Source organism: Cydia fagiglandana, chromosome Z (assembly GCF_963556715.1).
Source record: "Cydia fagiglandana chromosome Z, ilCydFagi1.1, whole genome shotgun sequence".
NCBI lineage: Eukaryota > Metazoa > Arthropoda > Insecta > Lepidoptera > Tortricidae > Cydia > Cydia fagiglandana.
In genome coordinates this window covers 25,738,544-25,854,962 of record NC_085959.1, presented here as the reverse complement: position 1 = coordinate 25,854,962, position 116,419 = coordinate 25,738,544, and the positions used below count along the sequence as shown (strand labels likewise).

At 37.6% G+C, this 116,419-nt stretch overlaps 2 protein-coding genes across 2 annotated transcripts; one reads left to right on the top strand and one right to left on the bottom strand.

Annotated features, from left to right (window-relative positions):
• Nucleotides 1-37,037: 37,037 nt before the first annotated feature.
• LOC134678798 (acetylcholinesterase-like) lies at nucleotides 37,038-112,130 on the bottom strand. Its single transcript, XM_063537495.1, has 5 exons — nucleotides 111,884-112,130; nucleotides 70,499-70,580; nucleotides 45,383-47,183; nucleotides 43,961-44,136; nucleotides 37,038-42,575 (listed from the first exon to the last, which is right to left on the bottom strand). The coding sequence occupies exons 3-5, from the start codon at nucleotides 47,149-47,151 to the stop codon at nucleotides 42,421-42,423; spliced, it is 2,100 nt and encodes a 699-aa protein (XP_063393565.1). The 5' UTR covers nucleotides 47,152-47,183; nucleotides 70,499-70,580; nucleotides 111,884-112,130; the 3' UTR covers nucleotides 37,038-42,420.
• LOC134678091 (uncharacterized) lies at nucleotides 50,505-56,408 on the top strand. The gene has a single exon (XM_063536540.1). It carries the CDS (start codon nucleotides 50,505-50,507, stop codon nucleotides 56,406-56,408), a length of 5,904 nt encoding a protein of 1,967 aa, XP_063392610.1.
• Nucleotides 112,131-116,419: the final 4,289 nt, after the last annotated feature.

Below are 116,419 nucleotides of genomic sequence, written 5' to 3'. Positions count from 1 at the left end.
CTTTTAACATCTGGGGGCACGCCAGTGCCCCTGCCAAGACGAGCAAAGCACAAGGGCACTATCTACCTTTTCTCGAAGCGCTTCGTCGTGTTTTGGAACCCTCATAACTTGGGGTTGGATTATACCAGATAAACAAAGTTCTCGGACTTATTAAGCATATCAATTGCATAGCTCTTATACTTTAGATTTTATTCATATCTAAAAACTTCGATTTCGTCACTGACTCACTCACTTGATGATCATCAATACCGGGTACTTCCTGAAGTCCTCTAAGAAGCTGAAATTTGGTATATAAGATAGTTTTAGTACACAAACAACAAATAAATTCAAAAACTTGAAATTTTTTATCCCTAAGGGGATGAAGAGGGGGTTTAATTTTGTATGGGGAATCAATAATCGCTGAACCGATTTAGTTGAAATTTGGTATGTAGATAGGTATTGTTATGGGGAAGGATATAGAATAGATTTCAACCTCAAAGTTTACCCTTACGGGGTGAAGGCAGATTTCAACCCCAAAGTTTACCCTTATGGGGTGAAGGGTTTATATGGGGAATCAGTAAGAAGTATATTGTGTAACAGATGCCCCCAGATACTTATTTCAGGATTTTTAATAGTAAATCACCCCCAACCCTTTAAATTAGGGCATGGAAGATTGTCATAAGCATCTTACAAAAAGAAGTGAAATCCCACCAAAAACATTTTGATGTAAAATGTTGCCCAAACGAAACCATAAGGCTCGCACTGTCAAAAAGTTATCAGATCTCTTGCCAAGCTTCTAACTCTACAAGCCCTCTAACTTTACTAGCTCTACACCAAAAGTATGTGGCTTGGCCGTTTCGTTTCTACAAGAACTATTGTAAGTATAATACAAAAACCGCCCAAATGCGAGTCGGACTCGCGTTCCAAGGGTTCCGTACATTACACAATTTTAACAATATATATTTTTTTTAGAGAAAAGTGAGTAAAATGTCTTTAAAAAACCCGTAGGGATCGGAAAACTAGGTACTTAAGTCCGACTCACGCTTGACTGCACATTTCTAATAGGTTTTTCTGGCATCTATAGGAAAAGAGCTAATATGTGTATTTTTTTCATAATTTTAGACCCAGTAGTTTCGGAGATAAGGGGGGGGAATGGTCATTTTTTGCGTATTTTCTTAAATAACTTCTAAACTATTTATTTTAAAATTATTAAAAAAAATATCTGAGGTTCTCACAATGAGCCCCTTAATTTGATTTATAACAAGATATAGTGTTTTTTTCTTCTATTTATCATTCATCTCAAAAGTGACCCCTTTATTTGAATTTCTATTATTTACTTTACATGTATGTTCTTGGGTTATAGACTTACATGTGTATACCAAATTTCAACTTATTGATGCAGTAGTTACGGAGCAAATAGGCTGTGACAGACGGACAGCCAGACACACGAGTGATCCTATAAGGGTTCAGTATAATTCCTTTTGAGGTACGGAACCCTAAAAATAATGAATTTAATAAATTTTTCACCTTATGCCCATGTGGCGGTAGCGAAACAGCCAAGCCACATATTTTGACTAAGGTGTAGAGTTAGTGAAGTTAGGGCTTGTAGAGTTTGAAGCTTGGCTCGACAAGAGATCTGACAACTTTTTGACAGTGCGAGTCTTATGGTTTCGTCTTAGCAACAATTTACATGAAAATGTGTTTGGTGGGATAATTTTTTACAGTATAAATATTTATTCGTAACAAATAAGTATTATCTTTTAACATAATTTTGACAGTACATACATCTGGTGCTACATTACGACACCGGTGCTATAATAAGCACATTAAAACACTCCCTTTGGCCGTGTGTTAAAATTTGTCACTCGTTGCAAAATATCTATTTTTCGCACTTCTAACGTAAATACCTACCTATGTATTAACAAAAAAAGTCACTTGTAAATAGTTACTGCCTTTAAAAAGTATAAGTGCCTCAATGTTATTAGACTTTTTGATTCTATAAACGTCTTTAGGTCAATAAAGCAAGTGATAAATTATTAGAGTTAGACTAAGAAAAGTCTGCAGCAATTTTGACAGCCCACGCAGTGTAAGTGTTATTTATAAGTCATAATTTTATAGAAGTTTCTTCAAATCGACCTTATTAATAAGAGATTAAAAATATTCAAAATTATCTTAAAATATTTTAATCTAATATTTCATCTCATACGTTCAATAAGGCCCGGGACTGGACCTTTTTACCTGCACTGACAGTGGGCCTTCTTAGCAACAAGTACAAATTCAGAATAATTGGGAATAATAGGGAGCAACTGTTATTTTTGAATGCTGGGCCTTGTTACCCGCCGGGCCTCATATGCCTGCACTTCACCTACCTTATTTGTTTTACAAGGGGAAAAGTTGTTGATTAACCGCTCGTGCTAATATTGATACCCAAACAAGCAAAACATTTTTTTTTATTAAATAGATGGCAAACGAGCAGACGGATCACCTGGTGGTTAGCGATTACCGCCGCCCATGGACACCCGCAACACCAGAAGGGTTGCAAGCGCGTTGCCGACGCGCGTTTAAGATGGGGGTCTTTTAAGGTTTGAAGGTCGTATCGGACAGTTCATTCCACGGTTTGGCTGTGCGAGGCAGGAAGTACATTCACAAATTCAAACATTCTAAAATTGAAGCACGAGCGTAGCGAGTGGTTCGTAAAATTGAACCTTGAGCGTAGTGAAGGTTTCGCGGGACGAAGGTTAAATAAAATTTTCATCACATCAGCTCGTAAAGGCCCTCTTGATTGTTCGAAACGGATAAGAAAAGTGGCATTTAATTTGATGCAAATTTTGAGTTGTTTCCGTAGGTAAATTGGATCAGTTGGTTGGTAATATTGACTTTAAAATGATAAATATCGTTAGTTTGAAATTGATTTTATGATAAAGTAAATATTATCGGAGATGATCGCTCTTAAAAAATATATGTCGCTAGTCATTTATAACCTAAAAGCGCCAAATTACGCAAAATTATATTGAAATGACACCTGTGTATTGAATTTGAAGAATACTTTAACAAGGGTAGTTATCTGTATGACAATGCACCTAAAATAATTTTCAAATGTATCTATTATTTCTATACTTAACACGAACGAATTCTACGTAAACGAAACCGCGGGCAATCCCTAGTACATATAGAAATAAATAAGGGAAGGTAAGTTTCCATTAGTGTACTGTGTAAAATAACTATTTACCATTAATAATAATTTTATAAACGCTTTGCGTATTTTTAAGGTCACCGCACTAACCGCTAGCCCGCGACCGTCGATCGCTGCCTCCTGCCACGGCGCACAGCGCGGCGCGCGAAAACGCCGCGCGTTTGAAATGTAACTTAATATAAGCTCGGAATGCATACTTACGTATCAGTATTTAGTGTCGCCGTGGTTTTATATTTCTAATCTTTTGTGTGAGAAGTAAGATCTTTATTATGACCGTGTAATATTAACTCTACAAACTTTAATTCAATATTGGCTATACTGCTTAACCAGAAATCAATATCTAGACAAGCACATTGTCTACATTTCTAACTTTTTACATGTATACTAAGTTGATAGGTAATATCGTAATTTTGCAATATCAGCTACTCTAATTCTGTATTTACATAATAATTCGTGTTTTTACGTTCACCAGAAAGCAGCTGTTCCAGACTTCTAAAAACCGAATATTGTGAATAAATTAAAGTGTTATTGAATATGTTAAAGTTTTTTGTAACTTTAATTTTATATTTACATAGTTATTTAGCAAAAATTGAAATATTTAAATATGGCCGAACGCTCCACCTAAAATTTTCTAACTTTTTACATGAATGTTATTTAACATGCTTACAATAACATATCAAAAAAGAAAAAACTTTAATGTTATCAAAACCCATTTTTGTTCCACCGCTGGTCTATATTGCACACTGGGCGTTTAGCTGATCTTGCGTATTTTTTCTTGGGCGGCACGAGGTTATTGAAAAATTTAAAAATATTTGAACAGATACCAAACCCTTAGGCTTAGGACAAACCCACCTCATTGAACATCACATAGATACCGGTGACCACCCACCAATCAAACAACGATGCTACAGGCTTTCTCCAGAAAAACAAAAAGCTTTGAGCAAAGAAGTTGTCGAAATGCTTTGCTTAATGTTATTGAACCCTGTGAAAGCCCATGGCCTAATCCTGCCATAACAACTCCTAAAAAAGATGGAACGTGGCATTTTTGCATCGACAGTCGTAAACTAAATTCCATTACGCACAAAGATGCCTACAAACTTCCACTCATTTCAGACATTTAAAATAATGCTAAATATCTATCATCGAGACGATTTGTTAGATGAATATAGCGAACGCATTATTCAGTTGCAGCAAATTTTAAAGTCGCATTTTTTAGCGAAGCAAATTTTCATGTTCCGTATATTTTGCTAACGCCTTATTTAGTTGCTGCAAATTTTTATGTCGCATTTTTTAGCGAAGCAAATTTTCATGTTCCTTATATTTTGCAAACGCCTTATTTAGTTGCAGCGTATTTCAGGAACGCATACTTTAACAAAGCAAATTTTCATGTTAGTTATATTTTACAAACGCCTTATTTAGTTCGAGTGGATTTCAGGAATGCATCATTTAACGAAGCAAATTTCATGTTAAGTAGTTATATTTTGCAAATAACTCATCCCATCAAAACATTACATATAATTAGATTAGAACTTGTCCAACTTTACTATAAATTATATTGCACTATTTGATGGCACTATATGAATGGGCAAATCGAGCTATATGGACTAGACGACCCTGGGTTAGGATATCGAACAAATCAAATAAATATGAATCTTTAAACTTACGTTTCGTAAACAAAAGCATAGAATAAGGACATAGGTACATCTTTCACAAAGGTAAATATGCGTTATAAAATCAAATAAATGTTTACAATTATTTAGACCAAGTAGTTTTCCGTTTGAAATTCTCGTTCACGTTCCCTATACGTCCTAGGTAAACAGGGTGGAAAGTAACTATGGGCCCTGAAGGGGAACTACCTTAAATTAATTAGTTACCTTATTTTACTGAAAGAAAACATTATTATATTTGAAAAAAGAAACAAAACTGCATTTCAAAATACTCTTCCCACAACCAGGAATCGAACCGGCTAATATACGAAATAAAAACATTGTGTATTTTTATCACGTCGACAAACAAGGTTAATCATAAAGATTGAATCTCTCTAACAAACATTATAAAGGCCGTAGCAGGATAAGGGAAGAAAAAATGCCCTTTTGTAATTAAGTGCAGTTTTTTTCTATAGTTACTTACATCTAGTAGTGCAATTGTGCAAAAAAATAAAATCCAAATTTATGAAATATGATATTACTGTATAAATAAAAATTACAAAAGGGCATTTTTCCCCTTATCCTGCTACGGCCTTTAATGAAGGGAAAACCACTATATCAAAAGTTATTTGAATGGGGCCCAAAAATGTATTGATAATCAAGAATTTAAAATGAGCTAACTAAAGAATTTAAGGTAGTTTAGGCAGTTTCCGTCTAGGGCTCATATAATCTTTCCACCCTGTAGGTACCTATACCTAGTATAAATATGATAAACTAACAATTCACTTCAAACCTCTTTAGATTATGGACTGAAGAATAGATTAGACGTAATAATCTGACAATGACGTAGAAAAACAATTTCTTCTGTATAAGAATACATACGAGTATTACATTGCATCGGTCTTTGTGAGAATAAATATTTATAAACCTTGTAGTGTTATGTAGTGCAAAATGCAGGCATCATCTAGTTCATCATGTAGTGCATCATCTAGTGCATCTACTCGTGATAACAGAGTTGAATTTACTTTTGTGCCAAGTTCTCACGGAGGAAACATTTTGCTACGAGCAGGACATAGATACAGCTTAAATAGATCCAACAAAATGTCTACGGTATGGTTATGCACAAGCAAAAGTTGCAATGGGACTGTTAAGTTAAACAAAGATAAATCGAATATATTAAATGAGAGTAATCATTCTTGTATACCCGATTTTCAGTCGAATGAAATCGAAGAACGACTTGCATACTTAAAAAAAAAAGTAAAAACTAATTACAGACCAATACCACTATTGTATCGCAAAGTAATGTTACCTGTAATGACCAAAGAATATGCAGCAAAATTACCGTCATTTCATTCAAAGCGGGATGCCTTGTATAGAGCTCGGAATAAAAGTATTAAACAATTTCAGTTCCAAAATTGTGAAGACGTTGTAATTCCACCTGAATTAGAAGAAAATTTTTTATGTGCTCAAATTGAAGACGTACTTATTTTTATAAGTCCAGAATGTAATGATTTCCTGCAGCGTGTAGATCGCATCTTTATGGACGGAACATTTAAAGTTGTGCCACGGCCATTTGTACAGCTTTATACATTTCACGGTGACATTGGCTCTTCATCAGAATACACCAAAGTTGTCCCTCTTATTTATGCCCTGTTACCCAACAAGCAGAAAGGAACTTATGAAAAATTGTTTAATGGTATAAAAGAATTTATCCCAAATTTTCAACCAAAATGTATAATGACTGATTTTGAGTTGGCAGTGATAAATGCAATTCCAAATAGTTTTGAGTCAGTATCGGTCGGTGGCTGTTATTTTCACTTTTCCAAAGCTGTGTGGCAATACGCATCTGATTTGAACATTTCCAGCAGCCGTGACGGCTGCGACTATGTTGCAAAATGTGTTGCAGTCGCTCATATGCCGAAAACAAAGATACTTGAAGCGTGGTTCAAAGTATTAGAAAAAGTGCCTTCCATAGAAAATATCGATTTGTTCAACGGATACATAACTTCACAGTGGTATAATGTCAAGAATATGAACATTGTTTCTTGTTATGACCAACGTCACCGCACAAATAACGTGACAGAGGGTTGGCATAATAAAATGAATAAACTAGTGCGAGGTAATAAAAGTTTATTTCATTTGATTGCAATGATGAAAGAAGAGTCGAGGACTGCTGATTTTCGCATCCTTCAACAAGAAATGGACATTGAGACAGAACGAAAACGATTAAGAAAATATATACAAATGGATGAAGTTATAATGAAAATAGTAAATAGATATCTGAATCAGAAAATATCTATGGAGAAGTGTATAGAAAAATTATCTTTTTTAAAGTATACTTAAACTATAGATAAGCAGGAAAGCAGAAGAGAAGAGAAAAAAGGGGAAAAAATAGTTATTAAGTGGTCATTAATAATGTAAGGAAATATTAAGTTTCAGTTATGTGCAGCTGATTTAGTTTTTTTTCTAGTTTAAAATAAATAGTTCATGTTAATACTGAGTATTTTTATTATAATTTATTTATGATGTGTTGTGTGAGCCTATACATACATAGGCATATACGTCTATAGTAGGTCCTACCACTGGGCATTGGTTTCTCTTAAGCGGCATTTACATTTAGTCGTTCGCCTCATGCTGCTTGAAGCGACCGCAAAAGTGTAAATAACACTTTAGTCGATCGCATTCGCAATCGACAACTGCCGCCAAGTATTATGTGACCGAAGCAGTGTATAGGTAAATACGACGTCTGTCGCCTAATTACTCGTAAGTCACCGACTGCGACGAACGCAGATCAGTTGACATCGTGACAGATATCTGATGGTTGACTTTGTAGTTCAGCCGCAGTACCTATTCGTGAAGACTAGCTAAAAGACGACGTTCTTTGAACGAATCCCTTCGGCAGTCATGCGGTCGCCGAATAGTAGGCGGACAGACTAATGTGAAGACGACGTTTCAAACAACTTCGGCGACCGCATTATTTAGGTGAACGACGAAGTGTAAATATTGCTCTGTATTTTATACGGATAGGTATACTTCCTAAGCAATCTCAAACTAATCGGAACAGTCTCAATAAGGTTGCTTCTAATTATTTATAAATAAATCTGCAACAAGCAAAGGAAAAACATTTATTGAGCTAGAGCGAACACAGTCAGACCGAGAAAGTTCAACACATGTTTAAAAATATTGATAATATCTTGAGCATGATTTGCGTTAAAATCTGTCAAATTTTCTTCAGCGTCGGCAATTTCCTCCCACGCATCGATTTGTTTTTCTAGGTGGAATAAGCAAGCTTTTGTCCCCGGCGATATGTATAAATTGTACTTCACCAAGAGATTTTCCTTCATTACAATTGGTACATCGTACAATTATAAATTTGGACAGCCGCCGAATATGCAAGTACACCACTCGGGTGTTCTTTTAAGTGGCTTGGTGATTAGAATTTCTTCGCTTTTCGAAATTTCCATCTTGGAATCAGCAACAAAATAGCTTATAGGTATATCCACTACAAACTGATAGATATGCAAGATTTATTGAAATATAAAACGTCAATAACACTAAAAAGTTAAAAGACCTAAAGGAAAAAGGATTAACATTATTTTGAAACAACTCTAAATAAGTTTGCATTTAAATTTTAAATACCGTAAACTGGGGCTCTTTAGAAACCACGAGGCTATTTGGAATAAGGGAGGTGTAGGTTTTGAGTCCCTATATTTTTTGTTATGGAGATGATAGAAACTTAGATCTTTTTCTGACAAAAGATCTAAGTGTCTATCATTGCCATTACAAATAATTAGGGACTCAAAACTTATAGTTTTTTTTATTCCAAATAGCCCCGTGGTTTCTAAATAGCCCCAGTTTACGGTAGGGCTATTCCCTGAGGTCTTTCGGTTCCTGTTGTAGAGGTTGGCTATGGCCTGCGGGTGACAAAATGTATGAACTGACAGGTGACTCGATAAGTCAGGTTAGTGCCCGCTATTCACTATTGCCGAAAACAATCGAGACATTCGTGCCATTCTTTCTAAACTTCTTGTAGGATTGAGAGGGACAGCACACATCGGCTGTGCTCGGCAAGAGTGAGAGAGTAGAGCAGGCTAGAATGAGTCTATTCATTATTACGGTGCCGGCCTTATACATTCTGAATCATAATGTGGATATATAATTATGAATTCATACTCTGAAATCTGGGCCCGACCTCACACAATCTGAATCAGATCCATCTGAGAAATTAGTAATTCGAAAAGATGTGTGTAGACAGTAGGTAAAAAATATTTCGGGAGCACCTTTAGCTAAAAAATGAGGCTAATAAATAATAAGAACATAAATCAAGCGTTGGCTAAAAACTGCGATTACTGAAATTTGCTGCAAATAAATAAGGCGTTTGTGATATTAATCTACTAATAAATTATAATGACATTAAAAAATCGTTCGCTTAAAAATGCGATTACTGAAATTTGCAGTAAATAATTAAGGCGTTTGCGATATTAATCTATGTAACACCACTACTAACGACATCCAGTGACGAATAGCGGAACTACGTCATTAGGGCCAACATATGTCAAGAGATGGCGCTGGCGTCGAAATAGATCTCGCGAACGCTTGATCAACGTAGGATCCATAAGAAGCCCTTGCCAATTTTGTACGCTATCTTTGTTTCTTCGAATATAACAAGTGCTGACGGTTACCCGGCTCACTTATTATACACTTCCGCCTTTCCCCTAAATCGATGCGATCGGCTCCCGACCCATCGTTTGGTGGTTGGCTTAGTTACATTCTGTACCGTAATTTGAGTTACTTTCAATTATAAAAAAGTAAAATTAGTCTGCGTTTCACTCGACACCACTCCACTCCTGGTTACAACTGGCGCTCAACGTTCGGCCGAATACCTCCAAGCTGGCGGAATCCGGAAGCGGACCTGCGGCTACACCCAAAACAAGACCTATACTGAGAGTGGGATTGAGACCGCGTAAACTTCACGGACCTTCCAATACAAAGAAGATGGAGAACATTTCTATGTCTACGGAGCAGCTACAGCAGTTGGTGACGTCACTTACGGCCGCAGCTCTTCAAGCCGCAGCTGGCGGTGTCAGGACTACAACGGCATCATTTGCTAACGTGTCATTTTCCTATGACGGCACTAGGGAATCTATACGCTTGGAAGAGTTTTTATCAGCCGCATCAGTATATAAAAAGGTTAATGGCATGTCGGACGAGGCTGCTATTATGAGCCTTCCTCTGGTGTTGAAAGGTGAAGCTTCTACGTGGTGGCAAGGAGTGAAAGATAATATTACCTGTTGGACCGACTTCGAGGCAAGATTGCGTCACGCTTTTGCACCGAAGATATCTGGCGTCCAAATATTCCAGGAAGTATTTTCACGCAAGCAACCGTCGGATATGCTGACAGAAACGTTTATCGCAAAGAACAGAGCCCTGTTGACCCAGCTACGATCACCGGGTTTGACAGAGGAATTACAAATAGATGCTATTCATGGTCAGTTGCACATTAATATTCGCGAGAGAATACCACGTGACTCAGTGATGACATTCGACCAGCTGCTAACTGCTGCTAGGAATGTTGAACAGGTGCTACGTGAGAAGTCTTCATCAGTTTTGTGTAAAGACCAATTCGACAAGCAAACTGGGCAAACCAAAAAGAAACAGCGCTGTGAGTACTGTCGTGCTACGGGCCATACCGTTGAGGAATGTCGAAAAAGACTGAAGCAAATGGGTGAAACACAACAACCTCCTAAAGAGATTAAAACGGAGTCTACCCAAGCGCCGTCACCAAGTATGTCGACTCTCTACTGCTACGGATGTGGAATGCCTGGTTACACACGAAGCAAATGCCCTAAGTGTAAAGAAGCTCAACCAATCAAGATGGAGAAAACTGGGTTTTGCGCGCTAGACATCAACTTAGACGCCCGCCCGAGAATGCAGGTGGGGATTGCCATCTTTGATGTTATTGGCACAGCATTTGTCGACCCCTGCGCTAAATCCAGTGTGGCTTCCTATCAACTGTACAAGTGCTTAAAGCAAAGACAATGTAGCTTTGCTCGACAAACTGCTAACATAACCATGGCAGACGGCTTGAAACGACGAGAAGAAGTCTTGTCCATTACAGTGCCAGTCAAAATTTGTGATCGGAGTGTACCCACAACCTTTGTAGTACTTCCACATGCTAAGGAAAATAAAACGTTGCTGGGTATGGGGTTCATAGAAGATGCAGGCATGGTCCTCAACATACCTCAACGTTCCTGGAATTTTGTGGAACGTCCAGGAGTTAATTATGATTTCATCGTGGAAGGACCTGATAGCGTATCATTGGCCCAGTTTGAGCCCGACTTACACCCAGATGTCGTGTCTAGGCACACCAACCCGACATACGGTTATGAACCCAAGGTTGCAGCTCATGATACATTTGATGGGTACGTACCGGAGCCACACCATATGGATTATATGTTCGCGGATGCGGTAAAGGCGATTGAAGAAACCGAAGTTACCCTGTCGCCAAATTCTGAAGCGCTATTCACGGGCTACACTGCTGATGACATTGACCTGTGTACATTAGACATCGGGACAGTCAAAATGGGAACTCTGAATGATGAACAGAAAAGCCGTATAGAAGGGGTCATAATGAAGAGTAAGGAGGTTTGCCTATTTAGTAAGCAACCAACGACGTTGATTGAACACACTATCGACACAGGCGACCACGCACCAATAGCTGTACCACCTTACCGGCTGTCTCCAGTCCGAAGGGAACAGTTGAAAAACGAGATCGACAAGATGCTCAGCGAAGGTATAATCCAACCTTCATCTTCACCATGGTCTGCTCCTGTTATATTAGTGCCAAAGAAGGATGGGAGTCTACGCCCTTGCGTCGACTACAGAAGGTTGAACTCCATCACCGTACCGGACCTCTACCCGATGCCACGAATTGATGATCTTCTACGGGACGCCAAGCCGACTCTATTTATGTCCACACTTGACTTGCGCTCTGGTTATTGGCAAGTAAAGGTGCGCGAGGAAGACCAGAACAAAACCAGCTTCATAACGCCATTCGGAATTTTCAAATTTATTCGAATGCCTTTCGGACTACGGAATGCTCCTGCTACCTTCCAACGGCTTATCGACCGGGTCAAGGTATTGGTAGGAGATGTGAGAATGCTGGCGTACCTGGATGACTTAATAATACTGTCCGAATCGTTCGACCAACATCTTGAGGATTTGGATAAAGTGTTGAAAGTGCTGAAAGGGAATAATCTGTCTATTAACCTCACTAAATGTCACTTCTGCTGCGATTCTATCAAGTATTTAGGCCACTTGATCACCGCAAGCGGCTTACAAGTGGATCCCTCCAAGGTGGAAGCGATTACTAGTCTACCACAGCCCAAAACCCTCAAGCACTTACTATCCTTCATACAAACCTGCTCTTGGTACAGACGCTTCATTCCGAACTTCTCCAAGGTCAGCGAACCGTTGACGAGATTAACAAAAAAGAATGCTCAATGGGAATGGAAAGAAGCCCAGGAGAAGGCTTTCAACGATTTGAAGTGCCACCTTACTTCTGCACCAGTTCTGAAGCCAGCAGATGAAACCAAGCCGTATATAATTAAGACCGATGCGAGCAACTACGCAATCGGAGCCGTCATAGTCCAGGGGGAGGGAGAGGACGAACACCCGATTGAGTATGCTAGCAGGCTATTAACTTCCGCAGAAAGAAATTACAGCACCACGGAGCGAGAAGCACTCGCCCTAGTTTGGGCACTCAACAAATTCCGCGGATATATTGAAGGTGGACAAGTAACATTAGTTACGGATCATCAAGCGCTTAAATGGCTATTAACGATTAAAACACCCACGGGAAGATTGGCACGTTGGGCTTTAATTGTGCAAGCGTACAACGTTACGATTAAGTATGCACCAGGAAAGACAAATGTGGTTGCCGATGCTCTGTCCAGACCCCAGTGTGACGCTAATAACTCAAGCAGTTGCGAATTATGCACCATTGTGGTAGATATGCCTGCACGCAAACCTTCTGAAATACGCAACGAACAGTTGAAAGACAAACATATAGCTAGAATCATAAAAGCGTTAGAGACGGAAGGCGAAGATGCTATCTATTGGGGCGGCAAAGGATATGTATTGAATAGCGGTGTGCTCTATAAATACAACCCAGATGAAAATAACGAGGATGCCCAATTGTTGGTTCCCGAGCACGAATGGAAAAACATTCTGGCGGCCTATCACGACGATCCATTAGCAGGTCATTACGGCGCCGATAAAACTTATCAAAGGATATCGTGTCGGTATTACTGGAAGGGTATGAGAAGATTCATAGAATCATATGTGAAAACTTGCCTAATGTGTCAACGCTATAAACCAACAAACCTAAAACCTGCTGGACTGCTGCAAACCACCGCAGTCAATCAAAGATTCGAAAGTCTAGCGTTCGACCTGTTCGGACCCTTGCCAACTTCAGTAACTAATAAAAACTGGATCCTAGTGGTGGAGGATATAGCAACCGGATGGGTAGAACTGTTCGCACTGGATACAGCCAGCGCGAAAGCATGCGCCATGACTATGATAAATGAAGTTTTCCTTCGATATGGTGTTCCCAGGCGCATTCATAGCGACAACGGATCGCAATTTGTTAGTGCTGTTATGCAGAAGGTCACCTTTTGTCTTGGAATTCACCATACGTTCACCCCTGTATACCACCCCGCTGCGAATCCCGTAGAGAGGAAAAATAGGGATATAAAGACTCAACTTGGCATCTTGGTGCAGGACAATCACAGGGAGTGGTCTGAAAAGCTTGCGTGCATAAGATTTGCTATGAACACAGCAGTGAGTCTAGCGACAAGCCATACACCAGCCTATCTCACTTTTGGCCGCGAACTTCGATCCCCCGACGATGTCACACACGACCTAAAGCAAATTGTGTTATCTGAGAATTTTGTGCCGGCCATTACTCCGAAACTTTTATTACTGGCTGAGACGCTAAAGCGAGCCCGACAACTCCGACAGGACAAAGAAGAAACTCGGAAGGAACAAGCTGACAAAGCAAGACGGCCTGACCCAGGATATAAAGCCGGTGACTTAGTGCTTGCCGATACCCACGCGGCCAGCCGTTCCGCCCAAGGAGTAAGTAACAAGTTGATGCCACGCCGAGATGGACCTTATGTTGTGCAATCTAAGCGAGGCGCGACATCGTACAAACTGGTTAACCCTAGCGAACCCGAGAAGGAAGTGGGAACCTACCATACTTCAGCACTAACCCCATTTAGAGGGAATGGCCCAACCTTACCGGAACCTCTACAGCCTATACGGAAGAGAGGAAGGCCTAGGAAGACAACCGCCAAAGCTACCAACTAACGAATATAAGAATCAATGTCCATCCTACTCGCCGAGACGTCTTCGTGGATAGAGGGGGAGAATATGTAACACCACTACTAACGACATCCAGTGACGAATAGCGGAACTACGTCATTAGGGCCAACATATGTCAAGAGATGGCGCTGGCGTCGAAATAGATCTCGCGAACGCTTGATCAACGTAGGATCCATAAGAAGCCCTTGCCAATTTTGTACGCTATCTTTGTTTCTTCGAATATAACAAGTGCTGACGGTTACCCGGCTCACTTATTATACACTTCCGCCTTTCCCCTAAATCGATGCGATCGGCTCCCGACCCATCGTTTGGTGGTTGGCTTAGTTACATTCTGTACCGTAATTTGAGTTACTTTCAATTATAAAAAAGTAAAATTAGTCTGCGTTTCACTCGACACCACTCCACTCCTGGTTACATCTACTAATAAATTATAAGGCCATAAAATAAGCGTTCGCTAAAAAATGCGACTTAAAAATTTGCTGCAACTGAATAATGCGTTCGCTATATTCATCTAACAAATCAACATAGCAAAAGCATTTTAGGAAATACCCCTACGCCCCTCCGATAGACCAAAAACTAGTTTCCACGTACCCTCAAAAGGCGTGTCCGTGTTTCGCGTAATGCCTTTTGGATTGACTAATGCCCCTGCAACCGAATAACGCTTTATGGATGCGTTATTCGCTTCTCAAAACCTTGATAATTCAGTATTTACCTACTTAGATGATATTATCATCATGAGTAACACTTTCGATGAACACATCACCTTACTTAATAAAGTTTACCAAAGGCAAGTGTACAAACCAACATTACTATAAACTTCCCCAAGTATTCATTTTTTATAAAATAACTTAAATACTTATCTTGGTTACATATTTAATGAACACGGCTTTCAAAGACTGACAAGGTTAAGGTATATGCAATTTCAATTCTTGAGAGCAACCAACATAAAAGAGATTGAATACAAAAAAATCCAAGGCATTATCTTCGTTTGAAAAATATATATTTCGGTGCTTACGTTGTGGCATCTCTGCAGGGGTTAAATTTGCGAGCAGAAGATTGCAACACATTAAAATTAAAATTTTGGACTTGTTCTAAACAAGAGTCACTCAGATCTTCAAAAGATTTTCTTTTGATGACCCAATTTTGGAAAATATTGAGATATTGGACCCAGTAATCGTCAAGAGCAACAAATATGCGCACTAGCTTCATTAGCTGCTAGATTCCCAAATCTAGTAGAAAAGAAAGACTTGCAGGCATTAGACAATGATTGGCGACTACTTCAAAATACTGACGTTAATTATGAAGGAAATTACCCAGAAGAGTTCTGGAAAATAATATTTAAAAGAAATATGGTGATGATACTGAAGCCTTCCCCACATGAAACAAATTTTTGCAGGATTTAAAGACCTTGTCAGTTGCCACATTTAAGTGCTGCAGCTGAAAGAGTTTTCTACCAAGTGAACATAAATAAAACAAAACTGCGGAACAAGCTGCTCCCAAAAACTCTATGTGGCATAATGCATGCAAAAATAATATATAAAAAGTCAACATGCTACTACCCATGACTGCAAAAAGTATTTACCCAAATTTTAGAGCTGCATGTACGACTCAGATTCTGAGTAAGCAAGTAAGAGGTTTGGCATATGTATTTTATTGTGACAGATGGGTTGGATGTTGGATGCATGCAAATAAAATAATTTGATTTTTTTTAACTTCATATACTACTTGCAAGCAGCAGTTATAAAATGGTGTACTTAAGCATTATGATACGAGTACATAACATAAAGCACTATTGAACACTGCAACTGCAATGACAATGTTTTAAGAGTAAAAAAATGTTTTGATTAATTCATGCGCCCCATATTATACTCGTACGAGTAAGACCAGGGATATTTTTTTTTGTTAAGAGAAGTAACATTATAAATTACTTTTTTCAGATTTCATTTCAATAACTTATCAAACAAAAAACATATAATTATAAAGCCGTCTGCCCTTACACTACAGTAACTAATAATAAGGTAATAAATTATGGCTACCTACTATAACCTAACAAATCAATTCACAGTAACAGTAGAAAAAAACCAGTTCAAATTTTTTAGGTATTTAATACCAGCAAAAGCAGGAGACTATGATAGACTTCATTCTTTGTATTATGTTATGTTTGAAATGCTTAGAATAATGAACTGTTTTTATGACCAATATTACACCAATAAGACTAAGGAAAATATTAGAGATTATAGCTTGAACTAACATGATTTTATTTTTTCAGATTTTGATCACATCTAAATCATAAACGGGTGTAAAAATCAAACTTGTGCTCATTTATTAATTAAAATAACAGAAGTAAGAGACAGAATGATACTCATCATTTCAGTGTTACTGACTGGCGCCGGAGCGCGGCACCGCTAAATTTTGCGATGCGGCGGGCGACGCGACGCCGCAGAGCGGATGTGGCCGGGCCCTAATATAATTAATATCTCGATAAAAAACTTAAATACTTCTTAAGTGTTATCGTAAACTGGCCACTTCAATTCATATGTATCTTTATGAAGGTTATTCATTTTCTGTCAAGTCAACTTTGCGTTGACACCATAATTTAATTAATAACCTACGATAAAATAGATGATTTACATTTTTCCGTAAATCAAAAAGGATACGAAACCCTTCTACACGAAGGATACAGCTATAATAAAATGCAAGAGAGAACAAAAATAAAACCACGGTATGGAGATATGTGCATCGCCGTTACTGTCACGCTTCTGTTACATTAAATCAATCTAAAACCGAAATCATACGCAAAAGTGAACACAGATGTGAAGCTGATTCGAACGCTAATACAGTTTTTCTACTACGAGCTGAATGTAAAACAGACGTATCCAAGGATTTGTCAACAATACAGGCGAATGTAGAAAAAAAGTTCAGCAATTTAAAGGAAACCTCAGATTACCTAGGCTACGTGCCTACAACAAAAGAAATCCAGGAGTGTGGAATCTCTGTATAGGGCAAGGAAAACATTTTTAAATACGGAGTGTTTGAAACATAACAAACTGAATAAGGTTAAAGTGCCGAAAATACTCGCAAAAGATTTATTGTTATGGGACGACGGATCAGACGACAAAATGTTGATATTTATGACACCAACAGCACGTAATTATGTAATTTTTTTGTGCCAAATGATGAACAGTTATTTTGGGATGGAACTCATTACAGTGTTCCGTCAGTTTTTCTTAGCTATATAGCATACACGCTGACATGGGATCAACGACTGACTCGACCAATGTGGCTCCAATCTTTTTTGCTCTTCTTCCAAACAAGACACAGGTGTCATACACTAGATTTTTTCGGTACCTGCGGGATGTGTTACGATTGCAACGAAAAACGAATGGGACGACCCAAAACGATACCTAAACGGGCAGTAAAAATGTCAAAAAGAAACAAATACCTAACTGAGTTGCATTGTATTAGACTCTCTTCAAATAATATCTCGCACTGCTAACTACAAAACTCAAGCATAAATCCTCTTTAAAACTAAATTAACAATAAAACATACTTTGACAGCAAAGCGATGTGATGTTGTTTTTTCGTATAATATGGCGTTGCAAGCTCTTGACATTGCATCATCATAATCAAAATGTTATCAAAGAAGGATGCCATCGCAATGGAGAAAGTATTTGGTGTTATAAGAGAGACATACGATTTTTTCGAAGACTCATATCCATTTTTGGAACAGGTGAAGTTATTATAAATGTACCAGCAGTAAAACCAAAATTCATTTTCTGTGTCAGGGTGATTAATTACGTTCACTTTATTTTGTTTTATTTTATTTCAGATAGAAAATATGCGGTACACGTTTTTTCGTTTGTGGCTAATCCTAATTGTTGATGTGTAGAGGCTGTATATAGCAATCGACATTGGCTTGAGACATTCTCTTTGAATATAGAAAGCTCAAGTTTGAAGTATGTTCGAATTCAAACTTGAGAATTGTCATTCACTCTACTTCAATCATCCGTAATGGCAGGTCATGGGTCCAGTAAATAAAATATAAATTATCTTTCTAAGTGTTTCAGGAAAACGATTCAGCTTTCGTACAAAAATATTTGTAGACACAAGCATAGCAACGGAGTTGTTGACAAAATAAGGATAGCAACCAAACTGACGTTGAAGTAACCGTACGTATTTTTAAATCATGGAGAACCTGGACAGTTTAAATAAATTGAAATCAACCTCAACATATTCGACCTGGCGAAAACTGGCAAAATTATTTCTGGATGCCAAAGGAGTTGGAGAAGATAGTGCAGGTACAGGTAAAGCCGCAAAGGCAAAATATTTTATTTTAAAATCAATTGATGAGAATATCTTACATTATGTTATTAATTGCTCAACTACAAAGGATATTTTTGATAAGTTAGATGTTGTCTTCAATTACAAAGTGGAAAAAGACAGCCATCTTAAGGTAATTGAATTCTATAACCATAAATTCAGCGGAGATATACTTCAGGATATTAGCAAACTTCAAAATATGTGTTTTGAACTACAGTCTACCACAAATAAAATAAATGATGACATGCTTATACAAAAGATTTTAACAATTTTACCAGCCAATTTAAATTACTTTAGAACTGTATGGGAGGTAACTCCAAAATCTGACCAAACCATACTCACTCTCATTGAACGTATCCAAAAAGAACTTAAACTATTTGAAAATAGTGCTTCAGAAATACACCCACAAATAGGAGAAGCCATGAAAAGTAATGAAAAGAAGTGCTTCAACTGTAACCAACCAGGTCATATTGCGAGATTCTGCGTTGATAAAAAGTGCACCATTTGCAACAAAAGTGGACACACTTCCAGTGAATGTTTTTCTACGAAAATATGTAGGAAATGTAATAGGAAGGGACACATTGAAAGATTTTGTCGCACTTTCAGCCTGGTGAGTGAACAAATAAAACACACAACTAATACTAAAGCAATAATTGATTCAGGTGCGTCCTCACACATGTTTTACAATAATAACATTATAAATTTTACAGAAAATATAAATGTAGATATAAGATGTGCCAATGCAGAGAACCTCGTCGCTCAAGCCATAGGTACAGTTAACACAAATGGCTTTGAACTGGAAGATGTACTATATGTTCCTGCAATTTCTAGAAACCTGATATCTGTAAGTTCAATCACTGATCACGGAGCATCTGTACTCTTCGCTGGAAATAAGGTATCTGTAAAGAAACATAATAATATTATTCTTACTGGTTATAAAACTAAAAACGGTCTCTATGAAACAGAATTTTCTGCTAATAACGTTCGTGAGGTATTGTTTTCCGAGAATGTCGATATCTGGCATCGCCGGCTCGGTCACGTATCGGATGTGCCGCGTCTAGCTAAATTGGTAAACGGTATTAAAATTGGGGGTGCAAATCAAGAACATTTTTGCGAAATATGTGTTAAAGCGAAAATGACTAGAAAACCTTTTAAAAATAACAGAATTAAAGCTAAATTCCCTTTGGAAATTATTCATACGGATGTTTGCGGTCCAATAGAAACTCCCACTTGGGATAACAAAAAATATTTTATTACTTTCCTAGATGACTTTACACATTTTTGTGTCGTTTATTTAATTACTTTTAAAAGTGAAGCCTTTGATAAAATAAAACAGTTTGTGACTTTAGCGGAAAATCATTTCAATACAAAAGTTAGAAAAATAAGATGCGATAATGGACGCGAATATTCGAACAATAATCTAATGACTTGGTGCAACTCTAAAGGGATAATTCTAGATTTAACAATACCCTATACGCCGCAACTGAATGGAAAAGCGAAGAGACTGAACAGAACCCTGTTAGAAAGAACTAGAGCATTAATATTCGACGGGCGTGTTCCAAACTACCTATGGGGCGAAGCACTCATAACTGCCAGCTTCCTAATAAATAGAAGCCCCACCGAAGGTAAAGACAAAACTCCAGCTGAGATGTGGTTCGGCGTCAAACCAAACGTATCGCATATACGAAGATTTGGTTCAACAGCCTTTTATAAAATAAACTCTGGTGTACGAAAGTTAGACGTTAGATGTAGTAAAGGAATTCTGATTGGCTATATCAGAAATGGTTACAAAATATGGGTGGATGAAACGAGAACAATTGTAAGAGCAAGAGATGTAAGAATAAATGAAGACGAGCAAGGAATATATCAAAATGAAGAAAATGATGAAAGCATTAGAGGTCTTTGGAAGATAGATGAAGAGGTTCAAGAGACGGTTAGGGAAGGCACAACACAAAATAAAGAAGTTAATAGACAGGAAGAAAATCAAGGTGGTAGAGTCAACAATAATGAAGATCGAGAAGGTGAAATGTTAAGAAATAGAATGAGAAGTAGAAACATGGAGAGTGTTCGAGAAGGCGATATTCATTTGAGAAGGTTGAGTAGCGAAACAAATGAAGATGAAACAAATGAAGATGAAACAAATGAAGATGAAACAAATGAAGGTGAAACATATGAAGATGAAACAAATGAAGTTGAAAGAAATGAATTCGAAACAAATGACAATGAAACAAATAACAATGAAACAAATGAAGTTGAAAGAAATGAAAGTGAAACAAACCAAGAAGTAGAAGAAGTAGAAAGTAATGAAGAATACTATGATGGGAATGAAGAACCTGTTGATACTGAACTAGTTGAAAATCGAGTTGAATGTAATCGGAATCGAAATAATGATAGTAATAATAATGAAAATAGAAGAGTTCAACCTGCCAGTGAACGTCGACTACCCGATAGATATAAAGATTATTTAATGGATTATGATACTGAAGCATCAATGTTAACCTACGAGGAGGCAATAGAATCAAAAGAAAAGGACAAATGGAAACAAGCTATAGAAGAAGAAATTAAATCACTTGAAGAAAATAAGACGTGGTCATTTGTGGATGAACAAGAAGCAAAAGGAAGGAAATTAGTTACTAGCAAGTGGATTTTTACTGTCAAGTCTGATGGTAGGTATAAAGCCAGACTAGTTGCAAGGGGCTTTCAACAAAAGTACAAAATAGATTATGATGAGACATATAGTCCTGTGGTCAATACTACTTCTTTAAGAATCCTGTTATCGATTGCGGCGGCGAAAGGTCTAAAAATGAAGCAGTTTGATGTGAAAACGGCCTTTTTACATGGAGACTTGAAGGAATCTATATACATGAAGGTACCTAAAGGCTACAATGACAAAGAAGGCAAAGTATGCAAACTAAACAAGAGCTTGTATGGCTTAAAACAAGCTCCACTAATGTGGAATATCAAGTTTACAGAGTTCTTAACAAAGATGGGGTTTAAACAAATGAAACTTGATCAATGCATCTTTGTCATGGAAGGTGAAAGAAAAATTATCCTTGCAGTATATGTCGATGACGGATTAGTACTCGGAGAAAGAGAAGAAGATCTATTGCATATAATAGATACAATGCAAAAGTCATTCGAACTGAGAATTTTAGATGAAGTAACTAATTATATAGGTTTGGATATAAAGCAAGATAAAAATGGGATTAAAATTTTTCAGAAGACATAGTGAGAAAATCATTAAAAAGTTCAATCTTGAAAATGCAAAAGAGTGTAGATGTCCAACGATTATGATAGAAGAACATCCATCCGTTAAAGTTGATACAAAGTCTCATGAGCTTTACCGCGAGATGATAGGGTCATTGTTATATCTCTCGAATAAAACGCGACCAGACATTAGTTTTCAAGTAGGTTATTGTTCGAGGCATCAAAATTCTCCAAATTTAAATGATTTGAACAATGCTAAAACAATTTTGCGATTTCTTAAAGGTTCAGCTGAAAAAGGGATTCACTTTAGTAAGGATGATAAAGTTCTCAGGGGTTATTGTGATTCGGATTTTGCGGGAGATCCAGACACTAGACGCAGCACTTCTGGTTTTGTGATTTGGCTGAATGGTGGACCAGTGGCATGGAGCTCAAGAAAACAATCAGTAGTCGCATTAAGCAGTACAGAAGCAGAATTTATAGCAGCAGCAGAATGTTGTAAGGAACTACTGTTCGTAAGGGATCTGATCTATGAGATAACCAAAGAAAAACTCGAAGTTGAGATGAGAGTGGACAATCAATCTGCGATTTGGCTGATGAAGAAAGGAATCATGGGAAAAAGAAGCAAACATATTAGACGTAAAATACTATTATCTAAAGGAGAAAATCGACGAGAATCAGATTACAGTAAAATACTGTCCAACTGGATCACAGCTGGCTGATATACTAACGAAAAGTTTACCAGCTGTAAAATTTGAAAAATGTCAACGAAGATTAGTGTTTTAGTGATAATGTGAGGTGTTGAGTGTAGACAATGTAGTATAAGTGCGGGCTAAAGTGAACATTAATTATTATTTCGAATAAATGTCGGGGTTTTTTCTTTTATAGTATATCGTAGTATGTAAGTTTTTATAGGGTGTGTAAACTTTTATATTATAATACAGAAATATGTACTTATTGAAAGAAAACTTGAGGATCAAGGATACTAGAAACATAGTGTAGTCAAAATTGAGGGGGTGCTTAATAATGATTCATTTAAGGGGGTGTAAGTGTAGTAAGAGTAACTGAATCATTATTTAACCTCATCCATCATCATCACCGAAGAAGAGTTTACTCACTTTAATAGGTACATTTTACATGGTTTCTGAAAAATATCCTTGAGTTTTTGTTTCTAAGTCTGTATTTTAATATTTTATAATTTATATTAGAATTGTTATTATAGATTATTAGTGATGTGGAAGAGTTGAGTCGGTGAATAAAAATATTTATTATATTTAGTGATGTTGAAGAGTTGAGTCGGTGGATAAAAGATTTAATATATATATATGTTTTGTGGTGAAGAGTCGAGTGGAAGGATAGAGGATTTATTATATATACAATTAGTGTTGAAGAGTCGAGTGGCAGAATAGAGCTTTGATTATAGATATGTGATTAATGTTGATGAGTCGAGTGGAAGAATAAAACGTTTATTATAGATGATTAGTGGTGACGTATCGAGTGGAGGAATACTAGAGTATATATCTTGTTGAATGAGAATTTACTGTAATGTATTTGTTGAATGGGGTATACAGGATGATGTAATATGTGGGAAATATACAGGATGATGTAATATATGGGAATTATACAGGTTGATGTAATATGAGGGAATATACAGGGTGTGTTATGTTTTTCTGGTTATTGTATTTGAAATTTTTTATTGGAATATTGTCTTGACTAAAGTTTAGCGCTGTAAATTAATGCTTCAAGCAGAGTCGATTGAGGGGGTGTGTTGATGTGTAGAGGCTGTATATAGCAATCGACACTGGCTTGAGACATTCTCTTTGAATATAGAAAGCTCAAGTTTGAAGTATGTTCGAATTCAAACTTGAGAATTGTCATTCACTCTACTTCAATCATCCGTAATGGCAAGTCATGTGTTGTAAATACAATTAAATTAATAAACAAGATGTTTACAAACTAAAGTGCCTTCCAGTGATTAATAAAACCCTCCAGAGACCTCCTGTAGCGGCTCTACACTAATACATATAATATTAAACTTAAACTAAGAGTAAAAGACAGTAGAAAGACAAATAAATAACTTATGAACTAAATACATCTACAAATAATACTAAATTAAAACTAACAACCTTAAATATATCTAAAATAAAACAAAGAATATAAAAACTACTCAAAGAGACCTCCCCGTAACTACTACCCCCGGCGCAAAGGTGCCCTCACACTCGCTGCCTTACCGCGTTGAATTGCGATGGACAGCCTTTGCACCAGGAAAAACCCGGAGCGCGGGTCAAGGCCCCTTTCTTGCATGCGACGACCTACTTCCCTAAGGAAGGTTTTTGTCTCAGCACACCAACATCCGGATGTCTCTACGGCTACTGAGACGAACAGGTAGTTGGTGAGTGCAGCGTATTTTTGGTGTTTATGTAGGGCCGCCACCTCAGCGGCTGCGCCCGCCGTCCGGATGGTACGACAAAGGTGTGAGGGGGCAAAAGTGCTTACACACGTAGCGTCCCATAGTAAACACTTGCCTTTTTCCCATGGCACCAGTGTCAGGCCGTCAGGCCTTTTACCATCCGATCGGCTGAGGCCTCGCGGTATCAAACTAAGTGTTGCTTAAACTAAGAATTGATTGAACTGCCAATTCAGAGGACAATTTCTACTATTTCTAGTCATGGACTGTTGCTTGTGTTCAAATAAAAGTGACTTAATTGATGTGTCCAAAGAAGCCAGAAATCAAGCGTTTCATAAACGTAAGATTTATATACCAAAAGGAAATCATTGTTGTAGAAAACACATGTTTAAGAATCGGTTTTTCGAAGAGGATTTAAAACAATTGCGAATTATATCAAATACATCAACGCTTAATCTGAATGAAGTAACAGAACTGTTTAATGTCATGGCATTAGAAAGCATAGCAAGCGATTTCTCAAGGATCGGCGATGGATCTCTGTCAAGTGACGACATTTACGTTTTTACGGGGTTGACTTGGGCTAATATTACCGACTTAACAAACATGATGCCTTCGTTGCGAAACACTGAGAATAGAAATATAATTCAAGCAGTAGTTATATTTTTAATCAAACTAAGAACTGGCAACTCTAACAGTCTTATTAAAACCATGCTATAACTAGAAACACAGCAGCATGTTTCAGAATATGTTAAAAGTGTAACTAGTGCATTTGTCAATATATTACCACAGCATTTCGGCATAAAAGCTAATAACAGGGCAGATTTGATTGCAAGTCACACAACCAAAATTGCAAAAAAACTATGCGATGCTGAATTATTAAGATACATGTTGAGTGAAAATCACCGAGCGCCGGTTTTACTTTTTAATTTTTTCTAGTTACGACAGGCAACATGGCAATGATGGTTCCATTCAGCCAAATAATTAAAAAACTTTGTTGGTGAAATATGATATTATAGATGGTCAAGCAAATCTTGTCAGTAAAAAAAGGCGCGAAATTCAAATTTTCTATGAGACAATATCCCTTCGCGCCTACATTTTTCAAATTTGCCGCCTTTTTCTACTGACAAGATCTGCTTGACCAAGTATATTTAGCATTTTATTTAGATAATAACAAATAGATATTTACTTTATATCGTGTAATAATATTTTTTGGACGTAATAAATGTTTAGTGGCGAAATAATATTTCTTTTTGAACCTCCAAACTCTTTGGTGAGGACGTATGGATTGCTGTCAATGAGGTTGTCTATGTTGCTCTAAGAAATATGTCATGGATTGGTGACGTCACTTCTTAGATCGCTTCTGATTGGCGTTTCAGTAATAATGGCCGATTGGGGAATTTTGCACTTTTATTTTATTGAATATATTAATAATCCTAATGGTTATACTAAGATTGGGCCAGTTTTTAGAATCGTATATATGTTTCTTTTAAACTATTATTTCCATGATTCTTTGTTACTGTCAACAGGCCTATTAGCATAAAGACGCTCCGCGCAAGTGCACATATTTGCAATTTATACCATAATGAGAACATTAGGGATGTTGTGATGGATTCGTGCAAAAAAGCTGTGTGTGAACGAATGTCATCTGTAAAACAAATATTTGAGGAAACTGTGACGGAAATTATCCAGACTGATGAGAGTTTTGTTATGTGTTCATACGAAAGAAAAAGGAATGCTTTATACAGAACGAGGAAGAAATTATTAGGGCAGCAGAAAACTGAATTTCTTAATTTACGGGATGTTAAAATACCTGAAATGCTTAAAAAAGATTTCTTAGCAATCAAAAACGGGACAGAAGAGATAATATTAAAATTCCAACGCCTACCGGCAGACTGTATATAAACAATGCTTTGGAAAAAACCTTTTAAACAACTAATATTCTTCATATATGTTGGTCTTGTTAGAAATGGAAGATAGAGTAATATGGTGTCAATTATTAGCTCTGCTTGCTAACAAGACGCAACACACTTAGTATCGACTATTTACACTATTACGACATGAATTGAACTTGGATATCAGAAATTTTAAATGTGATTTCAAAGTTACTAATGTTACTATCATAAATGCATGCAGGCTGTTTTTCCCAATGTCCGATTAACAGGCTGTTACTTTCATTATTCTCGTGCTGTAAGGAAGAACGCCAGAACGTACAAGGCTAACTGAACATCAGAAAGCCGCGAGAGATGTGTGCGAATTTGTCTCTACTGCCAGAAACAGAGATAAACAATTGCTGGCTCAACGACATCGCACCAGGAACCAATGAAATGGAAAATTTTATAGGCTACATGCAGAGATATAGTAGATAATGTTAGGTCCATCAATATTGAGATGTGCTCAAGACAAACACCGGACGGATAACCCGATTGAAGGTTGGCATAACCGCCTTAACTGCCGTATGCCTTTCAAACCAACTTTGATTCGGTTTGTACACAGGTTGAGAGTAGAGGCAAGATATCAAAACACAAGAATTATTAATTCGCTATTCTCGACCATGACTAGAAAACGAAAAATTCAATAATATCGTCTTCACCTGAAAGATTTAAACGACGTATTTATAACTGCAGTAGAGTTCTTGAAAATATGTGTGCCATAAGACAACGTTTTCATTACATATTAAACAGTAGCAGTTTAGTAGGTAGGTATAATTATTAAGGGCTGTACTCGTATTCATTAAACCTACTCGTAATTAGGTATTTATTTTTTAGAGCCGGAACCATAGAACAGTGTCTTTTGCATAATTATAAGACCGCAGTTTGACTTCTTCAGGTTGGCAACATAATTCTTAATGCCTGATAGGAGCCCCACTACAAGAATCAATAAGTAGGTATGTAAACGACACTGTTCTAAGGTGGCTGCTCTATTTTAGAAAAGAAGTGTTCTGTTATGTACTTATGTTGTTGATTTTTAATTCGTGACACGTATTTAAGTAAAAATTATTAAAACAAAGAAAAAGAAAGAAGACGAAACTGTCCTCAGTTTTCAAAGGAATGCTCGACCGTCGGCCTTAGTTTACCATTGGTTTATTGTGTTCCACATCCCCTCTACTTCAGCTTAGCCTTTGGCGTCGCTGCGCCAAACTCGGCCTGCGGTCTCACTTTTACAAAGGACATTGGTTCGTGTCTGTGCTGAACTATTTATCCTGAAGCCTGATGAAGCACGGCTTTGACTTCGCATGAAAGCTCGCCTCACTGGGGCACTTCGGACTTTTAGGTCCAGATGAAGATCGATACCTCGCCTTTTAACACGGTTTCACAATTTGCGATATTGTCAAAAAATTTCGCGCTCGCGTTTATTTTTGGTTCTTTAATTGACCCTGTATCTACATGTTAGCTTGACTGGTGAATTAATAGAGGTACCTAGACCAAGAAAAGTCTGCAATGATTTTGATAGCATACGCAGTGCAAGTGTTATTTATACGGCACAATTTCATAGAAGTTTTCACGTTTAAAATAACACTTGCACTGCGAGTGCTATCAATATTGTTGCAGGCTTATCTTGGTCTAACTCTAGTAATTTAAGTAATTTTAATATATGGAAATTCTTTATTATTAGATTGATTCTAATCATGTGGCTCGGCGTTTGGTCTTATGGTCGGACAATGGCTGTTCAGCCTCTCAAAATATTAACTATTGAGAAAATCAACTTTGCGGCACTAGTGAGCTTAGCTTTTAGCCTCGCTTAAAATTGGCCATTAGAGGTAGATAAGAAAGTGACGCTGAAGCTCTCATCTTTGGTATTCCACTGGGAATTGGCCTTAAGCCTAAAGGGCTCTCCCCACACTTGACGCGACGCGGAATCGGCAAAAACCGATAGAATAAAGCTTTATACCCACGCAATAAAAGCGGAAAAGACATTGTTCGATTTGGATCGACTCGGCCGCGACACCAAAAGATTGAAATTAAAACGCAAACTTTTATTTCCCTGTACTGAATGTGCTGTGTGCAGAATTGACTGTAGGGGGCCCCGAGCTTCGCACCGGCCGGCCTAGGGGCCCCGACATGCTTAATCCGGCCCTGATCTTAACAGTTGTTTCTATTAATGTGGATCGATTAAATCAATGTTTATTCATTTCAAGACATGACAAGAGTGACATTTTAAGAAAAGTAATAAAGTAGATCATGTGGCCTGCAAACACCAGTCTATAGTTTATCAAAAATTTAAAAAAAGTAATTCTAAAATAATTTGTTAAACGTTATAGGTAGGTAGGTTAATCCAATAATCCCACAGATTAATGCCATTCTTGGCTTTGAAACTGGTTTCGTCAGTATGTCCATTGATCACCAGTTGTTGGAAGCCCTAGCCTTCCTAGCGCTGAGGGGCTTTTTCATTAAATCTCCGATGTAGAATCAATTATGTATTTCTTCAAAGATACAGCTTTTTCCTAAGCGTACAAAATGTCTGCCGGCACCGTGCGTTCTTGGCAGGGAAGAGAGCACAGATTATAAAGGGCAGTAAGTATCTAGGTACTGCCACAGATAAAGAAAAGTGCGGCGCTGGCACAGTGGCGCCACAAGTTCATTAGATGCAACTAACTCTCTGACGTAAAAATGTCTTATGGCAATATGTTTAGTTCTTCTGTGCAGTTCGGGATTCTGAGACAGTTTTAACCCTTATCTTGGCAAGGATCAAAATATCTTAAATATAAACATTTTTTTAGTTTTTTGTCACCTATTGAGCATACTAGACTATTAAAAAATAAGGAAAAAATCCAGGTTTTTCCAGTTTCGGAAAAGCATATGTATCAACATGTTTTGTAACCCCACAAAAATAAAAAAATACATTAATCATGTAAAACTATTTTGACGATAACTTGGCAATGTATTAAATGTAATACAATCCTTTCGATATGTACATTTCTGAGTTCTTGGCAGTGTATCAAATATAATACATAACAGTTTCACGTAAGGTTCTGTGTATTAAATGTTTTTAAATTCGAAGGCATTGTAAATATGTATGCACTAAGAGACAGTAAAGATATCAAAATGTAGATTATGGAAAAATATATACTAATATAAGAAATAAATGCAAAACTTCCAGTACGAACCGAAATCTATTGTTTCCGCGGCGCCATGTTGGTTATTACTAATTAATTTACAATGACACTCGTGTCCATTATTTTTTTCTATAAGTAAGGAGGGTAGTTCGACTGATTGATGGCAGAATTATTTTGTTAGGTAGTAAAGTGAACCTGCTAGATTTTTTTAAGTTCCATGTATCACGGGTGTTACGATGCCAAGATAAGGGTTAAAGCAGCATCATTATCAATTTGTAATCTAGGAATTGCACTTAAAGTGGTGATTTCCTGGAATAGTCGTTGTAGCCAGCCAATGTCGCAAGTGAGTGCCTAGAACACACTCGTTGCAGGTGCAAGACAGGTTCCAAAAATCGTTGCAACTTTTTATTGCCTCCCGCACTAGAAATGCTTAGAATTACCAGGGCCCAGTTTTATAAAGTTACAAGTTTACAGGCGTTTACTGGCAACACTTGCTCCGTTTTTTGCAATTTGCGTTTTATAAAAGTACTGTGTTACAATTTTACAGGTTACAGGTACAAGTGCCTGTAGCTCAACCATAGACGAAAATACGGGAGTTTTAAGTTTTAAACTCATAATCGAACAAGCGTTTTATAAAAATATTGTAAATTACAAGTGTAGATTGGTACACTTGTAACAAAAACTTACATACGTCTTGAGTCCTGTAACAGCACAACAGCAGTTACTTGTAGACTCGTTTTCTGAGAGATTTTAAACTTTACTCTTTATAGCACCAACGCCAACGATTGTGCCAGGGCATGCATACTTTTCTATGCACTGACCTTATCAGTTTTTGTTAATGTATCTGAAATATATAGTAAATAGGAAATAAAGTGACAATATGTTTTATATTGATTTTATTGACGATTCGTTTTATTTTATCTACTAGGAAATGGAAAGGGATTAATGCCGATATTTGTCGTTGATTTATTAGCATTCGTCTCTTTATTTAAGTATAGTGCATTCACATTATGGTAAAGTGTACTACTATTCATAATTTTCGATACACACCGTATTTATCTTTGAGCCGCTACCGAAACGATACATTTTAATGTAAGAATGTGAAAGAGTACTTATTTGTACATGTTATTTACTTATTACGTAAATATTTCATTAAATCTAACTTAATCTGAATCTGAAAACGGCCCAAAAAGTATATCCTTGGCATGGAACGCCGCTCTCAAGCACTCGATTTTTCCTTCATTTCTGGCCATTTTTCCAGTAATTAATATTTTACAGCAAACAAAAACACAATTTAGTAGAGAACCGAGTATCTATGACACACGTTTTTTTTTTTAAATAGTGATATCCTTCACACCTGTAGATTTCACATGTAATCGAGATTGGTGATTCGTGGTTCTTTACAACTGTAATTATTTATGTGTATTTATAAAACACCTGTAGCCGTTCACAGTGCATTACAGGTGCCTGTAGCCTGTACTCTTGTAACCTGTAACTTGTAACTTTATAAAACTGGGCCCTGGATACATATGTGGTGAAGCACATAGCTTGATTTTTTTTAGGTTATGTATAGGAGCGATGCATAACTGCCTCCACTATAAAAACAATTACGCTACCATTACGATTGTCACTGGTAGATCGATTAAATTGAATAAGAATAAAAAGCGGTCAAGTGCGACCATTGTATTTGCAATAAAATTACCATCATTTTGATGTATAATTCAAGCGTCAGACAGATGAGTGCACTGTGCAATTATCGATATAAAATCACCTCTTTAAACACGGCAACCACATAATAGTGACCGGAAAAAGATAGGCGACCTACATGATTTATGTTATGTTGTACAATTTGTATACTTTCCATTGAAACTTATTTCGTTCGTCAGACAAATCGGTGAAATTTGCCGAAAAAAACTTTTTTCAAAAATTTATTAAAAATAGCCTTGACCATATTGCTTTAGGCAACCCTATTTATTTATGTTCTAAAACATAATTATTTTCTTTCATAGGTATTTTCATAGTTTCATCCGTCAGACAGATTGGTGAAGGTCGACCATATGTCGGATCTCCTACTATATACAAATGTCGAAAAAACACCCTCTACAAAAATTGACCCGAGCACAACTATGTTAAGAAATTCAAAAAATATTTTCGAAAACAATGGTGAAATACTAATCTAACTAATACCCTTAGAAATAATAAGCTGCTCTGGCGACTTATTTCGAACAAACAACGCTGTGTAGGATTGGCATCATAGACTGAACAACAAACTTCCCAAACCGCCGAACCTATACTATTGTTTACAATGGTTAAGGAAGAAGCCCCGTTAATTGACAGCAAAATATACAAAACATTTATGATACATAGAAGGCAAAGCAAATTAATAGAACAAAGCAAGACATTTATTTCGACAAGACACATTCATAATTTTTACAAAAGTTAAATGACAACAAAATTACAGAAACGAAGTTGTTAAATAAAATTATTTACCAGAGACTAAATTCGACACACCAAAAAATTATAAAAATCATAAATTCAACAAACATTAAGAATACAGATCCTATAATTGATTAGTGTTTCCTTAAGTTTTAATTTTGTTACAAACTATACATGTTTGTACCAATCCAATTGTAGTTGGAGTATTCGAGTTAACTTTTGTGATTAACTACGATTAAAGTGTTTAAGTATTCAACGAGAGTTTGGTAGCGATTTTCAGAATAATATGCAATTGTGCCTAATTTGAATACTACGATAGAGGAATATCGAGTAGTTATTTTGTTGTTTATGAGTTAGTCCTGTTACCTTTTAATTAATGAGAAAATGCACTTAGGTTTTGAGAACCTATATTAATAAAAATATTTAAAAAATATCGTCTTTATTTTACTAATCGTAATCTTAGGGCGCATTTACACGGCGTGCGAATTTGCATACGATTTTAGTTACGTTGCGAACTGTTGAGGTTACATACAATTCAGCACACCAATCAAATATCGCAATTCGCGCGCTAAATTATTGGCTGGTATTTCACTTATCTGATGCAGGAACCAGGGTAAACTGAAGAAAGGGGAACAGAGGCGAATAGACGAAAGAGGAATAGACGAACAGGGACACAGACGAACGGGGAAACCGATGAAAACAGACTAACGGAGAAACAGTCAGAAGAGGAACAGACACACGGGGAAACCGACGAACTAGGAAATTACTTAAGAGGGAACCAAACGAAACAAACCTAAACCAAATAATTGTGCTGACCTGTTTGCTCGGCCTCTATAGTACCGTCTTTATAGATTAAGAGCTGGCCTTGGGAAAATGGTTACCGATCTTAAGAACCACGAAACCTGTCGTAAAGTGCAGACGCAATCGCAACACTTGTCCTTCAGCCCGTGAGGCCATGGAAATGCCTGTAATACGGTGGCTAGAGGAGAGAAGAATAATATGGCGGCAAGTCTTCGCTCTGCCTCTCAACCGCTGCAGAGGATCGAAGCGCGAGCTCAATCTCAGGAGCCACCGCGCTCTACTGCTGTGGTGTTTGCTGCCGGAAGCTAGCTTAGGCCAAAACAAAAGTGAATTTGTCTGAGCTCGATATCCAGTCAATCCGCTTCAAAGTCGCGGCTACTTGCCCGAGTCAGCTGGAGTACCAGGGGCCGCCAGCGGTCTAAAGGCAGACAAACTGGCAGAAAAACTTGGTCAGCTGTTTAGCCTTGAGGAGGTTAGAGTGTCTCGGCCCACAAAATGCGTTAAATTAAGTGTATCTGGCTTGTATGACTCGGTGACATCGAAGGACATCGCTGCGGCTATTGCGTAGGCTGGCGTTAATGCGATCCAAAAGGTCAAAGTGTGAATAGGATGGTGACTTTCTTGCGTGAATTTTATTGTAATAATTTAAATAAAAATCCAAAATGTATATAACAAGGCGAGATTCATTCCAATGACACATGTGTGACACTTTTCTTCAACATTCAAATTAGATTTATGTCAATATGTAACATGAAGTATTATGAACTACCTAAATGGAGGTTGCAATCTGTACAAAGTGGGCGAAACTAATCGGATGGACGGAACTTGCGTGCGTGGGTTGGTTGCAAGTTGGTTGTCCAATCGCTTCAGCCATAAAGGTGGCTGAAAAGCACCAATATAACTAGATCCTGGCGTCTGGCAGCTGTTCATCGGTGGAGGTCAGAGGGGTGTACTAAATTATTGTCTTAATTTGTTTGATAACCTGCCACTTCATAATACATATTTATAATAAACCAACATATCATTCCAACTGGTTGTGTGAGAGTAGGAGTTTCCACTCCCAATTTAATATAGTCCAAAAATTAAATGCCCTATACTGGACAATGTATTGGCATTTTAGAGAGTGTAAAGTTTATGTTTATTTTCACACTAAGGAAGTAAGTTTGTTATTGCATATAACACACACACGAATCAATATGGGTCATATTCCTTTGCATCAATTTGTTGTATGGTGGGCGTTCGACGAGTTAATGAGCGGACTCTCGTCCATCTAACTTACGACCCAATACTAGATTAGCCCGCCCTAACTCCAACATGAAAATAATCCACTCTGGTCCGTTTGCCATGTGTGTCAATATATTCAACAAAATTCCTAAGACAATACAGGTGGAAACAAATATACATAAATTTAAATTACAATTAAAGCGTTTTTTAATTAGTAAAGCATATTATTGTATACAGGATTTTTTAAGTGAGAATTAGATGTTTTAGTTATTTGGATACCTACTGCTATTAATATTTAAACTGTTTTGGTAATTTATGTTGCTATACCCTTCCAGGGTTCATGTTGAGACTGTATTTATATTATAAGATCCTCTGTACACATGAAACGCAATAAAATATATGAGTTTGAGTACCGTAAAACGGGGTCAACAGAAATCGCGGGGTGAATAGAGAAATTTTGAACTTTTTCTTTCAAGTAGTTATATTTAAAAACGTACATCTCTTAAATCAGATTTTCTGGAATACGTATATAGTAGACTATTTATTCTCTACATTGATACCAAAAGAAGTTAATCAAACTGCCTAAAAGTTAGATATTTTTGACTCTAAAGGAAGGCCTCACCGAGGTAAGAAATGAAGCCTGTCTGAACTTTGTTCTAGCGGTAAATGTAGTGACATTAACGTAGTTAAAGTGAGCTAACCTGGTAATATAGTATATGTAGTACCTAAATAATAAATAATATCACCAATTTTCTCTATAATGATTATAATGAAGCATTTTTTTTCCAAAAATCTATCAACAAGCACTTTTACGTGAAAATGGGGTCAGTGGACACGCATATGGGGTGAATAGTTACGTCATAGGGGGTGATTAGATACCACAAAGGGGTGAAAAAACACGCCTTTCGTCGTTTGTTTTGTTATAAGAGCATTTATCTTTATATTTTACGAGTAGGAATGTATCAATATTTCAATTAGCTTCTAATACAACTCCGCGTTCATAATTATCGTCTGATAACCTATTAGCTTTTGGAGTATTTGTCATGGTCAGTGATTGTACTTTTTCGAGCATTTTTGGTGCAATAACGTCAAATGACACACGATAGCGACCTAGGGTTCTCGACGTGTATAATATGATTGACGTTTAAAATTATGTAGTATTATGTTGTCACTGAAAATGATACACTATTTTTTTCACCTCAGCAGCTCGAACAAGTGTACTTTGCTTCTTAAAAACAGTGAGCAAAATGCGATTTTGCTCACTGAGTCATTTTGTCTCACTCAGTGAGCAAAATGCGATTTTGCTCACTGAGTGAGACAAAATGACATTCAAGTGACCTTTATAGTCAAATGTCATTTCAACATGCGGGGTCTAATACAAGTTCGATATACTTGGGTTCTATTATCTCTGTCCCTCTAGGTATGTTCTCACTGCTTAGGGTGAAAAATTTTGTGTACTACACGAGATCAAAGTTATTTACATCTCGTGCGCTTTTGAATCCCTTACTACGCTCAAGATCCTAACTTAGATTCACTCGCTACGCTCGTGAATCCTATTATAGAATCTTTCGCTTGCATGGGACTCAAAATAAGCACTCGAAGAAATATCAAACTTTGATCCCTTGTTGTACAAATAACTATTTACTTAATCAGTTATTATAATTGTGTATAACATTTATTACTCTAAGAATATGTTGTTCTATATTACATTTTATTGGGGATTTTATAAAGGTATCACAGGTTCTAAAGTACACTTTATCGTCTATTATTTCCAAATCTACGTAATATTTTAATAAAGCATGTGAATGAACAGAATAATTACTAGATTTCTCAATATGGGTGCGGGTTTTCATATGCCTCGTTACAACATGTTTCGATCGTGTCATTTTTTAGCACAATTTTAAAAACTTAATAATACTTTCCTTAATAAAAAACCGGGCAAGTGCGAGTCGGACTCGCGCACGAAGGGTTCCGTACCATAATGCAAAAAAAAAAAACAAAAAAAAGCAAAAAGAAAACGGTCACCCATCCAAGTACTGACCCCTCCCGACGTTGCTTAACTTTGGTCAAAAATCACGTTTGTTGTATGGGAGCCCCATTTAAATCTTTATTTTATTCTGTTTTTAGTATTTGTTGTTATAGCGGCAACAGAAATACATCATCTGTGAAAATTTCAACTGTCTAGCTATCACGGTTCGTGAGATACAGCCTGGTGACAGACGGACGGACGGACGGACGGACAGCGAAGTCTTAGTAATAGGGTCCCGTTTTACCCTTTGGGTACGGAACCCTAAAAACTATGCTCACTTAACAGTTTCTCGACTGTGTTTAATCAAATTATCAGTTAATAATTATTGCTTATTTTCACACACAAAATCAACGCAACTGTTCTTAGCACTCGACGGGACGTCAGTAAAGAAACAAAATGACTTCTATATTTATGCACTGCCATTGCCTACGCATTATACTGTTTATGTTAATATCTAATATCAATAGGATTCCTAAATATGAACTATGTATAACCTGAGATAAGGATTTATTGCAACTGTGTTACATTTTGTCATATCTAAGGTACTCGTAGTAAATTAACCCTTCATTCCATTATGCATATTGGGTTTACATGTTCTGATAATATTTTTTGTATTTCCGATTTGTTTAATACGGGTTTTTATTTTTATTTTTGATTTTATTTGATTATTGCTTCAAACAACTTACAATCCTAGCACTGCACCAAAAATGCTGGAAAAAGTACGATCACTGGCCATGGTAAACGAGAAATTAAGCCCAATATGGACAATCAGCGAAAATAATTCGTGTAGTTTTGAAAATTAGTACAGTTATACCTTGTGGTGCCCAGATAAACATACTAAAAGTCCTTGAGGGCAGGGGATGTGCTGGCGTTAAGGTATCTTTTTTATTTCATTTTCTTATTTTTACTTCGGACAAAAGTTTTAACATAAACATTCCTACAAATTTGGTTACGTTGATTTTTACTCTACAATCAATACTTTAGGAGCTACATGCTGTTAAAGTTAACAAAAAGATAAAAGATTGTTTTTTTTGTAAATGCTCATCATAAATCAAATCCGATATCAGTCGGCACGGCAGGCTAATATCGTCCGGCGGACTGATGATCAGTGGGCGCCTTTAGATGTTTACCTAGGTAGGTAAACATCTCATTTATGTTTAAATATCAAGCAAAAATACAATCGATCATAATCATGAAATATAGGTATATTTCATGATTATGATCGATTGTATTTTTGCCATACGAATAAAGAAAATGATTTTCAGAAAGACAGTAAACTAGAAATTAAATAGGTAGTGCGGTCCAGTAGACAACACAAGCTTCGCTAAGAATTTCTGATACCATAAAATAAAACAAAAACATTATTTTATATACAAGCATTTATTTTATAATTAAACATAAATCTGGCAAACATTCAATAATGCAATCATAGCACTATAATATTTATTATAATTTATTAGAAATATGTTCACTATTAAAATTTGAAAAGATAACTTTAATGAAAAATAATTTGTCTGCAATGCTTGTAGGCCATACAACAAATCGTGCTTTAAAAATCATCCTCTACAATTAGGCCATTCGCGATACACCGACGTCGAAATTGTATTTATTTTTTTGACAATTACAGCTAACTAAGCAAATGTTATCAAAAATATTGGTAAGAATGGAATACATCGCAGATTTATTATTTCAAATACAGGGGAGTTCTTTGATCAGTTCCATTTTAATAAGATCCAAAATAATACGAACCAATGAGTTTCAACTTAAACATCTCCTTTTATTGTCACCGCTTATTGTAAAATTAAGTAACCATAATATTTAATAATAAGGTAGGTACGTGTAACAAACTCTTAATAAATAAGTTGAGTATGGTGATAGTCAGTTTCGAGTGCATAACAAGAAGGTTGTAATATACATTCCAACGTATACGCGTCTGTGAGCATAATTAATTGCCGTGCATGCAGATCGAATACAAGGAGTTTCTATAAACTCGCGAGTATATATATGTTTAGTGTCTACATCTGCTCTGATTTCTTAGTCATACGTCTGAGTTATGAACTCTATAATCTCGTCTTCCATTTTGGCACTACGCGACATTCGTTGGCCTTTCCAATATCACATGTAATAATTGTTTAAGAAAAGAAAATTGTGCTGTTATGTTAAGATATAACGCATTTACTACCTCTACTAGTATTACCTAACTATAGTGTTATATCAATATATATAAAAGTGAACAAGAGGCACTCTATAGGTTTACATACGCAGGTTAAAATAAGCGTAGTTCGTGAACATCGAACGTGAACTAGACATGAATACTGACACTATTTTACAATTGCTAACACCAGCGAATATAGATTACACCATCTTTGTAAATACAGAAATAGATTTTGTATACATGTCGCCTAGTCACAAACTGATTATAACCCAAAATTCGAAGTACACCTACGAAAAAATACACTAAGTGTTAACTATAATATAGAGTATCGTCTTCCACAACATTGTTTTACTTTTGAAAACGTTAATCACATACGCTTTGACCACTGTTTCTCGACAACTGACAGAAAATTTAAAGTGAAATGGTGACACACTACAATTCATACTCCATGTTCATTTTCTTTTAATTTTGAGAAACCGTGGCCATTTTAATACAAAAAAAACTACAATAGCCAAACAACAATGAGTTCCTAGATTAAAGTCTAACACCCATATCTTATTTACATTAAAGAATTGTATTTTTAATCAAATTGTAGAATGCAGCTTTCGCGAGAGTTCATTCTTTAGAGTAAAGATTGACTATATTGTACTAGTAAATTGTATCTTAAATCCTGAACGAATTGTAAAGATTCTTCTAATAAATTGTTTATATACCAATATTCGAAAGCTGAACTGCTGGGCACTACAATCTCTAAACTAGGCGTATCGACGTTAAGATACTTATTTGTACGACTTAACACATTCAATATTCTACTCTCTTTACACGTCACGTGTCGTTGTAGACACATTGGTTATAATGTGTATGTACCACTTAAAGGAGTTAAAGGTAGAGACTGCCATATTATTGTCGGTCTCGTCATAAATCGTGTAACATATTGATAATATTCAGGGTGTTTAAACAAATACATTGTGCACACAACTTTAACTGGTACTTGACACAAAAGAATAATAGTTATAATTAAAATACTGACAAAATATACCTAAGTTAAAATGTATAAATATTTCGAAATAGTTTGCAGAGATAAGAAGCAACAGCGATAACAACATAAACTAAGGAGAGGAAGTTTGAAGTGTATCAAATTGAACAAGCAATGAATTTATCAGATTACTTTAATAGAAAACCCCTGGCTCGAGTAAAACACTTTACAGTATCATCGCATCGCATCCCAAAAGTGATACACTACTTATACTCATTTGAGTTTTTGACACCGCTTTCTTATCTCCATATATGGTTAAATATTATATTACATAGCTCGATAAACCTGTCAAACTCCGCGTATTCGTAGCAAATGACTTTAAATAAGTCCTTCATTTATATTATAACCATGTTTATTCGTGCACCGGAAAACCAAATGAGACAATTATTTGCATTTAACAAGTTTGCTTCAGTGTCCGTTACATCAATCGAACCATACAAGACGTACAACTTTCTAATATTGGTCCGCTACAGAGTTGTGAAATGATCTAGCTTATTTTTAACTTATCCCTAAGCCTAGACTGAACTTAAACATATTACTATGCCTTGCGTGATATGTATTGCAATTATAGAGGCGCATTAAAGCTAAAAATGCATTTTTTCTAAGTCTTTCTAATCATCGCACGACACCTAAGATTCCTTCATTCATGTATCTCAATTCTTACAATGCTGTTCATACGTTTATACATTACAGTAGGCTTAAACTAGTTAAGACAAAGATTTTTGTTTTGTATCATTTTATCAATACCTAGTATTTGTCTCTGGCCCATAATGCTAACGAACTTGACTCTACGTGGTGAGGATATGTAAAGACTTAGAATTAAGACAAAATTACAACTAGTTACGTACGTAACTCTATAATTAATTATTAACAAGTGATATGTTGATGGAGAAATCACTCCTCTTATTAATAATTCATAACATTTATCTATTAACAGTATAATCTTGACTACTACATTTACTATCCGAACTTAATATCGAACTTCGAATACGAACTCACAAAACATACTGGACAGCGCAATTCAATACTTCACATGGCTTAAAACTAAATATGCTTAAATTTTAATGTTTCGTAAATCATTATAAAAATAATCTCATAAGAAAATATTTGCGGTGTAACCTAGCGGCCGGGCCGTTCCGACCGGTCAGTCAGCACCACGCGCGCCCTTCTCACAGAGCGCGAGATCGGGCAGTATATGATGTCCAATACAGCGTGTTTCATCCGAATGGGGCGGTGAGAGAAAATCAGTTACTATAACAAAACAGCTAACTATACCAGAGTTTAAACAAAATGAAAATAAAACTAAGTACACTGATATATTAATACTAATATTAATCTTTAATATTTTTCGAAGGGATATGTTACGATTGCGACTTTGGGTCTGGGGCAATTTGGTAAGGTTTTGGTAGATAAAATGATAAAGACAGGTTACGTTGGTCGTAGGTATGTACATATTGTACATTGCATTATCCCATATATGTTCCATAGTCACATATGTAATCCATATAAATAGTTTAGGCTACCTATTTCAGCAATAAAGCTATTCTTATTTATTTTCATTTTGATATTACTGTGGCCGTGTTTTGTGAAAACCTCTCATTTCAGTTTCTCGTATCTTTCAAATCGGCCTCGAGGTTCCTAAGAGAAAAATAGCTATCTCGTATGGTATCTTTTTGTCCACTGCCCCATTTAGATTAAACAGTCTATAATTCAGATTCATCAATTCATCATGACATAGATGAGCTATCTAAAGGTCTGTGCTTAATCTAGCAAATTGAATATTTGTAGTACATAGTTATTATTAGTTATTGAATTTTACAATACAATCATTAACATATTAACTAATATTATTTAACCCTTGGGAAAGGATTTAAAGAATCTTGTTACACTTTTGGTACATATATGATTTCAGATTTATTTATAGTAATCATTATTAATATTGTTATTTTGTTTCCGGGATGTGAGTCAGTGCGGGTTTGAATAAGTATGTACAAGCAAGTCTAAAAATATAGGTGCATATAACTTCTCAAAAATATGTTCGATAATTATTAATTCGCTGACATATTATATTTTTGAGTACGATGTGTGCAACCATATTTTTACACTTGATTGTACCTATGGTGGAATAAAATGAAGTTTTTGTTTTTAGTTTTTTAAATATGAAGCTTATAGATTGTTTTTTTTTTGCCACTTTTTGCTTTTTATTGGCTCATTTGACTTGTTATTATAATCCCAAATTCAAGATAAAATATCATTTTATAAAATCGTATCTAATTTTAGAAAGACTTCATCGTTATTTTTTGCGGCGGTCTGCTTTTCCAATTTTTACACATCCTCTGAATTGGTAACAATCTCATTGACTGCTAAAAGCTACGAGAACTAACGAATTTGGTAAAAATAATTTGAAACCGAAGAGAGATTTGCTACGTCGACAATGAATTACACATGTAAAAGCTAAACTTTAATATTATTTTAATAGTGAGCAAGCAATTTCGCGCATGCAAACATACTTTACACCATAACTATACAATCGCCAAAAGCAATTTATTTAAATATGTGGACAGTCGCACAAAATGCATAATAGTATAATTAAATCCTACGTTTAGTAAAGTCAAAAGAAAAGGGACAACATTGGCAACGAGGTGCAATAGAAACACGATGCGCGCAGGGGGCCGATTTTTTAATTTCGACCACTTGATTTCGAGTATTTCGTTAAATTATATCTTCATTACTAGGCGTTGAAATTCTACTAATAGAATTATAATCGAGTGGTCAATACCTACCACTAGAATCCAATTTCGATCGCTCGTATTTCAAAAAATAACATTTCGCCGTTTTCCTCCGATTTTCGAGTGACGAAATCGAGCGACCGAAATTCATAAATCGGGCCCCAGAGTGTTTTTATGACTCAAGTTTACAAATTTTATAGGTACCTATTTCCCGTGTTACAAACAATGTTTTTCATCACACTTTGCTAAGAAAAACATAAAGATTTAAGCGAAATAAGTGTTAAATACGGTTCTATTACAGATTATCCCGCCATTATGTTTAGTGTTTGACGAAAAAGCATGAAAGGCAAGATCTATTTGGCTTATAGGTACAAGCCAAGATATAAATACTTAAAAATATTTGAACAGCTATTAAATCCAGCTCTTGTGTTGGAGGCCAAGACTCATTTTGGGTCATCGCGCCAGCCTAGTCAGTATTAAATCATTAAAATTAAACCTGGTTAAAAAGGTAATAAGCAATGATAAAAATCTTGTTTTACAGTAGAACTCATTTATAGCTAGATTTTGAACATACGTAGGGCTTTTTTCGCTGTTTCTCCTACTAAACCTTATGTGAAATACCAGCCATTATGAGCAAGTGTGATGAAAATTAAATTGTACATGTTGATCACTAGGTATAAGTAATGCCAATAAATGATAATTTTATAAACGTAATCTTGCTGTTTAGCCCAATATTACTTTGTACGGCATTTTAAAATACGTTTCATCAGAAAAGACATAGCAGGCCAGAGCAAATAAACCATACGGTATGTGCGTGAAAAGTTCTAATCAATGTTCACGAACATGGCCACTAAATGTGTCAACAACAAGTGGTGTGTGAAGGGCGCCGCCGCCGCCGCGACGGCCAGGCCCAGCGTGTGCAGCGACGGACGTAATAAGGAACCACTGCCAGTGCAATTCCGGGGTGGTTCCGTTTTTTCTGTAATTAATAAAATAATTCAATTTAAAATATCGTGGTACGAGGACTGCTACTTACGTATCCGTAATAAATGGTTTTATTATACATTTCAATGAAAACTATAGCGAAAATAATTGCTCCAGCCGTTTTTGAGTTATTGCAGGAGTCAATCAATGAATGAATGAATGATTTTTTTCACCACACCAGCTCGGAAAGTCTTACTTTGCACTTCAAAAACTAATAGCAAAGTTGCATTTTATTCACATGTGAGGCAAAGTAATCAAATGTAAATTTTGAGTTGTTTTCTTATGTTTGCTGGAAGAATTGACTTTTAAATGATGACTTTGGATGATAAATATTTAATAACATTTATTTGGATTTGATTTTGTTTGTAATTTTTCAATTAATATTTGCTTCGGATTGGTGTGGTGAAAAATTTTGTGTTTCACTCGGGGGCAAATTTTGTTTAACCCTCGTGCTTTGAAACCCTCGCAACGCTCAAGATTCCAGTTTTCGAACCACTCGCTACGCTCGTGGTTCAATTTTGGAATCTTTCGCTTGCTCGGGTATCAATATTAGCACGAGCGGTTAAACAACAACTTTGCCCCCTTGTAAAACAAATAACTAATTCACAATCAAACTTTATTGTCTTATCTTGTTAGTTAAAAAACACTTAGGTATAAAGCGCTGCGAAGGTACTCCCTTTTGCTTGTATAGTAACAGGGATGTTGCGGATGCGTTTTTTTGACATCCGCGGATGCGGATATTTAAAGCCTCACATCCGCGGATGCGGATGCGGATGTCAAGATTTGGTACTTAAAAAACGTCAAACATTACATTTATATCATTTTTTATTTAAAAAAAACGAAACGTTTAGTATTTGAGCTAGAATATAGGTGCCTTTTATTTAATAAACAGTAAGTTGGCCGACTTTTCGCGATCTAGACGATTTCGTTATATATATAATGACGAGATTATCTAGCACTTACGCCGCCGGCGCCGCCGCTAATACGTTTCTGTTACCAACTTGGTCGACATCCGCATCATGCGGATGCTCCGCATCGATTTTATGCGGATGCGGATGCAGATGCGGATGTTGAAAACAATGCGGATGTTCCGCGGATGCGGATGCGGATATTCGCAACATCCCTGTATAGTAATGTACATGATACTAATAGCCCCCGTTTAGCCTAGTCTGACAGAATGATAACTACGGAACTACACTGAGCATGGCCCGACATGCTCTTGGCCGATTTATACTGATAAATTGCTTTGCCAAACAGGGGATTCAATTCATGTTGTTATAAGTATTTAAACATACCATAATACATTAGTAACATGTGTTAGTATATTTTTTACCACAATGACCTCATTTTAACTCAATATGCGACTAAAATTCAACTTACTTGTCGCTGATATTAATTGGGGGAGATATTTTTGCCAAAAAGCACATTGTTTAACTCGTAGTCCGTGGCCCACAGCGCTGGAGTTGACTGCCAGAGACAGATATTCCCTGCCGAACGCGGTATGTACCGGCCAGTGCACTTTAGTCATTTCTCCATTTGGGCTTAAGGATGGATTTCTGAAAAACAATATAAATATACATTATTACATTAATATTATATATAGATTTGTGAAGCCAAATAATAATCAAGTTAATAATCGATCCAATCTCATAAGTTATATCATAGCCCATTCAAACGTCCGTTTTTTTTAATAATAATTGCACGGATTCATGCCTAAACCTAGAACTACACATTGCAGCCGACCACTGATTAACAGGCCGCCGGACGATATCGGCCTGTCAGAACAAAAATTTGACAGCTCCGAACAACTGACAGGCCGATATCGTCCGGCGGACTGTTAGTCAGTGGTCTGCTTTATGGAAATGGCCGATGGAAATTTGCGGTTCTAATTGCGCTTCAGCTTAGTATAGGTTAAGTTTTATTTGAATTATTTTTAGGGTTTTTTTATTTTTATGTATAATTTTAGGATTAAATGTTTAGGTTATTTTATATTTTGTGATGTTTATAATAAAATACTTTGCGTTTTAAATATTAAATAACAATTATTTAATAATATAAGTATATTTTATCTTGTAAAAAAAAATTGCGCTTCAAGTGGATATGATTTATCTTCGTATACACATCAAACATCCAAACAATTTTAGGCAAGGGAAAGTTTTTCCAAAAAAATTATCATTATTTTAGTTAATCATCTTTAAATTTGTCATCATTTTAGTTAATCATCTACGGATCATTGTTTTTTCAGTCAAAACATGAACGTATACAATAACAATTTTTTATTGAGGTTTGATTTACTTGGTTCAAGTGATCTATTAGTCCAAAACTTGAACGAAGACTTATATTCCTAAAATGATAAATTTTTATTTCAGTTATTAGTTCGTGTAATTCATATCGTAACCAAAATTTTAACTAACACGTTTTTATTGGTACATGTAAATATTAGTGATCTATAATTATTTTTATTTTTATTCATGTTGCATTATTTAGAAAATTTAAATAATTAGTTCCTAACTTTCAAATACTATGAGTCATTTTATATTATAAATTTTTACATATTTATACTGGAAGCTATCATTTATAATTTCTATGAAAATCAGACATGGTAGTAAGTTTTGGCTGAAGTCTGCCCTTGCAAATTTATAATCTTGTATAATACGTGTAAATTTTCACTTGTCATTTGGCCTTAGTTAGAACATGTAACAATTTAATTTATAAACTGAAATTCACATACTTGGACAGCATTTCCCTTGCTTTTCTTTTTTATTGCGACTTAAAAATTAAAATAGTAAATATTACACTTACCCAGTTTTCGCAAAGTTTGCCCAGTATCTCATCATTCGTTTGCTGAATTCTACTTCTTCCGGTGAATAATTTTTTCCAGGATTCAGAGGCTCGCCAAATACATAATTGATTTCATCAGCATGCATGACACCCGTCCACGATGGCCATGGGTTATTCTTACTGCGGTGTTTATAATAATATGTATACACGTTATTGCCAGTCTCCGCGTAACGATGTGCTAACTCATTTACACCGCAAGTAAAATGGTAGTCGCCCACCATTTTATCCAATGCGTTACGATTTTTGATGGGATCATCAGGGTTTAACCAATCAGTGTACTCAAATACTATTGCTTGACGAGCCACATCAGTGACATATGGATTTAACTCCCTTACGGCTTGTAAATATTGTTCTCTGGTAATGCCCACGTTTTCTTCTTTGGGAAATAATTCGGTCAAATAATACAGTATAAAATAATATCCTTCTTCGGTATTTGACCCTAAAAGAAGATTCGTTTTTTTGAAGTTTTGGTGCGCTAAGGAACGGATTGGCATTTCGTCTAAAAACGAACCGTCGATAATAGGAACGAAAGGAAATTCACAAATACCTAAGGTTCCCCATTCATTGTTCACTAATTCATCAGCACTTTTTTTTCGCAAGCATTCAATCATGGGCCCCATGTCTGTTCTTGAATGAGGACAGTGTACAGCCTCTGCTAACCGTATGCCTCGTAATATACTTTCTTCTCTTGATATTATAGCCCATGGTGCTGTTGCAGCTCCCGATTGCATAATTGCCTGCGAAAACAAGTTTCTCGAAAGAGGTGATAGTAAATGAAGGGAGACAGATACTGCTCCGGCCGACTCTCCGAATAACGTTACATTGTGAGGATTTCCACCAAAATATGCTATATTGTCTTTGACCCATTGCAAAGCCATTAATTGATCAAATAGTCCCGAGTTTCCTGGAACATCGGCTGTGTCAAAGAACAGGAAACCGAGCGAAGCAACCCGATATTGCATTGAAACGTAGACAACCTTTTCTTCAGACACCAGGATTTTAGGATCATACACATCCAAAGTGGCAGTTCCAGAATAAAATCCTCCCCCAAATACCCATAGCATAACAGCTGCATTTTTTGGTCTGGGTCGAGGTGTGACTATATTGATATATAGACAGTCCTCCTGCATGTCTGTGTTAGGATTCCACATCATAGCACCTGGAAAATCCCCGAACACGGTATCTACTATTTGAACGCATGAATGTGGCAGTGTTGTTGCATTTAAAATTTCTTCACCCCAGCTTTCAACAGGTCTGGGGTGTCTAAATCGCAAGTCACCTAGAGGTTTTTGTGCGTAAGGAATTCCAAACCAAGCGTCAACTTTCTTTCCTGTCGCAGCTGTAAGAGTTATACCTCTAACTCTGCCCTTACGAGTGCGAACGACTAACGGATCGTCGTCATCAGGTCCCATTTGTGGTTCATCTGCCATAAAAACTTCTTCACCTCGTTCATGGTTGGAAAAATATTTTTCTTCTCTTTTAGATGAGGTTTCAGCATCTTCTAGTTTGGCGCGTTTCGAAGAGGTTTCATGTTCATCAATACGGGGTAAGATCGTATCTAATTCAGGATTATAGCGCACTGCCTCGCCATGTCCTCTATATGGTTGTGGAGGAGCTGGCGCCGGAAAATGTAGAGGGTGGTCTGGAGCATGATGCCGCGCGCGGTGTTCGTGCGGGCTACCCAGCGCTCGCGCCGCAAGCGCCGCTAGCGCTGCTAACACCACGCGCATACCGCCGTTACCCCACGCCCCACAATCAGCACCTGAAATATATTATTTTTCTGTATTTATATAGACACAGACACTATTATTTTATTTCATAATAAAAAAATAACCTTATTCTCGAAAACGTCTCTATAACCTACGAGTCACTTCCATGTGATTTATATGTAGGTACATAGGTACATGGAAGTAATCTATCATTATGTATTTTTATATTGTTTCCAAACAAAGCTATTAATTGTTTAAATGGAGCGTAACGTTAACTTCATCATCTGGCTTTATCCAGTGATGATATATACCAAATGGGGCCTATAACAGGAGCAAAAAATTAAACTGTGGACTGTAGTCCTGAAACTAACCAACAGTTCAGCGACTTTAAAAATAACTTGTGGTTTTTAATTTAAGTACACTTCTAGGCACTTGTCCCACCAAGAGCGAGTAAGCGATTAACTATCGGCGATTTTCTCGCCCAAGAAACGAACGAAAGATTCCTAGGATCGTTTGTTAGTAAAAGAGACACATATATTATAGTTCATCGCTGGCTGTTCACACTGCCGGCGAGAACACTCGCTCTACTAGTTTGTCGCCGCGATAAGATAAAACTAGCTCAGCGGTACTAGCTCAGCGATGCTCGCTTCGTAGTTAGAACTCAAGCTGCGAGACCAATCAGCGGTGATTTTTAGCGTGGATTTCAGTACAGATATTTGCTATGACTTTAAGCAAAGCATTTTGTGTCCCAAAGACAAGGATGTTGTCTTACACACTCAATTAAAATCTCATCCATAGTTACTTGGCAGTCTTACAACAAACCGCTAATACCACCGCACAGTGTGTCTCGCGTGCAGGTTTGAACAAGTCTGCGACGTCTGCGTGTTCGGCTACACACTCGCACTCGAGCACTCGCCTATAGCCGAGCGACAAAACTATTGGAGCTAACACTCGCTTCTCGCCGCTCGCCCACTCGTTTCTAGTTTATCGTTCTACTCGGTTATCGCTCATCGTCGGCGGTGGGACAAGTGCCCTATTATTGTAAGACGTAAAGTATTGCGAATTTTGTTAAGTCTAAAGCGTGACAACCAACGTCAATTACTAAAATGATGACATACATTGATTATAAGTTATTGATTAATAAGTGTCATCGTTTGATGAGTACATGGTACAGGCCCCCACACGGATGGGGGACATAAAGTGATTGATTAATACAAAAATACGAATACAACTTATGATGTCACTTCTTCTCGCTTCCTGTTTTGTAATATGTTTTAAGCATTATCCACTAGATGGATCGTCGAAAGTTAAAACAAATTAAAAGTCTTTATTTGCACTTCACATAACAAAATAATATGTTACATAGAATTGGAAAAATGGAAAGCGGGATTTGACTGAACTTTTGGCCATAAATATTTAGTAGTGTTAAGCTTTAAAAGTGAAGTCTTAAACTAAAAAGAATTTTGTGTTTCTTGTTTCTTAATTACTACTTAAAAACAAGTAGGTGCCTAGAAATACATCAAACAATCCATCAATAATAATTATCGAAATGGCATCCCTCTTTTTCAATACCTACACAAATCTAACCGTCTATTGGTGTTACAGTGGGACAGGCTTGTTTGTTATTTGCTGTGCCGCTTCCATAATTCTATGTCTCATCATCATCAGATGTTCTCGGGAATCGATAGATTTCGAGTAAACCGTATTCTTTAGGATACCCCAAAGATAAAAATCTAATGGGATAAGATCGGAAGAAATCGTAAGCCAAAGTTAGACAAAGCTATTAATCGCGGTTTAGATAATTCCTAACAATAAGACCGTAGTGTGGGGGTGCTCCATCATGTTGATACCACATACTTAGACCGTCGAGTTTCTAGATTGGTGTCTTATAGGAGAACATTCAAAACATCACGCAAAAAAAAAGTTCCGAATTTAACCTATAGCTGGAAACTCTACGGGCCCTATCAATCGGTCGCCAATAATGCCTGCCCACATGTTGACCGAAAATTAGATTGGATTGGATTTATGCGGGATTTTCTTCCATGCACTGCATGCAGTTATGGAAATTATGGGAATTAAAGAATCACGTCCTTGTAAACTGAGCTCCTTCAGTCCATAAAATTTTGATCTTGTTGCAGTGCGTTAATTCGTTGATGATAGACAACCCTAGAAAACCCATAGTTCGCTATGAGCCCCTGAACCTTCCTATAGTGGAAAGGGTACCTTTCCCAACACCTCCAAACAGCTTATATGTAGTGCCTACGCGACGAGTGGACAGTAGGGTAGGATCATCGGTGATCAGATTAAATGTTCTGTTTTTTGTCTCTGCGTTCATTCTTACAGCTTGCTCGGAGTTACGCGGTCGAAATCCTTTTTCACGTAGCTGTCAAAACAAACTCCCAACATTAGTATGTTTGGGCACAGGTCGATTGGGAAATTTTTGTCGGTACTCTTCAACAGCCTTTTCTAGGAGGCGTTAGGTGGAGTTAGGTGGCGTTTTTCTAGGAGCATATTATGTTTATTGTCGTTCGAAACAACGATATTAAATAGGTAACGCATTTTACAACGTTAAATGCAAGAAAAACTTTACTCCAATTCAAGATTTTTAAAGGAAGTTTAACGGAAGTTAATAATCTTGCAATGACCTTTATATGACCTGTACACGACGCGCGTCCCAGTCATCAAATGTAATTAGATAAGTAAATTCATTAAGAGATAATTTAGATTAAGATCCTAATTTGTGAATAATAAAATATTACCCTATTGTCTTTTCATTACGTAGCTCTGCTTAACGAGGGGGGCAAAGTGTGGGTCGCCGAGGACGACACACACTTTGCGCCTTTCCAATAAGTTTACTAAGATAGGCTAGGGCCTAATAAGAATAGATTAGGTAGGATAGCTTATAAGACTTGTAAGTTTAATAAAATGTATTTATAAAATAAATAAATAAGTGCCAGAGGGCCGAGGAAAGAGAGGTTCCCCAATTAGAAAGAGATAGGTAGATAGGTAACCTGCGCGCATGCGCCAATCTCTCACGATCCGCGCATGCGCGCCCCGCGGGGAGCGGGGGACGAGGCGCATAAAATAGGTGGTTATAAAAGCCGGTACATCGCCCCGCTCCGCGTCAGTCTAGAGCCAGCAGCCGACCAGGAAACAACTAAAAGAAGAAAAAGGAACCTCTCCAACCTCGACCCTCCTGCATCTGAATAAGCCAGCTGCGTGTTTCATTCCATCCTCTGCTACCTATGAGAATTCTACAGTCCACTCTCTCCCCTCCCCTGCGCACCCCCGCTGCGACACACGAAGATAGGGCCTAACACTCACATTGTTTGGTCCTCGTCGAAGCCGGATCTCTGAAGCAAGAAGACAGCAAGATGGCGAAAACAAGAAACAACCACAGCAAAGAAGATGAAGAATCGTCAGAAAAATCTCCGGGCTCCGGGGAAACAGGCACGACATCGGGCACCGGCGCTACAGGCACGACATCGGGCACCGGCGCCACCGACACTACGTCAGGCACCGGCACCACGTCAGGCACCGGCACTACGTCGGGCACCGGCACTACGTCGGGCACCGGCACTACGTCGGGCACCGGCACTACGTCGGGCACCGGCACTACGTCGGGCACCGGCACTACGTCGGGCACCGGCGCTACGTTGGGTTCAGCGGAGACGCTGGACACAGTTGCATCGTCGGGTACGGGCGCCATCAAGAAGACGCGTCCCAGACCAGAAAATCAACCCGGGCCGAGCAACGCCGTCCACCCCGCCGACACGTCGGGCATCAAAGCAACGCCTGCGGCCAGCCTAGCCAACACGATCGTCGAACGCAACCCCACCCAATTGATGCCACCACCGAGACAACCAGCGAAACCCGCTCGGTCACACCGATCTAAGGCCTCCAGCAAGAGACTCCTCGCGGAGTTGGAGGCCAAGGAGAGGTTGGCCGAGCTAGAGGTGAAGCGTGTACAAGCAGAAGCCAAACTAGCAAGAATACGTCAAGAAAGAATAGAACTGGTGTCATCAAGAGAGGAGTCTGAAGAAGAGGAAGAGGACCTCGCGCCGCAGCGCATCGCCGACTGGTTCAATCGCCGACCACAACAAGCGACAGAGATAGAAGAGGCCGTCCATATAGAAGAAACGCAAGAGCCCGCCGCGCGCACTACTAGACGACGCGCGCGGCCGGATACATACGAAGACACTCGTGCGATGGACGTGTCGTCGCTAACCGCCGCCCTCACAGAAGCCATTCAAGCCAGCAAGTCCTACAAGAAGTACATACCCGACTTGCCGACCTTTAGTGGCCTGTGCACCGAGTGGCTACAATTTAAGGCCGCGTACAACGAGTCCGCGCCCAGTTTCTCTGCAAGTGAAAACGTCGCCCGTATAAGAAGAAGTCTGAAAGGTGTCGCCGCGGAGGCCGTCAGCGCCCTCCTAATCAGCCAGCCACATCCCGAGGACGTCATCCGAGCACTAGAAAGAAGATACGGAAGACCAGACGCTCTACTCATCAACGAACTGGAGAAGATTAAGGGACTGCCGCGCCTCACCGACAACCCGCGCGATCTGTGCATATTCGCCAGCCGGATCGCGAACACTGTGACGACTATCGAAATATTGAAGAAACCGCAGTACCTCTACAACCCGGAGCTACTGCGGTCGATAGTCGACAAATTATCGCCGATAATTCGCAACAAATGGTACGACTACGCAGCTACGAGAGAAGAGACGCCCGAGCTCAAGAAAGTTGCCGACTTTTTGAACAATGAAGCCGACAAGTGCACACCTTACGCTCCGCCTGAGAATACGACGGAAAATAAAGAAGTAAGAAGCGCAAGAAAGAAGCCCGAGCGAACGTACGCCGCCGCGGTCGAGACGAATAAGAAGCCAAAAGAAGAGAAGCCAGCGTGCCCGCTATGTGAACACGCTACGCATCAACTGCCGTCGTGCCCGCAATTTATGAAGATCGACACGAACGAGCGCTGGGAGGTGGCCAAGAAAAACAATATCTGCTACCGGTGCCTCGTCAGCAAACATCGACGCTTCGCCTGCCGAGCGAAGCCTTGCGGCCAGCAAGGCTGCCCCATGAGACATCATCGCCTACTACACCACGAGAAGTCGTCACCCGCGGCCGCCGCTGCAGCCGCTGCCGAGCCACCCCCACCACACAAACCTGAAGAAGTCGTGGCCTCGGCAGTGAACCAGATCGCCTGCGCGACAGCACGTACAAGACGCGCCTACCTGAAGATAGTACCAGTCACACTACGCGGCCCGCGGGCGGAAGCAGACACATTCGCTCTACTCGACGAAGGCAGCACCGTGACAATTATCGACTCAGCGCTGGCGGACACACTCGGGCTCGACGGCCCCACCGAACCAATGTGGGTGCAGGGAGTAGGAGGAAAAGAGATGGAACACAATCAGAGCAGGAGGGTCGAGGTTTACATACGCAACAAGTACGGCGGGCAGGAGCAGCGCATATCAAACGCGCATACCGTCGGCAGTCTGGGCTTCACCACACAATCCATAGGTGTGAGCGAGATAGAAGGCTGCACACATCTCAGAGGACTCAAGCACAAGTTAACTTACCGCGGCGCAACCCCACAAATACTCATCGGTCAAGACAACTGGGAGCTAATCGTGTCGCGAGAAATAAGAAGAGGACGGCGCGATCAACTCGTCGCTTCAAGAACCCTACTAGGATGGGTACTCCACGGCTGTCGCACCACTAGAGCGGAGCCGATCGCGTACTGCTGTGCGCACCTCACGCGGGCCAAGTCAACTGAAGACATAGAAGAAACAATGAAGAAATATTTCGCTCTCGAGTCCCTAGCGATCGAGCCGAGGCGACCGAGCAGCGATCCCGAGCAACAAGCGCTTCGCATACTAGAGGAGAAGAGCCGCCGCTTACCCGACGGCAGGTTCGAAACGGGGCTACTGTGGCGCAATCAAGAAGAAACAATACCTAACAATCGCAACGACGCACTGAAGCGGCTACACACGCTCGAGAGGAAGCTGGATCGAGACGCCAACCTGAAACAACAATACAACGAACGCGTCAACAACCTACTTACCTCAAGTTACGCCGAGCGCGCGACCACGCCACCTAGCGGAAGGACGTGGTACCTACCTCACTTCGCCGTCTGCAACCCAGAGAAGCCGAAGATAAGACTGGTCCATGATGCTGCGGCCACCTCACACGGCCGCAGCCTCAACGACATGCTACATACGGGCCCAGACTTTCTGCAATCGCTGCCCGGCGTCATCATGAAGTTTCGTCAACACGGCATCGCAGTCTCAGCTGATCTGAAAGAGATGTTTATGCAGATCAAGATACGCGAAGAGGACCGGGACGCGCTCCGCTTCCTGTGGAGGGGCGACCGCCGCGAGGGGGAACCAGAAGAATACCGCATGACTTCAGTTATATTCGGCGCGTCGTCATCGCCGTGCACCGCTCTATACATCAAAAATAGAAACGCACGAGAACACGCGACACAGTATCCGGAGGCTGCGCGAGCGATAGAGCGCAACCACTACATGGACGACTATCTCCAGAGCTTCAACACAATAGAAGAGGCGAGACAAGTAGCAAGAGACGTCGATCATGTGCACAAACAAGCCAAGTTTCAACTGCGTGGGTGGGCTACAAACGAATATGAAGCAATAAAAGACGTCGTCGGCAGCGAAGAGCGAGAGGGAAACACAGTCCCTATCGGCGGGAGCGAGATAGAAAAAACACTCGGCCTGCTGTGGGACACGAACGAAGATAGCATCCGGTTTCGCCTCAACACAAGAAGAGCTCAGCCCGAAGTGATCAATGATCTCCGGCCACCGACGAAGAGAGAGGCCCTAAGCATCATCATGTCAATATTCGACCCGCTCGGCCTAATTTCACCTATCACGACGCCGGCCAAACGAATAATGCAAGACACGTGGCAACACAACACAGGCTGGGACGAAGCTATACCAGAAGAGCTGCGCGAGCGCTGGAGCGAGTGGCTACAACAACTGCGAGATCTAGGTACCCTAAAAATACCTAGATGCTACGACGCGACGCCTGCCACCGTACGCGACCTGCACACCTTCGTCGACGCTAGTGAAGAAGCATATGCGGCCGCCGTATACTGGAGGATGACGAGGGCCGACGGGTCAGTGAAAATAGCCCTAGCCGCCGCCAAGAGCCGCGTCACACCGAGGAAGCCTATCTCCATACCTAGACTGGAGCTACAAGCGGCCGTCCTAGGCGTACGGCTAGCAAGAACAGTGATAGAAGAGCACGACTTCGAGATCGCTTCAAAAACATACTGGAGCGACTCTCGCACGGCGCTAGCATGGATACGCGCCGAGCCTCGCACATTCAAGACGTTCGTGGCCCACAGACTCGCCGAGATAGAAGATCACACTAAGAAAAACGAGTGGAGATGGGTACCGACAGCACACAACGTAGCCGACGACGCGACCCGCGCCACCCCAGCTGACTTCGATACGAGCCACAGATGGTTCGTAGGCCCGTCGTTCCTGTACAATGAAGAATCGACTTGGCCCCGTGAGAATAAAGTCGAAGTTCCTGTGACCGGTGAAGAAAAGGAGACGTGCGCCGCGACAGCTGCCGTGCCCCTAGATAAGCACGCAGCTATACCTAAGTTCGAGCGCTTCTCCAAGTGGACGCGACTACTACGAGCGACCGCGCGCGTGCTACAGTTCATCGACCTCGTGCGCCCTCGACCCCGTGAACCCGCCCGGCCCGCGACACAACTTGTCGCGGCGGCCAGGCGCAAACGAACGCGCGCAAACGAGTCACAAGACGGAGCCTGGAATAAGCGCGCCACTCACACACGCGTGCCAGCCAAGATCGCCGCCACACCGCCGCCAGAGGAGAAGAAGTACTTAGTGTTAGAAGCCAAATACCTAAGTGCCGCCGAGAAGCTGTTAATACGCGCCTCACAAGAAGATAGCTACGAGAAAGAGAGAGGGCGCATAGCGAGCGGCCGCGCGCCAGACAAGGACGACCGACTAGCCAAGCTGAGCGTATATATGGACGAAGACAACATTATACGTCTACGGGGCAGAATAGCGGCCGGCGACTTACAAGAAGAGACAGTGCGACCTATAGTGCTACACGGGAAACACCACTATACAAAGTTATATGTTTCACACGTCCACGAACAGTTACATCACGGCGGCACCGAAATAGTGGTCAACGATCTACGACAGCGCGTGCACATAGTGAAGATAAGGCCGACAGTGAAACAAGTGATCGCCCAGTGTCCACGGTGTCGACTGCGTCGTGCGAAGCCCGCGGCGCCATCTACGGGTGACCTGCCAGCGGCGCGCCTAGCACACCACGTTAGGCCCTTCACCTACACAGGCCTAGACTACTACGGGCCGCAAGAAGTCACAGTGGGCCGCCATAGAGAGAAGAGGTACGTCGCGCTGTTCACCTGTATGACGTCGAGGGCCGTACACCTGGAGATGGTCGTCTCGCTTAGCACCGACTCCGCCATCAACGCACTGCGCCGCTTTATTGCTCGGCGCGGGTGCCCTACAGAGCTGTGGAGCGACAACGGCACCGCCTTCAGAGGTGCCCACCGAGAGCTGGCGGAAGCGATGAGAGACGCCGCCCACGCACGCCGCATCAACTGGCGCTTTCTCCCCCCCGCCGCCCCATTCATGGCGGGCGTGTGGGAACGTATGGTGCGCACCGTGAAGGAAGCGATGAAGGCTACGCTGCACGAGAAGTACCCGAGCGACGAGACCCTACAGACCCTACTGGCGGAGGCGGAAGCGACCGTCAACTCAAGACCGCTGACCTACGTGGCCGTGAACCCAGAGGACCCGCCGGCCCTGACCCCGAACATGATCCTGTTAGGGCCGGACTGCTACTCACCTGCACCCGGCACCTTCGAGGAGAGCGACACCAACGCGCGACAACACTGGAAGCGCGCCCAGCAGCTCGCCGACACCTTCTGGCAGCGCTGGGTCCGCGAGTACGCGCCGCTACTCCAACACCGGCGGGAGCCCTACGACGAAGGAGTCGCCCCGGCCGTCGGAGACGTCGTGATCATCTGCGACTCCAACCTCCCCCGCAACACATGGCCGCGTGGGATAGTGACGCAGACGTACCCAGGCAAGGATGGCGTAGTTCGAGTCGTGGACGTCTCTACGAGCAAGGGACACGTGCTGAGGAGGCCGACCAAGAAGATCGTTGTGCTACCAGTAGGTTCGCGAAGCGACGGCGGGAGAAATGTACACGACGCGCGTCCCAGTCATCAAATGTAATTAGATAAGTAAATTCATTAAGAGATAATTTAGATTAAGATCCTAATTTGTGAATAATAAAATATTACCCTATTGTCTTTTCATTACGTAGCTCTGCTTAACGAGGGGGGCAAAGTGTGGGTCGCCGAGGACGACACACACTTTGCGCCTTTCCAATAAGTTTACTAAGATAGGCTAGGGCCTAATAAGAATAGATTAGGTAGGATAGCTTATAAGACTTGTAAGTTTAATAAAATGTATTTATAAAATAAATAAATAAGTGCCAGAGGGCCGAGGAAAGAGAGGTTCCCCAATTAGAAAGAGATAGGTAGATAGGTAACCTGCGCGCATGCGCCAATCTCTCACGATCCGCGCATGCGCGCCCCGCGGGGAGCGGGGGACGAGGCGCATAAAATAGGTGGTTATAAAAGCCGGTACATCGCCCCGCTCCGCGTCAGTCTAGAGCCAGCAGCCGACCAGGAAACAACTAAAAGAAGAAAAAGGAACCTCTCCAACCTCGACCCTCCTGCATCTGAATAAGCCAGCTGCGTGTTTCATTCCATCCTCTGCTACCTATGAGAATTCTACAGTCCACTCTCTCCCCTCCCCTGCGCACCCCCGCTGCGACACACGAAGATAGGGCCTAACACTCACATGACCATCATGTTTAAGTTCCATTTTTATATTCATTAGGACCTTCGATATATTCGACATATTTCACAATGTGAAATTCACATTCACATCAATTGGACCATTGTTGGTGTTCTCTAAATAATAGTTAATATGATCATACTACATGAAGAAACACCGTTATCGAGCCAACAGTTGCTAACGGCTTTACGATGGTTACGTTCAAGCTCTCAATATCATGTGACAGGTGACGCACATGGGGTATCGAATATGATGATATATTACGTCGCTATGTTCGAGACGTATGCGGGTAAATAGCATCGCGCATTTTCCCAGGGTCGCGGACGTCATTCATGGATCGTTAATACTTATTCATTGATTAAAATGGAGCTGCCTATGTAGATCGAAATGAAACCGTTATATTAATGTGATGGTGGTTTGTGGTCTTCATTTAGAATTATATTAAGTTCCATAATTTTATGCACACCTCCTGGGAATGCACAAACTTGGATTACACGCGTTTAGGACCAAATAAAATACTATAATTACTATATTCAGTTTCGGTTAATGATCGTTACGGAATAATACAACCCTGTTTGTTAAACTTCGTAAAAATGTACTACTTTGCCAATATGAACAAGGCTGACTGACTGATTCATCAACGCAGAGCCGAAACTTCAAAAGATAGAAAGTTGAAATTTGCACACCTACAGCTGCAACCTAGTGTACAACGTGTACAAGAGATAAGAAGCGATTTTGAGAAATTGAACCTGTAAGGGGTAACCCCCTAAAGGTGATGAAAGTTCTTATAGGGTTCAAGTTTTATTTTAAGTTATGAATTTGAAACTTTGTAAATAGGTATTTTATTAAAAACCAAGACAACTAATTACAGCGTTTTTGAAAATTCTTTCTCTAAAATTTCGATGGAGATCTAACAGTTTTTAAGAGTTAAGCCACTCAACATGCTGCATGGTCTCCCGTTGAAGCCATGATCTTATGCAGCACGAAGTGTAACACCATTGTATAATATAAAACAAATCGTCGGTATACTTCTAAAACATGATAACTACCTGAAACATAGTTTCGAGAAAACGCGAGTCGAAAGTTTGATCCTCAAATAAGGGAATTTAGAAACGCGTTTTGACAATTTTACTTTCCCACTTAATTTTTTTGGATATTAAAATTGTCTATAAATTGATAAAAGTGATATTCTTAAACCGAAAAATATATTATATTGACCGACAAAAACATGGCATGTGTTAGTTATCATGTTTTACCTGTATAAAAAATGGACTCATTTTTGTGTATTTGTTTATAATCATATAAAAAATAATTATAACTAATTAAAAAAAATACAGTGATAAAAAATACTAGTTCACACGACATTATAAGCAAATTTTAAAAACTAACGTAGAAATTAAAAGTAATAAATTACATGCAACGTGTTATTACTTACAGGTAAATAGTTATAAGTGATTCTAATATTTCTTTTTAGGTTTCCCTCCTTTATTGAAGGAACATATGACAATACACTCCTTATTAACTAAATTACTTAAAAAAAATATTATACTGATTTTGTTAGCGTTTACCGAGCATATTTACATTGTTTTAAGTAAATTTAATATTATCTAGTTGTATATTAGATCGCGTATTGAAAGAAATATCTACAGGTAAATAGTAATGAATAATGTTATAATATTTTACCAGTTACTATAACTAGGTTCTTAATTATAGGTACATCCAGGCAAAACATGTTAACGTTACTTTATATATTTTGCGTGACCAATTTTATGAGATATGTTGTTTTAAATACTCTTATTATTTTTTACGTATACACTATATTTAATTTCCTGTCTGTTAGTACTTTTTTACACTTTATAACTTTGTTAATAATAAACATATAAAAAAAATGTCACATATATATTTAAAACAATAAAATGTGAACATAACTGTATAAATAACTCATTTTTGACCATGTCAGTTATCATGTTTTGGAAGTATACCGACGAAATAATAAAAGACATATAATTATTATAACAAACAAGTTGCAAAGTAAATGCCTAACTAACCAGTTTACAACTAATTTATAAAAACATTACAACAATGGTGGCGATAAATATTAAAATCGTAAATGCGACCACCTACGACATATAAGTGACAGCTGGCATAATCTGTAGCACATGATTGGCAGTTGCAGCCGGGCTAGCACGGGATTGGCGCGACAGTATCTCGCGGCGAGATAGACTACCCGTCTTTTTCTAATGTTAACAAAAGAGGGACGGGTAGTCTATCTCGCCGCGAGATACTGTCGCGCCAATCGTGTGCTTGGCCTACACCTACAGGAATTGAATCAAGAAGCCGTATTTTTGAACCAACATGGTGTACAGTGATCTAGGACGCCTTCCTGCTCTATTGTTTGTTCAGGTCATTTTCCTTTTTGTGAGCAGTAATGCCGCACCTTTTTTAACTTTTTGCACAATTGGTTGGCTTGTACCAATATTTTTTGGATACATCTCGAGTAGATGGATTCTAAAGCTCCGAAGTAGATACATTGCAAGATTTTTTTGTGCAAAATTTTCTCCCCAACGCTTTTTCTTTCGACGATATCTTGATAAAAAACAAAGTAATGTTTTTTTTTTAAATCAAGAACGGTAAAAAAATTATATTTAATATTCGCCACAGATAAATCAAAAACATCGCGTAAAAAAATTTATATTTAATATTCGCCACAGATAAATCAAAAACATCGCGTTGGTACCCAAAAACATTAAGTACATGAAAATGTTGGCGACAATTTAATAGCACTCGACCCCATAGAAAAGAATATTAATATTGGTTTTGCGCCATATAAACTCCCCATACTATTGAAACTTGATGTGAACTCACGCATGAGCGGCGCCGCTTGGTGAGTGAAAATTCAATATTAGTTTTTTTTCAGGAAAAATAAATTTAAGGCACATACCTACATAAACAACTTTAAGGATTACTAAACACGTTTATTGATTGAGTAACGCTATGAAAGTTCAAAAAAAGTCCCCCTCCTTAACTTTTGAACTGTGTACAAAAATAAAATAAAAACTATATCTAGTTAGGGGCTGTCCATAAATTACGTCATCGATTTTTGACCCCCCCCCCCCCTTAAAATCATCCAAAAATCCCGTTTCCTCCTACGTTATGCTACCATCATCCGATGTCCAGATCCCCCCCCCCCTAATTTGAAATGACGTAATTTATGACATGATGATATGAGGAAGATTTTAGAGGAGGCCTATGTCAGTGGACAAGCAAGAAATAATTAAAAAAATAGAGCAAATAAAATAAAACATGTAACTACACATAATACCTAGCAATAAAGGCTATCTTTATCTTTAATCTATGACGTATTTAAATTTATTTCTGTATATTTAGGGTTGTTAGTTTTAATTTAGTATTATTTATAGATGTATTTAGTTCATAAGTTATTTATTTGTCTTTCTACTGTCTTTTTCCTATGAAATAAACTTTCATTTATGAATAACCCCTTATTCTGTAGGTACTACTTAATTAAACAGTTTTATTATATGTATACTTAGTAAAATAATATCTACTTAAAACAAATAAAATACGTAGGTACGCCCTTTTACATACTTCTATGACTTTTTCATATCGTATGAAGGTACGGACTGAATATGTTTAAGTTTTCTTTTATAGAATTTAGCAGTGGCGATTTATTACTATGAGAACTAACAATTTTTTAATCCATACTTGCGTTTTATGTTATGCAGAATAAAGTTATTTAAGTTGAATTGCATTTCTTCCTTCTTCCTATGAAATAGCATTTTTTAGCAAATAGCAGTACCTACATCTTGGTAGCTCGATTTAGTATGGAAGTATGGTTTTATGCGGCAGAAAGCACGAAACTTGGCATGCATGTAAAGAAAATAGTAATACCTATTTTCTTAATTTTAACTGTTATTTATGCTGATAGCCGTTTTACCCATAGAGTTTACCAAGTGTCATGAATAAGAATTAAGACATTGTCATTCATCATTGGAAAAAATATGAAAGGTTTAGTTACTATAAAATTGATTCATTTTGTGTAAAAGAAATAACAAAACCCTAGAATAGAGCCTTTAAATGTCGTTATTCTTTACAGGTAAATTTATTTATATTTAAAACAATATTTGTAGTAAGTAGATTAGATGTATTAAGTTCGGTTTCAAAATAAAACTTTATTCTTTACAAAGAAACGCAATTTCGCCTTTATTTCATTCACTATAGTATGTTATTATTATATGCATATAGCGTTTACGTTGACAAGAATAATAAGAATAAATAGCAGTAGAAACATGCCGAGGAGTTAATGTTTCCCCCTCTTGACCCCACTCTTATGACCCTATTTTAGCTTTTATACATTTTCAAATTAGCATAGTTAGTCGCTGCACTTATTTACTTATTCCACTAGTCGTCGGACGCAAATATATGAGGGAAAATTAATTATAACTTGAAAACTATCAGTGTATACTTTCAAAGACAATATTGTAGAGGATTTTATGCAGAATATACTTCTTCTAGACATAACTATTGTAGCTTTCACAGGTTGCATGAAAATGTATAAAAACTAAAAATAGAGACATAAAAGTTGAAACATTAGTTATCTCCTTGGCGTGTTTCTGCTTCAACTTTTTCTTTTACACCTTAAACCTATATACATGCCAAGTTTTGTCCTTCCTGCCGCTTGGGACTATACTAACAGCAAATAAAAAAGCATTTAGAGACTGCAGGCAGTTGCTTGGTTTGTATTTTATCTAAGTATATCAAAAGAAATCCCGCAGAACGTTTATGACGGGCATTAGAATTCCAATTTATATGAGCCTGATTATGTCCTCACAATTAAAATTAATCAAATTATCTTCGGCTTCCACAAATTATTCCCAACTCTGGTCAGGACGAAGATGATATCGACAAGCCCGTGTCCCCGGTGAAACATATAATTTCATTTTAATTAACAAGTTACTTTTCAATTCATGTGAAACTATTTCAATAGGTGTTGCACTGCGTTCACCAAAGATGCAGCCATTTCGATCTTCTGGTGTTCTTAACAAACGGAGTGTATAGTATAGCTACCCAAAATTTTTGTTCTCCAATATTTTTTATTCCATTCGCGTTTTTCTCCACTTTTTTATTTTCCTATGCAGTTGTGTTAGACTATTAGGCTAATTTTTCGGACGCATGAATATACGTTTTTGTTGCTACGTTTATTTTATTCCATGCATTTCGTCTCCTAGTCCGTATTAACTCCATACCTATCATGTACCTGCAGAACCAAATCTCACTATTATTTTATCATATACTGTTATTCTGTCACACCAATTAACTCAAAGTGAAATGGCCTATGAACCAAAAACTTTATGTCAAAAAAAATACCAATAAGGAAAGGTAACGAAAAGTTGCGTTTCATTTAAAAACAACTTAAAGTATTTGTTATTTTGACAAGTAATGGTACATACATTACCTACATGAGTGTGTTGTTATGTGTTCAGAAACCGCATGTTACAAACGGCATTGCAGCATCGTTGCTCTGTCGTGGATATTAGGTGGCGTTATTGTTTACTAGTGTTCGGACTGAACCGGATTGGATTGCGACTGACCAGTGAAAGACAGCTCTGGTAACATTAACATTAGAGATGCCCCGAATAGTGAATTTGGCCGAATACCGAATATTCGGCATGAAATGCGAACATTTTGAGTCACAATTATTATAAAAACTGTTCGCCAACAAATCACAACGTATATTTTTATGTTGAACAGAATCAATTAATGTAGTTAGAGTCAATCAAATCAGACCCATGATAAAAATAAAATATTCTGTAATCAACAAATGCTCAAAAACGTATTTAACTAACTTTCCAAGAATACATTATATACCTAGTTTTTGGTTATTTTTTGTGTAATTTTTCTTTTTAGGTAGGTGCAACAGGTATTCGGTATTCGGCCGAATAGTAGGCAACATTCGGCTGAATACCGAAAATTCGGCAAAGTGGCCGAATTGTTGCCGAATATTCGTGGCATCCCTAATTAACATCTGTTAATGTTACTAGCGCTGTCTTTATCTTTACTAATTAAACTTAATTAGGTGACCTATAAGTTTCGACGTCAACAGCGCAGATAAGAGAGAAGTCAAAATTCACACGAAAGTACTAAACATTATAGCGAAATCATCGATTGAATTGTTGACCGGTAGTAGATCTATGGGTACTTTACCATCCTATAAATATTTTTTTTGGGATAATCTTACACAGATCAAACAAAGCTTGTATTATGGATACTATGATTTACCTTCTTATATAGATAAATGCATACTCAGGTACGTATATAAATATATTTATAACATCCATAACTCGGGAACAAAATGAACAACCATTCGTGATAAACACACAAATAAATGTCCTTACCCCGGAATTCGAACCCAGAACCTCTTGTTTTGTAGGCTAGGAGCTTCACTACCGGGCTAGGAGGCCGAATATTTTATGTAATTAAATGATAGCCGCAATTATACTATAATGCCACTTCTCTGCGATTTTTTGGCATCATCCTGAAATGGAACTAGATAAGGTTGCCAAATGATATGATATTCGGATGCCAAAAGTAGTGCCTGACTCGCCTTGTTTTACCAGCAGTAATCTTGGATCATGATAAACTTGTATCACTTTACGATTGCGAACAATATAGATTCGAACCAAGCTAACCCTAAGTGTGGGAATGTCATTATAAATATTAAATATCCAATATTAATATTCATTAAAAAAGATTTTTGTATACGTATATTTACACTTTTTATAGTAAGTATTTAGCACACTGAGTAAAAACATAAAGTACCCATTAACTCACATTATAGACGGGTCTAACGCGAATTATATTCAATTACCTTTATTTTCAGCCGCGACCACGACCAGTGAAACCTGTGTCGAAACGTCGGTAAATAAAGGTAATTGAATATAATTCGCGTTAGACCCGTCTATAATGTGAGTTAATATGTATTCAAAACGCGAAAGTTTAAAATATTATAAAGTACCCATATAAAAATTTTGCATAAAACGAGATGATCCGGACCGTCTTGGTGAACTTTTATGATAAGTACATACTGAAAATTGAACGTCGTATTGGTTTAAAACAGTTAAAAAACCGAAATTGCCGTAGGTATTACGATACAGCCGGATCGCGTGCGCCAAGGTCACGAGTCTATGAAGATATAGCAGCCATTTGCATTTCAAAGACAGTCCTTGAAAGGTAGCAATGCGACAGCAAGGTTTTTGATGCAGAGCTACCCCTGCTGTAAAGCGATCGTACGATTAAGGGTCGGTTGCACCAAACCGTCTGTCACCGTTAAAGCGTTCGCGAAATTGATTTGTATGGGAAATTTCATACTTCCCAGCTGTTTGACTTTAATTAGTCTGTTAAATGTAGTTGGTGCAACTGGGCTTAAGTGATTCACAAACTAGCTTATGTTAATTTGTGACAGAACAATAGTTACAATTTAAGAATAAATGAAAGTGATTCCGCTGCGGCATGGTGCCGTAGAAGCTGGTAGCATTTCCTCGCTGTATCGCAATAGTTATTATTTGTGCGAAGAAGCTGCTAGCTCGACGATAAACCGGTGGCGCCTGCTATTCATTTGTTTTGTTATTATATATTTTTTATTGGAAGCCAATGATTCCTATGAATTTGAAAAATGGCAGTTATTGTCACACGCAAACTAATTTCGTATTTAAATGTTTGAAAAACGAACTTAAGTTTACCCGTGAATCCTTTTTGAATGTTTGGTTCCTTCTGCTATGTCATATGTATAATTGATACATGATTTCATATATTAAAGCATTTATTTTAGTTTTATCTGAAATTTCTATTAATTACGAATTTAATAATGATTCTGAGTATGAGTTAATTCCAGATCGTTCATGTCACCAATTTCTTCTTTTGAAATTTCGATACCCTATCAATACTAGTTCAACTAGTTGTGACATCAAGAATACTTATTTCTTGAAGAATGCTTGTGTCTGTCGAAGTTGTAGCACGATACGGTTAATTACCAATTACATTGTACAATGTAGCAGTTCACACAGACTTAGTCACTATTAACAGAATTCAACGCATCATATTTTCAACTTCCTGGTTGCTACTTTCGACGCTACCTTGTGTTTGAGGACCTCCATGAATAATCTTGCATTCGGGCCACAACTGAACAATAAGTTCTTCAACCATGTTCGTTCGTTCATGGTATCTCGTATTATCATGCATACATAATATGAACCTGCCATTATCAGAAGAGCAAAATATTTTCTCGACCATAAAATAACGTAATCTTCTTCTCCTTGTCCTTTTCCCATTATTAAGGGTCGGCTCTCCTAGTTATGCTTCAATGCCTGGGTCGTCTCAAGTGTGAATTGGGCTTCTTCCATATCCCACTTCACTGTTGCCAGCCATGACAGTCGGGGAACATATCTAGCATGTGTTCGGATTCTCGGCGCATGATATGTCCAAACCATCGGAGTCACCTTTCGGTTAATTTATCGGCCAAAGGTCTGACTTTAAAACTACCTCGGACGTAGGTGTTACGGATGTGGTCAAGTAAGGTGACACCTCCGGCCCTTGCTTATCCTCTAGCTGTTTTTTGAGAGGCCAGCACTCGGCACCGCCGTACACCACCGGTTTCGTAGTTAACATTCTGTCCACATATGCCAAATGGGGGCTATCATAAGGGAGTACCTTTGCAGCGCTTTGTACTTACGACTTTTAACTAAGAAAAGACGATTTTTTGCATTCACTCAAAAACGACTAGCCCCATCATGTTCGCTATATAGTTTTCATTGAAGTATTTACTGGGCATTTTCACTCAACTGTGCACCTTTAACGGCCGGTTAGCAATCGTTACAAAACTGACGGTCAATGTCAAATCCCATACATTTTGTCAGGAATGTATAGGTAACATTTAAACGTTGCTGAAACACGACTTAAGTCGCGCTTTAATGGCCAAGTCAAAATTAAAATGCCCTAAGCTCTTTGTTTCACGATTATCTTTTTCATATTTTTGGACCCGTGGTTCATACGTCAAATTTTTTTTTCGGAGCATAATATATTTCCGAAAATATTAACTATAGGTATCAAAAAATGGTTTTAGAAGTAGAAGTTTTGCGAGAGCTTTTTTTTATACTTTTTTACCGTTTTGTCGCAATGCATGATTTGCCAAATTGCAGCTTTCTAGCACTAACGATCACGGAGCAAAGCAGGACTGAGAGACAGACAGACAGACAGACGTGGCGAAACTAATGAGGGTTAAGGGCGTGGGAAAGGGTTTTTAGGTGCGCTTAAAGCGCCGAACCGATCTAGTTGAAATTTGGTATAGAGATTGATTGACTCACGAGGCAGGACATAGGAGAGTTTTTATTCCATTTTTAATGGAAATCCATGAGTTCTTTAAAAAAAACTTATTGATATAATTTAATTTTTCGTACTTAATAAAGAATGTTGCTGCAGTTTTGATCAATTTGTATGGGAAGTATGTATGGGGAATCAACAAAATCAGATTGGATAAAAAAGTCTACATAAGTTTCGGTTGCTATTTCGGCCGAAACTAGAGCCAAAGCCGAACCTTTCGGTTTCGGCAAAAAAACATGTGTCGATCGGACACTAATGGTTGCCGAATCTTTCTTTTCTGCTGCCACCTGTCCAGCCATAAATAGACTGTATATCTCTAAAAAGAACATATTTTATTACTTCCATTTGATCAGTGTCTCTTTTTAGCTGGTTTGATAGTGCACGCCGTTGTATGTTGTATGGGAACCTTGCACTTTGTGACTATGCGCTGAAACTTGGCACATTTAATTCTTAGCTGGTCTTGAGTAGATTCAGACCGGGAGCCATCGAGCAGCCATGCGCGATGCCTTTAGAGAATTTTAGTGGGAGGGAAAGGGGGAAGTCCGACGCTGCCGCGCTCGAATTGAAGCAACATTTCTCTAAAACTTTATGTAATTGTGATATGTATATCATTTTCGGAGAAATTAAGGACGGGGAATCTATATTTAGAACAAAACAATGCGCTTGCAAACAAAAACATGCTAGCGCATATATAAAACGAGATATTTAGTTTTATCCTTTTAGAAGTCTGTTTTACTTTATTTAAGACTTATTTTATTTTCCATTTTTAGTTTTTCTTACGAGTGATGCATCATTTTGCAAGGTACGTTCCTGTCTGGCCAACAAATAAAAGGTAACATACAAAATATATGGAATTGACATGATAACCTCCTCCTTTTTTGAAGTCGGTTAAAAAGTATGTAAGTACCTAATGGTACAAGGTGTGTGCTCTGAAGCATTCCTTGGGCAAAGCATTTGCCAACGCATCCGCTACTTGCTTTTTGGATGCCACATAGTCCTAGGACATTTACCTTATTTTCGTGGTGCAGTTCTTTCACGAACTTGTACTGTGTGTCTGTATACTTAGTCTAGAAATGGAACACAGGGTTTTTGAGTAGTTTGATTGCACTTTGGTTGTCTTCATAAAAAGTATGTAAGTAACTTATGGTCAGTTTTATCAATAACGTCTCCGGTTGTTCTTATGTAGTAAACGGCGAGTACTTGCAAATACATAATCTCGTAGCCAGGACTATTCACCAGTTACTTGTTTTCCTATACGACCTTGGGGATCGCGAAGTACTCGGCAAAATCGGCATAAATAACAGAGATTTTGACACATCCAAACCTAGTAAGAAACATGTCTAGTGACGGTTTACCATTGTAAAACTCAGCAAGTCATAAATCCCATATCAAAACCTAGTAAGGGACTAGACATACCATCAGGTTTTAGCGTGGTTATCTAGCAAGTAGGCTTACTAGGTTTTTGAACTCGGTATCAATGCATGGCAGACGTGCGGGGCACTGCGCCTGCCCCATATGTATAAAAACCTAGTAAGGGTTTCAGATTGAATTTAAACAAACAATTACAAGAGCGTAATATGCTATCATTTATGGTACTAGCAAAAAGCAGAGCTTTGTAAGGGGTCGATAAGTTTTTCTACCTAATGGTGCCGGACCGCGACTGTGATTTAGTCCCAGGCTTGTTCCATGTTTGATCGATTGAATACGTAATAAGTCCGTTAAGGACGCACCTATAAATGAGAGCAAGAAACAAATATAGTAACCGGACCCCGGTCGCTGTCCGGTACACCTGTCTGTTACGGCTTTTACTTTATTCATTAAAAACGTGTCCAGATGACAAAATCAAATTGACAATATCATCCACACGTAATATACATTTCATAAGCGCTTATTACATTCTCCTACACGGTCGCCTAGTACTTTTTGTAAAGAATTAAGCCAACTGGCTTTTCTATATAATGTTGGGTCGGCGAGCTAAAGTCATCATGCGATGAAATGATCGACACAGATATAATTCGTTGGCACGCCCCATCCTTATCAAAAAGACTATAAAGTCACCGCACGCTTGTCTACGTGCCGCCACATACAAAAGACTTAATTATAATTTTCTCTACTCATTCAGCTCCACCGCGCTCCTAGTTAAAGAGCACGGCATGTGGAAATAGGCTTTTTTATGTTACACTAAATGCTCAACTTTTACTTCATTTTTTTTTATTTACCTATAAGTTAATACCACTGTCCACGTTTAATTTGACGAATAGTTAGTTACATGCGAACCGCAAATGATAATAATTATACTACGTAGGTATTTTTAATTATTACAACGGTTGGGAGCTTCCAAAATATAAAGTTTATTTTTTATGCGCTCCTAATTTACTATTATGTATATTAATTAGAAGAAAACAATTCAATACAATGGGGAACGGTTAATACGTACAGTCAGCTGCAGAGAAAGTTGCCCACCTCTGCAAACAAATTTTTATGCAGTCGGGTCAATTATCCCTGCAGCTTACTATACATCAAATAATCTAAACATGTTCCTGGCACACTGTAAAAATATTTTACAGATAATTATGAACTTTTCTGTTCAATAACATAAAGCTTGTCCCAGAAAAAATAGTCATGAATTTTCACAAAATCTTACAGAAATAATTAAAACCAACTTTTTTATTACAAATGTACCTGTTTTTGTACCAGTACGCGTTTTTTAGGGTTCCGTACCCAAAGGGTAAAACGGGACCCTATTACTAAGACTTCGCTGTCCGTCCGTCCGTCCGTCCGTCCGTCTGTCACCAGGCTGTATCTCACGAACCGTGATAGCTAGACAGTTGAAATTTTCACAGATGATGTATTTCTGTTGCCGCTATAACAACAAATACTAAAAACAGAATAAAATAAAGATTTAAATGGGGCTCCCATACAACAAACGTGATTTTTGACCAAAGTTAAGCAACGTCGGGAGGGGTCAGTACTTGGATGGGTGACCGTTTTCTTTTTGCTTTTTTTTGTTTTTTTTTTTGCATTATGGTACGGAACCGGAGTCCGACTCGCACTTGCCCGGTTTTTTAGTATTAGACTTTATTCAACTAGCAATCTAATTTCCTTTTGATACCTGCCTGAAGATTTTGAACATCCGAATCCGTTATTAATTTTGAAGCTTCATTCCATTTTCGCTTGATGTTTTCAACTGACGTGGCGCTACTTTTAAAAGTTTCTGCTTCATACGAGTCCAATATTTTTCAATAATTCGGGACAGTTAGGAGGAATAAGGTGTATTTCCACAAATTCAATATTGTTGGCTTTGTACCACTCTCCCGCTTTCTTTGGAGTAATGGCACGTAGCCAAATCAAGCCTAAACAAAACGGGTGTTCTGTGGCGTTTTATGAACGGCAACAACCGTTTTTTAAGGTATATATCGCCATTTATTGAAGAAGTCAATTGACTAGCAATATTTGGCACCACATTATTAGCAGCAACAAGGTCATTCAGGAAGGTTTTCCCCAGAAATTTAAAAGATCTCTTGATTTAGTTTTTTCATTTCGCAGAAAATCAGACCAATCAGAAGGTACCTAAGCCATTATTGGCAATAACTTGCCGTCGAATGCCAGCCCCTCTTCCTTCTCGTTCTTGTCTCTTTAAGCTATTCGACAGATCCCATACAAGGACAATTCTCTTCGCATTTACTTTTGTACTACATAGAAAAGTTTTGGAAAACTATTGAAAGGTTTTGGAGTACTTTAGCCGAATCATTTGTACAAGTGCAGCACCATCAAAGATTATACCATCAAATTACGTTTTCCGTTTATGTTAGAGATTCTAGTTTCTCGGCTAGATCAGCCTTAAGGCTAAGCGTAATATGCGTATGAAGGATACGTAGACTGTTGTATGGTCGATTGTGGTGGGTCGCACTGGGCGTTTTAGGAGGCATATAAAATATTAGTGTGATACCTACTAATGGTCTGATTAAGTTGGAAATCGTACAAAATTAGGGTCAATGTTTTTTTTACATCGAGCAGTAAGTAGGTAACCTAAGCTTCCTTAATAAGTGCATATTAATAAGTCGTACCTGTTACCTGGCACTAACTGCAGAACGTCATGGCCGGCGGGGGTGCGCGTGGTCCACCACTTCACATTCTTTCGCAGAATGCCTGCGGAAGACATTACATTACGTAAAATATCTGATTATGGCGTCATTCATAAATCTAACAGCCTTTGATAATCTTTTGTCCCCATGGGCCGATAGACGGCCTGAAACCCGACCGCAACTTTTATGGGAACTGCACGCCGAAGTTGCAGTTGCAGATTGCAGTCCGTCTGTACCGGCGCTATATCTCAATTTTTCGGATACGGTACAGGCAGCAGCAGAAGTTGCTAAGCGGGCCAAGTGTTCAAAATGATCTTGACGCGACTTTATTGTTAAGAGAATAAGAGCGTGTCAATTATGAACACCTCGCCCGCTTAGCAACTGCTGCTAACTGTAAATAATAACGTCGGTGTGTAAAGTCTCGACTTCTCGAGTAATCAACTAAAGGCTATAACGCTTAGGGTTAAGGTCGTGCTAACTAATTCAACCTCGACTGAGTTGATACACTGCTATTAGTCAATAACAAGGACAAGTCATTAAAGAAAACTAATACGAATAATAGCATCTTATGGCGCTATTTATTATGTTTGCTTTTTAGCTGTTGGATCACTGGACTTTAATAACTTCAAAGCTTTCCCTAGTTTAAGCTAGCAGGGAGGGCCAAGCGAAAAGTTCGGCAATCAAAATGCATATCTCCAAAACTAATCATGCGACGCGGAAACCCGACATGGCGGGAAGGAAACACAATTCACCATTTAGCGTGCTCGAGAAACTGAAAACGGTGAAAAATAGAGATACCTACTAATCCTAAAAATACGTGCAATACCTCATTAGATTCGTCATGATGCCCAGAAAAATGTATTCGAAGCGTGTATTAGCACACAATAGTAGATTGTTAAACCAAGTGTTGAAAGGCACCCATTTCTGTCCTGTCGAGGTAGTTTGGCGCTTGAACGCAGTGAGAGAGTGAGAGACAGAAATGGTGCCTTTCACCCGAGTTAAACACTCTACTTTTCATATCGAATGCGAGGAAACCAAACAAGACAAGGCGATTTCGCAAAATCAGTAATAATAGAAGTACCTAATAGATCTACGGCCATGATTTATTTTCCTTAGGACTCACTTGCAATCGGAGACTTTACATGTGTGAAGATTAATAAGTTATTAATCTTTTAGTTATTAACATTTTTTAAGAAACTGCTGTAATTTTAAAATGCTTTGTTCATTATAGTATGAAAATCAGCGGGATTGCCTCTTACTTTTTAATTTTATACCATTTCGTTCTAAAAGCCGCAACAGACTACCGGACCGCACCGCGACCTTGGCGCGCCGCTCCATGTAATAACATAATAAAAGTATTAAATAACAATCTAATTAATAATATAAGTAATTTTTATCTTGTATTTTATTTTATTTTCATGAATATAGTGCTAAATAACTTTAAACATCAATTTAATATCGTACAAACGTTTAACTGTGGCTGTATAAGATTCAGCCTTTGCTCATTTACGCAAGTGTAAGGTTTAAAAAATATTTTTGGGGTATTCCTTTTGGTTCCCGCCTTATGAAATCGAGTAAATAGAATTCAACGAAAGAAATCAAGAATAATTTGTTTTTAACAATTCACTTACATCATTTTTTATAAAAAAAGGATCAAAGTGGGATTAGTAAAATTAAACAATTACCAATTGTTCCAGGCGAGGAAATAAAGACACTATTTTTCCATTTTGTTTCCACCCAGTTGTTCGTGGGACGGGGACGTAGAGGAGTACACCACTTTTCTGCACTAGAGCATAAACGTATCACTTTCTGCGCACCTTTTAGAACAACAAAGACCCACTTTCAGAGCATGAGATATGAAAAAAATATCAAAAGTTATGCCTAAATAAAAATAGGGGGAAAAAAGTAGATACTTTTTAGTTCCCCAATATCTCAAATACGTATTTTAATATTTAAGAAACCAAAATTAATATTATAAAAGAGGAGGATATTTCCAACAATACATTCCATACTTGCAGAACCGTATCTCCATTATTTATACTTTTTAGGGTTCCGTACCTCAAAAGGAAAAAACTGAACCCTTATAGAATCACTCGTGCGTCTGTCTGTCTGTCCGTCTGTCACAGCCTATTTTCTCCGAAACTACTGGACCAATGAAGTTGAAATTTGGTACACGTAAGTTTGTGACCCAAATACGAAAATGTAACGTAACCAAATGAATTTTAAACATAGGGGCCACTTTTGGGGTGTAAATAAGAAAAATAAAAAATAAAGTTTTTCAAACTGTATCTTGTTACATGTCAAATGAAAGAGCTCAATGTGAGAATTTCAAATATATATGTTTTATAATTTTAGAATAAACAGTTTAGAAGTAAGGTTTACTCGGGTAATTCCGAATGTCGAAAACTGTCGGATAATTCCGAAGAGACTTTTATTATGATGGAATTAAGGGTGATTTTCATCTGAATTTCGGAATTATCCGACATTCGGTATTATCCGAATACACCTTAATCACGAAAACAGGCAAAAAATGACCACCCCCCCCCCCCCCCCGAGGCCCTTTATCTCCGAAACTACTGGGTCAAAAATTTTGAAAAAAATACATATAATAGGTATTTACCTATAAATGACAGGAAAACCTATTATCAATGTACAGTCAAGCGTGAGTCGGACTTAATTACTTAGTTTAAGATCCGACCCCTACGGATTTTTTAAAGACATATCACTCACGTTTCACCTTAAAAAAAATACATTGTTAAAATTGTGTAATGTACGGAACCCTTGGAACGCGAGTCCGACTCGCACTTGGCCGGTTTTATTCAACGCTGAACACAGCCCCCCGCGCCACATTTTCAGGAAACGCACGCGACGTGAAAAAGCGAGTAGGTACGTGACATTAAATATAATTTTAAAGGTATTAAATATTCATTGAATATTTTTTTTTAAATATGGTGTATTTCAAACATGTTAACAAATGTACCTACTACTTGCAGAAATTTATCTTAGTTATTTTTAAACAAGTTAGGCAATTTTTTATTTAAAAAAAAATCTCGAACTACCTTCTTTATTGAAAACGTAAAATTTTGCCGCTTTCTAGAGCCCTTCTCATATACATGCTTACGTGTGGTACCTCATTAGATGCAGACTGATTTATATAGGTAGAACAATATAAGCGTTTATTAGTGTATTAAAAGTACCTATTATCTCTTAGCTACTATCACGCTTTGCGATTGTTACATTTTAGCTAGGACCCTAAATTAAAGCTAAATTGGTTGTTCTATACTTACGCTATGGAATGTCCAATTTAGCTAGAACCCTAAAGGCTCCTCTACACGATGGGCCAGCGCTAGAATGAGATAGCAATATCACTTGCTCCCTCTAACGCATAAATGCGTTCCTTGGAGTGGCCGGCGTTGACCGATCTTGTTGAGGAGCCATAAATGGCGTAACCATCACGGAGCGCGACTCTGCAAGTCTGCATGAATGTTTATTGCAACTGAATAATTGTTAGGTATCGCACGATTTTGGAAGAATTAATAGAATACGTTTTAAGGAGATCCCATTGTCTTAAATAATGTATAAGAGTGTCAGAAAGGGATTAAGCAAATATGTAGGTATTAAAAACTACGTCTACATCTACTGGCTAATTACTACAGTTTCCTCTATTCTAAAATCATTTTGTTTGTCCCGCGCATCAATTGAAAGCAACAATCTTGTACTAACATACAGTAAATGAAATAAAAACCTTGACGATAGAAAATGTTCTAAATGTACAGATTACCAAAGACTGTTTGCAGATCGCAGCTGGTTTCATGCTCGCGACGCGACCTTGGAACCCGAGAGGTGAAGGACGAAATCGTTTTCACTCATTACATGCTAGCGGGGATTCGGATGCGCGTCCCCTTTGTTCGCTCGTACTTTTTAGGGTTCCGTACCCAAAGGGTAAAACGGGACACTATTACTAAGACTTCGCTGTCCGTCCGTCTGTCACCAAGCTGTATCTCACGAACCGTGATAGCTAAACAGTTGAAATTTTCACAGATGATGTATTTCTGTTGCCGCTATAACAACAAATACTAAAAACATTATAAAATAAAGATTTAAGTGGGGCTCCGATACAACAAACGTGATTTTTGACCAAAGTTATTAAGCAACGTCGGGCGTGGTCAGTACTTGGATGGGTGACCGTTTTTGTTTTTGCATTTTTTTCCGTTTTTTTTGCATTATGGTACGGAACCCTTCGTGCGCGAGTCCGACTCGCACTTGCCCGGTTTTTTGTTTAGTTTTGGGCGATTCTAACCCTAAAGGACTAGTTTTTGACAGTACCTTCCTTAGACGTTTTTAAAGAAGGCTAAATTTGCTACAATACAAGATCAGAATTGTCTGTGTAGATTGAATAGTTTCCAAGATAAAGGCTTTCAAAATTTTGATTTTTTTGAAATTGAGCTCGTAAGCTAAGTGAGTGCAGTGAGTATGCACTTATGACTCAGGCGATGCCGCTCGGCACGATTGTTCCTAAGGTCAAACAAAGCTGCTTTGGCTCAATAGCTACAAGATCGTACCGTACCTACCCCACAAAAAGGGAGGGGAAATGTCGGATCCCCAGGTCCAATCTTTGCTATATTTCTTCCTTAGAGAGCTGAAGTTTTTTACGAATTTTCAAATACTGCCTGCTACCCCGAAGCATAGGTTAGTCAGACTTTTTTTTGAGGTTCTCGCGTATGTACAGTCAGCCAAGAAAGTGGTCTAGCACTTTTCGACTCTATCTTCTGATTGATAGAGTCGAAAAGTGGTAGACCACTTTCTTGGCTGACCGTACATAAATAATGTGTTACTTTCCACATCACTAATATTTATTGCTAATACAGACACAGGAATATGCGGGGCAAATTTTGTTGACAGGAAGGACTTCCTATATCGTCAAATTAAATTATCGGTGCTCGTTCTATATACCTAATAGTGATCGCTCCCCAACATTGTGTGTTTTTTTGTTATATTGTTCAACATAGCATATTTTAAATAATCGCTAGGTTAAGTATATAAAGGTAGGGCGTAATACCTATTGCACTAAAAAATTACATAAGTACATATTTTATATTTATGAGTGAAAATAAATAATGCCTCCTAAAAAATAAAAACTCGCAAATAAAATCTCTCGCTAGGCATATGAAAACCGAAAGACATAGAGGTATTCATGAAGAAAAAAATTGGGATGTGTAAAATTATAAAATTGTCTTGTCTTAAAAACGAAGTAGAGTATATTGAGTTATTATTTAATTTTTTTTACTCTTATACTTTATATTTTAACAAGCAAACCCTTGAGTGATCGCTAGTCTATAGAACTAGCATCGATAGTTGAGTTTATCGATACAGGGACTCCCTATTTGTTTTACTAAACAAATTTGCCCCGCGGATTCCTATGCACAGATTCTTATGTGTGCAGGCTTAATTTTATATGGTAATATTCTACAAGAATTAAATCCAAATACAAAAATACCGTTTGAACTGAAAGAAAAAAATTACGATTTTTTATTTGACGGACAGGAGTACAAGGATGTGAAAAGGGCCCCTAATAAGTACCTAAAGGTACTTATTAGGGAAAGCAACACGGCTCCACCAATATACCGACAATTTTGTTTCGAGCCCATGCATGCAGCAGTGCTGTACGAGAAGGTAATATGATATGGATAACGTTTTTAAAAGGATATTTTTTCACCAATAAAAGTCTCATATCAAAATAAATTAAGTAGATTAAACATTACTATTATGGTTCTCATTACTGGGTAATTTTATCTACATGTGTAAATTTTATTTTATTAGAATAAACAAAATTGTTCTCTTAACTAGCGCAAAAAACTGCAGAAAAGTTGACGAGATAAGTATAAGTACCCAGGCGCTAGAGCCAGATTTTTTTTAAGCTTACTGCAATTTGAAAATGTTCCCTGGCTCTTGCCGTGCGAGCCAATAATGAGTACTTCAGCTCTTTACAAGTACCAGCACTTTCCGTCCGAGTCGAGCGCGGTCGAGAACCTTCAGCATTAAATGTTAGGCTGACCTGAGAGTATATATTTACTACTTACCTACTACGTGATATTCACATTTTGTTAATTATTTTCGATAATTTACATTTTATGAAGGCTCAATAACCTATACGGCCACTTTCTGACCGGCAGGTCGTAGGTATGCTTTTTTGCCAGCTACATAGTATACATGTAGGACCCTCGGGTGTCATCTCAGTGTAATACGGGTGTCACCTCGGTGTATTTTAATCAGTATTTGTAGTGTCGTAGAACAAATGTAAGGTGGCTGAAACAGGAGGACTGCAATGCAAAGTAGCGGCGCCACTGCCACGCCGGCGCCGGGTCCGTTTATTGGCGAGCCGGATATTTACTGCTTTCGGCGACACCACGTTTATTCCACATCCCATTTATAAATCCGTATAAATAATCAACAAAAGTTACAGCATATAGGTAATAGCTGTCTAAATATATTAATATATATACATATTATAGACAATACGGCATGGGTAGGTATTGTTTAAGGTGCAGTAGGTGCCTAGATTGAGAAAAGCCGTAGCGCTTTTTTAAATCACCGTACGGCTGCCGTAAATTTAATTAGCAATCTTGAAGCCTTCTTTAGGGACTGTATCGATTCTTGTCCTGAGTTTTAAACTTTCTCTCGATTGAAATAAATCACGAAGGTCTATAACACACTTTAAACATTTGTAACAAATTATGCACAAAAGCTAAAAATATGAAAAATGCTAAAAATAATCGGCAATATCATGATATTCATGATTGATAACGTAACGTACAAAAAAAATAAATGAAACATGATATCCGCGCTCCCGGGCACGCAGTTCCAGTTCCATCCATAAAAACACGACAGGAACTTACTGGACTTGACTCAAGGTTAAGACAAAAGAAGTAAGACAACTAAAAGTTTTTTAAAATAAACACAAACGACAAAGTAACAGATAAAGAAAGGTAAACGGATGTCAACGACAATTTAACTATACAGGACAAAATTTATGCGTGATTCAACATTAAGGTCCTACGAAAGCCGCGAATACCGTTTCGTAAGCCACATCCGCTAGCTTCGTCCCGCCCGCGAGCACGCACACATTCTTGTGTGTGCCACTGTTTAGAAATTATTTCTCCGTATTATCATGTTTTGTAAAGGTTTGACGTACCTACTGTGCCTACTGTGGCATAGTAAAATTGTTTTCATATCTCATGCTCTGAAAGTGGGTCGTTGTTGTTCTAAAAGGTGCGCAGAAAGTGATACGTTTATGCTCTAGTGCAGAAAAGTGGTGTACTCCTCTGCGTCCCCGTCCCACGAACAACTGGGTGGAAACAAAATGGAAAAATAGTGTCTTTATTTCCTCGCCTGGAACAATTGGTAATTGTTTAATTTTATTAATCCCACGTTGATCCTTTTTTTATAAAAAAATATGTAAGTGAATTGTTAAAAACAAATTATTCTTGATTTCTTTGAATTCTATTTACTCGATTTCATAAGGCGGGAACCAAAAGGAATACACCAAAAATATTTTTTTAAACCTTACACTTGCGTAAATGAGCAAAGGCAGAATCTTATACAGCCACAGTTAAACGTTTGTACGATATTAAATTGATTTTTAAAGTTATTTAGCACTATATTCATGAAAATAAAATAAAATACAAGTTAAAAATTACTTATATTATTAATTAATATTTAAAATACTTTTATTATGTTATTACGTGGTGCGGCGCACCAAGGTCGCGGTGCGGTCCGATAGTCTGTTGCGGCTTTTAGAACGAAAAAGTATAAAATTAAAAAGTAAGAGGCAATCCAGTTGATTTTCATACTATAATGATCAAATCATTTTAAAAATACTGCAGTTTGTTAAAAAATGTGTGTTTTCGTAAATATTGCAATCTAAATGATTTTCGCTAGGGGTTCACACATGTAAAGTCTCCGATTGCAAGTAAGTCCTAAGGAAAATAAATCATGGCCGTAGGTCTATTAGGTACTTCCATTACTGATTTTGCGAAATTGCCTTGTCTTGTTTGGTTTCCTCGCATTCGATATGAAAAGTAGAGTGTTTAACTCGGGTGAAAAGCACCATTTCTGTCTCGGACTATTGGCGCTCTCACTGCGTTCGAGCGCCAAACTACCTCGACAGAAATGGGTGCCTTTCAACCCTTGGTTAACAATCTACTATTATAATAGATTAATCAATTGATTTTGGTTTTGTTGTAATGGAGTTCTTATATCCTACTTATGTTTAATGGTTGACTTATGCCTGAAAATTAAAACGTTAAGTACACAAATTTGTAATAATTTCTTTTTTTATTTATTCAACACACACACTTGAAAAAACATATTTTATCATATTACTGAATAATTTCATGATGTTTACAATGTCTTGCACATGCTCCCGTTCAAAATTGGTTAGATTGTCTTCCGCTTCAGCCACTTCTGATCAATTTTGGTGAGAGTGGAGATGATAGCTGCACGCTTTCGTGCCAGGCGATATATACAAATTGTGAACATAAAGCATTCTCAATTCGAGCTTTAAATAGATTTTTTTATATCTTGGGTTTCCATCGGATATCCGCCGAAAATGCATCATCATCAATCATGACGGTAGCAAAGAGAATTAAATCACTACGTTTTAAGAGTAGGCACTCTCGAACAAGCCTTAAACCGAATTAAAAACGTACATTGTGCCAACACGCCAAATAGGTACATGCCAATACTGCCAACACAAAAAACAACGCTAGGGCTCGACACTTCCAGTACCTACTGTTTATCGACATCGATAAATGTGCGATACATGCTGCTGTACTGTACTACTGTAACAGTAAATTTTCCTTTCGCCCACTTTCGAAACCAAATTTTCGAAACCAGTAGAGAAAACGGAATTATTCGTCTTGTTTGGAAACCGGGTTTCCTAAAAATAAATCAAAGTCTGTTTTAGAAACTCCTACCGAATAGGGAATGTCAAATCTGCTTTCGAAATCTCAAAAATACCAACGTTTTTGATATAAGTTATAAATAGCAAATGAGTTGGCGTCCTGTCAATATATTATACCTACAAATACAAACTCCTTAAATGGAAACAACTTCTTGGCCACTTACAACTTATAATTTACTATGACGTCTATGACAAGACGAAACTCATATCACTATTGATGAGTGGCGATCATTTAATCTTGAATAAGTTGATTATTTTGTTTAGTTGGAGCAATGGTCACTTTCGCTAAAGAAATCGTTCGGAAATGTCCTCAACCGTAATATAATTTATTAATACAAGGGAGGGTGCTGTAGCAGCGTTTTACGGTGGTCGTAAATATCACAGAAAGAAAATATGCTAATGGTAACTCATTCTGGTATTGTGACAATAATCGCGACTGTAAGGAAAGTTTCACGTTGAATATTAAAAATGAGATAATGAAGTTCCACGAAGTTCAATGTGCAGCATTTCTAAAAAGTATGGACCAACGCAAAGAGAAAGTTAGTACCAATTTTGAATGCGTCAAAAAGCAGTATGAAGATATGGTATTTCGCATAAACGATTCAGAAGTCTGTTTATTACATGAACTACCGAAATTTGAGAACGTTAAAACCAGTCTCTATAATGGGCGAAACAAAGTAATGGGTGCTCTCAAATTGAGATTTAAGCTGCCTAGTGAAGTAGTAGTTCCTGCAAAATGTCAATATATGGTTTTGGCGGTTTACTAACGAATGGGCCAAAATCGTTTCCCAAAGTATCACATCCCAAACTATGTTTCCCAAATTATCATTTCCCAAAAAAATGTTTGGCAAAACAACTTATCGCAAATTTTCAGTTAGCAATAGTCTTTTTTGGCAAGTTATTGTTTAGCAAATAATTACTTGGACAAGTTTCATTTTACCAAATATTATTTAGTCAAATGTATCATTAAGCATAACTTACATGTCCCAAAATATTGCATGGCATACAATTTACATACCAATAAAGTGGAGGCTGCAGAATTTTATTTGCCTAGTATTCAACTGATCATTACATATACATAGTAAAATGTAACGTCAAAAAAAAACATTCTTACTGCCAAATATATGTAGTAAATGATCACTAAAATTAAAACTCCCTTTTAATGTAAAATGACAACCAAATTTGTTACATCTTGCTATACTATTAAAGCAAATAACACCAAAGTAATCATTGTAACCCAAAAATAGTAAATAACCACCAATATTCAAACCACATTTTAGTTTAAAATGTCATGCAATTTTTTTACATCTCGTTATTCTATTAAATTAATTTGTCCACTTCGATGACCTTTTTTTAGTACATAGAATTTCGTTTCTGTAAGGACCGCAGTTCTAACCTAACCTAACCCACTTTTCTAATAGCATTTCGATTCTGTGAGGGTGACAGTTCTAACCTAACCTAACCCACTTTTCTGATAGCGGTTCCGTTTTGTGAGGATCGCAGTTCAAACCTAAACCCAACCCACCCAAATTACGTAGAATTTAACGTAAGTACTTTAAATAGAGATGCCTATTTGTCAAATTTGCGAAGTGACAATTTTGACCAAACATCTTTTTGGAATATAATATTAGACAATAAAAAACGTTTGCTAAATAAGTTTTTGTCCTAATAACATTTGACAAAGTAAAATCATGCCAAATGATAATTTGACCAAATAAATTATATGCGAAGTGTAACTTTGCTAAAGGTTCCTTTGGGAAATGAAACTATTGCGATAAGTTTGTTGGGAAGTGAAATTTGGCGAAATGTATTTGGCCGAAACGAAAGTACACCCATGAAACTACATCTTTTGTGCTGACACCCACGGCCCTACGACTTCTAATTGCTGAGATATCGATTGTGAAAAAGGGTTAAAGTTTGCCAAAAATCTTAACCATTATGTTCAAAACGATTTATTTTTATATAATCACTTTAAAAAAATTGGTACTTAAGAATCGTGTTACGAACGATGGTTAAAGTAAAGTTTAATCTTAGTGAATAAACTACATTTCAAGAAACATTCGGTGTAAAGAAATCAAAATTCACTTAGATCTATTTCAACTACCGAGTCTAGTTCGTGAATGACGGTAAAACTTAAGTTTTATTATTATTCACAAACATTTTTTAAGACGTCATGATGTGTAAAGGGGTATAAATAATTTACTTTGACCGTTTTTCACCACCTAGTTTCGCTAAATTGAGTTAATGATTATGGTTAATGTTCACTTAGATTCCTTTCCATATAATTTTTTTAGTTGGTCAATGTTGTGCAAAACGGTGGAAGTCAAATATCAAAAAGAAAGTCCTGTGGAAGAAAAGACATCTAAAAGGTTGATTATGAAATAATTGTGCAAAAAAAACAAAAAAAAAACAAAGATGGGGAAGTAAGACAAACAAGTACCTACAACTGCCCTGTTGTCAGTAAAACACTACTACAGTACAACATTACAACAGTATAACATTACTCTGTTGAATTTGTGAATGGTTCAGTTACCATTCACAATTTCAACAGAGTAATTAAATATATTAAGTCACTCTTTAATTACATTGATTTTATTCTCTTTGGTTTGTTTTTTTACCATCAATCTAAAAAAAATGCAATATTTAGTTTCCAAAATGGTTTCTTTACACAATACAAAAGTTCAAAAAGATTTTAGCAACACTAGAGAAAGTGCAGTTTAACCTTTTCACACATTCATTATTTTTGTGAAAAGGGATATAAGTTGTTTTTGAAAGCCAATATTTCCGTTACTTTCACATAAGTCAGGTTAATTTAAATGACAAGTTATAATTCATGACTTAAACTATCTAAAATAAAAACAAAAACCTAATTTTTTTAGTAACAATGCGGAGAAAACACGATTTGAAACGTTTTTCGGCCATACTGAAAAATTACATTTTTTGAGTTTAACCCTTTTACACTGGAGGCACAGAGTTTACCTATCTGTTCGAGTCAAGTAGAAATCTGGCCAAAAATATATCAGAAGATACTCTCCTTACACGCCTGACCCAATAAACTTCACATTTTCGTAAAGATTAGCCCCCATTTAAATAAAAGGTGAAGTTATCTAAAACACATAAAAATAAACACGTAACATTACCGCTTTCACGAAAATTTAAAATGACGTTTGACGTTTTACCGATCATATATACCAACCTAAAGAAAAGTAGATATAAACGTCTATGTTTGAAAGCACGTAGGTATGGTATGTGCTACCAAAATGCAACAGCAGTCATTTTAATTCGATAAGATTATTTTCTGTGCCTCAACGTTGGTAACAAGTACTTTCCTAATTTATTAGTATGGCGTGTCGATGGGCTGGCCGGTAGTTTCTACTGATGATGAAAGAGGTTCATGGAAATTCTAAAAATTCATTTTATATTTCAATGGATTTCTATTACTATCTAAATCTCTATTTGACAGTTCAATGTTAATTATTCTTACTGTGTAACTGGTTAAGGACCATTTGACGATTGATGGTGACTGATTTGTTCGAAACCAGTATCGTACAAAGATCATTTTTAGGGTTCCGTACCCAATGGGTAAAACGGGACCCTATTACTAAGACTTCGCTGTCCGTCCGTCCGTCCGTCCGTCCGTCCGTCCGTCCGTCCGTCCGTCTGTCACCAGGCTGTATCTCACGAACCGTGATAGCTAGACAGTTGAAATTTTCACAGATGATGTATTTCTGTTGCCGCTATAACAACAAATACTAAAAACAGAATAAAATAAAGATTTAAATGGGGCTCCCATACAACAAACGTGATTTTTGACCAAAGTTAAGCAACGTCGGGAGGGGTCAGTACTTGGATGGGTGATCGTTTTTTTTTTGCATTATAGTACGGAACCCTTCGTGCGCGAGTCCGACTCGCACTTGCCCGGTTTTTTCTTCCTTCGTTACTAGTTACGAAAGGTCGGTTACGTACGCGGCCGAAGGGGACCCTCTTTGGATCTCTGAGCCATATTAGTTAGTTACATTATAATAATAAATGAATACTTACATTTCGTCATGCACCTTACGTTTTCGATCATTTAATGTAATGTTCTGCTCTGGTGCAGGTATTCCATCTTCTATTTCTTTTAAACTACTAACCCTACTTGGGCTTTTAAGTTTTGTTTTGTTGTTATCCGTACAATTAGGGATTTTACGCGTACTAGAAAAAATGGAAACTTATGTTTAAAAATGTTCGTAATTACGATGATAATGAGTTACTGCTTACTTACATTTTTTGTGTTACCGAGATAGTTTGATTGTCCAAATCTAAATAAATCGGCGATGACTCGACGTTATTCGATGTTGATGCAGCAAGTGTACTAAAACGTGTAATAATTTTGCCCCTCTATCGGCTAGGATCCACTATCTCTATCCATCAGTGGATTGAATAGCACGCTGAAGTTCACTCGGTGGATCCTGTGATACTTGCATCTCTTAATATGCTCCACCAGTGGATCGAACAGAATTCAGGGAGTTAGGTAAGATCCACCACTGATTTCAACGGAACCTGTCATATAATTTATATTAGGCTCCACTGGAATCTAGGTTAGCTATAATAACTAATGGCGGTATTCATAAACATCTTCTAAGCCTAATATGCCATTGATAATCGTTTGTCTTTTTTCGCCTCTTTGGTAGCGTATTTTCGGCATTGTGTGCGTGTGCGTTTACACACTTATATTGAATAAATTGAATTGAATAGTTTTTATTCAATAAAAGTACATATTGGAACCACAGAATAGAGGAATAAAAATTTCTTCAAACCTAAATTCGACCACACTATTAGGCAACAAACAGCGAACTGATATATATGCGTTCACTGGCAACAAAGGGAAAAATATGTATAAGTGTTTCCAAAAACAATGCGACTGACATTTCACCGTGGAGTAATTGTAGTTGGGAATGTTGAACAAATTCGTCGTATTTAATTTGGTTGGCATTTTTTCTGTTTCCGCGGCCTTGTTTAATACGTACCGAATCATTCGATGTTTCTTTATGTAGAATATTTAAAAGAAAACAGGCTTTTTCCTGCCGACTCTGTTATTTATTTTGGAATGCCATTCCTCAACGCTGTTGTTTGTACGATGACGTTCTCCAAATGATTGCCATAATTATGTCCTTTATCAATTCCTGTATTAACCAAAAATCTTGAACGTACTTTTGAAAGTTAGCAAATTTCCCAGTTTTTGACATTCCTTTGAGTACGATAAACCGTCTTTTATGTGAGTTAATGGTAAAAGGGGCAGTGCTGCAACTAATTCAACATATATTTTTGAAAATTTGTTATTTTGTAGACCCCGTTTTTTACTAACATATTCTTCGAGCAACGTGTCGGAAGCCGGTGTTGCTCGAAGAACATATTCATACAATGATAGCTGGTAGTAAAACATGGCATGATATGTAAATAAGTAGACTGCCTTTTCTGGCATAAATAAAAAAAGGTTAGCGAACAATAATACGATACATTGCGCTTAAAGGTTTCATGTAGTACTAACTGGAGTTCCTTGGTCATGAATTAATACGTTTAGTTCATTTAATAATTAAGTGCTAAATAAAGTAACGCTGAAAGATTATTACTGTATATAGTATTGTATTAACGTTTCTTTTTTCTTTGCTTTCATAATGTTCATCATCTGAACATGCTGCCGCAATCTTTACAAATTTGAATTCTTGTTTATCTTAAACTTGTTTTTGTTCCCCATTTTCACGAAATCTTAGTTAACTTCTTGTTTTTCTTAAACTTGCATTTTCACGAAAACTTAGTTAACCTAACTAATCGGACCTTATACTACTTAAATATGAATAACAAGTTAAGTAGCTATGCTAAATTAAATCATTTTATTCTTTAGGTTTTGTTGTTTAGAACTATATTGTCTTTAAACTCATAAATCGTTATAGATTGTAAAGATATTTATATGTTTCTTTCGCATCCTGTATAAGATATGCTTTCGGCGAACTAGCACTTCGTTTTTTGGGTAGTTTGAAACGTGTCCTAGATTAAACTATTTACTAAACCAGGTGGCTATGATTTTCCTGACGGGAATTATCCTGGGTGTATGTCTTTGGGGTCGAACCCCGATAAGATTATTTATTAGCTTTTTATTTTTTGTATTTATAAGAATTTATCATATATATAAAACTGAAAAACCAGAACGGGATAAAAAACGAGGGAAGAAGCGAGATGGCGCCTTACAAATTTCTAAAAAAGTTTTTGACACGTTTCTCAAATACGACGCACGTATGATAAGAAAAAACTGTTCCAATCTATTATCTAAGTATGAGAATATAACTAGAGCATAAAAACTATCGCTTTCGATGCGTATTTAATTTACAATAAGCAAAAGAAATTTTCATAACATTCTTAATTTTACGACTATCGGCTATTTTCGGAAACTCTCGGTTGGTTTCGTTTCGAACTTCAAATAACCAAAATTATGTTTGTTATGTTGGTATGCAGTGATTTCGGCCTTTTTTAGTCGAAGTAAAATAAAAAGTGCCGTCAACCTTAACCTTTTACCTTAGTTTATGCCCATACGAGTGACATGCCATATAATGACTGATAATAATCAATATCAATAGTAATTTGTATTTTGTTGTTTTAAATTTCTTTTAGAGTTGTATGTTATTCAGATTTACTTTCACAGCTTCGGCAAACAAATTCGTCCGGGGACCGGGCTGCCGAGATGGACCAAAAATACAAAGTTGATAGCAAGTTATAATCAGACCTCGGACAGAGTGAGCCATTTTTACGTCATTAATGTCAAGTGTAGATGTTAATATAGATATGCCTCAAGATGAAATATTAAAAAGAATTCATGAATAATAATTAAACAAAAATGACAGTGCATTATGTACAAAACGAGTAAGTATTATTTATTTATTCAAATTTTTCTTTGTTATTGGTTATTGTAATAAAGAACTATAATTTTTTCTAGATTTTCAATTTTCAACGCACTTCTTCTTGAGTTTAATATCCACTTATAGATGGAAAAAGACCTTTCTACTTCCACTGAAGTGAGCGGAGTGAAGTTGTACATTAAAATACCGTCCACATCTGTTCCTTCCGAAATTTTTTCAGCATAGTCCCTAAACAGATCTAAGTCTGGGTTTCTAGCTATGACGTCTTCTAATTTCTGACTGACAGAAGCAGACGAAGACCAGCTTATAACAGCTCTCACTTGGTCCAACGTTAAATTCCTGTAATTTTTTTAAGGCATATTCAATTATATGGAAATTCTCAACAATATATTTTAGATTATTTCGTAAATTTTCAGTTTGTATAATTCTTTTCGCCACTCTTATCGACATTGCGTCTGACGATCTCAATGCCCATAGGACTACTTTTATTTCGTCAAAATATTTTTCGTAATATGCTGCTGCCGCTAGCCAAGTTCCCCATCTCGTAATCACTGGTTTTGGAGGCAGGGGCATATTAGAATATTTATCCTTTAATATGCGGATTCTATTAGGAGCCTTTAAAAATACTTTTTTAACGTTTGAAATGAGCAAATCCACATCTGGATACAGGGAACGTATTTTTTCGGCTACGCGGTTTAGCCCATGTGCCAAACATGTAACGTGTTTCAAATTAGGCAGATAAGTTTTCAAAATTCGGCCAGCCAGCAACATGTATGCAACACCATCAGTACTTAGCACCAGAACATTTCCAATTTTGTAGTCATAAGATTCGCCCCACATACTTTTCAGAGTGTCCATCACGAATACAGATATTGTTTGACCATTAACTTTTGATAATATTTTGCAGGCTATTAAATATGGTCTGTTAAATGAATTCAATGGCTTCACTAAAAAATGCACTATATATCTCCCTAAAGAGTCGGTTGTTTCATCAAGAGAAATCCATATTTTTTCATTCGAAAGATTATCGTGTATTGAACTGATTTGCTTCTGATACAATTTATCCAAATAAACTTTCCTCAGCCATGATTCACTCGGGAGTGTAGGTTGGTTTGCACACTGGCAGCATAAATACTTAGAAAAAAACTGTTTGAAAGCCGGGTTCTTCATTTGTGACCATGGTATGTTACACAAAATGAGGAATCGAATTAAATTGAGATTGAAATCCTCATCAAACTTTCGATAATTGCCATTGTGCATTGGTCCCTTGATGTGTCTTTGCACATTACTTTTTTTAGTTGTCACTTTGGTTTTACATTTTGCACAAAAAATACTTTTATTACCGTCATATGTCATGCCAGGTTCATTTTCAATCCACTTAAGAACTGTTTTTGCTTTATATTTCGGCATACTCAAATTCGGAATAATCTCTCTTCTTAATTATTTATTTTTTATTAGCAAACTCAAATTGCTCACAAATTAAAATAACACAACAGAACATTAGAATGACATTAATGACTTTGTCATGATATTTCAATGTTAAATATGGCATCGTTAAATAGAGTTATTGTCTATCTAAAGAGGTATGATATCATATCAGTTATATTACTTTCATATGGATATATGTAATAATATGCTTATCATTTAAAGAGGCTTGCTATACAATTAATTTGTTTTGCTAGTTATGTAAAGATCTAAATAGAATAATTTAATTCGTTATTCAATTACATCACATCTGCCATTGAATGACTACGTAGGTATGTCCATATTATGCAAACTCTTAAAACAGCTCACCCTGTCCGAGGTCTGGTTATAATGTAGGTAGATAAAATGTAAGTGCATGTTCAGATATTTTTGAGCGAAACGACCTGGTGAAAATAATCAAACGTACAGTCAGCAGTCGGCCAAATATCGTAATATAACTCTGTTGCTATAGAAATAAGGATGTGTTCCGATATACTGGCGGAATACTGAGAGACAAAAGTGGCTAAGCTTACATTGGCTCGGACATTTAGAGAGAATGGGAGAGGATCGTGCCGTGACGAAAGCCTACTTACTTGGGACAACGAAATGGGAGACGCCCAATTGGACGTCATAGGTACCTACCGCTGGAACGACGTAGTTGCTCGAGATCTGCTTATCCTCGGCCATGGGGACTGGCGAGAGCTATCGCAAGACCGAGAAACATGGTGTGATCTTTTCTCAGAGGCCAGGATTCACATAACCGTAGTAAGTAATGTTAGTATTCAGAAAGGGAAATGGGGAGTACGTACGTTTGTACCAAAAGGCGATTTATGGGCGGTGGTCGTCCATATTCGTCTTAAGGCGGAAATTAATCTAATGAACGTTTTTGCAATTAGGCTTATAAAAATAAATAATAATTTTATGTTGAAACGAGTTTTAAATAAATAACTACGTAGATGAAAAAGTATATTTTTGCCTTTTATCAAATCACGTAATTTTTTTCAGATATTTTGCGTATTAAGTTTGGATAGCTTAATACGCAAAATATCTGAAAAAAAAACGGGTACAAATAAGAAATCCCTATCACCGTTATGAACCCTGGCAGGGTTGACACACTCTTTATTTCATTTACGCGAGCGGAGCTGCGGGCCCGTCTAGTATATCATATAAATAAATATTGATATACATATGTAAGTTGCAAAAGATAGAGAACAGAAATTGTGATGACCAGCATCACTGGTGGAGGCCTCACCCTCATAGGAGGGGTTCTTGCAGAATAAATTATAAGGAAAAAAAATACTTACTCTGTAGGTATTACATAACCAAGCATATTAGAAAATTGTTTTGAGGAATATTAAATATAAGCTAATGTAAATTTAAGTTTATATATTGTGTTTGTTTTACCTGCGTGAAATAAAAGACTCTTTTTTGTTTTTCTTTTTATTTATTTTTCACGCCACTGTTCGGAAATGTGGCAATAGATGGTCTAAAACCAAGCTGGAAAGTAGGCAATAGCTGTAGTACCTGAACTACCACTACTACAATGTTTCATTGTTATCATCATCTGTCATTGGTGACAGTTCGCTACAGCCATGAGTATAATTTAAAACATAAAAAACAATAAAAGGTCTTTTTTTGCGCAACTTTTTCCTTCAAAAATAAAATTAGGTTAATTATAGAACCAATTTCTTGTTTAAAAAAAAAGAAATGTCAAAACCATTCACTTCATTTTTTTTAACAATTATCCATTCAGTTCACGCTTAAGGCGTTTTTTACTTTTATAGCTGTTTGTGTTTTTTTTTAGCAAAAACGCTTCTAATTTTAGAGTCGGTTTGAAGCAAATAACAGAAAAACGCCTCTTAAAAGTGGTAAAAAAAGTAAAAAAGGCGGGATCTGAAAATACTTACTGAATTGGATAGTGTAAATTGTGTTTGACTAAAAAATATAAGAAACGAGCTCGCTATAAAAATGAGTTCTTCTAGTGAAGAAAATGATATTCTTACGCTGACGCCTACTGAAATTCAAGAGACAGTACAGGCAGTGGCTAGTAATTTGCTACCAGAGAAATCGCGAGCTAGTACTTATAGGTATGCAAATGTTTTCTTATTTCCTCGCAGTAGTCGTGAAAAGCACTATGTAATGCCTCGGCCGGAAACGCTAAAGATGGACTCGTATTATTCGAGGGCCTCCACTGACGTGTCGGCCCTCGAACTCACTCGTCCATCTTTTGGCGGTTTTCCGTCCTCTCCTACAATGTACTATTCCTTTTTAGGCTAGGTCATTTTTAATATTAATATAACAGTAAAATATAAAAATACTTACAAAACAAAAAAAAACATACGAACACATTTTTATATAATTATATTATATCCAGTGGCGGATTTGCAGTCTTTGCCGCCCTAGGCCCCACCAGGCCCTGTAGCCGCCCCTTACTCAGCACCCATCATATTGACTACATTTGAGTTATTTCTTGTTATTATATCATCAGCGAATGTTTTGTCACAATTTGCCTGCATCTGACCCTTGATCCAGCCACTGAGAGTCTCTCTAGGTGTTGGTCGAGACTCTTCGCTATGAGACTGTCCGCTGAGACGACTATCACAACAATGATCGTCGAGTCAACATCCCACATGGCGGTAATCTCGTATATATAGGTAAAGTATTAGTAGGTATCACTAGTGAGATTGAGTTGGAAATCAAAACCTGAGTGTGCGCGGTAGTTTTCAGCGAATGCGAGTTCTTAGTTCGGGGCGAACTACTAGTAATTAAGACAATAACTTGACATTTTTCCTGTTCATTTTAGTTTTGGTTTTGGCTGCGTCGTAACGTTTATTTTCATATTTTGCCAGAAAGTGGGCTCGCATAACTACGTACATATCGATTCTTTTTTGATAAATGTTTGGAATGGTCGACACATCCAACTTTTATCAATGCTTCTTTTTGTAATTCTTGCGTAATTTCACTGATCGTCTCCATATTGGTTAAACCTTTGCTTATTGCTCTTAACATACATTTCTCTATCATTTTGGTCAGATTAAATAGATCGTCACTAGCATAAATTAACCCGCCGTATAAATCCATTTTATCGATTACGTCGTTTCACACTAACAGTTTTCCCTCATTAGGACTCATTTGTATGAGTTTTAAACAATTATTGCATTTTACGATTTTTCGCAATTAGCGGACGATGTACCCAGCAATGTAAGACTGAACCACGTCACTGGTTACAGCCTCGTTGTAATCATGGTCTTCATAACCATCAATCAATGGTTCACCGTTGTCAAGCATATGGTCTTGCCTCGTTTGAACCAGTTACCAGATCGTTCCTAGTAAGTTCTTCAGCAAATCCTTGTTCCCGCATTACAACCTTTCGGAGGGCGTATTAGCGTAAACCAAAACGCCAATCGGTAAACTTGTGCAAACATTTTGGGATCAGGGTGATTAAATTCGCGAATAAAGAATATCCTAAATTGTTTAAATCAATTTCTGAAATATTTTAAATAAAATTTCAAATAACTGACACTATCAGTATAAAAACTTTATTAATATAAATTAAATTACTAAAAGACATAAACAGGAATATAATACTAAAACTAACTACAATTAAAATAACTAAACCTAAAAATTAAAAATACCTATAAAAATTTGGTGCAATAACTGACAGCGCACTTCACTCAGTCAATAAGGTTCACTAAATTCATGTTAGGTCTGAGTGCTACCCTAGCGCCACCGGAGAGATTTCGAACTATTATTTCAACTGACTGCTGGACACTTTTACAACCGTCTTATCATAATAATACAGTAAAATTATACATTTTGCGTTTGCGTCAAATCCGGTAGTTCTGATTTTTTGGAGGCTTGTTTATGATGTTGGCCCAATGAATAATCCAAGTTTGTGACCTCGAGCGCCGAACGCAACTTTGTCAAAAATTGAATAAACCGCAATTTTTTTTAGATTTGGGCGATTATAACCCTAAAGTACTAGTTTTTGGTAGTAACTTCCTAGTGCGTTTTTAAAGTAGACTAAATTTGCTACAATAAGACACTAGAATTGTCTCTGTACATCTAATATTTTCCGAGATAAATCCTTTCAAAATTTTACAATTTTACATCGGTTCTTAGCTATAATATAAGGGTTAGGTAGGAAATTTATATGGAATTCATCACCGCACGTTCTACAAAATATTTATTATCCATAAAAAAAATGTATGAGTGCCAATTTCGAAAAAAAAACATTTTTTATGGAAAATAAATATTTTGTAGATCGTGGCGGTGGGCCAGAATGGGCCAGCATGGGCCAGTCTGGGGGACGCATTTATGCGTTAGAGGGAGCAAGTGGTATAGCTATCTCACTCTACCGCATGGCTGCGTACTGGACTCTTGGACTGGCCGGCGCTGGCCCATTGTGTACAGGGGCCTTAACGTTACTGGCATAAACGATGCATTTATGACTTTGACGCATGACAGAAAGAGAAGCCGAGATGCGTAAAATGGGCGTTTGCAGTTGAATTTATAAAATCAAAAACGATGATAAATCCGTCGGTATTAAGATAAAGATTAATAAGTAAATATTTTTTCTATAACATTCAAGACAAGATGAAAACCTTTACTTTAAAGTTGATTATGCTGGATATGGAATTGGATGTGTTTTCTAGTTGCACTAAAGTCAAAAAAACATGAAGAGGTAACTTAAGTTTTTTTTTATATCGAGAAAATTTTAAAGGATGCGTCTTTCGACTAGTATCACATCTATTATCATATAGTCAGGAAACATATAGGTATCCGAAAATCACATGTGTTTATTTCCCGGGCTTAGCCCCTGCCACGTTTGAAAGATGTCGGTTTTTTTTCGATGCACGGCCTTAATGAAATTGCTTCATTTATATCTCCCCACTAATTAAAACTTTTAAGGGGTTTCGTTTAGATAACGTAATTTAGGATGGTTATCAACATTAAACATTTTCCATAAGAACAATATTGTGGAGTTGAGACATCGCTCACAAGCAAACGGTTGCATTGAAATCTTCGTCGTTTGTTCCAGACCAGCTGCAGTGAGCTCATTAATATTATGTAGAACAATGCTTTTATATGATTATACTACGTCGGTTGCAAAACACACTGACGGTAAGCAATTTCAGTATTGAATTTCAAAATGGGGAGTCAAAGATAGGGTGCAACGAGGCGAATCAGATCACAGGAAAAATCGGTCTAAAGTCTAAAGTACTTCGCTCGACTCCTTTAAACGTTAAAACAAAAAAACTATGACAACTAGGCACTATATCATAAACACAGTCTATACAGATGCAAAATTGCATTTTTTTTATTCCTCTTCTCAATTACGACGGCTGCTTCGAGCAACACCGGCTTCCGACACGTCGGAAGGGAGGGGCCCAAGCGATATCTCACCGTACAAATCTTTCTGCCATTTTTCGCGGGGGGAAGGTGCACACAGTCGCACTTCTCACACACTTACATACAAAATCCAATCAGAGGCCCTACCGCGAACCACGTTCGACGTGTTGCCTCTCTATGGCACTTGTAAATTCATACGTAAGTGTGACAGGGAGGCAACACGTCAAACGTGGTTCGCGGTAGGCCCTCTGTAATGACGACACAAATACATAAAAAATGACACACGTCAAAGACAAATCTTGCAAACCTCGTTCTCTTTTTGTGTACGGACGAGTGACTAGTGTCACAACACGCACACTAACACATTTTCGTTGAAGTATGTCATTGTATTCTGAGAGATGAGAAGTCGGATTTGTCGCTCGACCGATCCGCAATTTGTACTGAGCGAGCAAAATCGATAAATCCAACAAATTACTGAGACTAAAATATAATAATTGTATTTAAATGTAATTAAACGTATGATATGTAAAAAAAGAATTACATGTGGAATGTAACACTTCCTTTTTGTAAATTTGATGTCCCCGACCTCTTTTTATAGCAAAAAACCGAGCAAATAGGCATTTCGTGCAGCAGTGTTCACGCGCGCGTCTGGACTCGGTCTAGTGAAAAATCCAAAGAATTATATGACAAAGAACAACTCTCAATCTTCAAAAGTGTGACCAAAAATGAAATGCAAGTGTGTGCGTAAATTGTCTATGTGAGATCAAAAATAGTGATGTCATGTTACAACATATTAATAATCTGTCGATGTTTGATTGCTTTATTGACTACTTTTTCAAATGTGTTATTTTAAACACTAAAATTCTATGACATTATGACGTATAAATAACACTTGCACTGCGTTTGCCATAAAAATCGTTGCAGACTTATCTTAATGTAACTCTTACTGTGTTGGAAAGTGAAGTTATCATGACACGCTAAACATGAACACCTTCAAAAAAGTATAACAATTGTTATTATTTGAAGTCGGTTATAAAAGATAATATCTTAATGATGTCTTGTGAAGAAATAATTACATAGCTATTAATATACCGACAAGTTATCGATACTGTCATATGAACATTTTGTCAAGCCCTAGCGTAAACTAACAGTTTATGTTTTTACACAAAATATTCTAAATTATTGACTAATATGATAAAATATTAGCACGGAACGGAAGAAAAACTTATAATGAACTGTATAAATCGGCTTCTTACACTTTTTACGCTGTTAATTTGACAAAATATCGCTATGAAAATTTCGCTCGGAATATCATAAATCCTCTGAAATGAGTATTTGCTTGGATTATTTGGCCCTGTGACACTGCAATCCGGCACACTACAAGACACCATCTTCACTGAATTACTTTATTTAATATTTTTCGTCCTAATCCGTGTATATTTTTCAATTTGAAAATTACCGTGATACGCTCTTGGCCGTCCGCGGCCGTCGTCAAACTCAAAAGTGGTTACGTTTTCTCATTGGTAGTCTGACTCTTTCGCACTTATGGGATGTTCATATACGTGATGGCTTCCCTTTCGCACACTTAAGCTGTCTGTCAAGCGCAAGCGAATCCTAGGTCTATGGAAAAATCCAAGTGCAACTAGTTTTATTACCCGCGGTAGATTAAATTGACGCGCTAATCTTGTACCTCGGCAGAGGGGAAATAGTGGGAATGCCGCCTCCCTTCCGTATTGCTCGAAGGACGGCTGCTACAAGTACAGGCGTGACATTGCGCCTAAGATTTATCGTATAAATATTAAAATATTTAGAAAATTGTCCGAAAGAAGAAAAAAGGAAATACTAGAAAGACTACAAAAAGGAATGAGATCCTGACAGAAACATTTTTACGGTACTACCTACTACTAGAACTGTGTAGTAAAAGATTCATTATTTACATGTACCTAATAATTTTGATGCGATTCATGCTGACACAAACATTACGTGTTATCCGGACCATAGATTGGACTAAAACAAAATAAGACAACCAAGCGTCACAATTTTTACATTCCTAATGTGAGCTTACGATAGTGATTTTGTGATGGTAAACTACTTTTTATAACGTCGTGTCATAGTCATAACTTAGCGGTTTGGTGTACGTATAAAAATGTATACTTACTTATATAAATACCCACCGAAGCAGCTTGTGTAAAATCATCTAATCACAAAATTCACTATTATTTATTTGAATTAAAGTGTTCATAATTGGACCGTGTGACTTGCCCATCAGGATAATATCGATCCAGTAGCGATTCGCATCTGTCACCAGCTGAATGGCCCATAAAAATGTCGGATGTTGCATTAGCTACGTCTGGTCGGGGCCGTGCCGATTACGTTTCATTTGAGGCATGAGACGAGTGCGAACTCCTATTACCATTCAGACATGATTGACGCTCGCTTTCGATCAGTTATATCTAGTTGCGCAACTATCAAACACCTTTTTTTGATCTCTCATAACTGATATATAAAATACTATAGGTAATTGAATGACAATATTGGCAACTGATTGGTAAATTTGATGGAATTTAATTGGAAATATCTTGCATAGTAGGAAGCGATTTTAGGGTCGAGTACGAATGTCAGACTTTGACTCTTGCTTTTGTATAATTTTACTGAAATTGGTTCCCTAGACATTTTGTCGCAAGAAACTTGGAATCGATTGCGACTTAGCAAAAAAGACATCTAGCGTTTAACACATTCAGTGTCAGTGCGAGCTATAGGGAAAACCGTATGCAGCGAAAACCGCCTAGCGGGTTGCTGAGGTGAATGTGTTACGCACTCGATTTATGTATAGATATTCCTGAAGAAGAGGGGAGGAACGGGCACTCAGCTTTGCTCTCCTCCTCTTCCACAACGTCAATCCAACTTTCGAAAACTGTTCCGCTAAGGTCCGTTCCGCTCTGCGCTTTTTGAGGTGGAGCGATTTCCATATAAGACGTGCCGGCCGATGGCATTACGTTATTTGCTAGCGATACCGGCACGGGATCGGAGTCCTCCTTGAGTTTCAGTTTAGCTATGACCTCGGTCACAACGTCCTTTCTCGACAACGACCCATCTGAAGAAGAGTCGTCAGGGAAACTGATGCCCTCCATCACGGCATTAGGTAGAGGAAGTAGATCCTCACCATCAGACTCACTCTCTCTCATCGACTCATTCTGAATTGAGTGGAAAGCTTCCTCACACTCGGACATATTGGCGTCATCTCTGTTAGTATTAAGCGCTCTTCGCTCTTCCTCGTACAAAACTCTGTCATCCTCGGTTATCCTCAATTTCCTGGATACAGGTCCCTTGTCTCCGGCTGGGCATAGAGCATAGCTGTGCTTCATATTCTCTATAGTAAAGGAAATTTCGAGCTTTCTGTCTGCTGGAGACATACTCGAGAAGCGTGAATAGTACAAGTCTGCCAGAGCGCTCATAGAAGGAGAAGGCGCGTTGTAAAATACAAACTGCACCAAAAACTCGTGAGCGCGTACCCCTCTCTTACGCATCGTGTACGCCACGATCATCTCTCTCTGGAGTACACCTCGAGTCAGGAGGCATATTAAGTGGGAAGTACACGAACGCATTATGGCATTCTGTTTCCTCAAATTTATTAGATCATCTATCATCAGATTCATCAGGTCATTAGAATCAGAAGTCATGTCAGTCCTTCGCTCACTCCACCACGCGCTAAAAGCCGCCATGCTTTGATTCCAATCATGCGCCCTGAGTACGCGTGCATGGAGGTCCAAGACTGATAGCAGAGAAACTATCTCGCGGCACGTAGGAAATATCTTTATTTCGGGGAAATCATCAGAAAATTTGATAGTGGCAACAATCCTTCTATTAGCCTCAGGGGACATAAGGAACGCATGCGTTCCCATTGTTCTCAAAAAGCATCTTTTCTGTTCTTCAGTCATGGCAAAGACTCTTCCGCTATTACACTCATCGCTAATACTCATGTATAAGGTCTGAGCAGCCTGGAAACGTATATATTTTGAGAATGAGTCAGTCAGATGAAAAGAGTACTCAAATCCCCTCTGACCGTGCAGAAACCGCATGCTTTTAATTAGGCAATCGTCACAGGTGTTATGTATGATCCATAGTACAGCGTTGTGGAGCAGGAACGACAGCGACTCGTAGTTCCCGTCTTTAGCGAAGCGCGTGATAAGCGCCAGCAAATAAATCATCGTCTTGAGTTTTAAGCCTTTTGGTATCCTTCTTCGCAGCCGCTCACACATCGCAAGCAATAGGTACTGTCCAATAGTGGTTGGTGTATAGGCAAAGAGCGTATCTCCCATAAGTTCGGGCCGGTGAATCCTGAAATGCTCTCTGCTATTCAGAATCTGTTCTATCTCTTCGATTGAGTCAATGAAGTTAGGCAGCCACCTATCCCTCACGCTCTTGTACTGTCGTATGTCAGATATGAGTTTTCCGACGAGAGTAGTCTCATGTATAAATTGTGCAACGCCAAGCTCTGCAAATACATCCAAGTAGGGGAGGGGGACAGTAACCATCGCACCACTTGTCAGTGCAATCCTAGCGTTTGAAAGGTTGTTCATCAGGACGATATTTATCCCTCTATCTATCTGTATATCCTTTAACGGTATAGTGATATTTGTGTACAGATGCTCGGAACGGACCTCGAAAAGAGCGAGACCGAACTTACACTCATCTGTCAATTCCACAAACCCATTCCACTCATGAAGTTTTAGACTCTCAACTTTCAGATTGCTAATATGAGGATTTGAAGCCAGTGGGGCTCTTCCGGCACTATCTGACCGCGTCTCCTCCGGACGGATATCGTTCATCATCTTTTCTACCCTTGTTGACTTTCTATTTCTATTGCCGCGCGCCGAACCGCATAGCGCATTGTACTTCTTCATTTCGTCACGATAAAGCCCTGTTACCGGTAGTCGTATCTACTCGGTAACTCTTAGAATTTCAACCTAGTTTTAATGAGAGGAGATACTCAACTCACTGAAGAATTTACATCCTATTGCTACCCACATTGGTGTGTAAATAAACTATACCCTGAAACATAAAGGAGACTATAAAACATGTTAATCATTACACAGAAAAAAACTATAGACAAAAACAAAGTCCGACTGGTGGACCTTGGCTTTTCGTGCTAAGTTCGCTTAACTCCTGACAGCGGAACTTACCTACTTAACTTACACAGATAAGGCGAAATTCATGTATACGATTACAGTAATCAGTAAAATCTTTTTTGTTGCTTTTTACGTTCTATAAGCAATTATATGCCTGTAGAAACTGAAAATGATATTTTTTTTCTATTAAGTATAACTAAAAGCTCTGGTCATAATATAAAACTGGAACATGTCGGAGTCGCATCATGCTTAGTTAGTGAACGGTTTCTTAAATTAAGATATTTACTCGTATATTTATAAAACACAATTTGGACACCATACCTCATATAGCTTCCCATTAAATACATACGTATTTACTATTTACGTGGCCTTCGACCGATTATAAAACTATCGAGGAGTTTTAGCAGGTATTCAAAAGTCGTATTCTATTGATTTATTTACGGAAAGGGTTCTCTAAATATTTGGTCTTTATTCCCAACATTACCCCATAAAATTATTCCATACCATAAAAGCATTCCGTTGCTCATCAAGCCATAACCGTTTATAATAGATTGCCTACTGAACTAAAAATCATTACGGATCACTCGCTGTTTCATAGGAATTTGAAGTTGCTTTTACACAGTGGATGAAATTTATGATAATGTTTAACATTTATGATACCTACATTATTATCTTTACATTTTATTAAGTGTCTAATAATTTTAGTTTTAAGCCATGTATTTCAAACACAATACTTGTATTGTTTTTTAAATAAATATATGACTATGACTACCGTAGATTTGACATGGCTAGAAGAACTGTATTTTTTGTTGATACTTCCCGAAGTCGTTTTAAAGCATAGGCAAATCTACTTAATTTTGATATTATAAGTTCTAAGTGGTTAAGCCAATTGGAGTTAGAATCTATCATTATACCTAAATTTTTTTGGAGTTAACATATTCCATTTCTGTGTCCTTGTACCTTGTACTTTATACTGATTTGATCTGGTTTTCCCTGGGTAGCGTAAAATTCCACACATTTGGTTTTAAATGTTAACTTGGAGTTTGTTTATTTCTAGCCATCTGTTGACCTCTCTGAATACTTTATTTATTTTTTGGTGCTACGAGTCTAATTGACTCAAATGGCTTAAAGATCAACATCATTTCACGCTTTTAACACATTTTGCAGCGGTTTTTGGCGTACCGCTAGCACTATTACCTTCATTTACCCCTGTTTCGTCCAAGCAATATTTATTTCCTTCCTCTCTGTACTTCCTAATTGCCTCTAAATAATCTGATCTCCACACAATTATGTCATTACTGCCAATTAAGGCACTATTTCGGCTGCGTTTTGCGTACTTAAACTTAAGGTTACTTTTACTAAAGCGTACTACAGAATACTTTTCGACATTTTTAGAAGAGATTTACTTTGAATTTTATCCAGTGTAGGTATTTCATTCTCGAAGTAGAAATTATGTACTATTCTTCGAATACCAGACAAAATAATTTTATCAATATCTTTTAACTTATAAGGTTCCCTTTTTCTAGGTGGCGGAGACGCAAAACCTTCTTATTCTCTTGTTTTAGAACGCTGTAGATGGTGGCAGGCGATATTCCGGCAGTTTCAGCCGTATTTTTTACTAAATCTACCTTACTCAGAATAACATCCTTGCTGCAAAGTTCACACACCACCTTGTAAATGTTGACCACCATGCGTTTCTGATTTGTTCTTGTCATTTGCTGTTTCTGTTCCTTTTGCTTTTGGTGAAGGCAAAGCAAAACGTTCGGGGGAGAACGTGTCGGTATTTTTGCCATTGACTTGGGCTTGCCTCTGGTTGGTCCATCGCAGTCCGCACGCCAACAAATCATCCTATAATTGTTCGAGCCCTGGTCATTGGTTAACCAAGTTTCCTTATAATACATAATTATAACGTAACCGTAGCAACGTCAGTTTTCGAAGAAATCATGATCGGCTACTGTTTAACCAAGTTTTATTCAGTATTGAGATCTTTATTTGCAAATATAGACAAAAGCCAACGTTTGTAACGTAACCGTAGCAATCTGAGAAGCAGAAGTAGGCCTGGACCTTAGGACTTTGTTTTAGGTAAATTCCATCAAATTTACCAATCAGTTGCCAATATTGTCATTCAATTACCTACAGTATTTTATATATCAGTTATGAAAGATCAAAAAAAGTCGAGTGGTGTGAGTCAAGAGCCGGAGATTATTTTCAGTACCTACCCTTGCGCTAACATAATAAAACATAAAACAAATATCGTATCAAAAAATTGCAAATTATTTTGTGGTACGAATGTACAAATAGCAAACGTTCAGGTAACAGGTAATAGGTAAAGGCTCTCTTGTTCTTTAAAAACAGTGGGCAAACAAGCTTCTTATCCTGCACCTTTTAGGGATCCCCTTAAACTGGTCTGTTACATTTTCAAATGTAAGTTGATAAAAATAAATCAAATCTGTAAATTTATTACCAAATACAACAAGACGTAAAACAACAAGACGTTTGAAATCTCAACAGACGATTTGCTACTTAGCCTATTACTTAAGTACCTTTAGGTTAAGTAAAGTAGTTGTACCGAAGTCCATCGTCTGTTTATACTACAAAAGAGATGTGTACGTATTTTAGTTGGCAGCAAATCAAATCGAGAGTCGTGCAGAGCCTCTTTTAAAAAATTAGGTTTGCCCACTCTTTCTGCACTGTATATAATAGAGCTCTGCAAACTAGTTCGCCGGCATGTAAATAAATTTCCTGCAAAAAATAACTTTAATAGCGACAGACTAAACTCAATGTTTGCTCACGACATCCGGGCTCCTGTTGCTACGACAGCAATCTTCCAGCGTAGCACTATCTATGTTGCTGCTAAAGTGTTTAATACGTTGCCCGTAGAAATTAAGTCACTCGATGACTTGAAATTTGTGACAGCACTTAAAAAATTTGTCATTGAGTTATGCCCCTACAGCTTAAGTGAATATTATAATATAAACGGTTAGTTAATAAGTAGGTATGTAAGTAAATATGTAGCTACACCCACTGGGTAAAATTGTATTGATTCTCACTGTATTGCCTAACATCAACATGTACACATACAATTTATGGCTTATGAATAAAAAAAAAAAAAAAAAAACCTATTTAGTTAGCAGGTGATAAGCACATCCACGCGGCAAGAGCTCTGTCGTAAAGAGTATCCGCTGAAGGCCGACGATTAGTTGTGTGTAAGCGGTGTGCGCGATTGTATCGTGGTAGCCGAGTCGTGTGTACCGCAGTGCGGCGGTGGGCTGCGCCATGCGCTGGTATTCCGCTATACTTACCACACATTTTGGCAATCATTGATAAATCTTGTACAAGATTGCTCTTCTTTGATTCAATTAATCGATTGATAAGTTCATTTCACAATTATATACATTATGTATTTACACAAAACCTAAAACTAACAACTAAAACTAAATATTAAATATAAAATATCTCTCTTAAGTTGCCCGCTTCTGGAATGGACCCTAGAATGCTGGCGGCGTTCAATTAATTGCGTTATTCTGCAAATGAATAACTACCAACATAAGTATCATGATTTTAAATGAAAACAGGCCATATATGTGCCGGACTACGCATATCGAAGACTCCATATCTTCTAAGGATTAATATATAGTATTTAAAGGGACAAACAAAACAAATTTGGTCTTACGAAATACGAGGACGATTTTAGAGATAATTTCGACAACAACTAGAGTTTGCAATCCGGATTCGAAATGTATGAAATAATTCAAATCCGCGCTAACAGAGACGACTCCTGAAATTTGTGCGATGAGGTCAACTGCTGCTTAGGCGAAAAAAAAATCGAACGAAAGTACTGATATTTTGGGAATAGAATGAGAAAAGGATTAGTAAGATTACCTATGTCTGACCGTTTTGATTTTTGCTTTTATTGTTGCCGATTTCGTATGCTAGGAAAAAGGCATCTTTTTACGGCGCATATATGTAGCCGTTTCTAGCGCACTTTGAAGTTTGAAGTAACCTAGTTCTTAAACAAACAAAAATATAAAATAAAGGAAAACAGACACAAATACTGGTAATATTGAATATTGAGCGAGAATACTTACACTAGGCACAAAATAAAATAATGGAGCCTCATACAGATGTAATGGTATCTGATGAAATAGGTATCGACAGAGCCGTCTTCGTCTGATCAAAGTGACACGATTTCTGACAGATTTTTGTTACTTTTTTATGTACTTTGTACTTATATTATTATACCTACTTTGAGCTAATATTGAAAAATCCTTATTTTTTTGTAATTTTACCATAATTTTCTTACTAGTTTGATAAAAAATGAAATATTAGCCTAATATTACTGTAACTACCTATATAACAATAAAAATAATATTAGCCGCCCAGATCAGTAAAATACCACACTGTGCGACGTTTCCAAATTTTAAATATATCAAATAGTGCCTTGGCGAACCGATGTTTAATATATCTGTGTCTCACGGAAGTTATGCTATTTACAAAAAAGGAATCGAAGATAAAAGTTCTATCAAAAATTAAAATTTCAAGTCTATGACGTTACTAGAGAAATGACTCAAGATTGCTATTCATATTTTTAACAACTGTATTATGATCTACGAATTTTCAACCACTGGCAGAACGCACTGCACTTTATAGATCTCGTAAGCTAGAATAACACTGTTTGAGTAAATTTAATACCTAATAAAATATGTTGTTGTTATCAAGAAATGGATTCCAGTAATTTGATAAAGCTCCAAGGACCTCCTATAATCTTATACAATCAGAACAAAAAAAAACATAGTAAGTCATAATGTTTTACATATGTGACGTTATCTATGAAAAGGGACCTTATTGTCGATGGCGCTAACGCCATTTTTAACGATGCTCCGATATAAATACAATGCCGCGCGACGCTGTGCGGCGTCAGCGCCATCGACAGTAAGGTCCCTTTTCATAGATAATGCCCCATATACAGGGTGCTTCCTGTAACAGGAGCAATAAATTAAACTAAAGGACAAACTGACCAACATTTGTTCAGCAATGCTGGTCAGTTTGTGGAGTACAGCCTACAGTTTGATTTATTGCTCCTGTTTCAGAAAACACACTGTATAACATTTAAGTACCTATTATGCATAACATTGATGAACACAAAATAATTCATAGTCATTAGAGACTTAAAATAATGGACCCTAATTTCAAGAATTGAAATTTTCTGCCAACGAGATTGATTCTCAAGATCTGACCCTACTCCCCTTAGTCCAGTTCAGACGTATGCATTCTACAATTTATAACCTCACTGCATGAGCAAACCGTCCCAGCAGTCCCAGCTTAAATGGTTATGAAGGTATATTCTATAACTTATTTATTTATTTATAACTATTCGAAGATCCAACAGCTCTTAAAATATCGTTTTATAAATGTGTGATACAAAAACCAATTACAGGTAAAATATTCGCTCTATTTTACCGAGGCGGGAAATAAAAAATACTTGATAAATCTGACTTATAGTAACGCAGCGATTAGTTATCAGTGAACTGCCGCAAACTGATGATATATGGCTTAAACTCACGAAATCTAAAAGGTCAGTCTATTCTGTTCTAAACTATCTACTAAGATACTACCGAGAATATAGGTATTTCTTAGCTGCAAACATTTACTCCATTTAGATTAGTATTTTGTGCGGGCTTATTAAAAACAGATTGCATTTTTATTCATTTTTAGTCAGTTTTGCAGATTAGGATCTTTTTATCCTTGTTAGTAGTAAATAAGTTTCTTTGCCTAACATTTGTTGTAAATGTCAAATCTAAATTTAAGGGTCATTCTTGAAAGGGTTCAATTTTCCGCGTTCTGAGGGAACAAGTACAAACAGTCTTATTTGCCGTCGTATTTCTTAAAGAGCATTTCTTACTAAGTCTCGAACAGTTCATACAGTCCTGACGCAAGTGTGGGATTGGGACTTATCCGGACTACATTTAAAGGAATTCACCTTCTTGGCAAATTTCACCTAAAGCGGTTCAGTTGTTTAGCCATGAAAAGGCGATATAGAGGCAGACAGAATTACTTACTTACACATTTATACTACATATAAGTACAGCTCTAATGGGATTTATAGCCATTAAGCTGATTTCAAACATATCAGTTGGTAACGGATAGACTTAAAAAAGGATAAAATTTAATTAATTTTGAAGTCGGTTTTCGTTCTTTTTTGTAAATAGTTTTTATTTTTCCATTTTTAGTTTTAACGCATTGTTAAGAGCGCGAATCATTCATGAATAGCCCCCTCCAGACTATGCGCGTGAATCGCGGGCGAAGCCGCGAACGCGAGTGTGGAGTCGATTTCGCAGTTCTGCGATCAGTACGGTTACCATCAGTTTGTCACTGACATAAACGCCGTCGAGAACGTAATTTACTTTCTATACATCTCGCTCGCACTCGCATATTAGTGCAAACGGGATGTATAGAAAGTAAATTACGTTCTCGACGGCGTTTATGTCAGTGACAAACTGATGGTAAGCGTACAGGACTCCACACTCGCGTTCGCGGCTTCGCCCGCGATTCACGCGCATAGTCTGGAGGGGGCAAATGAAAAACAAAATCTTGTTTAACACTAAATTCTTATACCTACGACTATTACTTTAATAAATAATCAGGATTTTTATCGAGTCCGTCTGGGAAATTATAATTCCTGTCACTACACTAAATCCATCCTCCGCCCCGCCACTGACCCAATCCCTCAACCGTGATATGTCAGTCGCGAAAAAAATTAAAATTGCGATATTATATTTTCGAACTTATGAAGGTCTTTTTCATAGCTAATCTTTTCATTGCTTGTTGCCGTGAACGCCAACGATGGTATTGGTCCCGGCATTGTCTTGAGAAGTGTTAAAATTATAACTAGTGTTGTAATATTGAGAAATTTTAACCAGTGTGGTAATTTCCCTATTGGAATCTTTGAACGCTTGCTCCTTTTTTACTCGGTTACACTTCCAGCAATCAATAATCAAGTCTGTATTTTTAAATAAAAAATAAATAAAATATAAATAAATAAATAATAAATTATTTTTAATATGTATATAATATAAGCCATGCAAATACAATAATAACATGTCACATGTAAAATTAATAGAGAAAAAATAAGGTTGATGTTATATATGTATCTCTTTACGACATTTATTTTTGACTGATAGTAAACAACAGTTGCGAGGTAACAACATGATAAATAAAGAAAAGTTTTGACAAACTAGATACATGCAACCTTCTCAATGTTGTAATCATGCCTTAAAATTGTTAAAATTTTGTACTGATATGTGGTATTGTTTCTTGATAAAACTCCAACAGTTTGCTATATTATGCTGTTTCTTTTAGCCGTTTGTTGTGGTATGTTTCATCTTTAACCTTCCACAAGCATGGAAAGGTCCTATAAATTTCGATGAAATCGGAGATAAATTGCGGCCTGTTGTTAATTTTTTTTCGAGATTTGATATTCATCATTTCTAGTTGAAAACTGAATGAGTTGACATGTGATTATTTTATTTATTTATTTTATTTTATTCAAAATACAAAATTCTTTTTTTTTATACTATATCTATAATAATTTGGTAAGACGCATGATAGAAAATGTCAATGTCAGGTAACCGCAGAGACATATCATTTAACAGAGCGATAGCATTTCAGACGGAGCGTTTGCCGCCAAGCGCGTGCGCCTCACCGGGCACTCGAACAGACTAGAGGGGCTACCGCCAAAACCGAAATTCGCAAATTGCGGAGATCTTTCTCTTTTACTCCAATGAAGGCGTAATTAGAGTGACAGTGAAAAATGCCCGCAATTTGCGAACTTCGATTTTCGCGGTTATAGCCCAGGCGCCGGGGCCGTCGCGAAACCATCGCCACCCTCCCCCGCGGCGGGGCAACGGCGAGGAGGCGGCACAGACAGACCCATTCTTGACAGTGCACTGGGAATCAAGATTTGGTTGCACAGTAGCTTGTAATAATGGACCATCAATAACAATTTCCGCCGCAAAGAGCAAATTTCCTCTGGATTCTTTCTATCATGAATACATGCTTTTATGCGGATCCCAGACACAAAAGCACCAAATTCAAGTTTGCTGCGAACATAGGCGTTGTATATGTATAATAGCAGCTGCAAAACACGAGTGTCACTTAACTGGCTCGATACCTTCGTGATAAACCCCAGGACCTTATTCGCCTGCTTACAGATGTTGGTAACGTGCGTCCTAAAGTCAAGTATCGAGTCCAAGGTGACGTGATCTTGATCTAAACCTTGTTCAGACCACGATTCCAGGTTTAGCACCAAGATGCAAATTTGTACAATGGCCAAACGATCATGAAATTTCGAAAAGAATAGACAAAATATTATGGTTTTGACACGGATTTGATCATCGCAGACATGCTTCCTTATTCTTTGGTGGAAGGCGAAGCATTTCGAAGACTCAATTTCACTGAACCGCACTCTGTTCATAAGTATCGATCAAAATCGGAGAAGTATTTTATTAGAAAAGCCAAAAATCTATGACATAATGAAGGAGAAACTAAATGACAGGTGCAAAATGTACTTAATTGAGCGCTAGCCCAGATATTAGGACAAAACCTGTTCACTGCTAGGATTCACAGGTCATTTTATTCTGGAACACAAGCGCATAAAAGGTATTTTAGGCGCATTTGTGCTAGAACAAAGTCATACAAGACAATATATTGAACAGAAGTGTTCAGAAATGGTCGAAAAATGGAACCTACATGGCAAGATATTTCTGGTTCTTCGCGATAACGCAGCTAACATGAATTCTGCTATGCGTGATCATTATGTACCTATCCATCGGATGTGTATCACACACGTTACAGTTGGTGATCAAGAATACACTTTTCGCGGATCTTCAAACGAAAGAAACTTTCAAAAAGTGCAGAAAAATCGTAGGCCACTTCCATCATAGTGAGCCAGCAACTAGAAAGTTGCTAGCTGACTGTCAAAGCCAATGTGGGATGCCGAAACACGCTTTGGTGCAGGATATAGAAGTAAGATGGAATAGTACATACTTATTTTTGGAGCGGCTGTTCGAACAAAAAACTGCAGTGAACTTATATAGCGTGGAGCATGGCAAAATAAATAATTCTTATTCTTATTCAAAATTGACACGTTCTCTACGGAACAATGGAATGTTATAAAACACATAATAAATGTGTTAAAGCTCTTCTACGAAGCAACCCTTGAGTTGTCATTCGACTTCCATCATAATCCCGGTCATTTCGTTACTAAATCGGAAACTACAAACACGGACAGAAAACGAGGATGCAGCCCTGACGACCATGAAACACGCACTTTTAGAATCCTTAAATAATAGTTTTGCTTTCGTGAAAGCACATCCATTGCTGTTATCGGCAACTATACTGAACCCAAGGTTAAATCCAAATATGTATCTGCCGACGTAACGTAAGAAATAGTAAATTTTCTAGCTAGGCGCAATGAGAATACGCAGGATGAGCAAGAGAACGCGAAAATGTAACATTACGTACTGAAACACAAAATGTTTAGAATGAAAAAGAGAGTCTCTGGGATACAGACGACCAATCAAATATGGAGCAGTGCCAGGCGGAAGAAAATCATGACCCAACATCAATACTGAAACAAACGCTTCAATGTTACCTGTCAGAGCCCCTATTACAGCGTAATACCGACATTTATTCCTACTGGAACTCTAGCCCATATCCTTCTCTACGAAATACCTCTCGGCTCCACCAACTAATTGCTGCTGGATAAATTTACGCTGATAGACGTATATGTAGATCTTAATCTACTTGGGGAAAATGTGGAAAAACTTTTGTTTCTTGCATATAATATCAGACTATTCAGACTATTCATTTTAAATTATTAAAACTTTTGTACGCTTAAGTAATTACTTGCCTTAATTTTTTGTTGATTATTGCATAAGTAGTAGTCCGATTGTGAAAAGACGGTTTAAATAAATAATAAGTATATAAGTAAAGCCAAAAAGAAAATTGTAGATCTCAGTACGTAACACTAAGATTAATATTTTTAAGTAGGGATTTAAGGAGTACATAAGGATTATAAAGACACGTTAATTTCTTTTAACATTTCGTTAATTATTGCATAAATAGTAGTCGGATTTTGAAAAGACTGTTTAAATAAATAATATATGAGTAAAGTCAAAAATTAAATTGTTGATCTCAGTAAGTTTCAGATTAATATTTAAGGAGTATAAGGAAACGTTAATTTGTTATAAATATATGAACTATGAAGGTGCATAAAAAACATTTTCATCAATGTATTAATAAAAATAATAACTTTAGTAAGCTTTGTTTTATTTTTTACATCCATCACGAGTTTCAGGTGTTACATTGTTATTATGCGTACAAAATTTTATGCTTTTATAACATTTTTCCAACAATTTTAACAACTCTACAATCTCGGTTTCGGCCGAAACTAGGTCCAAAGCCGAACCTTCGGTTACAGTTTCGGTAAAAAAATACCCGGTCGGACACTAATGAAAACTAGAGTAAAGCAGAGGCCCGTTGCTCGGTGCGTTGGTGGGCCCGTTTGCCAGAAGAGAATACTTATACAAAGAGGATATGAATATGTAATGTTAAGAAGTCAAAAAGGAGACGACACCGTACGGTTCAATAAATACTTTAAAAAATAGTGTTACAACAAAAAGGCATTGATTTTGCTAAGACATACTGTGGCTGTCGAACCACAAATCATATACTAGTAGTGACATAATAAAATTTCCCGCTACTTGTATAGTAACGGGAAAAAACAACAAAATATTGGCAAACTTTTAGATGTACCTAGAAAAGTTTCCTTTATAGTTATATTTATAGATATTACAACTTCAAAAATCTTGTATACTTAAGCAGTAAAACTTCCGAATCGCGTGACAAAAATAAGGCTTTTGATTATTGCATTTCGGGCATTTCGTCTCATTACAGGTCGGGTCAGACGTCTAGCGTAGCGTTCGTAACGCCACGATGACGTCACGAATTTCGTAGCAGCTGTAGCCGTAGCACGCCGATGACGTTACTTTTACGGACCTCACAAAGAAGCCACCGCGTACCATGGCGAGGAAAAGAGCAAAGACGAAAAAGGCAGGATTAGTCAAGCGCCCTTAATGACTTAACTTATAAAACAAGGCCCTAAGTCCAAAGTCTGTTAGCAATAAATTCAAAAACTACCTACTTAAGGGATTATCATGCGGTTTTCCCTTGCCAATAGAGTGATTCTTGAGGAAGGTATAGGTGTATAATTTGTTAAGATTTTATGAAATGTTGTTATTATTAACTATGTTTAATTATTATGAATTGTTTTTTTTTATCATTACTTGTCTTGTGTATTTGTAAAATATGATTTTGTATGTATTGACATATTTCCGCTGTGTGCCGGACATGTGTTTGAAAATATATAACTAATAATGGCTTTTCATTGTAGCCATAGAACTGATACTGTTATAGATACTGTAAGTGCATAACCCTCAGGGAATAAGTGAAAAACGTTTAAAAATAACTTTAAGGTAACTATTTATGTCTAAAGAGTTCAGGGTTCTGACTGCACATACACTACAGATACAATAATGCTTGCTAGGCATATACTCGTATATTGTAAGGCATGTTCTTTCAGTAGGCACGCTGCGCCACCAGTGCTGCACACCTGCCTCGAAGGTCAAGTTCACGTGGCCTCGAGCAACACTACCCATATCAAACAATTACTGCCATGTGAAAATCATTAAGTATCAGCACAGAGGTACTTAGCCAATTAAACAATCCAGAATGAAGGACAATACCTAGCGCGACCTTGTCATTCCTATTGATCAGGCATACTCCGCATACTTAACGACACCACAGCTTTGCAAAAACGGTTTAGGAAACATGTAGCACTCGTGGTTAATGCCGTACCTAATGAATTCTAGTATTTAATGGCTCTGAAACAAATCTTTTGTTCAAAAGAACCATACACAAGTTTAAACCATAAAAATGGTTGACATAGTTACTAATGAGTACCTAATGAAAAATTAGTGGTAATTAATGAGAGTAGAATGATTTCTAGGAGGGGTTTTTCTCAAAAGAGTTTCTACAGGGTGTAAAACGTGATGTGACACCATCAATAGGGCTGTATATTTGTTTGTCACTAGCGAGGTATAAAAAAATATCTAAATAAAACTAAAGAAGCTAAAAGCATATGGACGTAAAAATAGGAAAAGGCAATTCTTTCCGTTTCTTTATACATATATGTATGTATATGTATGTATCTTATATCCATATCCTATACCTTTGTATAGAAAAAACTTTCATACATTCAAATAATACCTTTAAATATTATTTGAATGTATGAAAGTTTTTTCTTACATCAGGTCATACTAAAAGTTCGTGTAATCTCAAAAACTCCTGAAAAGCACACGGCCCATTAATATTCTTCAGGCACTCTTCTTGTACTTTTATTGATGTTTATTGAATAGTCAAGCTTTCTGACAAATACGTGTAGATACATGTACATAAACACTGCTTATTACACCCTACTACTAGCGGTTAAATAACAAACACGTACGAAAACAAGCCGATTTTGTACTACGAGTAAATATTTCGGCCGTAGGTATCCTAATCAGCCTTTTTCCGAGTCCCGGTTAAGATGCTCTTGAGTACACAAACATTGATTTTATCTATTCAGTGAGTCGATGAAAAACTAAGTGACGAATAGCAAAGCGGTGAAGTAAAGTACAAGGTCGAGGCTTTCAGAACAATTACGGTGGAATGGTCGCGTTCGGTGTTGCCGCTGCCGCGCTCCCTCGCACGGGCGGCGGGCGTCGGGCGGCGCGCGGCGCGAGCACGCATCGCCTCCATTACCCTAGTTACCGCCGGCCCTGTCCCGCCACCGCCTCGCAAACGCCTCGCAGCCGCCCCAGCCACCCATCAACAACGTGCGCTTACCCCATTCCGCTCCCCACTTGTCTCGTGTCTCATCTTACGACCCCTCTCGGCTTAAAGGCGAGCATTACGATAATTAAACCAATGTTCATAATATTTACGTAACCGATTACGAGCATGTTATACATAGCGGCTATTGCTCTCCTATATCCCTAGCTCATCTAAAGGCAGCGGCCTTATGTAATGAATTGATAAGATGTTAGTAAATATAAAAAAAGTACGAAAGTACTTAAAATACACATTCACATCAGAATATAATTTCGCATTAAATAAAACGGCTTAATAAGCTAATAGCACTGATAGCAATCAACTAATTTCACTCCTAACTTGTAGGGCTTTTGTGGGATAAAGGACCAAGAAAATTATAGATGAGCGCTTTAAACTATTGTCTGACGCTGGCATGATTCAGAGCAATACCAATTAGTTATAAAAGAGATCATCAGTTAAATTTGGTTTATATACCTACTTACTTTTTTATTAAAGGTGCTTAAATCATAAAAATGCTTATTACCTATTTGCTCCCGGTAGTCTCATCAATAAATTCAGATAAATTGAGACGCTGACTAAAGCTGAGTAAGAATATTAGGATCGCATCGCTTTCAAATTTGAAAAAAAAAGAACCAACCTTGTATCGACGTCTCGTTCTCTCGAATTGAAGGTCGGAGTGTCAGTTTGTAGTGCGGGCAGGAAGGGCGCGCGCGGCAAGGGCAACGTGGGCGGCTGCAGCTGGCGGCGGCGGAGAGAGACTGACTGGGCCCGGGCGAGCCCCGCCGCCCGCGCCCTCGCACCGCGCCCCAGCGGATAAACAACGTGCATTGTGGGCCCGGCGCTACCGATACTACTCTACGCCACGCCATGCCACGCCACGCCACGCCACGCTACGCCACGCCACGCCGCACCGTGCCGCACATATGGCGACATCTTCTTGTCACAATCTCATTCATTCTATTAAGATCTAGATACACTCATTGATGTGTCTAATTAGACACCCCCTGAAGTTTCTAGAAGCTTCTAGAATCTATAAGCAGTGTGACCATTTTAATCTGACAAAACGAGAAATATTTAAGTAAATGCAGTTATAGATTCAAAGAACAGCTCATAAAATCACAGTACACTGTCTTGTACCCTACAATTTTAGTCGTATTTAAAGTTCCTAATACCTTAACACTGACGTTATGGTCCCACTGGACTGAACCATAATTTTAAAAGAATGAATATTTTATTATACTTCAGAAATGTATCACAAGTAAATAGTTTAAAAAATTTATTTAATGTAATGTAATGTATGAATAGGTATTTATTAATTTGAATTTCGTAACTTAGTAGCGGCTTACAAAATAAATCTATTTTACAAATTTAATTAAAATAAGTACACCTTACAGTTTTCGAGCAAAATGGCTGTGACATACGGAGGAGACGGACGGATACGTACATGACGAAACTAAGGGTTCAGTTTTTCCATTTTGGCTACGGAACCCTAAAAACCGACCTCTCTCAGACGGAACGTAGCGAAAAAACTGCGGACATCGACAAACAAGGTCCTACGTGCCAAGGGAAGATATGGTATTGAGGAATGTTAAGAAGCAGAAAAAAACAAAACGAAGAAGTAAAATGTTGTACGACACGCACGAATTGCCTACTTTTAGCACTGATATCGTAATGTATGTATCTACTATTACAGTACATACGGTGCTAACTTACCGTAGTAGTAAGTACACTAAGCAAGAATTTTAACGTGTTAGACTGTTTAAGGAGTAGAATGTTTTTAAGTAGATATGTATATATCAGTGAATTTTCATAAACTACATTGTCACATACACGCCCCGTGTACTTATGTTTTTGAAGATAAAATACCCAATTATGCTAGTCAATGCGGTAAAACGGTCAAAGGCATCGTGCTGTCAGATGCAAAAAACCAATATGACAGGGCTCGCGGTGCTGGGAGTCGACGGTGCGGCGGCTCGCATACTAAGGCTCAAAGCTGGCTGGTTGGTGCAGTCACGTGGAAAACACCGGACGCGATCCAATTTTCCTGCATCGTATCGAGGTCTTCGTCAGTGAGCTTTATTAAATCATACTTACTATTTAATTTATGTATACAGTAGGTTTTCTAAGCTCATATGTACGTATGAAATAAAATATTTTACAGTACATATGGCCCTATTTTCCCGCACTAGTGCGTAAAATAGCACTTTTCGTGTGTATGTCAAAAGTTTAAAGGGCCATATGTACTGTAAAACGTTGTACGATACACGTGCGAATAGCTAATTCGCAACTCGTGTCGATTTAAAACACTCCCTTCGGTCGTGTTTTAATTTATCGCCACTCGTTTCGAATTTCCTCTTTTTCGCACTTGTATCGTAAATAACTATTTCACTTCGTAGTTAGTCTATGAGGTCCATGCATAGTTTGGGTGCAATATTCGCAACGAGGCGGGAGTCATTTTGATGACGTCATTCCGCTGAAATAGATGGCCGGCGCCGCTATCTCCCGGCAGTTTTGGAGATCCAATACCATGCCCAACAACATACTAAAAGTTGGTAGCGGTTTTCGGATCTGAACTATCTCTTCGACCGTTTCCCATAAGACATAGTACTATATGGCTCTAAACAGAGGGTGCTTAAGTACCATGCCAACTGGATACCATGCGATAAAACTTTGAAAATGTTAGCCTTGTTTCTTGAGGTAATAAAACTCAATTATCTTGTCGGCTATTATGGCATCTGCGAAGTTCGTTATAATTGATCTTATTGTATTTGATGAATATGCTAAATCCGAAAACATGCCAAACGTTCTTTTAGGGTACGTTAAGGTACGCTTAATTTATACACCGGGAAAACACGGTTTCTATTTTATCTACTCTTTAGGGTTATAGTTTCGCCATGTCTGTCATTAACGTGATAATTACAATTAGAAAACATAATTTGGCGTGGATATACATAATTTATGTATTTATAAATTACGCCTACAAAACTAGAAAATGAATATTAGAATGAATTTTATCACACCAGTAAGGGCTTGTAGAGTTAGAAGCTTGGCTCTACAAGAGATCTGATAACTTTTTGTCAGTGCCTTATGGTATCGACTTGGCAACATTTTACATGAAAATGTTTTTGGTGGGATTTTGTTGACAGATATTTCCTTGTTGTATCAGCAATTGTCTATGATTTAATAAAAGTTAAGTCTGTTGTCAATTTATGTCATTCATTCAAATTGTTCGCGGTTTATAACGCGTTTATTTTAAATGTGCGAAGTCGGCGTGTAGCATTGTTTAACGAAAAACTGCAATGTTTACAACTCCTAAACCAATGTAAACAAATTTGGAGGTTGGTGCTCTTTAAATATTTTGATACTTAGCATTTAGCATAGTACTTATGTATTTTTTTTTGTGATGGATTAATATTACGGTATTATAGAACTAGGTCTTATTTACACTACATTTCATTTTTCGCCTTGTTACAATGATATAATGTTGAGAAAGTGTTAACATATATGTTTACTTATTGTTGACAGTACTTTACATAGTGGTAGAAATTATGTGAGCTGACTTAGATTGCACGTCAACGTGTATTTAACTTATATCCTTAGGTAAGCACCTTACTTATGTAAAGAAAAAAAATCTAGTATCAAAACTATAATTCCTACTACACAAAGTGTGACCAGGCAAAGATTTTGTGAATTTCCCGCCAAACATTTGTGTAAGTAATATTTCAGTAGCCAGACTCTATCTAACATGGGTACTTTTTGATCCACCCTCGTAGGTACTTGTTTCCGAATATTACCTAAACCTACGATATTATTATGATTATTTTAATCATTTAAAATATAGCCTGGCAAAAAAGAGTAGAAATTAATAGGGGCGCCACTGTCGCTTACATGGCAACACAAATAGTACCACCTAGAGATATTGATACTTGGGTCATGGACAGATTTAATGTTCTTGTTTGTATCATCGATTCTTCCCAAAAGTTATGACTATTGGTTATTCAAATGCCAAATTTGCACACAAACCCATATTTGACAACGTCGGAACCGATTTTTGGTAATGTAGGTAAGTCAAGAAAGTGGACTCCACTCTCATCAGCAGGTAGGTACAGGAAATACAAATTTTGAGTTTTTGACTTTTTACTAATATTCGTTTTTATTAGCATTAGAAATAAGGTAAACAATCTTGATGCACCTTTTAATTGAAAACACATTTTAAAAATAAGTTACCACAAATATCTAACACTTATCAGTCTAATGTGATCATTTACGTAGGTCACTCAATAATTTTTGAGGTAAAAAAAACTATTGAAGATATTAGTATTATTATTTTACATTTTTTCAAAATACTCTTCTTTACTCTCTATACGTTCCATTCGTCTTAACGCCTGAACCAACTTTGGAAGTACTTTTGCCAGTCTTCATCAGATAGGTCCGAAATTGCTTCTTCGGCTTCCCTTTATCTTGCATAATATCGATTGTCCGAAATACACTTCGCATAGCAGGTTTCGCAGAAACATTTTTAACCGAATGATACTTTTGCATAATTGTATAATTAGCATAACTGTCATGTCGCATACTCGTAACATTCATTTGGCAGAATTTTGAATAGCAGAATACTACTATCGTCGATTTTACATACGCAGAATTGTATGTAGCATAAATTACATTCCACCGAATTTCTTATGGCATATTGCTCATATTGTAGACTTGAATTTCGCAGAATGTTATGCAGCAGAATAAAAGTTCTGCCGAAATTGTTACCGCATAATACTCATGTCGCTGACTGAACCTACACAAAAGGAATTGCTGCCAGAACTACAGGTTAAGTTAGGTTAGAATTGCGACCCCTACATAAAAGGAATTGCTGCCAGAACTATAGGTTAGGTTAGGTTACAATTGCGACCCCTACACAAAAGAAATTGTTGCCAGAACTGTAGGTTAGGTTAGAACTGCGACCCCTACTCAAAAGAGGGTGCGTAACGGTCCATATAACAACTTTTGATATATTTTTAGTCGATATAACGATTGAGGGACATAATCCACTTTTGCTATAACAATACATGGTATATTCTTAAAGAGTCTAACTATCGTCAAGTATAATGAACTTGTAATTTAACAACTTCTAATCTAACATTAACAGCGTATATAATTAAGTTCGATATAACGCTCAATT

Bases quoted from the DNA above. Each gene is read 5' to 3' on its own strand.
- LOC134678798 (XM_063537495.1), bottom strand. From the start codon at position 47,151: ATGCGCGTGGTGTTAGCAGCGCTAGCGGCGCTTGCGGCGCGAGCGCTG. The intron at 44,137-45,382 runs GTAAGTGTAATA...ATTGTTTTTCAG, and splicing joins GCAAACTTTGCGAAAACTGG to AAATCCATCCTTAAGCCCAA. The intron at 42,576-43,960 runs GTAAGTTGAATT...TATTAATTACAG, and splicing joins CCAATTAATATCAGCGACAA to AAAAAACGGAACCACCCCGG.
- LOC134678091 (XM_063536540.1), top strand. From the start codon at position 50,505: ATGGCGAAAACAAGAAACAACCACAGCAAAGAAGATGAAGAATCGTCA.